Consider the following 124,920-nt stretch of genomic DNA (forward strand, 5'->3'; position numbering starts at 1 on the left):
TGCAGAGTAATGCTGTCAAAGCAGCTGCTTTGTTTACTTAATTGCCATTCAAGGACTCCATCTGCCCGTAAACATGCACACCGCTCAAAAAATCCAGCAAATGTTTTCTGAAATCCTAAACAACAGTTAATCAAATACAGAATATTTCAATCTAGAAATTGTTTCATGAGTCTTTCAAGGGCATTACAATGGCCTTGTAGGTCACCCTAATTCTGTTTGTATAAATTGAGAATTTCCCTTGGGAAATTCATGGAAAAATACCATTTATTACATTGTCTTATACTGAGTAGAAACTAAGATTGTTGGTTTCAGTGCAGAGTTCCAGGTTCTCATTGCAACTTGTATGTCGTGCAGTGATGCAACCTATGCAGCGACGTGTTAAAGGGGAAATACCATTATACAGGTAATACTCTTCCAGCATTTCAGTTGACTGAATGCATAACAGGAGAGATAGGAGAGGGGTAGAGAGCAGAGGGTACTTGTCACTCTACTGAAGATGTAGTGACATATTTTGGAGCCTGGAAGTGACAGAGTGTCTCCTAGTTTACAGACAGTGCTCTTGTAGGAATACCTCAAGCTAGTCTCATGGTGAAGCTTCCAAAGCTGGAAAATACCTGTAGCCATCCCCAACAGTCCTTCAAGGTGAGGCGACACTTCACCTGTGAGTCTGCTGGAGTCATCTACTGTATCCAGTGCTCCCGGTGTGGTGGCCTCCTGTATATCGGTGAAACCTGACGAAGATTGGGAGACCACTTCACCAAGCACCAATGCTCCATCTGCTAGAAAATGTGTGATCTCCCAGTGGCCACTCATTTTAATTCCACTTCCCATTCCGACATGTCCATTCATGGCCTCCTCTACTGTTGCGATGAGGCAACACTTGGGTTGGAGGAGCAACACCTTATATTCCGTCTGGGTAGTCTCCAACCAGATGACAAGAGCATCGATCTTTGAACTTCCTGTAATGGCCCCTACCCCTTCACCGTTCCCCATTCACATTTCCCTCTCTCACCTTATTTCCTTACCTGCCCATCACTTCCCTCCTTTTTTTCTTCTACGGCCTTCTCTCCTCTCCTATCAGATTTCCCCTTCTCCAGCTCTGTACCTTTTTCACCAATCAACTTCCCAGCTCTTTACTTCACCCCTCTCCCTCCCCCACCGGTTTCACCTATCACCTAGTGTTTCTTCCTCCCCTACCCCCAACTGCTTACTCTGACTCCTCATCTTTTTTTCTCCAACCTGATGAAGGGTCTTGGCCTGAAATGTCAACTCTTTTCCATAGATGCTGTCTGGCCTGCTGAGTTCCTCTAGCATTCTGTGTGTTGCTCGGATTTCCAGCATCTGCAGATTTTCTCCTGCTTGTGGTAGGACCCATTTTATGTTCTCCTTTTGTATAAGTATGCAGATTAAGTGACTTCCCTAACACAACAAACCTCAAGATGTGGATAGAGATCAGCAGTAGCATCCTAGAATGCTCCAAGTTTGAGGATGCTGAGAGCAGTCGTCACCCTGACCTCCTTGAAAAAGAATTCAAAACATGCTTGAGGTTGTAAAGGAAATTAGGACAAGGCCTGTATTTGAATTATAACTTTTTCAATCGTTTTCTTTCAGAGGAAATAGGTTTAGTAGACCAAATTGTTTTGAAAGTAAATGGAAACTGTCTTTAAAACCTGTGAGGTTGAATTGGTCACTGCAGACAAATATTATCTGGTGCACTTCTGTTAACAATGGTTGGGGATGTGTGGTGACACTTGTCGGCTGCCTACAACATTCCCTCAGATGTGTTGGTTGTTAACATAAACAGTGCATATCACTCTATGTCTCTAAGTACACATGATAAATAATCTTGAATCTTAAATGTTCTCTGCGAGCAAAATGTGTTAGGGCAAACAAATTTCCCAATAGACTTAAGGAACACAGAAGAATGAATACAAAACTCCTCAAAGCCAGATTCGGCAGATCAGAACTAATTTCTAGTCCCTAATTTATTTTCTATTTCACCAATGTATAAGTTGTCAAATGTGATTCCCAACAACTGAAACTTTTCTGCAAAAGTAATCAATTGTTTTGTGAAGTTCTTTGAAATATCATAAGAGCACAAAAGGAACATTTTTTCCATGAACTCAATTTCCCTACTGACACGTTTGTTGCTTAAAGCGCCACTCCCCTCCTTGCAAGAAACTGACAGGTGAGAATTCAAGTTGGCACACATTCCCCGAATGAGTTCTTTTCGATCTCCTTGAAAAGCAGAAAAGTGAAAGGTAAAACAGCCCTTTGAAGAACAATAAAGTGATGAAAGTTTCCTCCACTGAACAAGCATACTCAGCCTCGGGTTAAAAAAAGGCAAATATGGAAGTTCTGTCCCTGTGTGGGTCTGTGGCAAATTTTGAATTTGAAGGCACACCGTAGCTGAGAACATTCAGCAGGAGCTGCATGCATGAAAACAATAGCAAGTTAACAGTGGATACTGAAGAGAAGGCTCATCAAGAACATGGGGTCCCGCAGCTGGGCACGCGTCTAAAAATGATACTTGTGGTGTTATCCAGCTTCCGAGAGCCAAAGATCTCACTTCTGCTGTGCTGGTTTATGATAAACATTGGAAAGGCACCAGAAGTAGGTTAGATGCTGATAGAATCAAGATAAACGTGCGTATCAGATTTAAGATTAGGGTGACGGTAGTAAGAGCCAAAGATGCCATATAAGGCACTTCCCTAGCGGAAAGGGAATGTCACCACTTCTGTTCAGTCTGTGGAGCATAAGCAACCAAATAAACTTTGCTGGGCAGTTAAAAGTCAAGTCAACCCACAGTCACACATTGCTCACTTTAGTGTAATAAAGTCCAAAGTAAATGAACAAATCAACTGCAAAGTCATTCACATTGCTGAACCACTTCTCCTGTTGTATCTCTGTGCCTTTAAGCAATGTGTGTGTTAGCTTACTGGTAGGGGTTACACAGGACATGACATATTTACTTTATTTTAAGTTATCCACACAGGCGATCATTGTGTACATTAAACACACTCATAGCATAGGATCTGCAGTAACCTGAGGAAGGTATTTGTTGGAAAGCACAAGGTAAGAAAGTAAAGCAGTGGTGTTACATATAGATAGCATTACACAAGAAAAAAGACAAACGATTTTGCCACGACATCTGAGTCCTCATAGTGACAACCATTTTGATGATCCCTCCAATTGGTCCTGCTTTTTGTATGGCCATCTATTAATGATACTTAAATGAAACACATGGCACAATCTCTCCTAACGTGTCAAGATGGTGAAGTCTTTCAGGGAACCATGGGCTTCCTTTAATCAATTATATAAATATCACATTGTTTTTGGATTAAAACAAACATATAGACTATTGAGGTGTTCTCTATTGCCATTCAGTTTAATTGTGGAGGTTTGAAAGAGGTGAAAGGAAGCAGGTATGGGGTCAGGGGTTCCACTTATATACGTTTCATCACATTGACCTGATCTTATTGCATAGAGGGTTAAATTTCACAGGCACATCCTCCTATGCAATTGCAGGTGTGCATGTGAACGATGCTTTCCACACTGCCAATCTGTACATTGGGGAAGGAAAAGAGTTCCTTCTGAAGTAGCCAAGTGAGACTCCCAGTTAGCAAAGAAACTATTGATCAGTGACTGAATATTGGGAGAAGTCAGCAACATATGAAATTAGATGGCCATATACTGTAGTAAAGAGAGACACAGTCCTACACCTAAGCTCATGGGACACAGGTTATAAAGATTTGAAGTGACCTACAGTAAAATGGGCTATTTAAAAATATGATTGCTTGTAAAATTGAACAGGAACAAACTTGTCAATGAGGGATGATAGTTCAGACAAAGAAGAAGAATTTAAAATGATTATTTCCCAGAATAGCTAGGATGAAGATAAATGGCATGCTAACTAAGGAGACTTAATTCTATTGTTCTTGACTGTTCCTCAAGAAGTATTTTGTGAAGCTGAGAGGTAGGAGCTGCAATTTCTAACAAAAAAAAATAAATACCTAAGTAATGAGGAAATTGAGCACAAAATCTTATATAGTAATTGAATAAAAATATAGAATCTAATTTAAAAATGACAAGAAAATAATTGGCTAGACACATATGGAGAAAGATGTAAGGACTTCACATGGGAACTGGAGTGACAGGGCTAAGGAAGGGGAAAACAGAAATAAATCAAAGATAGCGTGCAACAGAGATTACAAAAAGTACAGCAGGAGATTAGGCAAAATCACAGCCAGTGGGATGAGTTACAGGGCAATAGAGGTGTGGTGCAGTTAAAACAGAAAGCAACAAATACTGGACTGAGAGTGTTGCATTTGAATACATGCAGCATAAGAAATAAAATGAACAATCTTGAAATTCAGCTACAGATTGGTAAGTATGACATTGTGGCCATCTCTGAAACTTGGCTAAAGGATGGCTGCCATTGGGAGCAGAAAGATAGGTAGTAGGCAGAGGGAGTGGTGTGGCCCTGTGTATAAAAAATAATATTAAATCATTAGAAAGGGATGACATAGGATCAGAAGGTGTAGAGTCTCTGTGGGTTGAGTTAAGAAATGGCAAGGGTAAAAGGACCCTAATGGCAGTTGTATACAGGCCTCCGAACAGCAACCAAGATGTGGATTACAAATTACAGCAGGAGATAGAAAAGGTGTGTCAGAAAGGCAACATCATGATAATTGTTGAGGATTTTAACATGAGGGTAGACTGGGAAAACCAAGCCAGTACTGGACCTCAAGAGAGAGAATTTGTAGAATGTCTAAGGGATGGCTTTTTAGAACAGCTTGTTGTTGAGCCCACTAGGGATCAGCTGTGCTAGATTGGTTGTTGTGCAATGATCTGGAGGTGATAAGAGAGCTTAAGGTTAAGGAACCCTCATAGAGGATTGGGAAGCTTTTAAAAACTTGCAGAAGGAAACTAAGAAGGTCATTGTGAAGGAAAAGATGAATTATGAAAGGAAGCTACCAACTAATATCAAAGAAGATGCTACAAGCGTTTTAAAGTATATAAAGGGTAAAAGATTCAAGGGTAGATATAGGACCAATAGAAAATGATGCTGGAAATATTGTAATGAGAGAATCAGAGATGGCAGAGCAACTGAATGTGTATTTTGCATCAGTCTTCATAGTGGAAGACATCTGTGGTATACTGGACATTCAAGATTATCAGGGAAGTGAAGTATGTGCAGTAAAAATTATGACTGAGGAGGTGCTCAGAAAGCTTAATGGTCTGAGGGTGGATAAATCTTCTGGACCTGATGGAATGTACCCTTGGGTTTTGAAGGAAGTAGCTGGTTAGATTGCAGAGGCATTAACAACGATCTTTCAAGAATTGATAGATTCTGGCATTGTACCGGATGACTGGAAAATTGCAAATGTTACTCCGCTATTTAAAAAGAGTAGGAGGCAGCAGAAAGGAAACTATAGTCCTGTTAGCCTGACATCAGTGGTTGGGAAGTTGTTGGAATCGATTGCAAGGGATGAGATTACGGAATACCTGGAGACACATGACAAGATAGGCAAAAGCCAGCATGGTTTCCGAAAGGAAAATCCTGCTTGACTAACCTACTGCAATCTTTTGAGGAAATTACAAGCAGGGTAGACAAAGGAGATGCAGTAGATGTGGTGTACTTGGATTTTCAGAAGGCCTTTGACAAGGTGCCGCACATGAGGCTGCTTAGCAAGTTGAGAGCCCATGGAATTACAGGGAAGTTATTAGCATGGGGGGAGCATTGGCTGACTGGCAAAAAAAAAGAGAATGGGAATAAAGGGATCCTATTCTGGCTGGCTGCCAGTTACCAGCGGAGTTCCACAGGGGTTTGTATTGAAACCGTTGCTTTTTACAATGTATGTCAATGATCTGGACTATGGGATTAATGGATTTGTGGCTGAGTTTGCCAATGATACAAAGATAGGTGGAGGAGAGGGTACTGTCGAGGAAACAGAGCCTGCAGAGAGATTTAGAAAGTTTATGGGAATGGGCAGAGAAGTGGCAAATGAAATACAATGTTGGAAAGTGTATGGTCATGCACTTTATTGGAAGAAATAAATGAGCAGACTATTTTTTAGATGGAGAGAGAATTCAAAATGCAGAGGTGCAAAGGGACCTGGGAGTCCTTGTGCAGGATAAAGGTTAACCTCCAGGTTGAGTCGGTGGTGAGGAAGACAAATGCAATGGTGACATTTATTTCTAGAAGTATAGAATATAAGAGCAGGGATGTGATGTTGAGGCTCTATAAGGCACTTGTGAGACCACACTTGAAATATTGTGTGCAGTTTTTGGCACCTTATTTAAGAAAGGATATACTGACACTGGAGAAGGTTCAAAGAAGATTCACGAGAATGATTCCAGGAATGAGAGGTATACCATATGAAGAATGTCTGACAGCTCTTGGGCTGTATTCCCTGGAGTTCAGGAAAAAGAAGGGGGATCTCACTGAAACATTCCGAATGTTAAAAGGCCTGAACAGATTAGATATGGCAAAGTTATTTCCTATGTTAGGGGAGTCTAGGACAAGAGGGCATGATTTCAGGATTGAAGGATGTTTATTTAGAATAGAGATGCTGAGAAATTACTTTAGTCAGAGGGTGGTAAATCTGTGGAATTTGTTGCCATGAGCAGCTGTGGAGGCCAAGTTAATGTGTGTATTTAAGGCAGAGATAGATAGGTTCTTGATTAGCCAGGGCATCAAAAGGTATGGGGAGAAGGAAGGGGAGTGGGGATGACTGGAAGAATTGGATTAGCCCATGATTGAATGGTGGGGCAGACTCAATGGGCTGAATGGCCTACTTTTGCTCCTATATTTTATGGTCTTATAATCAGCAAAGTCAATAACTTCAGGTACCCTTCTGATGTCCTTGATAATGGTTTCTGATATCAACATGCCACAGCTTGTGATCATTCATTTTCAACTATCTGATTTACCTAATCTGATTTGTGCCTCAGGGGGAAAATGACTAAGTTTCTCCTTTCCTATGAGCTCTCAGGCAGCTGATGATTCTGCATACTCAAAACAGGTAGAGCAGATATTAGCCAGGGTATCAAGGGGTATGGGGACAGGGTGGGTGGGTCACTTGGTTTTAGATATTTGTAACTAATAAAGCTTAGTTTCCATATGCTCCCAGTATAGAGACTCAAGATCCCACACAGAAGGGTTTCAGGCCGAAAAGTCAACTGTACTCTTTTCCTAGGTGCTGCCTAGCCTGCTGAGTTCCTCCAGCTCTGTATGCATGTTGCTCAGATTTCCAGCATCTGCAAATGTTCTCGTTTGTCAGCAGATCCTTCTCCAGTCTTACAACAGGCCAACTATTTTGAGGGAGTCTTACATTTTTCACAGGACTGTAAGAATGTCATTGAAATGGTTTCACTATTTATTTCAACACACTGGCTCAGAGAAGGGCTGTTGTTTCAGAAATCGGGTATCAGGAATGCAAGTGACATAGGCTGCCTATAGTAGCCGAGAATGTTCAGAGGCTCAGTATTGGCCTGGGAGAGGACCTTGATAATCATGTAATTAACCTGTTAGTGAATCAGGAGGAATTTTTGGTAACTGCTGCTGGTACCTGGAGCTGTGCAGCGCTGCCGCAGGCTCTTCATTTCTCAGTGCACACAGGAGGCAGGGCATCACTAATGTTCTGTAGTTTGTTTTGAGGACTTGTCTCCCAGCACTCCCTTCCACTGTGAAACAAAGGGCTTATTTGCACATTGCAGGGTGGAGTATGAAAGAGTTGCTTTGTTCCACGATATAGAAAAATGAGAAATGATCCCACTTTTGTTATTGGACAAGAGAAATGATTGACGAGTCAAATTTGTGAGGTTGTCAGCTATGACATCTCTGCTTCAGTTGCCCCTTCACAAACATAAGGAATAATATGAAGGAGCTTTGAGAAGGAGCTTTAATCAGCTCAACGAGACGCCAAAGAGGAACTGTTCCACACAAAATATTAAAAATTAGTTGAAAATAACAAATATCTTTCTCCTATTTAGACTATGCAGAATTAAGACTTTCTCTATATGCAATGTCCAAATGAATTATAACTTTACAACAATAAATTTTGTGTGACTTCTCCTTATGGCCAAATGTAACTTTGAAGAATCACCAGTGGAAGCTGCAAATAAATAACATATAAAACTTGTATCCAGTGATAGAATCATGGAATTATTCAACATGGGACTTATTCAACATGGGAAATAACTGTTTTTATTTCCTTCACACTCCCTTTGAAAACCACAGATAAGGTCATGATTAGATCCTGACGAAATGAACTTAACAAATTCATTCATTTTATTTCAATCAGCTATCAAAAACAAAGTCAGCCAGAATAGCCATAGATAACATCAGCAATAATAAAAAAAAATCCCAGGATATTGCCCTTATACAAATCCACCACATTTTATCATTTATTGAAAAATTGAGGAAAACAGAAGTCATACCACACTATATGTTGCACTTTGTGACCAGTAACAGAAATGAAAATGTTGCAAATGTTCGTAATCACATAATTAAATGTTACAACTCGATAATAAAAAAGATGTGCTTTTAATGACCAGTTCATCTGCAAGTCCATTGGAGTAAGTGTCCGCAGGTAATGTCACTGAAGGAAGGAGCAAGTTGGACAACAGATGAATTAAGAAACTTCAGACTGATCAGTTAAAATTTCCACATCAAAAGTTGATTGTACTAATTAAGCAATCAAAAATATGCAGCTCACAACGAATTCTGTAAAACGGTTCTTTACAAAATCAGCTCAGAACATCTCAATTAGTCCAAAGCTAGCTTCCTCCTTTTAGCCACATTTCCCTCATCACTGATTGTCAACATATGGTAAATCAGTGTAAACAGGCAGGAGAAGACACCACATTGTCACCAATGCTATCAGCCTCTTTCACTTAGTAAAGCACAAAGTCAAAATTTGAGCTCTGGAAATCACCATGAATGAGTTATCAGCTCAGTGACTGAACATCAATTTAGAAACAATTCTCAGTAACTGACCAACAAACATTTTGCATCTAAGTGCAAAGGGAGAATTTGCTTCCTCGCTTTAATGCCAAGTCAAGGAAACGGAACTTCCAATGAAAAAATTGTGAAATTTTAAGAACTCAAGATTTTTAATCAGTTGAACAGCTTCAGATGTTTTTTGCCACTAAGTGATATTGGTGATTCCCCCCCCCCACCCCCCTGCTAAGTATTAGAGTAAACACAATTTCACACAAGAGCAAGATAATCTAGAATCAGTGATTTCTAAAGCAGACAAGCATACAGTATACAAATCGCACAAGTAATAATGCTGAGAATGTATTTGTAACAAGTGAAAACCTCAAATGTGCCACCTAAAAGCAATATGTCTCTAATTTCTACAAAAGTCTAAAATTCAAAAAAAAAAATAGCTGAACAAATTTGTATTACATATTCTGTGAAATATCCCGGAACTTTTCGGATCATATTCCACCTTGAATTTCAATATTTAGATAACCTTTCACATCCTTCAGCTTGTCACTATCAAAATCAGTGGTTAACTTCCTCAGTCCTGTTCTTTTGGGAATGAATGAAACCTCCTTTTTAATCACTTCTCCAGGATTTAACTGGCCAAGCCTAAAGAAAAGGTAAAATTTCAAAAAGAAGTTATAAGCTAAACCTAATTTTCTTTACGAAACTATTTTCTAGTGCATCTTCCCAGTACCATCCCCCAGTCTAATTGCAGAATAATTCACATATGTTTACTTATCCTCATATATATTATTTAATTACACAGAACTAAGTTTCCAGATTAGACTTGAAAATACTACGTTGTGTATTTGGAACACGGTCGAAGTCAAAGACAAATTTATTACAGAACATAGAACAGAGCACTATGGACCTTGATTTTAGTGCCAAGCATGATGCCAAATTAAATTCATCTATTCTCCCTGCACATTTTACAAATCCATCTACTCACTACATATTAATTTGCCAATCCAAAAATCTCTTAAGCATTATTATGGTGTCTGCAATAGTACATAATTTTGGTTGCTTATCCCAATTTGATTTTTACAATGTCATTGCAATTCATTTATTGCATAGATCTTGAGAATGAAAGTCGTATTTATTTTAGAAGCCTGTGTTTTCCATTTTCAATATTTTCACTTACCCAATTTCCAACTGGCCATCAATCAGACCTGCTCCTTCAAGAGTGAAGGTACAGTTGTTCAGTGGCACAGGTAAAAGATTTTCAAAACTGATTGCTATGTTCAGCTTTTGTGAAACCACGGGTGTTCCTAATACCTGCAGAAACAAGCAGTTTTTAAGAATATCTAAAATATCAGGTTATTTATACTCCAAATTGCCCATACAGGAATGTGTCCAGAAAGGGGAGAAAGTAAGTTACTACATATTTGCACCATGAATGGTCAATGGCAGCCAGCAAGACAACCCAGTGTTTAAACCCTTCAGCTAAAAAATATATACTGCAGAGAATCATAGAAACCCAGGCCAACCATGTAACCTACTCTAGAAACTGCCTAGAATTACAATGCCCAAATACCCTTGTCTGTAATCTTCCATCTGTCTGTGGCTTAACAGACATAATATGGTCAGTATGTGTAGTCTATAAGATACAATTTCCCTTCATACTGGGCATTCCCATTACTAGTTTCACTTTGTCTGCCTAAAAACTTATCGTTTTTACCGCATGTCTTGCATTCCTGTGACTTTATCATTTTATCTTGTACTAGTGTTTCCTTTATATACACACATAGTATATTTATAAAGATAGGTAGATAGACATAGATACAGTATATACAGGTTATATAAAGGTTATCATGATTATGCTTTGTTATGAGTGCTGAACAAACCAGATGGAAATGGGGTCCAGAGCTGACCCCCCCCCTCCCCCACCCGGGAACTATGCTGCTAATGAGAGAGAGATGAAGAACAGAGGTAGAGGCATCTGCTACAGGTAAGAGAGAGAGACAGATGATTTATGTATTATGGCTTCTTCACTGATTGTTTACCTTTTGCTGCAAGGACGCTTCTTTGCTCGTTAACATTCTTGCTGGGACAGTGAGTGGACATGGACATGTTGAGTTGATGGATGGCTGATACCCCATCAAGGGGTGATAAAAGACAGATCTGCGGAGAAACCCTCAGAAACACCAGTGGACACTGAAAGAGTGTTGTGCACCCACAGGAAGGTGGGGGCCTGGAGGATCGGTTCAGGAGAATCGGTCCAGAGCACGGTGGATGAAGGCAGACCGGTGGGGACTTGTGTGTGTGTGTGTCTGCCCTTGCCCGGATGACGAGTCTATCACTGAAGAACGGTCTAGCCTGGTACAGAAGGGTCATAATCGGTGACCCCAACGGTACAACGGAACAAGAAGACGACGGAAGGTTTGCCTGCTGCAGCTGCTCATCTCTCGCTCTCTCTCCCCAACAATTGCAACACAACAACAACTACCTCAGCACGAACTGAACTGAACTCTATATTCTCTTATGACAATTCATCTACTCCTAGACTTTGATAGAGCTTGGTTTTGATTCTTATTCCTACACTTTTGTATTTATCATTGCCAACCTGTTTTATATGTATATTGGCATTTTTGATACTGTATTGCTTAGTTTACTAATAAACACCTTTAGTTACAGTACCGCCAGACTTCAACGTATCATTCCACTTCTGCTGGTTTGTTAACCCAGTTACGGGGTACGTGACAGCTTACAGACACACAGCTAAAGATTTCCTGGAAATATTGCAGAAACAGAATCAGATGCCACTGACATATGTCATGGACTTAGTTGTTTTGTAACAGCAGTACAGTGCAAGACATGACAATTGCTGGTTAAATTACGTGACCTCGGCTTGCTGAGGGGAACGGGCCTACAGTCCTCAGAGTCGCCTGATGTTGGTGGCCGGAGATGGAGACGTCGTAAGGGATGTGCAAGGAAGTGGAAGAGAGGCAAGCAGGCAGGGGTCCGTGCCAGGCAAAAAGCAAACCCTAGCCGGCCGGCTCTCCCGTCCATTCTGCTCTCCATTGTCCACTCCCTGGACAATAATTTGGACTACATCCGACTCCAACGAAATACTCGGCGGGAGTACAGAGTCTGCTGTGTGTATGTTTTTACAGAGATGTGGCTCACTGGTGGAATTTCAGACACCGCCATTCAGCTGGACGGGCTCGCCTTGTTTCGAGCGGACAGGGATGCAGCTCTTTCCGGTAAGACTCGCAGTGGTGGCTTGTGTGTTTACATCAACACAGAATGGTGCAAGAACTCTGTGCTGGTTTCCAAACACTGCTCATCGCTAGTGGAGTTTGTGGCAGTTCAATGCAGACCATTTTAGTTACCACGGGAATTCACCACTGTCCTTACAGTCGGTGTCTACATTTCCCCCCAGCGCTAATGCTAAGGAGGCGCTCTGTGAACTGACGGGGCTATTAGCGAACTGCAGAACGCACACCCTGATGGATTGTTTTTTGTCGCCGGAGATCTTAACCATGCGAACCTTAAGTCAGTGCTCCCCACATTCCATCAGTATGTGGACTTTGCAACAAAGGGGAGAGAACGCATTGGACCTGGTTTACACAAACATCCCCGATGAGAACCGGGCGGAGCCCCGCCCCCACCTCAGATACTCAGACCACATCTCTGTTATGTTAATCCCACCATACAAACCACTCATCAGGTGCTCTAGACCAGTTCAGAAGCAGGTGAAAACCTGGCCAGCAGGAGCCATCTCTGCTCTTCAAGACTGCTTTGAGAACACTGACTGGCACATGTTCAGGGAGGCTGCAACCGATGGCGACTCTACCAACTTAGAGCAGTACACAGCATCAGTGACCAGCTACATCAGCAAGTGCATTGATGATGTTACTCTGTCCAAGACCATCACTATTCGTGCCAACCAGAAGCCATGGATGACCGCGGAGGTGCGTGCGCTGCTGAGGTCCCGTGACTCCGCCTTCAGAGCAGGTGACAAGGCAGCCCTAACAACAGCAAGGGCCAAACTGTCCCAGGCCATCAGAGAGGCAAAGTGTGCACGTGCTCAGCGAATCCACAGCCACTTCCAGGACAGCAGCGACGTGCCACGCATGTGGAAGGGCATCCAGGACATCACCAATTACAGGACAACATCACCTGACTGTTCCTCCCAGATGCACTGAAAAACTTCTATGCCCGGTTTGAGGTGGAAAATGACATGGCGGCGAGGAAGTCCACCCCTCCTCCAAATGACCAGGTGCTGTGTCTCACTGTGGTCGATGTAAGAAGAACCCTGTTCAGGGTCAACCCATGGAAGGCTGATGGACCAGACAACATCCCTGGTAGAGTGCTCAGAGAATGTGCAGACCAGCTAGCAGATGTTCTCACTGACATCTTCAACATCTCCCTGAGCAACGCCACTGTTCCAACGTGCTTCAAGGCTGCCATCATCGTCCTTGCGCCGAAGAAGTCTTCAGTGTCCTGCCTAAATGACTACTGTCCCGTTGCACTCACATCCATCATCATGAAGTGTTTCGAGAGGCTCGTCATGAGGCACATAAAGACCCTGCTGCCCCCCCTCACTGGACCTCCTGCAGTTTGGGTGCCATCCCAACTGCTCAACAGATGACACCATTGCCACCACCCTCCACCTGGCCCTAACCCACCTGGACAAAAAGACATGTACGTTCGAATGCTGTTCATAGACTTCAGTCCAGCATTCAACACAATCATCCCTCAGAAACTGATTGGAAAGCTGAGCCTACTGGACCTGAACACTTCCCTCTGCAACTGGATACTAGACTTCCTGACTGGGAGACCTCAGTCAGTCCGGATCGGGAGCAGCATCTCCAACACCATCACACTGAGCACGGGGGCTCCCCAGGGCTGTGTGCTTAGTCCACTGCTGTTCACTCTGCTGACCCATGACTGTGCTGCAACACACAGCTCGAACCACATCGTCAAGTTTGCCGATGACAAGACTGTGGTGGGTCTCATCAGCAAGAATGACGAATCAGCTTACAGAGAGGAGGTGCAATGGCTAACGGACTGGTGCAGAGTCAACAACCTGTCTCTGAATGTGAACAAAACAAAAGAGATGGTTGTTGACTTCAGGAGGGCACAGAGCGACCACTCCCCGCTGAACATCGACAGCTCCTCAGTACAGATCATTAAGAGCACCAAATTTCTTGGTGTTCACCTGGCGGAGAATCTCACCTGGTCCCTCAACACCAGCTCCGTAGCAAAGAAAGCTTAGCAGCGTCTCTACTTTCTGTGAAGGCTGATGAGAGTCCATCTCCCCCCCCCCCCCCCCCACCCATCCTCATCACATTCTACAGAGGTTTATTGAGAGCATCCTGAGCAGCTGTATCACTGCCTGGTTCGGAAATTGCACCATCTCGGATCACAAGACCCTGCAGCGGATAGTGAGGTCAGCTGAGAAGATCATCGGGATCTCTCTTACCGCCATCACGGACATTTACACTACACACTGCATCCGCAAAGGAAACAGCATTATGAAGGACCCCACGCACCCCTCATACAAACTCTTCTCCTTCCTGCCGTCTGGGAAAAGGATCCGAAGCATTCAGGCTCTCACAACCAGACTATGTAACAGTTTATTCCCCCCAAGCTATCAGACTCCTCAATACCCAGAGCCTGGACTGACACCTTACTGTCCTATTGTCTTGTTTATTATTTATTGTAATGCCTGCACTGTTTTGTGCACTTTATGCAGTCCTGGGTAGGTCCGTAGTCTAGTGTAGTTTTTTTCTGTGTTGTTTTTTACGTAGTTCAGTCTAGTTTTTGTACTGTGTCGGGTAACACCATGGTCCTGAAAAACGTTTTCTTGTTTTTACTATGTACTGTACATGGTCAAAATGAAAATAAAAAGTGACTCAACTTGACTACTATAAATTACAAATAAATAGGATGTAAGCAGAATGGCTGGTTATTTTTCAAGGACTGTTCAGAAATCTGATCACAAAAGAGAAGAAGCTGTTTCTAAGATGTTGAGTGTGGGTCTTTATACTCTAATACCTTCTCCCCAGTTGTAATAAGGAAAAAAGAGGAGGTCCCAGATAGTGAGGGTCCTTAATGAAGAATGCCTTTTGAAAATGCCTTTGATGGTATGGAGAGTTTTGCCTGCAAAGGAGCTGGCCGAGTCTTCCACCCTCTGCAGCATCTTTTGATCCTGCATAATGCACCGATCCCTGTGGTACCACACATCACAGCTTGCCAACATGGGAAAGTCCCATTACTCCCATACTTTACACTTTGTCTGTTAACCAATTCTGAATAGAGTAGGAATAAACAGGTGATGTATCGCGATGCTTTGATGGGCAGACTGTCACTGCGATCATGTTGGATGCCAACTACTCAGAACCTATCTCAGGGATAAAAGTGAGAGGCTCATCTAATGATACTATTCCAAGGATTTGTTATAAGCTGTGATGTGGTTGCAAAGAGGCTTCAGGGGAAGATATAAGTTAAGATATACTAGTAGAAATGCTGGGTATTTATAAAGAAATCAGTCATTGAAAGATGTCAGCATCCATAAATACCCGGGAATGAATAAATCAATGACTGTTAAGTTGCAGGTAGAGAAAGCAATTAAAAGGGAAATGTGATACGGTGCTTTATTATAAGAGTAGAGAAGATGACACATCTTGATTGTGTGTAAGGTATGTGAGAGGCAAGGCCCTGGGGTCATTGTTGTAAAATTAGGGGTCAGATATCAGTCATTCAAAACAAAGTGAGTACTGTAGTGAGAGTACTGGAGCCTTGCCAGAGATGGCAGCTTTACAGGACATCCTGAGAGAAAAATGATGGCATGTGATGTTGATATAAGACAGCTGTTTTGTCATGACATCCAAAGAGACAGTTAAAGGCAGGAAAAAATCGGGATAGCCACAATTTCCTAGAAGGAGTGGTTAGATACATCATCAACAGGCTCACCCTAGATGAAGATAGACCCAAGGAACAGAAGTGATGGACATTTATGGATATTATAGAAGAGAAAAGCAAAATTTTAGAAATACTAAATGAGAATAGTATTTTTTTTTCTCTTCTTATACATATACTTTTTTATGTTGCGGGGGGGGCTGGGGGGCTGTGGATCGGTTACTGCGGGATTCACGTGTGTAATCATGGCGATTGCCATGACCCGTACAGCAGAGGGGGGTAATGTTGTGTTTTTTTCCCCACAACATTAGTAGGGGGGTATTTTGTGTTTTTTTTCTTTATATTTTAATTTTTTTTCTATCTTTTTGCCTGGATGATTGGTGGGGACACACATAGCAACATGGAGATTTTTATAAAGATTTCCCAGGATACCACGAAAGTGGAAAGATTAGGTATTATTATAGATTGGAGTAATATAATAAAAAAAATAATGACTAATCTACTAAATTTTTAAAGTTTTAATGTTAATGGGCTTAATGGGCCAGTAAAAAGAAAAATAATTTTAACATATATTAAAAAAAAATGAGAACTCCGTGGAGCATGTGGGGATCTTCCAACATCCAGGCATTTCCCTTTTTTAATTTTTTTTATTTTTTTAATAGGGATGTTAGGGGGGAGGGGTTAAGGGGAGGGGGGCTGGGTAGCACTTTTTTTTCATACACATTTATTCTGTAACTATTTGAAAACAATAAAAAAAGTTTAAAAAAAAACAGGCTCACCCTGGCACGCTTCACATTGTGTGACTCAGGAAAATCATTTTGGAAGCTGTTGCTGAAGACGTGAGATATGAAGTCAACTCTATCTACAGCAATGCACACAAAACGCTGGAGGAACTCAGCAGGTCAGGCAACATCTATGAAAATTAATACACTGTCAACTTTTGGGGCAGAGATTCTTCATCAGGACTGGAAAGGAAGGGGGAAGATGCCAGAATAACAAAAGGGGGAGGGGAAGGAGAACAAGTTAAAAGGTGGCAGGTGAACCCAGCTGGGTTGGGAAGGTGATAGACGCAAAAGGCAAAGGGCTGGATAAGAAGGAATCTGATGGGAGAGAAGAGTGGATCATGGGAGAAAGGAGAGGAGGAGGAACACCAGGGGAAGTGATTGGGAGGTGAGCTAAGAGGCCAGATTTGAGAACAGAAGAAGAGAGAAGGGTTAGGGGGAAAAGTTACTGGAAATTGGACAAATGAATGTTCTTGCCATCAGGTTAAAGGCTACCTAGAAGGAATATAAAGTGTTGCTCCTCCAAGAAAAGGCCATGGACTGACATATCAAACAGCAATGAAGACAGGAATTAACACGGAGCGGAAGTGCTCAACAAAACTGCCCCCCGGTCCATGTCAGCTATCATGAATGTAGAGGAGGCTCAATCGGGAGCACCAGATACAGTAGACAACCCTAACAGGTTTGCTGCTGAAGTGTTTCCTCAACTAAAAGAACTGTTTGGGGCTCTGAATGGAGGGCAGGGAGGAGGTGAATGAGCAGGTGTAGCACTTCTACCACTTGCAGGGGTAAGTGGCAGGATGGAGATTAGTGGGAAGGGATAAATGGACAAGGGAATCTTAAAGGGAGCGATCCCTGTATAAAATGGAGGGGGGAGGAGGTAAAGATGTGTTTGGTGGTATGTCCCATTGAGGATGGCACAGGTTGAGGAGAGTAATGTGCCAGATGTGGAAGCTCATGGGTGGTAGGTGAAGACAAGGGGATCTCTATCCTTGTTAGGACGCCAGGAATGGTGAGTGCAGATGTCTGGAAAATGGAGGATAAATGGGTGAGGGCAGCATCAATAGTGGAAGAAGGAAACACTGATCCTTGAAGATGGAGTACATCGCTGATATCCTGGAAAGTAAAGCCTCATCCTGGGAACAAGTGTGGCAGAGAAGAAGGAACTGAAAAAATGGAATGGCATTTTACAGAAGACGGCTGGGAACGGCTACAGTCAAGATAGTCATGGGAATTGGTAGGGTTGAAACTAATTCGGCAGGGGGCTGGGAACCGGAGTGATAGGGCTGAGGATGGGGTAGTATGTAAAGACTGCTAGCAAGGAGAGGCTGATAGGGCAAAATTGCAGGCAATGGGATGTCAGAGTCAAAGCCAACATAAAGGCCAGAGAGAGGGCATATAAAAGAACAAAAATTCGTGGGAAGGTAGAGGATTGGGAAGCTTTGAAAAACCAACAGAAGGCAACTAAAAAAGTCAAAAAGTAGGAAAAGATGGAATAAGAAGGTAAGGCAGCCAATAATATTAAAGAGAACTCCAGAAGTTTCTTCAGATATATAAAGAGTAAAAGAGAGGCGAGAATAGATATCAGAACGCAGAAAATTATGCTGGAGAGTGACAAGGAAATGGTGGATGAACTGAATATATATTTTTCACCAGTCTTCACTGTGGAAGAGGTAGCTGAAGAGATTGTGTGCATCAATAGATTCTGGCATGGTTATGAAGTACTAGAAAACTACAAATATCGCTACACTCATCAAGAAGGGAGACAGGCAAAAGAAAGGAAATTATAGGCCTGTTAGTCTGACCTCAGTGGCTGAGAAGTGCTAGAGTCTATTGTTAGGGATGTGGTTTTCGGGTACTTGCAGGCACATGATTAAATAGGGCCAAGTCAGCATGGCTTCCTGAAAAGAAAAAAATTTGCCTGACAAATCTGTTGGAATTCTTTGAAGAAATAACAAGCAGAATAGACAAAGAAGAAACAGTATATGTTGTGTACTTGGATTTTCAGAAGACTTTAGACAAGGTGCCACACATGAGGCTGCTAAACAAGTTACAAGTCTGTGGCATTACAGGAAAGATTCTAGCATGGATAAAGCAGTAGCTGATTGGCAAGAGGAAAAGAGTGGGAATAAAGGGAGACTTTTCTGACTGGCTGCTGGTGACTAGTGGTGTTCCACAGTGGTCTGTGTTGGCACCAATTCTTTTTACGTTAATATGTCAATGATTTAGATGATGGAATTGATGGCTTTGTGGCCACGTTTTCAGATGATACAAAGATATGTGGAGGGCAGGTCATGTTGGAGAGACTACAGAAGAACTTAAATAGGTTAGGAGAATGGGCAAAGAAGTGGCAGATGGAATATGTTATGATGTAATGATGTGTTTCAGGTTTCTAATCGCTCCCTTGTTTTTGTTACTGTTTAGGGTGATTTCGACTGGGGGTGGGGGGGTTCAGCAGATAAAGATCATTGAGCTGAATTGAATATGCCTGGATTCTTTCTGTTTCTGTGTTTCTATTCTGTGTTTTTCACTCATTTTTTTGTTGTCATTTGTGCAATTTTCTTTTGCCGGTGGGGAAGGTTGATGATTATTCTTTGAACAGGTTCCATGGTTTTGTTTATGGCTGTCTGTGGGGAAGATAAATCTCTCACGGTTGATTTCTGCATACATACTTTGAAAATAAATGTATTTTGAATCTCTGAATGGTGAAAGGCCTCAATAGAGTGGATGTGGACAGGATGTCTCCTATGGTGGGAGAGCTAAGATGAGAGGACTCAACCTCAGAATAGAGGGATGTCCATTTAGAACTGAGAAGAGGAGAGATTTCTTGAGCCAAAGAGAAGTGAATCTGTGAAATTCTTTGCTACAAACAGCTGTGGAGGCCAAGTCACTGGGTATGCTTAAGGCAGAGTTTGACAGATTCTTAATTCTTGAAGGGTTATGGGGAGAAGGTAGGAAACTGGGGTTGAGAGGGATATGAATCAGCCATGATGAAATGGTGGAGCACACTCAATGGGCCAAATGGCCTAATTCTGTTCCTATAGCTTATGGTCTTATGGTTTAAGAAAGGTCTCCACAGTTTTTTTCCTTTGGCAATGGAGACAGAGAGATCTAGAAAGGGGAGAGAGAAGAGAGGTGTCAGAAATGGACCAAGTGAATTTAAGGGCAGGGTGGAAATCAGAGGCATATCTGAGGAAATTGACGAGCTCAGCATTGGTGCTTGAAGCAGCAGCAATGCAGTTATCAATGTAGCATGGGAAGAGTTGGGGAGCGTTACAGGGGAACATGTAATGGAGCATGGACTGCTCCATGGAGCCAACACAAAGTCAGGCATAGCTGGAGCTCATTCGGATGCCTGAGGCAACACCGTAAGTTTGGAGAAAGTGGGAGGGGCTGAAAGAGAAATTGTTAGGATCAGGACTCATTCCATTAGACGGAGGAGGGTGGTGATGGAAGGGAACTGATAAGGTTTGTTATCAAGAAAGAAATGAAGATCTTTAAGACCTTCTCGATGGGGAATAGAAGTGTATAGGGACTAGGCATCCATGGTGAAAGTGAGGCGATCAGAGCCAGGGAATCAAGGGGAATAGAATGGAGTCGAGGTATGTGGACACATGTTCCATGGGGCAAGAGCAGGCAGAAACGATGGACCTACCCGGACCTCAGGTTTGTGGATCACAGGCAGGAGGTAGAAGTGAGCAGTGTGGGGTAAGGTAACTGTGAGGTCGTTGCAGTGGATGGAAGATCCCCAGAGTTGATGAGATTGGTGATGGTGCAGGAGACAATGGCTTGATAGTCCTTTTCCAGGAGTAAGTAAGAGGAGGTGTCAGTGTTTGCCGTCCGGCCCCAGCAAAGTCGAGGTCAGTCCGCCACACTGAGACAGCACCCCTTTCATTACGGGTTTGATGGTGAGGTCGGGATTGGTGCAGAGAGACTGAAGGGCAATGCCTTCAGTAGGGGTAAGGTTTGAAGAAGAGAAAGGAGTGCTGAAGTTGAGCCATTTGATGTCTTATTGGCAATCAGCAATGAAGAGATCCAGAGCAGGGAGTCTAAGAAGAGGGGAAGGGTTGGAGACAGGAGAAGGGGTCGTCTGTGTGGCCTGGGGAATCCTTGCCAAAGAAGTGGACTAATAAACGGAGGTGACATAACAAGATCTTGACATCGTGGTGGGTCGTCATTCCCCCCATTGAACGCATTGCCCTCACCATCAAACCCGTAATGAAAGGGGTGCTGTCGCAATGTGGCAGACTGATCTCTACCTTGCTCAGGCCAGACGGCAACACTGACACCTCTCCGTACTTACCCCTGGAAAAGGACCACACTCAGGACAATCAGGCCATTGTGTCCTGCATCATCACCAATCTCATCACCTCAGAAAGGGGAAGGTCAGGAGGAATGGTGAAGAGGTGACAGGAATTAGAGAGAGGAAGAGATTAGAGCAGAGAAAGAGAGTTAGTGGTGTCAGAAGAGAGGGGAGGGTTGAGAAGTTCAGAGAAGATGGAATGGAAGGAAGATTGAGGCTTTGGGACTCGAAGTGACAGGGAAACCTGAGAGACCCACAGTTGGGGTGTAGTGGTTGGGAGAAGGGGCCCAGCAGCTGTGAGAAAGGTCTCAGCCTGGAAGTGGAGGCGGCTGAGGTCACGCTGGAGCTGGAGCTGGAGGCCACATAATTCACAGTCTGAAGATAACCAGAGTGGTTGGAACTGGGGTTGGTCATGGTGATACCTGTGATCTGGAGACATCCAGAGTGGTTGGAACTGGGGTTGGTCATGTTGACACCTGTGATCTGGAGACGTCCCGAGTGGTTGGAACTGGGGTTGGTCATGGTAATACCTGCGATCTGGAGACATCCAGAGTGGTTGGAACTGGGGTTGGTCATGGTGATACCTGCGATCTGGAGACGTCCCGAGTGGTTGGAACTGGGATTGGTCATGGTAATACCTGCGGTCTGGAGACATCCAGAGTGGTTGGAACTGGGGTTGGCTGTCCAAGTGGGAGGCAGCAGGGGCTGTAAACCAGAGATAGGCAAACTTCCAATCCCTCCTCTTTACAACTTTTTCTTAACTTTATCTACAGTCTGCCTTTTTTCATGAGACACACAAAGTGGGATCAATATTCTTCAGGGCCTACAGGGCTGCTTCTCTGGGGACTACTTGATTTTAAGAAAGATGAGGTAGTGGTCCCCAATCCTTTAGGCCTCATGCAAAATAAGGTGAGGTCCATGTCCCAAATAATGTCAGAAATGGGAGCAGGGAATCAGGTTAGAGTTGATAGCATTGAACTTCTTGGTTCAAGTAATGCCCTAACTGATACCATCTCTATCACAAAAGAACTCTATTAAAGAAAATCCTTCAGCATAAAGATTCATTAGATTACCATCCTTGCCTCAGTGTCTGCCCAGATTCTTCTCTTGCTGGCAACAGGTATGAAACTGAGGGCTTCCCAGAAAAAGCAGATTCTGTAAAGAACAGTGAAGTTTCAGGCAGAATGGGGAGGAAATGCATTCGAATCTGGTCATAAGGGAATGGGAAATCATTGTGCAAACACGAGGAAATCTGCAGGTGCTGGAAATTCAAACAACACACACAAAATGCTGGTGGAACACAGCAGGCCAGGCAGAATCTATAAGGAAAAGCACTGTCGATGTTTCGGGCCAAGACCCTTCATCAGGACTAACTGAAATCAGTTAGTCCTGACGAAGGGTCTTGGCCCAAAACGTCAACAGTGCTTTTCCTTATAGATTCTGCCTGGCCTGCTGTGTTCCACCAGCATTTTGTGTGTGTTGTGGGAAATCATTGCCTCTGAGATTAATGTGTGCTGATTTACCATATTTATGATTTTTTTTCTCTCAATGGCCTTTTGAGTTTAAAGGCTGTATTAAGATAATTAATTAACAATTGAACCATGCACTCTGCTTCCCTTTTCCATTTATCAATTCATGCAATACCTACATTTGTAGAGGACATTTTAGCACATTGAACCCTGTTGTGACCCAGTCTACACCGAGCTTCTGATCACAAGACAAATGCCAACACCTCTCTCCTATTGTTGAAATACGATAATGGTGATTCTCAGCCTGACAATGGAGCCATTTTAATTCTCAGTCAGGTTGTACATCTACATAACCATCAATAAGCTTCATCCACACCAAGGAGAAACAGACTTGTGTCTTTATGGTTCTAATTGTTGAAGGTAAATTTTAAAAGGAAGAGAGAAAGTCAACATTTAGCACAAGCAGTGGGTCACCTTTCTAGCCATTACCTGCATCGTAATATTAGGATTAATCATGGAGATATCCTTCAATGCAAATGCACTTTCCTGCGTTTCTCCATCAATTGCAAGAGCTATCAGCCTGATTAGATTGTACTTGTCAAGAAACTCCCCATACTCTTCATAGGCCAGTTCCATTTCCACTATTTTATCTGCAATACCAATGTGCATGTTAAGAAGAGGTTATCAAAAAAGTTGAACTTTGAACATGCCATATTGATTTCAGAAATCAATGGTTACTTTCAATTAATAGATGGTTAATTCTTGGAAATTACTCAAATATAATTTTCGGATGTGAATCGTATCATTGCATAGATTTCTTATATTTTTAGATCAACCTCATGTTGTCCATCATTTTGTTAAAAAGGAAGGTTGATGCCTTAGCCAGAAATTTTCTGTCCATTAATTAATGGACTATTTTATTTCAGCAGCTTGCTCATTAGAAGTACAAGCAATAAAGATATAGCCAATCCTTGATTAATAATCTGCCCCAATTGTATGCAGTAATTATCTGAAAAAAGTCAATTCACAGTAAGAGTATTCTTACCCTCATTGGAATGAACAGTGATCTCCTCCTGATACTTCTTTATACATTTTCCTCTGGAGCGCTTACTGTATTTCTTTTTGAAAGCACTTAATTTGAATGTGTAAACCTTATTCTTTGAATTCTTGTTGGAAATGATGGCAGATATTTTAACATTGGCCCCATTGTAATTTGGACCATCAGCCTTCAAATACAAGTCAAGTTGTTTCTCTGGCTTCTGAGAGACCTTTCTTTTGTCAGCCATTTTAAAAACATGTCTTTCTACATGGGAGCCTTAAAAACAAATGAGTAAGCATTAGTATGATACAAGCAAAATTCTAAACTATTTTGTTATCAGCACTGACGGATAGTAAGCCTTTGAACCATTTCAAAAGACCAGCTGAGATTGCAAGATGACAATCCAGCAAAAGTTATCAGCCTCAACTATGCAACACCACCTTCAGAAATTACCAGCCTGCTGGCTATGTGCAAGATTGTATGCATTGCAGCATTACTGCGATCATTTTTGATTATTGAGTGAGGATGGACAGGCTAGCTGAGAGGAAATGTAATGACTATAGCACCAAAAGCATTTCAGCAATTTGATACCATCCAAGACAAAGCAGCTCTTTGCTGGGGCCTATCGATCACCCTAACATTCATTCTCTCCTTCACTGGAACACAGCAGCAGTACTAATCAAAATCTACAAAATGCACTGCACTTCTCTTTCACAGATAGGGCAGGTGATGACCTGTAACTAATTCTGTTGCATATTTAATATTTCAGTAATATTTGAAAAAGTTGTACGTATTGTTTGATTAAGCATTCTTGTTCATTTAAATAATTAATTACAGGTTATGTGTAAAAATGAGTGTACTGCATACACCCATCACGCCTCCACACGTTACGTGCTTAAAGTAAAAAATTAAAGTTAGAATTGCATTTCAGACTCCTTTGTTTTCCTTTCAATTAATTTTATTTTTTGTGTTATAATCATATATATATATATATATATGGGACATTGGAAGAAATGTTGAATTTCCCCATGGGGATGAATAAAGTATCTATCTATCTATCTATCTATCTATCTATCTATCTATCTATCTATCTATCAAATTTGATTTCAATATAGGTAGACATATACCTCACAATGGGGGATGAAGTTCCTGGGAAATTCCATGGTAAATGGAATTGATATTGGTTCCGTGCCAGACATTGTTTTTAAATAAATTATTACAGAGTTCTAACAAACATTTAAAATCTGATTGCCAGCAGAAGGTGGTCTCAGCACTGCAAATTAATCCACATACTAAGTTATGCAAGTTTTTTCAATTGTTCAGTCAGTCTTATCATTTACCGAGGTGCAGTTGTCAATGCTAATCTGAATAGATGAATGTATTTTCTCTTACCTTCTGAATACTTATAATTGTTCGTGATATCTTCACGTTCATCACTACCAACACACTTGGTGCTGATCTTTTGACCAACGAGTTTGGTGTTGGAGTCAATTTTCCTCCTTTTTCCCTTATCAGAACAAATCCAAGTCACACAATCTGCATTGACTTCAGCAAATATAAAGGGAACGTCATAGAATATATCTGTCTCCCCTTCTTTGATCGCTTTAACTGGGGCTGGGCCACAGCAGTAGACTCCTGTTGAAAGAAGTGCTTGTTTAAGAACCACTCTAAGTGAATTTAACAAGTGTATTTACTGATTACCAAACATGATTATGCTTTATTTCAATCACATCCCTTTAGTTATGTCTGCACAACTTCCTTATTCAAAACTGTAATGAAATTAAGTGGTCTGAATTTAACTTTATAATCATATGCTTTTTCCTAGAAAAGTTAAATATATCATCTTTCAACTGTTGAAAATTCGAACGATAAGGCACAAGTTTCCTGCTTATTCTAAATATTAAAGTGACTACTATTGAGTTAATTCTCATGTATTATGTCACAACCTACAATAGTTTTCAAACCTTAAGAGTGCAAATACAATCAAACTGCTAATTTCTTCCTTGCCTTCACTTTTTTCTTGTGGTGTTGGGTCAAGTGCCTGCCATCCATCATTACCAGGCCTCAGATCATAGCGTGCCATCCAAGATTCTATCCAGACATGGAAATTCCTTGAAAAACATAGCAACAGACACATCAAGAGTAATTACACTCATACAGAACTAGAATCCCATTAAACAGTTAATGTCATTAATGGCAAAGTGGTCATACCCTAAACCTAATCATTGACTTCATGATAAACATGGTAGTTTACTTACAGAAGGCCAGGATAAGAGAAAGATGTTGTCAGCTTATTCTTGCAGACTCTTGAGAGATACCACAATCTGTCTGCACCTACCTGAAGATTAATTAACTCATTGGTTCCACACTTTCAAAATCTGTCATCATAGAGACTTGTGACATTCCAATGTATGTTTTGTGGTCACACTCACATGCTCGGATTGCCCTCTCTGTGGCAAGTAAAGATCTTGATGACACTGGCATCTGGCTGCTGGATCAGCAGACCATTGCCTCATTGCTCAATCAGAGAGGTCACTGTGGTTCTCTGTTCATGGGCAAACAATTTGATTTCATTTTAGTTGAAAAGAAGAGAAAGTGGGATGTTAAACTCTCACATTCAGCAGTATTGCTGGTTATCTAAGAGAGCAAGCAGCTATCAACTGTACCTGTGCAACTACTTGAGCTTCAGTTATCAGCGGAGACCTTTCTCACTTCTTAAATACAGTGGTTGAACATGGGAGGAATTTTATGGTGATCAGTTCTGTATTCACTGGAAGCAGCTGAGGGAGCTTCTCCTGCTCTCAGAGATAAATACCAGGGGAAGGGGGAAATCAGCACCACTAGATCTGTAGCTACTGACACTGTTTTGGATTCTAACCATAGCAGCGGAGTGAAGCTGTACAGAGAGCCTTTGGCCTCCATGATATGGAGATTCATAGCCTGCATCAATCCTGGGGCACTGTGCAGACCACATTAGGTGCTTTAATTCATCAAGTACAGGCAGCTGGTAAGAGAGGAGAAACAGCTTGTGGCAGAGTCTAAAGTGAGCAGAAGAACAGCAGGAACACAACACCCAGATCAATATTCCCGTCGGAGTGGGGAAATAGCCACTAGGATTATGAGGAACTTTAGGATAAAATGCGTTTTTCATAAGGAGCCTCATAAATAACAGTACCCAACACAAACCTAGTGACAAGATCCTCACCCTCCCACTCAACAAACAAATCATGAATGCTACATCAAAAATCATTTTGGAGAGTTCAATGATGCATGTCGTTCCCACAATATTGCTGTTCAAGTCCCACTTGATTGATTGTAACAACACAACCCAGTTACTTAAATGGCACACCTCAGCATCTGATTATTTCCCAATGAATGGCACTTTCGGTATTTAAATCCAATTCAGGCACAGTAGCCTTCTTTTGGAGTAGCCTTGTTCTGCAAGTGTAAACATTGGTCTTCACATATTTCATCATATTATCATATTCCATAATGACATAGCAGCCCATTTGGCCCTTTTAGGTCCATGCTGACTCTCAGAGGAATCCCTCAATACAAATCTCCCATCTGTACCACATTTTCTCACACATGCCATGAACTCCTCACTCCATGGTTCTCTCACCATGCACCAACACCGATGGAAACTTACAGCAGTCAATTGCCCAAGCAACCTTTGAGATGTTGGATGAAACCAGAGTACATCAGAGAAACTGGGACCATGTGCAAACTGCACGCAGACAGCACCTGAAAGCAGAATTCAACCGAGGCTGCTGGATCTGTGTGGTGAACTACATATACCTGTCTGGACTGCTCCTGTGGCTCCTCCCACAGACCCCTGTATAAAGGTGATTGAGGCCTGAGCCCGGCCTCATTCTCCAGGATGTAGTGTTGTCCATTCTTCCAGTCAATAAAAGCCAATATCTCACTTCTTACGTCTCAGAGTGAGTTATTGATGGTGCATCAATTTTATTGACTGGAAGTTAAAACATGGAAACCGTTTTACGTCCGGAAAAATTGGATTTGGACCCCCAAGACCCTGAAGCAGCTCTTGCCTTCAAACTCTGGCTTGCATGCTTCCAATCATACTTGGAGGAGGTTCGTGCAACTGACCCCGCTGTTAGGCACAGAATTCTCCTCTCGAGAGTCGCCCCAAAAGTTTATTCATTCATCAGGGACCTCTCGACCTACGAAGGGGTGCTTGACGCCCTCAAAAACAGTACCTGCAGCCGGTGAACGCCGTCTACGCCAGACATCGCTTGGCCACGCGCAGACAGCGCCCTGCGGAGTTGTCCGCCGAATTTCTCCGAGCTCTACAGGCACTCGTGCGGACTTGTGACTGCAAAACGCCCACAGCAGAACAGCATGCGGAACTCTTGGTCCGAGACGTCTTTGTGACCGGAATTAGGTCAGTGTATGTGCGCCAGTGGCTGCTGGAAAATGCTGATCTTACCTTACGCTCGGCGATCGAGACGGCCGACACACTGGAGGCTGCTCTGCACAACGCTGACGCTGTCCAGCCGCGCGATTCCCCGCCGGTTCCGTGGACACCTCCGACTCCGCCGCCACCGGTTTCCGCGAGCGAATTCGTCAATGCCGCTGCCAGTCGCGGTTCCACGCACTCCCCGAACTCGACCAAGCGAAAGCTGTGTTATTTCTGTGGGCTTGAGAAACATCCTCGAAACCGTTGCCCAGCTCAAGAAGCGACCTGCTCCAGCTGCGGAAAACCAGGCCATTTCGCCAGAGCCTGTAAGTCTAAACCGCGCGCGGGGTCGAGCAGTGCTGCATTTGAGACGTGGGGGCCACCATCTTCCATGCCCGGATGTGGGCGGCCATCTTTGCCGGCGTCACCATGCCCCGACCCTACCTACCCGTGTGAGACATGGGGGCCGCCATCTTGCATGCCCGGATGTGGGCGGCCATCTTTGCCGGCGTCACCATGCCCCGCCCCCGACTCACCGGTGTTTACCAGGCACCAAGACGGCATTTCAACTCTGGGCACCGTAACCCTCGACCAAAGCGCTCCGCACCAGCTCGCAAGGTCAATGATGGACATCCTGGTGGAGGGACACAGGACTAGCTGCCTGTTTGACACGGGCAGCACTGAGAGTTTTATTGACCCGGACACAGTGCAACGCTGTGGACTCGTGACACGGCCGGTAAGTCACAGGATCACCTTTGCTTCTGGGTCGCATTCCACAGACATCCGGGTGGGTTGTGTAGCGACATTGATGGTGCAGGGCACAGAATATCGGAACTTTGCGCTACTGGTCATGCCTCGACTGTGCGCACCTGTGCTATTGGGGCTGGACTTCCAGAGCCATCTCGAAAGTGTGACTATGGCATATGACGGGCCCCTCCCACCACTCACTGTCAGGAATCCTCAGTTTGGTGGGACTTCGCCATATACCCCGTTACCGCACACACATACACACCGAACCACACGTCCCGCCCAGCACCATGCCGATAGCTGTGCTACTGACACCACTTACAGCCTCTCCACCCTCAAGATCCCTCCCCCATCACTGTTCGCTAACCTGACCCCCGACTGTAAACCGGTGGCGACTAAAAGCAGGAGGTACAGCGCAGGGGACAGGGCCTTCATTCAGTCAGAGGTGCAGCGGCTGCTCGGGGAGGGGATCATCGAGCCAAGCACAAGCCCTTGGCAGTCCCATGTGGTGGTTGTTCGGACTGGGCAGAAAAATAGGATGATTGTGGACTATAGTCAGATCATCAATAGGTTCATGCAGCTTGACGCGTACCCCCTACCCCGCATGGCGGATATGGTCAACCAGATAGCTCAGTACAAGGTGTACTCGACAATAGATCTGAAATCTGCTTATCACCAGCTCCCCATCCGCCCAGAGGACTGCCCCTACACTGCCTTCGAGGCGGGCGGCAGGCTCTATCACTTCCTGCGCGTCCCATTTGGTGTCACCAATGGTGTCTCAGTCTTCCAGAGGGAAATGGACCGCATGGTGGACCAGTACAACCTGAAGGCCACATTTCCCTATCTAGATAACATCACCATCTGTGGTCACGACTGGTCGGATCACGACGCCAACCTCCAACGATTTTTCCAAGTGGCCGAAGCTTTGAACCTTACTTATAACAGGGACAAGTGTGTGTTCAGAACCACCCGACTTGCTATCCTTGGGTATCTCGTGGAAAACGGGGTCATTGGCCCTGACCCCGACCGTATGCGCCCCCTGTTAGAACTCCCTCTTCCCACCACTCTCAAAGCCCTCAGACGGTGCCTGGGTTTTTTTTCCTATTACACCCAATGGGTCCCCCATTACGCAGACAAGGCCCGCCCCCTGGTCAAGTCTACCACATTTCCCCTCTCTGCTGAGGCCTGCGCGGCCTTCAGCTGCATTAAAGGGGACATTATCAAAGCAACGATGCATGCGGTGGATGAGACCATTCCCTTCCAAGTAGAGAGTGATGCCTCCGATTTCGCGCTTGCCACTACCCTCAATCAGGAAGGCAGGCCAGTAGCATTCTTTTCTCATACCCTTCAAGGCTCTGAACTTCGGCACTCCACGGTGGAGAAAGAAGCCCAGGCCATAGTGGAAGCTATTAGGCACTGGAGGCACTAACTCGCCAGCAAAAGGTTCACCTTGCTGACCGACCAGCGCTCAGTTGCGTTCATGTTCAGCAACCAACAGCGGGGCAAAATCAAAAATGATAAAATTTTGCGGTGGAGAATAGAACTCTCCACCTACAATTATGATATCCTGTACCGGCCTGGCAGACTCAATGAGCCCCCTGATGCCCTATCCCGGGGAACATGTGCTAGCGCACAGCTCGACCATGCACATCTTTGCCATCCGGGGGTCACCCGATATTACCATTTCGTTAAAGCCCGGAACCTGCCGTACTCCCTGGAGGACATCAGGACGATGACCAGGGACTGCCAAATCTGCGCTGAGTGCAAACCGCACTTCTACCGTCCTGACACGGCGCAACTTGTCAAGGCCACCCGCCCTTTTGAGTGACTGAGTGTTGACTTTAAGGGCCCCCTTCCCTCCACTGACCGCAATGTCTATTTTCTCAATATTATTGACGAGTACTCGCGATTCCCCTTTGCCATTCCCTGCCCTGACACCACTACCACGTCCGTCATAAAAGCCCTGCACCAGCTCTTCACTCTGTTCAGATAGCCCTGCTATATCCATAGTGATAGAGGGTCCTCCTTTATGAGTGATGAGCTGCGCCAGTACCTGCTAGCTAGGGGCATTGCTACTAGTCGAACCACGAGTTACAATCCCCGGGGGAATGGACAGGTGGAGAGGGAGAATGCCACAGTGTGGAAGGCCACACTTTTAGCCCTTAAGTCAAAAGGGTTGCCGGTCTCTCAATGGCAGGAGGTCCTCCCTGAGGCACTCCACTCTATCCGCTCCCTATTATGTACGTCCACCAATGCCACCCCTCACGAACGCGTATTCTCTTTTCCCAGGAAGTCTGTCACTGGGACCACCCTACCAGTTTGGCTGACGTCCCCAGGGCCAGTGCTGCTACAAAAACATGTGAGGAGTAATAAATACTCCCCGCTGGTCGAGAGGGTTCACCTTTTGCATGCTAACCCCCAGTATGCCTACGTGGTCTTGCCTGATGGGCGGGAGGACACGGTCTCTGTCCGTGACCTGGCGCCCGCAGGAGCAGCAGACCACTACCCCGTACACTCCACGGTAACTATGAACCCTGTACCCGAGGTGACACAGCGCACACCGTGCCCCACACAGACTCCTCCTGATGCTCATGTACCAGGCATCTCATACGCGTATATTCCGGGCACCTCGCACACACGTGAGGGATCCCTGACACCTCCAGTTAGGCCAGCACCAGCACAACCTCCGTCTCCTGTGCAATCACCACCTCCGGTACCTGTGCAATCGCAGCCGGAGCTACATAGATCGCAGCGACAGATTTGACCACCTGATAGACTTAACCTGTAAATATACTGGTAAGAAACTTCGCCATCTGGGGACTCTTTTTAAAACAAAGGGGGGGTGGTGAATGTGGTGAACTACATATACCTTTCTGGACTGCTCCTGTGGCTCCTCCCACAGACCCCTGCTGACTCCTCCCACAGACCCCTGCTGACTGCTCCTGTGGCTCCTCCCACAGACCCCTGCTGACTGCTCCTGTGGCTCCTCCCACAGACCCCTGCTGACTGTTCCTGTGGCTCCTCCCACAGACCCCTGCTGACTGCTCCTGTGGCTCCTCCCACAGACCCCTGCTGACTGCTCCTGTGACTCCTCCCACAGACCCCCGCTGACTGCTCCTGTGGCTCCTCCCACAGACCCCTGCTGACTGCTCCTGTGACTCCTCCCACAGACCCCCGCTGACTGCTCCTGTGGCTCCTCCCACAGACCCCTGCTGACTGCTCCTGTGGCTCCTCCCACAGACCCCTGCTGACTGCTCCTGTGGCTCCTCCCACAGACCCCTGCTGACTGTTCCTGTGGCTCCTCCCACAGACCCCTGCTGACTGCTCCTGTGGCTCCTCCCACAGACCCCTGCTGACTGCTCCTGTGACTCCTCCCACAGACCCCCGCTGACTGCTCCTGTGGCTCCTCCCACAGACCCCTGCTGACTGCTCCTGTGACTCCTCCCACAGACCCCCGCTGACTGCTCCTGTGGCTCCTCCCACAGACCCCTGCTGACTGCTCCTGTGGCTCCTCCCACAGACCCCCGCTGACTGCTCCTGTGGCTCCTCCCACAGACCCCCGCTGACTCCTCCCACAGACCCCTGCTGACTGCTCCTGTGGCTCCTCCCACAGACCCCTGCTGACTGCTCCTGTGACTCCTCCCACAGACCCCCGCTGACTGCTCCTGTGGCTCCTCCCACAGACCCCTGCTGACTGCTCCTGTGGCTCCTCCCACAGACCCCTGCTGACTGCTCCTGTGGCTCCTCCCACAGACTCCCCCCCCTGCTGACTGCTCCTGTGGCTCCTCCCACAGACCCCTGCTGACTGCTTCTGTGGCCCCTCCCACAGACCCCTGCTGACTCCTCCCACAGACCCCTGCTGACTGCTCTGTGGCTCCTCCCACAGACCCCTACTGACTCCTCCCACAGACCCTTGCTGACTGCTCCTGTGGCTCCTCCCACAGACCCCTGCTGACTGCTCCTGTGACTCCTCCCACAGACCCCTGCTGACTGCTCCCATAGACCCCTGCTGACTCCTCCCACAGACCCCTGCTGACTGCTCCTGTGACTCCTCCCACAGACCCCTGCTGACTGCTCCTGTGACTCCTCCCACAGACCCCTGCTGACTGCTCCTGTGACTCCTCCCACAGACCCCTGCTGACTGCTCCCATAGACCCCTGCTGACTCCTCCCACAGACCCCTGCTGACTCCTCCCACAGACCCCTGCTGACTGCTCCTGTGGCTCCTCCCACAGACCCCTGCTGACTCCTCCCACAGACCCCTGCTGACTGCTCCTGTGGCTCCTCCCACAGACCCCTGCTGACTGCTCCTGTGGCTCCTCCCACAGACCGTGGCTCCTCCCACAGACCCCTGCTGACTGCTCCTGTGGCTCCTCCCACAGACCCCTGCTGACTCCTCCCACAGACCCCCGCTGACTGCTCCTGTGGCTCCTCCCACAGACCCCTGCTGACTGCTCCTGTGGCTCCTCCCACAGACCTTGGCTCCTCCCACAGACCCCTGCTGACTGCTCCTGTGGCTCCTCCCACAGACCGTGGCTCCTCCCACAGACCCCTGCTGACTGCTCCTGTGGCTCCTCCCACAGACCCCTGCTGACTGCTCCTGTGGCTCCTCCCACAGACCGTGGCTCCTCCCACAGACCCCTGCTGACTGCTCCTGCTGACTCCTCCCACAGACCCCTGCTGACTGCTCCTGTGGCTCCTCCCACAGACCCCTGCTGACTCCTCCCACAGACCCCTGCTGACTGCTCCTGTGGCTCCTCCCACTGACCCCTGCTGACTCCTCCCACAGACCCCTGCTGACTCCTCCCACAGACCCCTGCTGACTCCTCCCACAGACCCCTGCTGACTGCTCCTGTGGCTCCTCCCACTGACCCCTGCTGACTCCTACCACAGACCCCTGCTGACTCCTCCCACAGACCCCTGCTGACTGCTCCTGTGACTCCTCCCACAGACCCCTGCTGACTGCTCCTGTGGCTCCTCCCACAGACCCCTGTATAAAGGTGATTGAGGCCTGAGCCCGGCCTCATTCTCCAGGATGTAGTGATGTTCATTCTTCCAGTCAATAAAAGTCAATATCTCGCTTCTTACGTCTCAGAGTGAGTTATTGATGGTGCATCAATCTGTGAATCACTTGCACTACCTGCAGCACCATTGGTCATGGCTTGAACAATATCAACTGCTCAACACTGATAATCACTGAAGTATTGATTGCATTGCTACATAATGGGTAGGGAGAAGACTCGACCTGGGATGTTGTCTAGCCTCGCCACCTTACGGGGGTGACTCTCTGTAGAGTCCTTCTCACCCACTAAACCTCCCCTGCACAGCTCCTATCACCACAATATTATCATTTCCTTTCAGTCACCTTATGTATAGACATCCTGAGCCTAGTGTCATTTTATGGACATACAATTAATCTATGTATATAAGCTATCTTATATATTTGCTGTATGTCTATTGTTTGTTTAATTATTATAACATTCCTTATCTCATTTTTCTTTGTTGTATCAGATCTGGAGTAACAATTATTTCATTCTCCTTTACACTTGATACTGTGTATTTAATATTTCAACAATATTTGAATAATCTTGCATATGCACTGTTTAATTAAGCATTCTTGTTTCTTTAAATAATTCATTATGGGTTATATATAAAATACGTGAATTGCATGCGTGATATGAGTGCAGGTTATATAAAGCAAAGATGAAGTTACACCCAAATTTTCAAATGCCTGTGTCTTCCTTTGAATTAGTTTTACATTTTGAAGTTACAAAACATAGCATTGGCAATTAGGCATTTTTAAAATGAACTTGACATGGCTACCAGCCTGTTAAAGTGCAGCGAAGCATTCAAGATAAAATAAAACACAACTAGAATCAGTCGAGTTACAGGAAATGAGTGATCTTCGGAAGGAAAGACACAGTCATAATTTTTTAAATTGTAAGAAAACAAAAGAATTCAGGGTTCATAAAGAGTGAGTACCAGGTGATAATAATAATTACAAAAAACAGAAATGGCTGGCTATGTCGGCAAGATTGACTAGTTTGGTTATACAATGGGTAATCGGTTCATGTATACTGAACTATTCGAACAGTATTTTGAAGCAAATGAAATAACCAATGAAAGGCGAGAGACAATTTTGCTAAGTGTATTGGGTTAAAAGGCATGCAGTTTCCTTTGAAGTTTGACTACTCCAACCAAGCCTGCAGAAGTTAGCTTTCCTGATTTAGCCAAAGTAATGCAGAAACACTTTGAACTGAAGCCATTGTTGAATGCAGAACCCTTTAGGTTCGGAATCAAAAAGAAAGGCTGCCCATTTCAGTGTACAGTACATGGTTGAATTGAAGAGATTGTCTGAGCATTGGAAGTTTGGTAATGGGTTTAATGATGCACTAAGAGACAGTTTAGTTTGTGGAACCTTAAAAGAAAGCATTCAAAAATGACTCCTAACTGAAGAACAGTTTACAGTTAAAGGAGCAATGGGAATTGATAGAGATGCAATTGAGTTGCAGTCAGGAATAAAAGTGAGTGTGAACAAAACTGCAGCACCTAAACAGAAACCAGACTGGCCAAACAAGTTCTGTTACCATTGTAGTGGAGGCTCACATACACCAAACAAACTTGCAGAAAGTTCAATAAAATAGGACACATGCAAAGATCATGTTGGGCAGACAAAAATAAATGGAGTGCACAGAGAAGAGAAAAAGCTAATGAAGTCAAGTATCAGTTTCAAAAAGAGCACTAATCTGCACACTGTTTGCAAAAAGTCTGATAACGATGAGTGGCACAGAATTGTGAGGCTTTGAGATTGACAATGTGAAAATTAACAATAGACAAGCAATATGATTTCAACAGCAAATTAATTAAAATGGAATTGGGGATTTGTTCAGCAATTTCAATCATTCCACAAAATGAGCCTGAGAGGCATTTCAAAAATACTAAACTGAAGCCTGCAGATACTGAACTAAGAACTTACACTGACGAAAAGATAACTCCTGTGGGAATGACATTCGTGACAGTGAAATACAAAAACAGCAAAACACATTGAACTTGTATGTGGTAAAGAGAGGAGCAGCAGCATTGTGGGGGTGTGATTGGCTGAGACAACTACAATTTGATTGGAGCTCCATCCACCATTTGCATACCACCGCCTGCAATGAAGCCAACTGAAAGTGAATTAAGAAAGGTGCTGGTTCACACTACAACTATCTCTGTGCCGTACACCATGAAACATTGCCCAAAGGGGTACAATCAGGTGATGGTGCCAACTTCTGTGCCTCAGGTTGGAAAGCATATTGGACCAAGGAAGTTTCATGCTGCTCAGAAGATGAATGGAAATGATAAAAACAGTGGTGCGACTAGAACAGAGTTTCTGAGCAACATACCTGAGAAAGCTTCTGATATGTTAATCAGGCAGTTACTTGCAAAACGTGGCTTGGTTTTAGTGCCAGGAATTTCAGAAAAGATGCAAGCATTCAGCTTTTGTGAGTATAAACTACTCTGCGTGCATTACGGTTTTTGCATGATCTTCAAATGGGAGACAAAATGCTGCTTGTAAAAGTGGATGTAAAGACCAAAGATCATGAGTGGAAGGCCAAAATGAAATCAGTCAATGGAGATTAAAAAACAGGATTCATCAGTTGCTGTTGTGGATGAGGAAACCAGGAGGAAAAGTCAAATTGTAAAGGGAGCAATAGAAGGATTAATAAGAGAATACTCCAGTGAACTAAATGCACCTCTCAAAGATCAAGATGCACAAACTATAAAAAGAAAAATAAAGAAGAAAGATGGCTATTGCTGTCAGAACAATATCCTGCAGTCTCAGAGTCGACTCCCACAACCACCACGGAGGAGGTCACAGAATTTGAGATTGTTTCACAGCCACAAGTCTCACCTGTCAAGCAGCGGGATCCCCCTTATTAGGAAAGACATTATCCCTCAAGAGTACGAAATCCTTCACAGTGATTAAATCTTTTGACCTGAATGGGACAATTTAAAATGTACCATGCTGTGGATATCTGTATATAGAAGTTGCATAATATAGTATACTGTGTATATAGTTGAGATGCATTTTGAGTTGGAGTTTATAGATAAGCAGGGAGAAATGTAGTGTATTTAATATTTCAATAATTAAGTGATTTTGTATATATACATTGTATTGTTTGATTAAGCAGTCTTGTTCGGTTAGAACATAGAAAACCTACAGCACAATACAAGCCCTTCAGCCCAGAAAGTTGTTCCAAACAAGTCCCTACCTTAGAAATTACTAGGCTTACCCATAGCCCTCTATTTTACTAAGCTCCATGTACCTATCCAAAAGTCTCTTAAAAGACCCTATCGTATCCACCTCCATCACCGTTGCCGGCAGCCCATTCCACGCACTCACCACTCTCTGAGTAAAAACTTACCCCTGACATCTCCTCTGTACCTACTCTCCAGCACCTTAAGCCTGTGTCCTCTTGTGGCAACCATTTCAGCCCTGGGAAAAAGCCTCTGACTATTCACACGATCAATGCCTCTCATCATCTTATACACCTCTATCAGGTCACCTCTCATCCTCTGTTGCTCCAAGGAGAAAAGGCGGAGTTCATTCAACCTATTCTCATAAAGCATGCTCCCCAACCCACGCAACATCCTTATAAATCTCCTCTGCACCCTTTCTATGGCTTCCACATCCTTCCTGTAGTGAGGTGACCAGAACTGAGCACAGTATTCCAAGTGGGGTCTGACCAGGGTCCTATATAGCTGCAACATTACTTCTCGGCTCCTAAATTCAGTTCCACAATTGATGAAGGCCAATACACCATACACCTTCTTAACTACAGAGTCAACCTGCACAGCTGCTTTGAGCGTCCTAAGGACTCGGACCCCAAGATCCCTCTGATCTTCCACACTGCCACGAGTTTTACCATTAATACTATATTCTGCCATCATGTTTGACCTACCAACATGAACCACTTCACACTTATCTGGGTTGAACTCCATCTGCCACTTCTCAGCCCAGTTTAAATAATTCATTATAGATTATATGTAAAATACATGAATTGCATATGCCGTCACACTACCACATGATACATGCATGCCTTGCTTGAAGTAAAAACGAATTTCCTCGCGTATTTTCAGACTCTCTGTGTCTTCCCATGAATTAGTTTAATGCTTTGAAGTTACAAAACAGGACACTTAATATAAAACAATATTGTATCTTGAATCTTAAGTAGCAAAAATACCATGTTTCTCTAATCTCCAATATACTACCTCATCTTGAAGGCCAAGTACTTAACCTTCTTGACCAGCGTCCCATGTAGTACCTTGTCACAGGCCTTGTTAAAGTCCAAGTAGACAACATCACAGCCTTGCCTTCATCAACTTTCCTGGCAGCCACCTCAGAAAATTCTATAAGATTGTTTAGACACGGCCTACCATGCACAAAGCTATGTTGATTATCCATAATCAGGCCCTGTCCAACCAAACACTAATATGTACACCCCTTTAGAATACTTCCAATAATTTTCCACTACTGGCGTCAGGTTCACAGGCCTATATTTCTCAACTTATTCTTAGAACAACAGGGCAACAATAGTTCTCCTCCAGCCCTCTCTCACCTCACTCATCGTTAAGGACATTTTAAATACCTCTACTAGAGCCCCTGCAATGTCTTCACTAGCCTACCACAAGGTCAGAGGAGACACCTTGTCAGGCCCTAGGGTTTTATCCATTCTAATTTGTCTCAACACAGCAAGTACACCTCCTCCCTAATCGATATATGGTACATGACCTTACTGCTGTTTCGACTTAGTTCTGTAGACTCTGTATCCAACTCCTGAGTAGCTACAGATGCAAGAAGTCCATTTATGATCTCCCCTACCTATTTTGGCTGCTAGCATTGATGACCATGCAGATCTTCAAGAGGACCAGTTTTGTCCCTTGCTCTCCATTTGCTCTTAATATATTTGTCCAAGCACTTGAATTCTCCTAAACTTTGTCTGCTAGAGCAAACATGTCTGATTTCACTCTTAAGTATTCTCTTGAATTTCTTATTCTCCTCAAATACCTTATTTGTTCCCTTCTGCCTATACCTGCTATGCACCTCCACCTTCTTCTTAGCCAAGGCCTCAAAATCTCTCAAAAACCAAGGTACCCAAAGCCTGTTATCCTTGCCTTTTGTTCTGACAGGAACCTACAATCCCTGTACTCTCAACATCTCACTTTTGAAGGCCTGCCACTTACCAAGTATACCTTTGCAAGAAAACAACTTATCCCAATCTACAAATGCCAGATCTTTTGCTGATGCAATCAAAATTGACCTTTCTCCATTTTAGAACCTCAACCCAAGGCCCAGACTATCTGTCTCCATAATTATCTTGAACCTAATGGAATAATGATCATTAAATCACTAGTGACAAAAGTGTATGTGTTCCCCTACATGCACTTCTGTCACCTGCCCTGACTCATTCCCCAAAAGGAGATCCAGTGTCACACACTCTCTGGTCGGGATTTCTTTGTATTAATTAAGGAAACTTCTGAACATACTTAACAAACTCTATCCCATCCAACTCTTTTGGAAAATGGTAGTCACAGTCAACATGTGGAAAGTTAAATTCACCTACTATCACAACCTTGTTTGTCTTGCAATTTTCTGTATCTTTCTACAGATTTGCTCCTCTAAATCCTGCTGGGAGGTCTATAACATAATCCAATTAACATGGTCATACCATTCTTATTCCTTAGTTCCATTCCTTAGAGCCTCAGCAGATGAGCCCTCCGATCTGTGCTGCCTGAGCACTGCTGTGATACTGTATTTTCCTGAACACTAATGCCATCCCTTCCCCTTTAATGACTCCCATATTATCATGTCTAAAGCAACAGATGCCAGGACACTGAGCAGTCAGTCCTGCCCGTCCTGCAACCAAGTCTCACTAATGGCTATAATGTCATAATTCTAAGTGCTAATCCATGGTCTCTGCCCATCCATTCACCTTACCTTGCTCCAAAATAGTTGCAACTCTGAATATTATTCCCACCATGCTTGACCTTTTGTCTCCTGTCTTTGCATGCAAGCATAACAAAACCTTTCCCCACACCCCCTCCACTATCTGCCCTGGCTCTCCGGTTCCCATCTCCTTGCGTCTCTAGTTTAAATCCTCCCGATTAGCACTTACAAACCTTCCACCACGGATTAGTCTCCCTCTAGTTCAGGTGCAAACTGTTCCATGTGTAGAGATCCCACATTCACTGGAAGAGAGACCAATGATCCAAAAAATCAGAAGCCCTCCCTCCTGCACCATCTCCTTAGCCACATGTTAAACTGTGTGATGCACCATCAATAACTCACGCCGAGATTTAGGAAGTGAGATATCGGCTTTTATTGACTGAAGAACAACACTACATCCTGGGGAAAATGAGGGAGAGCAGCAGGCCACAGTCGCCTTTATACAGGGGTCTGTGGGAGGAGCCACAGGGGTAGTCAGCAGGGTCTTGGGAGGGTGGTCGTTGTTCGGACTGGGCAGAAAAATAGGATGGTTGTGGACTACAGCCAGACCATCAATAGATTCACGGAGCTTGACGCGTACCCCCTACCCCGCATCGCGGATATGGTCAACCAGATAGCTCAGTACAAGGTGTACTCGACAATTGATCTGAAATCCGCTTATCACCAGCTCCCCATCCGCCCAGAGGACCGCCCCTACACCGCCTTCGAGGCGGGTGGCAGGCTCTATCACTTCCTGCGCGTCCCATTTGGTGTCACAAATGGGGTCTCAGTCTTCCAGAGGGAGATGGACCGGATGGTGGACCAGTACAAACTGACGGCCACATTTCCCTATCTAGATAACATCACCATCTGTGGTCGCGACTGGTCGGACCATGACGCCAACCTCCAACGTTTTTACCAGGTGGCCGATGCTTTGAACCTCACTTATAACAAGGACAAGTGTGTGTTCAGAACCACACGACTCGCTATCCTTGGGTATGTCGTGGAGAACGGGGTCATTGGCCCCGACCCCGACCGTATGCGCCCCCTGTTAGAACTCCCTCTTCCTACTACTCTCAAGGCCCTCCGGCGGTGCCTGGGTTTTTTTTTCCTATTACGCCCAATGGGTTCCCCATTACGCAGACAAGGCCCGCCCCCTGGTCAAGTCTACCACCTTTCCCCTCTCTGCCGAGGCCCGCGCGGCCTTCAGCTGCATTAAAGGGGACATTGCCAAAGCAACGATGCATGCGGTAGACGAGACCATTCCCTTCCAAGTAGAGAGTGACGCCTCTGACGTCGCGCTGGCTGCTACCCTCAATCAAGAAGGCAGACCAGTGGCGTTTTTTTCTCGTACCCTTCAAGGCTCTGAACTTCGGCACTCCACGGTGGAGAAAGAAGCCCAAGCCATAGTGGAAGCTATTCGGCACTGGAGGCACTATCTCGCCGGCAGAAGGTTCACCTTGCTGACCGACCAGCGCTCGGTTGCGTTCATGTTCAGCAGCCAACAGCGGGGCAAAATCAAAAATGATAAAATTTTGCGATGGAGAATAGAACTCTCCACCTATACTTACGATATCCTGTACCGGCCTGGCAGGCTCAATGAACCGTCTGATGCCCTATCCCGGGGACCGTGTGCTAGTGCCCAGCTCGACCAGCTGTATGCCCTTCATGCCCAACTTTGCCACCCGGGGGTCACCCGGTTTTATCACTTCATTAAAGCCCGGAACCTGCCGTACTCCCTGGAGGACATCAGGACGATGACCAGGGACTGCCAGATCTGCGCTGAGTGCAAACCGCACTTCTACCGTCCTGACACTGCGCAGCTTGTCAAGGCCACCCGCCCTTTTGAGCGACTGAGTATTGACTTTAAGGGCCCCCTTCCCTCCACCGACCGCAATGTCTACTTTCTCAGTATTATTGACGAGTACTCGCGATTCCCCTTTGCCGTTCCCTGCCCCGACACTACTCCACGTCGGTCATAAAAGTCCTGCGCCAGCTCTTCACACTGTTCGGATATCCCTGCTATGTCCACAGTGATAGAGGGTCCTCCTTTATGAGTGACGAGTTGCGCCGGTTCCTGCTTGCTAGGGGCATAGCTACTAGTCGCACCACGAGTTATAATCCCCGGGGGAATGGCCAGGTGGAGAGGGAGAATGCCACAGTGTGGAAGGCCATACTTTTAGCCCTTAAGTCACAAGGGTTGCCGGTCTCCCGATGGCAGGAGGTCCTCCCTGAGGCACTCCACTCTATCCGCTCCCTGTTGTGTACGTCCACTAATGCCACCCCTCACGAACGCTTATTCTCTTTTCCCAGGAAGTCTGTCACTGGGACCACCCTGCCAGTTTGGCTGACGACACAGTCAGCAGGGTCTTGGGAGGAGCCACAGGAGCAGTCAGACAGGTATATCTAGTTCACCACATTCACCCCCCCCTTTGTTTAAAAAAAAATTCCCAAGCATATTTACAGGTTAAGTCGATCAGGTGGTCGAATCGTTCGCTGCGATCTACGTAGCTCCGGCTGCAATTGCACAGGAGCCGGAGGTGATGACGGCACAGGTGCCGGAGGTGGTGTGTGCTCCGAAGGCGGAGAGTGGGTTAATTCTGTCCCAACAGGAGGTGTCAGGGATCCCTCGCGTGTGAGCGAGGGCCCTGGAACAGACGCATACGGAGTCTGTGTGGGGCACGGTGCGCGCGGAGTCACCTCGGGTACAGGGTGCATAGTTACCGTGGAGTGCTCGGGGTAGTGGTCTGCTGCTCCGGCGGGCGCCAGGTCGCGGACAGAGACCGTGTCCTCCCGCCCATCAGGCAAGACCACGTAGGCATACTGGGGATTAGCATGCAGGAGGTGAACCTTCTCGACCAGTGGTGAGTACTTATTACTCCTCGCATGTTTACACAGCAGCACTGGCCCCGGGGACGTCAGCCAAACTGGCAGGGTGGTCCCAGTGACAGACTTCCTGGGAAAAGAGAATAAGCGTTCGTGAGGGGTGGCATTAGTGGACGTACACAACAGGGAGCGGATAGAGTGGAGTGCCTCAGGGAGGACCTCCTGCCATCGGGAGACCGGCAACCCTTGTGACTTAAGGGCTAAAAGTATGGCCTTCCACACTGTGGCATTCTCCCTCTCCACCTGGCCATTCCCCCGGGGATTATAACTCGTGGTGCGACTAGTAGCTATGCCCCTAGCAAGCAGGAACCGGCGCAACTCGTCACTCATAAAGGAGGACCCTCTATCACTGTGGACATAGCAGGGATATCCGAACAGTGTGAAGAGCTGGCGCAGGACTTTTATGACCGACGTGGTAGAGTAGACATTGCGGTCGGTGGAGGGAAGGGGGCCCTTAAAGTCAATACTCAGTCGCTCAAAAGGGCGGGTGGCCTTGACAAGCTGCGCAGTGTCAGGACGGTAGAAGTGCGGTTTGCACTCAGCGCAGATCTGGCAGTCCCTGGTCATCGTCCTGATGTCCTCCAGGGAGTACGGCAGGTTCCGGGCTTTAATGAAGTGATAAAACCGGGTGACCCCCGGGTGGCAAAGTTGGGCATGAAGGGCATACAGCTGGTCGAGCTGGGCACTAGCACACGGTCCCCGGGATAGGGCATCAGACGGTTCATTGAGCCTGCCAGGCCGGTACAGGATATCGTAAGTATAGGTGGAGAGTTCTATTCTCCATCGCAAAATTTTATCATTTTTGATTTTGCCCCGCTGTTGGCTGCTGAACATGAACGCAACCGAGCGCTGGTCGGTCAGCAAGGTGAACCTTCTGCCGGCGAGATAGTGCCTCCAGTGCCGAATAGCTTCCACTATGGCTTGGGCTTCTTTCTCCACCGTGGAGTGCCGAAGTTCAGAGCCTTGAAGGGTACGAGAAAAAAACGCCACTGGCCTGCCTTCTTGATTGAGGGTAGCGGCCAGCGCGACGTCAGAGGCGTCACTCTCTACTTGGAAGGGAATGGTCTCGTCTACCGCATGCATCGTTGCTTTGGCAATGTCCCCTTTAATGCAGCTGAAGGCCGCGCGGGCCTCGGCAGAGAGGGGAAAGGTGGTAGACTTGACCAGGGGGCGGGCCTTGTCTGCGTAATGGGGAACCCATTGGGCGTAATAGGAAAAAAAACCCAGGCACCGCCGGAGGGCCTCGAGAGTAGTGGGAAGAGGGAGTTCTAACAGGGGGCGCATACGGTCGGGGTCGGGGCCAATGACCCCGTTCTCCACGACATACCCAAGGATAGCGAGTCGTGTGGTTCTGAACACACACTTGTCCTTGTTATAAGTGAGGTTCAAAGCATCGGCCACCTGGAAAAAACGTTGGAGGTTGGCGTCATGGTCCGACCAGTCGCGACCACAGATGGTGATGGTATCTAGATAGGGAAATGTGGCCGTCAGTTTGTACCGGTCCACCATCCGGTCCATCTCCCTCTGGAAGGCTGAGACCCCATTTGTGACACCAAATGGGACGCGCAGGAAGTGATAGAGCCTGCCACCCGCCTCGAAGGCGGTGTAGGGGCGGTCCTCTGGGCGGATGGGGAGCTGGTGATAAGCGGATTTCAGATCAATTGTCGAGTACACCTTGTACTGAGCTATCTGGTTGACCATATCCGCGATGCGGGGTAGGGGGTACGCGTCAAGCTGCGTGAATCTATTGATGGTCTGGCTGTAGTCCACAACCATCCTATTTTTCTGCCCAGTCCGAACAACGACCACCTGGGACCGCCATGGGCTTGTGCTTGGCTCAATGATCCCCTCCCTGAGCAGCCGCTGCACCTCTGAATGAATAAAGGCCCTGTCCCCCGCACTGTACCTCCTACTTTTAGTTGCCACAGGTTTACAGTCGGGGGTCAGGTTGGTGAACAGCGATGGGGGAGGGATCTTGAGGGTGGAGAGGTTGCAAATAGTGTCAGCAGCACAGCTATCGGCATGGTGCTGGGCGGGATGTGGGGTTCGGGGTGTATGTGCGTGTGGTAACGGAGTATATGGCGAAGTCCCACCAAACTGAGGATTCCTGACAGTGAGTGGTGGGTGGGGCCCGTCATATGCCATAGTCACACTTTCGAGATGGCTCTGGAAGTCCAGCCCCAATAGCACAGGTGCGCACAGCCGAGGCATGACCAGGAACGCAAAGTTCCGATATTCCGTGCCCTGCACCACCAATGTCGCTACACAACCCACCCGGATGTCTGTGGAATGCGACCCTGAAGCCAAGGTGATCTTCTGACGGACCGGCCGTGTCACGAGTCCACAGCGTTTCACTGTGGCCGGGTCAATAAAACTCTCAGTGCTGCCCGTGTCAAACAGGCAGCTAGTCCTGTGCCCCTCCACCAGGATGTCCATCATCGACCTTGCGAGCTGGTGCGGAGCGCTTTGATCGAGGGTCACGGAAGCCAGCGTTGAACTGGGCGTGTCGAAGGCGGGGCCTGGTGACGCCGGCAAAGATGGCCGCTCACATCCGGGCATGCAAGATGGCGAGTCGGGGGCGGGGCCTGGTGACGCCGGCAAAGATGGTTGTCCACATCCGGTCATGCAAAATGGCGGCCCCCAGGTCTCAGACGCGGCGCTGCTCGACCCCGGGCGCGGTTTAGATTTACAGACCTTGGCGAAATGGCCCTTCTTCCCACAGCTGGAACACGTCGCTTCGCGCGCCGGACAGCTTTCCCGGGCATGTTTCCGAAGCCCACAAAAGTAACAGAGTTTCATACCTGGCGAATTCGTGGGGTTTGAGATACCGCGACTGGCAGCGGCGTTGGCGAATTCGCTCGGAACCGGGGAATCGCTCGGCTGGACTTCTTCGGCGTACAGTTGCGCAGCCTCTATCGAACTGGCCGTCTCTATCGCAGAGCGTAAGGTCAGATCAGCTTTTTCCAGCAGCCGCTGGCGGATACACACTGACCGAACCCCAGTCACAAAAGCGTCTCGGACCAAGAGTTCCTTATGCTGTTCCGCTGTGAGCGCTTTGCAGTCACAGTCCCGCGCGAGTATCTGTAGCTCGCGGAGGAATTCAGCAGTCGACTCCGTAGGCCGCTGTTTTCGTGTTGCCAAGCGGTGCCGTGCATAAACTGGATTTACTGGCCGCAGGTACTGTCTTTGGAGGGCGGCAAGCGCCTCCTCGTAGGTGGATATGTCCCTGATGAACGAATAAACTTTTGGGGCGACCCTCGAGAAGAGAAGTTTGTGCCGAACAGCCGAGTCGGTGGCACGAACCTCCTCTAAGTACGATTGGAAGCACACCAGCCAGTGTTCAAAGGCAAGAGCTGCTCCAGGGTCTCGGGGGTCCAAGTCTAGGCGTTCTGGGCGTAAAGCGGTTTCCATGTTGTAACTTTCAGTCAATAAAATTGATGCACCATCAATAACTCACGCCGAGACTTAGGAAGTGAGATATCGGCTTTTATTGACTGAAGAACAACACTACATCCTGGGGAAAATGAGGGAGAGCAGCAGGCCACAGTCGCCTTTATACAGGGGTCTGTGGGAGGAGCCACAGGGGTAGTCAGCAGGGTCTTGGGAGGAGCCACAGGAGCAGTCAGACAGGTATATCTAGTTCACCACACTGTGTGATCTTCCTATCTCTGGCCTCACTAGCTAGTGGCATGGATAGCAATCCTGAGATCACAACCATGGGCGTCATGTCCTTCAAATTCCCGTCCAGCTCCTTGAACTCACTTTGCAGAACCTCGTCACTCTTCGTACCTGTGTCATAAGTGTTGTGTTCTTGATACATACCATGGGTTACTAAGAACAAACCATATTCTGGAAGAACATAACTAGAACTTTCATTTAGCAGCAAACAGCAAACATGTTTTAACACACAAGCTTCTCGATCATTCCGTCAGTTCTGCGCATGCTCACAACTCAGTCCAATCACGTTCTGACACATGACACATGATATCGCCACAATAGGTACTGACATAGACCACAACCTCAGGCTACTCACCTTCCCACTTAAGAATGCTATGGATCCTGACCCTGGCACCTGGAGAGCAACGTACCTTCCAGGAATCTCATTCTCGTCCACAGAACATCCTGGCTGTTCCCCTAACCAATAAAACCCCGGTCACTTCTGCTCTCCTCTTCTCCTCCCTTCACTTCTGAGCCAGAGACCCAAGCACTGGTCCCACTCATAATCTTTTCCCCAAAACACCTACAGGCTGCCCCCAGCACGTCCTTGGGCATGTTGATTGTTAACACAAATTATGCATTTCACTACATGTTTCAATATACATGTGATAAATAAATGTGACTCTGAATCATACCCTTGAAAGTTATCCTGGCACACTCAAGTATGCTTTGTGTCAAAGATGAAAGATATTTGAACTTTGCTGGAACCTTTATATTTAATATAAAGAAAAATCAAATGTAACACAAATGGAGAAAAATTACCCTTGTTTGTAAAGCTACGTACATTATGATAACCTTGTTGGTTTCAATGTACAAGCTCTACTTTACAGTGTTTTCTGTTTGCAGCAGTCCTTCTGCTGGAAGAGAACCCTTTTGTTTGAGGCATTACAGATGACTTTGATCATCCTCGACAAATTTCTAGGAAAAATGAGCCTGCTTAAGACTGCCAGCAGGAGTCATCTGAGATGACTAGCTGAGAGAAGATGTGCTGTCAAAGGTCCTCGTGCAGTGTTCCGACATGAACAGCTGACAGTTCCGTCCACCCTCTCAGATGATCCCTGAGCAGCAGATTGCTGATTGTGGCAATTTTTTGAGGAGATACATCAATGTACTGATCCTACACTAGGCATGATCTCAGGCTATGATGGTCTAACAACCCAATGGCACTCAAACCATAGGGTCATCGTTTCACCCTCCAGATCTTGAACAAGCTCCAAATCTCAAATGCCTGGTCCCTGCTGTCTTCACTCTGCTCCTTGGACTCAACTGCGTGCACAATCTAAGCAGCATTTTGCTCATAATGGAGAGGTAGAGGGAGTGCGGTGGAATTCGGAAGCACCTGTCTCTGCTCCGACAGACAAGGGATGAGACTGAACATGCCTCCTCTCTGTTCCAGTGGACATGCAGCCAGCTTTGCTCCTGTAAAATGCAAGCTGCTCATCAATAGTATTCCAGCTCAGAGAGAACACCGGTCTCCCTGTGAATGACATCACACTGTTCAATGATAAAAGTGACTACTGAGATCTCGCTGCTTCAGGATGGCATCAAGATGTCCCCAGGAACCCTGAATCAGGGAAAGACTTCATAGAAACATGTCATCAGCATGTGGATCTCCAGGGAAATGTAACCAAGACCGGTGGGTGCTTTTCCATAGAAATATCATAGCTTATGACTTTCTGGCACCACATAAAATCTGGTAATGCGTGGCCCCTTGGAACCTAGGATGTCTTGTTTCCACACCAGTCTATGGGATCTGAGATACAATGCACACACTCTTGTCACAGATGAAATGATGGCTGGTGGTGGGTTCATGCTATTGACATTGGGTTCTACATTCTGTCAACAAGTGGCCCAAAGGGGTCTGATGCCATCCCAAATGCCCCTCCTCCACTTTGAGGGATCACAGCTCATTTTAACATCTATTGTGGTTAAGTTGGAGGAATTCTCGGTTTAGAGTCCTCTCATCAACTCCACTTTGCACAAAACCACTACCCACACCAGATTCCCCAGGCATTGCCCCAGACCAGCAGACTGTCAACTCTTTTCAAAACACAATAAATTAATTTACTGAAAGGGAATTAGTTTGACAGACTTACAACAGAAGACATAATTCACAGCTCCTGCCAAAGGGAGTATGCCTATTAAGAGTCACTGCCCCTCCCTGACTACAGGGAGGCTGTCTGCAATGAAATGATTGATGCTCCATGGGGAATGGAATGCTTTGTGCTTCAGCAGATCCCTTAGAGTGTAAAGCAAATTAATGATATTGCACACTTGTGTTAGCTAATTCTTTGAGGGAGCAGAATTTTATATTAGCATTTCATGCAAAGAAAACGTAAAGCGGCTAAAGCAGGAGAAAAACAATTTCTAGCCTGATACACATTAAAGAACACAATACTTCTGAAAGATTAGGTAACGAACCAGGTCAGGTCACAGATCTGTCAGTGGGTGAGCATCTGGGGGACAGTGATCACCGCTCCCTGACCTTTAGCATTATCATGGAAAAGGACAGAATCAGAGAGGACAGGAAAATTTTTAATTGGGGAAGGGCAAATTATGAGGCTATAAGGCTAGAACTTGCGGGTGTGAACTGGGATGATGTTTTTTCAGGGAAATGTACTATGGACATGTGGTCGATGTTTAAGGATCTCTTGCAGGATGTTAGGGATAAATTTGTCCCAGTGAGGAAGATAAAGAATGGTAGGGTGAAGGAACCATGGGTGACAAGTGAAGTGGAAAATCTAGTCAGGTGGAAGAAAGCAGCATACATGAGGCTTAGGAAGCAAGGATCAGATGGGTCTATTGAGGAATATAGGGTAGCAAGAAAGGAGCTTAAGAAGGGGCTGAGAAGAGCAAGAAGGGGGCATGAGAAGGCATTGGCGAGTAGGGTAAAGGAAAACCCCAAGGCATTCTTCAATTATGTGAAGAACAAAAGGATGACAGGAGTGAAGGTAGGACCGATTAGAGATAAAGGTGGGAAGATGTGCCTGGAGGCTGTGGAAGTGAGCGAGGTCCTCGATTAATACTTCTTTTCGATATTCACCACTGAGAGGGAACTTGATGACGGTGAGGACAATATGAGTGAGATTGATGTTCTGGAGCATGTTGATATTAAGGGAGAGGAGGTGTTGGAGTTGTTAAAATACATTAGGACGGATAAGTCCCCGGGGCCTGACGGAATATTCCCCAGGCTGCTCCACGAGGCAAGGGAAGAGATTGCTGAACCTCTGGCTAGGATCCTTATGTCCTCCCTGTCCATGGGAATGATACCGGAGGATTGGAGGGAGGAGAATGTTGTCCCCTTGTTCAAAAAAGTTAGTAGGGATAGTCGAGGTAATTACAGACCAGTGAGCCTTACGTCTGTGGTGGGAAAGCTGTTGGAAAAGGTTCTTAGAGATAGGATCTATGGGAATTTAGAGAATCATGATCTGATCAGGGACAGTCAGCATGGCTTTGTGAAGGGCAGATCATGCCTAACAAGCCTGATAGAGTTCTTTGAGGAGGTGACCAGGCATATAGATGAGGGTATTGCTGTGGATGTGATCTACATGGATTTTAGTAAGGCATTTGACAAGGTTCCACATGGTAGGCTTATTCAGAAAGTCAGAAGGCATGGGATCCAGGGAAGTTTGGCCAGGTGGATTCAGAATTGGCTTGCCTGCAGAAGGCAGAGGGTCGTGGTGGAGGGAGTACATTCAGATTGGAAGGTTGTGACTACTGGTGTACCACAGGATCTGTTCTGGGACCTCTACTTGTTGTGATTTTTAATTAACGACCTGGATGTGGGGGTAGAAGGGTGGGTTCGCAAGTTTGCAGACGACACAAAGGTTGGTGATGTTGTAGATAGTGTAGAGGATTGTCGAAGATTGCAGGGAGACATTGATAGGATGCAGAAGTGGGCTGAGAAGTGGCAGATGGAGTTCAACCCGGAGAAGTGTGAGGTGGTACACTTTGGAAGGACAAACTCCAAGGCAGAGTACAAAGTAAATGGCAGGATACTTGGTAGTGTGGAGGAGCAGAGGAATCTGGGGGTACACGTCCACAGATCCCTGAAAGTTGCCTCACAGGTAGATAGGGTAGTTAAGAAAGCTTATGGAGTGTTAGCTTTCATAAGTCAAGGGATAGAGTTTAAGAGATGCGATGTAATGATGCAGCTCTATAAAACTCTGTTTAGGCCACACTTGGAGTACTGTGTCCAGTTCTGGTCACCTCACTATAGGAAGGATGTGGAAGCATTGGAAAGGGTACAGAGGAGATTTACCCGGATGCTGCCTGGTTTAGAGAGTATGGATTATGATCAGAGATTAAGGGAGCTAGGGCTTTACTCTTTGGAGAGAAGGAGGGTGAGAGGAGACATGATAGAGTTGTACAAGATATTAAGAGGAATAGACAGAGTGGACAGCCAGCGCCTCTTCCCCAGAGCACCACTGCTCAGTACAAGAGGACATGGCTTTAAGGTAAGGGGAGGAAAGTTCAAGGGGGATATTAGAGGAAGGTTTTTCACTCAGAGAGTGGTTGGTGCGTGGAATGCACTGCCTGAGTCAGTGGTGGAGGCAGATACACTAGTGAAGTTTAAGAGACTACTAGACAGGTATATGGAGGAATTTAAGGTGGGGGGTTATATGTGAGGCAGGGTTTGAGGATCGGCACAACATTGTGGGCCAAAGGGCCTGTAGTGTGGTGTACTATTCTATGTTCTATGTTCTATTATATTCATTTGTCACTCACCATATACTGTCTTCTGATCTTCCCAGATCCATCCCTTCATCATCATACTCAGTATCAATTGTTAAATTCCCATTGGTGTCATGAGCAGACTCAAAGTTTGTGACAACACGGGTAGGAATTCCCAAGCACCTCAAAACTAACAAGAGAGAGTATGAGTAAAGACCTTCTTTATACCATATTTACAATTATAACAACAAGCTGCTGAAAGCTAGATCAATTAATCATTCAGAATTATATTTTGAAATAAAACTTACAGAAACATTCTTACAATCCAAGGTATATTTCTCGCTTCAAAAAAAATCAGGTCTTTTTTTTATTTATATGCTACACAGGAAGTGCTGTGAAGGTAAAATTTGTTGGCATGTGATCTGTTGAATCAATTGAAATGACATATTGACAGAGGCCGGAGGCATATATTAAGGGAGTTATATTTTGTAATGTGAGAAGCAATAATTAAAATGGGAGTTGTGCAGTGTAAGGTCTAAAATACTTAATAAATCAGTTGGTGTGTAGTGTTGTTGGCCAAGAATGGAATAAAGTATGGAGAAAAGCACTTAACTGGAATATGTTATGGACAGTAGAAACATACAAACCAAATGTCTTTTTGTTCTTGCCATGTGGTGTGATGCACCATCAATAACTCTCTGAGACGTGAGGCGAGATATTGACTTTTATTGACTGGAAGAAAGAACAAGCAGCAATTGACCACCACGCTACATCCTGGAGACTGAGGCAGGGCTCAGGCCTCAATTGCCTTTATACTGGGATCTGTGGGAGGAGCCGCAGTCTGTGGGAGGAGCCACAGGAGCAGTCAGCAGGGGGGGGGGGCGTGTCCAGACAGGTATATGTAGTTCACCACACAGACATAGACAGCTATTTCCATAATACTACCTGTTCCATCTAATTAAAGAGCATCAAACAAACAATAAAAGCCTATATCTCGCCTCACGTCTCTGAGAGTTATTGATAGTGCATCAGTCTGTGACCTGAGGTAACCTGAGCCTAACAGTTGGCTGATCTAGCAGAAGTGCTTTGATTCAGGAAGAATAAAGAAAGAGGCTTTAAATACAAGTCATTACTTACAAGAAAGGCAATAAAACAATGCTACCAGAGTCAATGAAAAGCTGACAAGCATTAGCCAAATAGCCCACAAACAAAACTTAAACACAACACAAACACAAACACAAACAAAACTTATCTCCTGATAAGGAAGGAGAATAAGATTGAGGGGAGGGGCTTCACATACAAACTGTAGTGTGTTTAATATTTTAGTAATACTTCAGGAATATTGTAAACATATTGTTTGATTAAACATTCTTTTGTTTGATTACATAACTCATTACTGTTTATATGCAAGAAGTATGTGAACGGCCTGCATCATGACATATATGTGTGTGCTTCACTAAAGAAAATTAAAGTGAAAACAAAGTAGGTATGCATCTCCCAGCTTCAGTGTTGTTCTTTTGATTCGATTCCAGAATTACAAAACGTAACACAAACCAATGAGAACTTCAGTGACTAATTATTGCAAGGGATAACTCCACCCCACCCTACCCGCACGCCAAGGACAGGGAGGGAGACGTTCAATTGTTCGATCAATGGGAGATCCCCTATATCAATGTTATAAATTAGAAAGGTGGTCTGAGTGAGTTTTGGTACAAAGGGAACAATAGTATTCATGATCTAAACTATTGGCCAATGGTCAACAGTTTGACATTTGATATATGTGTAGACAATAAAGACTAAACTCTGAATTAATTAGTTGTGTAGTGAATTAACTGACGCATGTCAGTTAACAGTGCGTTTTTTGATATGAGTAGTGTATGGAGGTGCCAGTCTGTGGTCTAAAGATAATGAATGATATTTATTACGGTTTGGAGATTGTGTCAGATCTGAATTTGCTGTTTGCTGTTTGCTGAATAGCAACAATGTTTGTAGAAGTTTTCAGAGGTGTAAAGATTCATTGGCCAAAAGACACATATTTTGTTTGAACTCTGTACCTCACACTTACCAGTCTGAACACTCTGCAATTGACATTATTAAAGTTTAAAGATCTCCTGAGCACAGAGAATGGCGAAGATTCACAGACAGCAAACATGACAGAGACATCAGCAATATTGAGAGGTTTCATTACGGTGTTGTTAGGTTGAAACTGAGAGGTCCATAATTAATTGCAACAAAACTGTAGGACAAACTAGAGCATGACAGAAGCATAGAACACAGAAGCACAGGAACAGGCCCTTCAGCCCACAATGTCTGTGCTGAACTAAATTGCATCTGCTTGTAAATGATCCGTGCTCCTTCATTGCCATGTATTCATGTGTCTCTCTAATAGTTTCTTAAACTCCACCATTATATCTACCTTTACCCCTACCCCTTACAATCTGTTCCTGGTCCCTACTGCTCTCTGTGTTAAAAAAAATCTTGCCCTACATATGTCTTTTAATAATTCCCCTTTGACCTTAAATGCATGTCCTCTATTACTTTATATTTGTACCCTGCTAAAAAGATTCTGATTTTTACTCTATCTAACATGCCTCTAATGTAAATAGCTAACTACTGGGAAAACAACAGTTGGGAATTAAAGTACAAGCCCTACTACTGTCAAAGTGGAAGACAGAGCAAAGTGGGGCTCCTGTCCAAGCCTCAATCATTCCAACAAAATGTTTGGATGAAGACTGCTTGTCAGTGCGATAACAAGGTAAATGAGGCCATGTGCGATTTGTAGGTGGTTGAATTTGTAGGTGGAAATTAAGCCAGCAAACATCACACTCAGGAAAGTAACAGAACAGTAGCATAATCTTTTCAAACCAGTGCTGGGGTTTGTGAAAAGTTGTAAGTTTGTAACCCTAATGGAGGTCAGGAGAAATCTTTAGCAATTACATACACAGTCTGCCTTGACAGTCCACATTTGACATGCTCTTTAAATGCATTATGCAAGATAGGTTTTACTGTAGTTAACTAATGTGCACAGCTAATTATGGAGAAAGATAGATCTGGTCCTCAGGTTGAGATTCTAAGTTGGAAAGAGGCTAATTGTGATGACATCCAAAAGGATCCAGCAAGTGTAGATTGGGACCAGCTTTTTTCAGGCTAAAGAGCATGTGGTAAGTGGGAGGTCTTCAAAAGTGAAATTTTGAGAGTTTAGAGTTTATACCTGTCAGAATAAAAGGTAAGGATAGCAGGTTTTGGAAACCTTGGTATTTGAGAGATAGTGAAGCAATGAAGGAGAAGGTGCATAGCGGGTACAGGCAGAAGGGATCAAATAAGGTGCTTGAGGGGTATAAGAAATGTTTTAAGAGTGAAGTCAGTAGAGCTAAGAGAAGGTAGTAGTTAAGTTATTAGAAGGTATTCTAAGGGGCTGGATATATAAGTAGTTGGACAGACAGGGACTGATTAGGGATAGTCAGCACTGCTTTGCACGCTGTAGAGCATGACAACCAATCTTATAGGGTGTTCCAAAGATATTACCAGAAAGGTTAATGAAGGCAAGGCAGTGTGAATGTTGTCTACATAGACTTTATAAAGCATTTGACAAGGTGTTGGGAGGTTAGTCAAGAAGGTACAGTCACATGGCATTCAAGATGAGGTAGTAAATTGGATTCACCATTGGACAAACCAGAGTTGGACTTACAGAGTGAATGATAGGGCACTGAGGAGTGCAGTAGAACAGAGGTATCTGGGAATACAGATTCATAGCTCCTTGAAAGTGGCACCACAAGAAGATAGGGTCATAAAGAGAGGTTTTGGTACATTGGTCTTCAGAAATTCAAATTATTGAGTACAGGAATTGGGATGTTATGTTGAATTTGTACAAAACATCAGTGAGGCCTAATTAGGAGTGTAGTGTGCAGTTTTGGTCACCTACCTACAGGAAAGATGAAAATAAGGTTTAAAGAGTACAGAGAAAATTTACAAGGATGCAGCTGGAACCTGAGTTATAGGAAAGGGTTGAACAGGTTAGAACTTTATTCCCTGGAGCATAGGAGAGAAGGTTTGATAAAGGGATACAAAATTATGAGGAGTATAGATACAGTAAACGCGGGCAGGCTTTTTCCACTGAGGTTCGGTAAGACTAGAACTAGAGGTCATGGATTAACAGTGAAAGGTGAAACTTTTAAAGGGAACTTCTTCACTCAGAGGGTGATGAGAGTGTGGAATGAGCTACTAGCAGAAAGCGAGGTTGATTTCAACATTTAAGAGAAGTTTGGGTAAGTACATGGATGGCAGGGATATGGGGGGCTATGGTTCAGGTTGATGTGATTGTCCAGAATAGTAGTTCAGCATGGACTAAGCGGGTCAAAGATCCTGTGGTGCTTTATGACTCTATGACATCAAGTCCATCCTACTAAACACACAATATCTCACAATTGAATGGGCATGCATAATAGCTACATCAATGGATATGGTTTCCACAAACAAAAATTAATTTAGATTAAATGCAGAACGAGCATCAGCAGTGGAGGAAAATCTATGTCCATGTACAGGTCACGTGGACTCAAGTAGTCTGCCTGGTGGAAATTTCTGCTGTCACTGTAAAAGGAGTTAATCAGTTCTTGTGTCTGCTCATTACAGCAAGATGTTCAGCTTCTTAAAGCAAAGGCACATAATCTTTGTACTTAGGGATAAGTTTGGTAAAGGAAACACAAAAATTAAAGGCAGGGAAGTAACTAAAGAAGAAAACCATGGGAAGGAGATTTACACAATACTGATGAGACCAATTACTAATTAAATACTTTTTAAACAAAATAAAGTTTATTTATAATCAAAAATATTTATCAGAATAAACCATACAAAACCTTTTCATTCTTTACATTCAAAGTCAATGCTTTCACTGCTGTTCTATTACGTTCCTACACATCTGTCAATAGTACTGCTGCTACTCTTGTGGCCGCTGAGGTGGTATAACAATAAATGAGAGGCTTTGTCCTCCAACCAGCCACTCCCTCTCCAGTAGCAAAAAGTAACCTACACTGTGGTCCTTCCCCACCAAGCACTTGCACTTGTTGCACCAAGCTGGATTTTGTGCCCCAGCACGTACTTCTGCAGCCTGGAATGTGCCAGTTGGCATCATTCCTCCACGGACTTCTCGATGTGCTAGCAGACCATAAGGCGCCTTGGTTCTTCTCCATCTGTCCCAGGAACAGCCTGTAGATCATATAATTCCTTATCACACAGTGGCTTGGGATGAGCTGCGACACACGTCCTTGAACTTTTCTGCACACCCTCTTTGGAAACCCACAGTCTGCAAAGAGATGAGCTACTCTGTCTTCCCCTCGCAGGCCGATTGCTGTAGGAGTGATGCTGTGGGAATATAAGAAGGATCTGACTGGGTAGGCCCCACTCACCACCATCAAGCAAGGTCTTGGGGTGCCTGTTGGTGAGGACCGGCAATGAGGCATTCTACCAGATGGTCTGGACAGTCTGTTCAGGGAACCACCCCACTGTGTCCAACCACTCCTTCTCCTTGAGTGTCTGTAGGAAGTTCCGTACAGACTACTGTCGGATGGATTTATGGTCTAAGGTGTTGGTCCAGAAGAATTTTTCTACAAAGAACAGCTAGTGCGACAACATCCAGCTGACTGGGACCTTGCATGGCAATGGAACCGGGCCCATTCTTCACAACACCAAGGACAGATTGAACCTCAGCACATGGTGGTACTTGGTGCCCACGTAGTTAGGTTCATGGCCTGATGCAGCCTCACATGAAAGTGGTCATCAGAGTGAGGGCAATATTGGGTCCTTTTTGCCCCACTTGTACATTGTGACCCATCTGAACCACTCCATCTTGGATCCTCAGATAAATCCGCAGAGATCTCAGGTGATTCCAAAGCTGGAGCAGCAGGGGATGAGCCACACCTGCACCAAATAGAGCAGCCCTGAGAGCACCTCACACCTGATGACCAGGTATTGAAAGGGAGGGCTCTCCCCACCAGTCCCAATTTCTGTTTTACCTTCCCAGCCCATTCCAGCCAATTCCTGTTTCATGCCTCAACCCTTTTCCACTAGCAAGTAACTATTAATAATTTATTGCCAGATCTGCCGACCGTGCCATCAAGAGAAGGAACAGATGTAAACAGAAGCACATTAAAGTTTAAATGTGCCATTAGCATAAGTCACATTAAAGTTGAAAACTTAGAGAAACCCTGAGAATATAAATAGACACATAAGGTGTAGTAAAAGACAATAGGGATAAGAGGGCAGCAAGCTTAAAACTGCAACAAACCAAATATCAAGCCAATCATAAACAAGGGAACAAAATGCCGGAAATCTGTGGAGTGAGAAACAGAGTTCACAATTCAGCTCACTGAGTGGAAAATGAAAACTTATTTTTGTACATACACAAAGAAGAATTGTACATAGCTTTATTTCTGAATGCTGCTTATCTGATGTTATGTGCCAGTGATTCGGCAGCAAGCAAGTTTTCCATTGTACTTGTCAATAAACTTGACGTTGACTTTGAAAACAAATGTATTCAAAGTTGCAGGTAAGAGGGAAGAATTTAATAAACAAGTCCGTTCAGGCCACATTCAGTGCTATCAGTCAGAGAGTTAAGAAAAACAGAAGACCATGTTGAAACTTCAAAATTTAGAACAAAGCAGGAAAGCTGAAACAAGAGAGAAGCTAGAAATATTCAACAGATCAGACAGGATATGTGGAAAGAGAGAAACTGAGTTAAGGATACTAGTAAGCAGCCCTGAATACGTTGACTACCAATTTTGACACAAACAGGAAATGCAGGTTATCAGAAGTTGTTATATTCAATTTTGAATATAATAATATATGCATCAAGATGGCACCAGCAAACAAAGTGACCAACGGCAGCCAGTTAACAAAACTACCAGTACTTCTTTTACTTCTTCTTCATTCAAATACGCTTCTTCTATTGAGCTGTTTGCGATTGAGACCTGCGATTTACAGTTTGATGGTGTGTTTTTGGGCCGATTGAGCAATCTGGTGCTTTGCTGTCTCCGAGGGAGTTCGATGAGGTTTGGGACAGAGTGTGCAGCCTGGAGGCCTGGAAGCCTGGAGACGGGGCGCAAACCCATGATCGACTCCATAGCTTCTCTCTGATAGAGGCATCAAGCAAGGTTGAAGACGACGAGGGACAAGAGCAGAGGTCAAGCGGGCATTCAACACCATCTGCCTGTATTTGACCGGCCTTCCTCTCCCTCTCGCTAGCTGCTGTCGGAGAAAAATACGGGGGTCCTGGGATCCACATTGCAAGGATTGATCGGCAAGGATGTGGACTCAGGTTAATTTGCATGTGTTCCTGGATTCTGGTTACTCTTTTTGCTGACTTCCAGCAGTTTGATGCAGACTGGGGCGCTTCGGCGAAGGATAGTCCCGTGGCCTGCAGTGGACTAGCAGCACATCGCTGAACTGAATACTACTGGACTCCTGGTTTGATGTTTGATATTCTACGGGTTGTTCGCTTGCTCTTTGATGTTGGTGTAATTTGTTCATTTTTGCGCAGGGGTTGTTTGAGGTTTTCTTCATGTTTCTTTGCTTCATGGCTGCCGGTGGGAGGATGAATCTCAGAGTTTTATTCTCTATACGTACTTTGATAATAAAGATACTCTGAACCTTTGAAACCTTGAACCTAAAGGTAAGATGATGTTTCACAAGCTGGAGTTGGGCATCACTTGGAAGAGAGTAGGAGCCCCAAGACAGAGGTCTGAGTGAGAAAAGAAAATTCAAGAGATGGCCTCTAAAATGCCCTTGAATAGACACAGCGGGTTGGAGCTCTCTGCACACACAACAGTATGCAGGATGGCATGGTAGCACAGTGGTTAGCACAGTGCCTTACAGTACCAGCAACCCCAGTTCAATTCCCACCACTGTCTGTAAGGAGTTTGCACGTTCTCCTTGTGACCACGTGGCTTTCCTCCAGGTGCTGCAGTTTCCTCCCACTGTTCAAAGGCGTACCAGCTGGTAGGTCATTGGTCATTGTAAAACGTGCCGTGATTAGGCTAACATTAAATTGGATGGCGCAACTCAAAGGGCCAGAGGACTTATTCCATGCTGTATCTCAATAAAATAAAATAAAATTTTAAAAACTATAAAATATATTGTTTACAATAGCAAGTCCATGCAGATATGAACAATAAGCAACTATTCACACAATAAAAGGAGGAACACAATATGAAAATGGGCAAAGTACAAATGAAATGCTTCCAATTTGAAGTAATAAAACTAATATAATTTACATAACACAGGCCTAAATAACTAAGTTTCATCTACATTAAAGTATATTCCATTGTGGTTCAGATTATGCAAATATACTCCAAGTATTTAGAAACATACTCAATAAGTCATAACGTGATGTTAATGTAAAATCTGAATCCCAAGTACCTGTGCAGGCCACAGCTGCAAAGACCCAACACTGTCCATAGCAAACTGGCTGACAGCCATTGTTGTTCCATTGTCGGAGAATGGCAACACTTCCGTTCCATTTTCCTGGATATACTCCATCAGTATAAGGATCATCCCATTTGCCAAAAAGTATTCCATTGTCATCATTGCAATTCACCTGTAAGGCATCATTGTATTGGTATCCTTGCAATGTCATAACATCAGCAAAATTGACAAATATAACAAAGAATCAATGAGTAAAACCTCTTGGATAAATTACATTGAAAAATGAATGATTATAAGCATTTTCTGTTTTTCATTTGTGTTGGGCTTTTACAGCCTTTCTGAAAAGAATTACAATGTTTTTATTCCACTAGAAAGAAAGTTAGCTGGATAATGCGGCTCAAACTGAAATCAGCTGTTTTCCATGATAATTAACTCCACATACGCAACTGACCAGGAAAATTCCAAAGTAGAAGGATTAAAGGCTATAAGATCATTAAAAAAATGAGTAGGCCTTAAGTCTGTTCCAAGTCAAGTAGATGATAATTGTTCAAATACCTCGTCATTTTATTATTTAGAGTTCAAAAATGCCTCAATTTCAATCTAGAATTTACTCAGTGATAATTCTCCCAATATAGATAGTTCTAAAGATTTCCAAATGTCAAGGAATGCTTTTTCATGCCAGTCTCCAGCGGCCTCCTTCTCTAACTTAATGCTATGTCCCCTCTTGCTCCAGAATCTTCAGCATGAGGAAGCGGCCTCTCAGTATCTACAATGACAATTCTTCTTGAATTCTTAATGTCTCAATTAGATCATCTGGCAGCCTTCCAATAACTGCAGGGTAATTTTACTCAGTAGGGTCAGTTTAATGGATTAAAATAAGATGATGTACAGAAAATAGATCCATGCTCAGGTACTAGAAGTCCAAAAATGCACATAATCCTTTAAGTATGGTCTCATCAAAGGCCTGGCCAATCTTGCCAATATTTCCTCACTTTTGCAATCTAACCTGTTTACAATAACGATCGCCTTACCATTCACATTCTTTTTTTTTGCTGTATTGGTATGTTAATTCACTCACTTATCAGTACAGCAAGACCCGGTATGTCTTTGCAAGTCTGTACCTCAGAGTACTGCGAGTCTTCACTTGTTCAGTAACTTCCAACAGAGATTGACCTCTCTCAGAGTCAGTGAGGATGTTCCATTTTGGCAGTGAGTTTTTTGAGCATATTCCTGAATCCCTAGGTGTTTGGGAATCTCCTCCCAGACAGACCTCGAAACAGATGTTCTGCTTCAGCCAGTTTCTTTGCCATGCACTCAAATTATCTGCCTTTTGGGACTCTCTGTGTCTTTCACACAATATGGATTCTTGATTTCCTTTATATGATCAGCAAACACATCCTCCCCTCCAGGGCCGGATTAACCTAGTACTAAAAGTAGCATATACCACAGGCCGCACTACACAGGCCGCCCACACAAAGTGACAAGCTACAGTCTGGTGAAACCGGCATCTCACCGTATTCTCACGACTGTTAGAGTGAGCTGTGGGTAGGCGATTCTTTTACACTTAAATAAATGACTTCAGCCATCAGTCTTCTGTTCTTTGACAAAGTACTGTGGATTGAGTTCATAACAATGCATTTCCTAAAAGCTATGAACCCAGTTTCAATGCATCTCCAGCACCTCTGAGACAAGAATACTAAGTTTACAGGTAGTTGCGAAGACACCATATCTGTGTTTTTTGAATATGAATTGTCCTCTGTTAGCATGTAACATACCAAATAATGTATTATGGATTTTAACTGCAAAGCTTTATTTGTTTCATCAATGACCTTCCGGGAATAATCGGCCTTGCTGGATTTTACGTGGTGTATACCCAAGAATCTTGTGAAGTGCTACCTTAATCCTGTAATCACGGGAGTTAGAGGGGGATAATAATATCCGAATTGCCAGTGATGCTCACATCCTGTGAACCCGGAGAAGAAAGCGGAAAGCACTTTCACAAGTTGAAATCGAAGTTATTTGCCCTAAGATAGAATATCTTAATCGATTACTCAAGTGAAAAAAAAGTTCAAATGAATGAGGTCCACTAATGACAGGATGTTTTGATAGACATGGATAGTGTGGTGAACTACATATACCTGTCTGGACAGGCCCCCTGCTGACTGCTCCTGTGGCTCCTCCCACAGACCCCGGTATAAAGGCGATTGAGGCCTGAGCCCGGCCTCTCTGTCTCCAGGATGTAGTATGGTGGTCAACCACTGCTTGTTCCTTCTTCCAGTCAATAAAGGCCGACATCTCGCCTTCACGTCTCAGAGAGAGTTATTGATGGTGCATCAGATAGTGTGTGTTGTTTCTGTGCAGTTCGATGTCTCACGTCACAAATGAAAAAGCTACAAACAGTTCCAGTGATAAGTCTGCATGACCCAGGTTAAATTGTCAATTGGTATTCATACACGACATGAGACTGAGAGGAACGAGAGGGCATTCTAGGGTCTGTCAGGAACACGAGTTGAAAATCTGAAAGGAAGTGCTGATAGATCAGGTGATCAGTAAACACCTCTGGTTCCACTAATTGTTTCAAAGGATCAGATGATTTGCAAACAACTCCGTTTGAAAGAGGCCCGGGTACGTAACGATTCTAACGTGGAATGTGAGTTGGAACCGGAACATCATCTTGTATAGAAAACTGTGGTGTGAATGCATTTTCATTAACACGGACTAAAATCGCATCAGCAGTTGCTGAGAGCGAGGAGATGTCGCGGCCTCTGTACAAGTAACCAAAAGGTACTTACCCAGGACACCGATAAATCCAATCACTATGTAACAAATAATCCATGCTTGTACCATTGTTAATCCCGGGCTGTTAAAATTTAAAAGTCTGCTCCCAATTTTCTAATGTTGTACTTTTCATAAAAGATGGTGAGGGTAAATAAATTCAAACAAAGCGCAATTATCAAATTTCTTCTGCATCTACTGGGTAAAATACTTTCGGGATCAGACGTTCAGAGTCCACTGCGTTCAGAAGAACATGAACTTCTGCGTGAAATAGACATTTCCAGTATCATCAACAAAATTGCTCATGCTAAATCTAGAAAATCTAACTTTTAAATTAGTGGTCACCAACTTTTTTAAGCCCAAGATCCCCTACCTCGGCCTTAGTGAAAGGCAAGATTAACTCCAAATCAATTAGCATGCGCACCGGGGCAGAAAAGACTGGAAGTAAAACCCCTCAACCCAGAAGAAGAAATAATGTATAAACACCAGGGGTACCCACCCTGTTTTGCACCGCGGACCAGTTTAATATTGACAATATTCTTGCGGACCGGCCGACGGGGGTGAGGGGATGTTAAACACGACCGGAATACAACGATACTCGAAGCAGGATCCTTATGTCCAGTCTATTCTGCAATTTAGTTTTCACGGCTCTCGGCACTTAGCTTCTGTCCCGCTTGCTCACGTTTTTTCTGCTGAAAAAACTCAACCGGTTTGTCTTTAGGTGCAGGGTTCTTGGACTCAAGGTGCCGAAGTAGTTTTTATTGTCTCATTAGACAGCTTCCCGGCCCAAACTGCAGCCTCCCGCCTGCCCACCTGCTGCCAGATGCCTTGGCCAGATGTGGCTGGGGTGAGAGGACAAGGTAAGGGCCAGAGGTCCTCGTGACAGGGCCACGGCAGTCGCAGTCCGGAGAGAACGACCGAGCGAGCGAGGAGTGCGACAGGACGCGAGCCTTGTAGGATCTATCAGCTGACAAAAGTTTGTTTCAGTAGCTGCTCTGATACTTATGAATCCCTGAGCCTGAATTAGGTCGTCTGCGAATATTTTAGCACCGGGTTCCCCACGAACATTCGGTGTGCTGAACAGGTTCAGAGGCGGCGCCCATCTGTCCACGCTCCAGGCCAGTAGCAACGGCACTTCCCGCCGGCCGTGCAAGGCCAACCAGTGATCCCTGGCGCGAGGGTGCAACTGCATTTAGGTGACTGATGACCTCGCATGGGTTCAAGTTCAACAGCGGACGTGACAGGGAATGGGGAAAGGTTCAGCTGACTCATATCGTCTCCTCATGGCCCGGTGGTTGGGGGCCACTGAAATACACTGTGTAGTGCGGGGGAGCTACACGCATGCACACTGGGAAGAAAGAACAAAACGAAAACCCCGCAACCCGGAAACAATCTTTCAACAGTATTTGTGTATTTATTTTTCTTTTTTTTCAGGATCTACTGGGAAAGGCTCAAAGATCAACCAGTCAATCGCGATCGATGGGTTGGCGACCACTATTTTAAATTGTAGTTTTGTTACTTTTGAAATTTGAAATTGATACCTACATGTTAGTAATACTGTTACATTTGTTGTATTATCTGGCTGTATAGTAAATGAAAAAATTGAATTACTTTACTATGCAAGTAAATAATTTATGTTTTAATACTTATGTGTTTTTGTTTAATTTAGGGCCCCTTGAAAACATATAACATATGCTACTAGCTCAATCCAGCCCTGCCTCACCTTTCAAATCTACCCCACAGCTATTTTTCTCCAGCCGTGCCAAAAGGTTTGGCCCGAAACATCGACTGTGCTTTTTACCATAGATGCTGCTTGGCCTGCAGAGCTCCTCCGGCGTTTTGTGTGTGTTGCTCAGATTTCCAGCATCTTGTTTGAGATCTTACACTTCATCTTTTCTCTTTTGTCATGAATATAAACTGTAAATGTGTGTAGGTTCAGGGCAGATTTCTGTGCCAAAGTATGATTAAGAGCCCAACTTCTTCCTGTTCTGTTTTCTGGTCTTTAAGCAATTCTTCCATAGTAATGTGTAAGCAAGTCCTGTCAGCTCCCATCTTAGGCAACAACTTGCAGCTCAGGACATACACAGAGAACACTTTGAGACAGAAGGAAGGACTCTGCTTCATTGTGCCTCCCAGCAGTGGTAAAAGTGTGAGCCACCCACTCACATTCTCATGCATTTGATCCATAACTCTCAAGGTCGTAACTCTTTGAGTACACAGCATGTACTTAAATGTTTGCAGTAAAAATATTTACAGTAAATTATACAAACTGGAAGGGCTTTAGTATTATGCCAGCCATGCTGAGATATCTAATAAATTTCAATTAAAGATACAAGGGCTGATTGATATGCTCATGGCCTAAGGTAGAAAGAGTCAATTTTATAAAACCTAGCACATTTATTTTTCAACATAGTCCCCTCCTACATTTACACACTTAGTCCAGCGGTCGTGGAGCATACGGATCTTGGACCTCCAGAAAGTGTCCACAGCAGTGGTGATTGATAAGTTTGTGGCCTATAGTAGAAGGAGATGAGTTATACAGCTCTCATTACATGCACATGCAGGTTAACTCTTTGACTGATTATGCAGAAAGTTTGAAGTTAATAACTCATCAGTTAATAACTCATCAGGGGTGATTGATAAGTTTGTGGCCTAAGGTAGAAGGAGATGAGCTATTAGCTTCAAACTTTCTGCATAATCACTTGAAGAGTTGAACTATATGTTCATGTAATGAGAGCTGTATAACTCATCTCATTCTGCCTTAGGTGGCAATCTTAGCAATCACCCATCTGTGGACAATTTCTGGAGGTCCAAGATCCATGTGCTCCACGACCGCTGGACTAAGTGTGTAAATGTAGGAGGGGACTATGTTGAAAAAATAAATGTGCTAGGTTTTCTAAAATTGACTCCTTGTACCTTAGGCCACAAACATATCAATCACCTCTCGTATATCCTGATCCTCAAAGAAAGTCAGTTGAGAACCCAATGCATCTGCAACTGCATTATAAAGAGTCTGATAGACTAAAACTGTGATTTAAAAAGATACCATTAGAGAATAATTTAGCTGCATTATGCTGGTCAATGATACATTAAAAGATCACTAACAAATGAATTGATAAGATATTACCATTATTGTTCTTACCATAGCAGACACTGTCCTACATATATAAACAGGAGAAGATCGACGCATAATGTCCTTTGCTGGATTTTTCAGATGCTTGGGACTATTGTCTAATAACTTAAGACAGATATCCAATATATCCTCTTCAAACTAAAAATAAACAGATTATTATTTGAATCAGCTTTGTGACAACTATAAAAATACTTAAAATATTGTTTTGTTACTTGAGATCTAAGTTCTGTAGCTTTAAGCTCTTTATAACTGCTTAGAAACTCGCTGATCCATCAAAACCAATACGTCTGAAGATTTTAAATTGAGTAATACAGTATTTCAAAATCAATATTCTGTAATAATAATTGTTTGATTTATGTTTTTAAAATGTTTTTCTGTGACATTCAGCTTTTCTTATTCATACATACATTCAGATCCCCATTATCACTCTGTAAATTACTTAATACATTAACAAAAAAGATTTGCTTTATACTTGTTGTATTGTTGAATGTGGCTGGTAGTTCAGTTGGCCAGCATCTGACCAGTAAATGGCTCTATCATCTAGAAGTGACACCTGCTGGTAGACAGGGGAAACTGCATGGCAGATAGTTCTCTAACTAGGATGTCAGCAAGTCAGGCAGCACTAGGGAGGAGAATAAATCGTTGACATTTCAAGCTGAGACTCTTCATCAGGTTTGGAAAGGAAGGGGGAAATATCCAGAATAAGGCAGTTTGGGGAAGAGGAAAGAGTACAAGCTGACAGGTAGCAGGTGAGACCAAATTTCAAGATTCAAGATCCAAATTTATTTATCAAATATATGTCAAAATATAAAATGAAATACGTCATTTCCATTAACAACCAACAGACCTGAGGATGTTCTGGGGCAGCCTGCAAGTCTCACCATGCATTCCAGTGTTGACATAGCATGCCCACAATGTTCAGCAGAACAACACACAGAAAACAATAAAACTCAACACAACAAGGAACAAAACAAGAGTAACAGCAAAACAAGCCCCATTCCTCCCTCCCAGCCACGTGCAGACACAACCATCCATCTCCAGGACAGGGCAGCTTCAGCTTCCAGTAACTGTGACTTGGAGTCACAGACATTGGGCCTTCAATTTCCCTGGCAAACACACAAATGCTCACAGACACACACTCTGGCCAGTGGGCCTCAACTTCCAGCCGTCTGATTTTACCCCTGGGCCTCGATACTCAGCATTGACCCCAGGATCGCTGAACACTCGTCCTTAAATCCAGCATTGCTGATGATAGGGCCCTGAACACTAGGCTTTCACCTTTAATGTCACTGATTTGTGAACCCAGAGAGTCATTGGACCTCAATCTTCCTCCTGCATAGAACTCCAACTCCCGAACCTGTGAACAGTTCTCTAACGCTGGGGGAAGGGGGTGGGGTCCACCAGCTTTCATCCAAACTGGTCTGCCGGCCTGACATCTGACCACATATGTCCCACGTCTGCATTGTTGGCCTTTCAGCACAGAGCAGATGCTTGACTCCAGCCTGACCTCAAACTCCCCACGTCTCGGTCCTAAACCCTAACCTGACCCCCGATTCCTTTCTCTGTTCCCTAAACCATCCCAACAAACCTAAAAGCACAACAAAAAGAAAACAAGTAAATCCAAGTCATGACCTTAGCGGACTCTGCAGCTAAATGCCATCTTGGAAACAGGTGAAGGGGAAGGTGAGCAGGGGAGGGAGTGAAGTAAGAAGCTGGGAGAGGATAGTGGAAAAGGCAAAGTGCTGAAGAGAAAGTAATGTAATAGGAGAGTATATATTTGTGTAAGCATGAGATTGCTAGACTACCCTACACCTTCTCCCTCACCACCACTTAGGGCCCCAAACACCCTTCATATGTGGGGCGACTTTTCATCGAAGCATCTTTCAGGGTCATCTATTGTATCTGATATCGCCTTCTCTACATCAGTGAGACCCGACGTAGATTGGGGGACCGATTTGTTGAGAACTGTTGCTCCGTCCGCCACAGTAGGCAGGACCTCCCAGCGGCTACCCATTTCAATTCGATTTTCCGTTTCCATTCTGAGACGTCTGTCCATGGTCTCTTCCACTGCCCTGATGAGCCCATGGATGAGCAACACCTCACATTCTGTCTGGGTTCCTCTAACTTGGAGGCACGAGCATCCATTTGTAAACTTCAAGTTCAAGTTCAATTCTCATTCGGCCATACACACCCAAATGAAACATCATTACTCCGCGGCTCAGGTGCAAAACAGATACATACAGTCCCACTTGGCACAAATAGTTATGATCCAGAGCCAAGCACAGCACATACAGTATAATTACAATTTAATTTTAGCACAAGGGCCCCCACCAGCCATGTTTCTTACTGCTGACATCAGAAAGAAGGTACAGGAGCCTCAGAACCCTCACCACAGTTATTACCCCTCAACCATCAGGCTCTTCAACCAGAAGGGATAACTTCACTCAATTTCATTCACCCCACCACTGAACTGTTTTCACAAACTACGGACTCCTTACAAGGACTCTTCACCTCATGTTCTCAACAGTTATTGCTTATTTATTTATTATTTTTATTTGCACAGTTAGTTGTCTTGCAGATTGGTTGGTTGTCCATCCTGTTGTGTGCGGTCTTTCATATAGCGTGTGTGTTTCTTGTATTTACTGTGAATGCCCGCAGGAAGGTGAATCTCAGGGTTGGGTCTGGTGACATCCATGTACTTTGATAATAACTTTACTTTGAACTTTGAAGTCCCTGAAGGGCATGGACTGAAGATTGATGTGCATGGGATGTTATCTGGTATGTTTCCAATGTTTCCAGCCCCACATTCACTCGTTTTATATTCCTCATTCTGGTTACCCTCTCAAACCTTGTCTTTTCCTCACCTACCCATCACCTCCCACTGGTTTCCCCTGCTCCACTGTCCTCTACTATTAGTTTCCTTCTTCTTCAGCCCCTTACCTCTTCAACCTATCTCCTCTCAGCTTCTTACTTCATCCCCCTCACCCTGCTCTCCCACCCGCCTTCCTTCCTCCTCACCTGATCTCACCTGTCAGCTTGTACTCCTTCCTCTCCCCTACCTTCTTATTCTGGCTTCCTCCCCCTTCCTTTCCAGTCCTAGTTTAGGCTCTCGGCCTGAAACTTTGACCGTTTATTCTCCTAACTGCTACCCGACTTGCTGAGTTCCTCGGCAATTTGCGTGTGTTGTTCTAGATTTCCAGCACTTGCAGAAACTCGTGTGTTCAAAATAGTTTTCTAAACCTTTCACTATAGTTATAAGCTCAAATTACAGAGAAGTTTCCATCATGGAGGAAGTCATGTAATGAACCAGAACGGGGGGAGGGAGAGCAACAGCTTCCGTCACAGCCAGCTTGAGGTAATAAGAGAAACCACAGGACCTTAGCAGTCTCCTTCAGTCCTCGGTAATGCTCTGAACTCAGTATATCCAACCTGGGTGCAACTGCATCATTCACCACAGCCTGCCCAACATCAGCTCTCACAGTCTCTGCATACCACAGGCTGGGTGATTCAGTGCTGCAAGAACACTAGTGGAGGGGCAAGGGTTGAATCAGGATCCCAACACCCACGTTCTGGCACACCAGCAAGGAGGGTGAAGGCTCCCATTAACCTCCCAACACAACATGCATTGTGCTAATGCTCCTGGGAATAACGCTGAACAGAAACTACATATCAGTCTGTGGTTTTATTATTTCAAAGGAGTCTGTACAGGATTGCTGAAACCTTGCTGTACGGGTTAGAAAGGGCGAATTATTTATTGGCACAAAGAGATTGTGCAGATAGTTGGAATGGGTGTTGAAATCTAATACTACTAGGATCGTCAACAGTTCGGTTTTGCATATATCTGCTTTGTTCAAAAAAAAATTGCATGATGCATCATCAAGTTGGAAGCAGTCTTTACTTGCCCGAAAAATTAACACTGAAACTCATTGTTATCGGAATTAGTGCAGGGTTTGCAAGGAAGGTTTAGTAGCACCTGTCCATAGTTCCAAGGTAGGCTTTGAATATAATCGGTGCAGCCGGTAAAGATAATCCCTTGCTCATTTAGCACATACTCCTTAAGCTGTTCATTGTCTTTCAGAAAGACTTCATCCTCTAAAGAGAAAAAAAAACACAATAGCAGCATCAACAGGGATATGCAAATTGTAGTAAAGTACTGTAATAAACTCTTCCATGCCAGAAAGTGCAACACCCACTCCATTCATTGCATCATAAGCAGTCACCTTGCATGAAATGAAATATCTTACAAGTCATTCTGCACACTTAGACACTAAATGATTTCACTGATCCTCTCCCTCGTTTGAAAATAAGACTTTCTTTTCTGCTTGGCACCATGGTGGTGCAGCAGTTAGCGCAATGCTATTACAGCTCAGGCTATTGGATTTCCGAGCACAGTTCCTGCGTTCTCTGTAAGCAAGTTTGCACGTTCCTTCCCATGTGCCTGGGAGTTTCCTCTGCTTTCCTCCCACAGTCCAGAGATGTATTGGTTTAATAGGTTTTAAACTGATCCACGTGATTAGGCTAGGGTTAAACTGGTGGGTTGCTAGGTTGCATGGCTCAGAAGACCAGAAGGGCCTGTTCTATGGTGTGTCTTTAAATACATTTTAAAATAAATCAGTAAAAAATACTATATTCTAGGGAGAAGCTAAATTTCAAGAGTTAAATCATCGAGGAAATTAATGGATTGAATGTGTAGAATTTCCTTATAATTTGTAACATGATGATTCCATATTCAGGGTGACTGAGTGAAATTTGGGATGGGACCTCAAAGCTTTGGCTCCACGTCTCTTCACCATTCCAGATTAGTCAAGTGCATAAAGCATTTCAAATTTATAAGCCTTAATTTCTATATAGTAACATAGAATAGTACAGCACAGTACAGGCCCTTCAGCCCACAATGATGTGCCAACCTATATAATCTACTCCATGACCAAACTAACCATTCCCTCCTATATGACTCTTAACCATCCATTTTTTTTTTACACCCACGTGCTTATCTTGTTGTTGCTGTTCTTTTTCACCCTTTGTGGTGCACTGGGCAGCAACCTTGCTGTTTTTCCAGCAATTCTATCTGCTTTTTTACAAGGCCAAGTTGCTAGCTCGATGCTTAACCCCCAGCACGGATGGAAAGTGTGCTAAGAGCCAGCTGGATTCAAACCAGAGTCCACTCGCCTTGAAGTCCAGTGTGGCTAATGGTGTCTAAGAGTCTCTTAAACGTCCCTATCAGCCTTTAACACCACCCTGGACAGTGTGTTCCAGACACATAACGCAGTCTATAAAAAACCCATCTCTTACATCTTCCCTAAATCTCGAATCCTACTTGAAGAAGAAGCCAATGTTAGAGGAGGACCTATAGGCTGGTCCCTCCTCATCCTCTGAGATGTAACCAACACCCACGTCGTTCCCCTGCTGCTGCTCCACTGTTGTCCTCTGGTATTGGCTGTTACGTCCCTGGGAGAAAAGCACCGGCTCTCCACACTGCCTATGCCTCTCATATTCTTAAATATCTCTATCAAATCACTTCTCATCCTCCAAATCAGCATGGTCACCATGTTTTCCTTAAAAGGGAAATCTTGGTTAGCATATCTATTGAAATCCTTTGAGGAAATAAAAAGGCAGGACAGAGAAAGGAGTCAGTGGATGTTGTTCACTTAGATTTTTCAGAAGGTGCCGCACATAAGTCCATTAAACAAGATAAAAGCCCGTGGTATTACAGAAAACATACCAGCATAGAGAGAAGACTGGCTGACTGACAGGAAACAAAGTGTGGGAATAAAGTGGGCCTTTTCTGGTTTTCTGCTGGTGACTGGTGGTACTCTGCAGAGGTTGATGTGGGGACAGCTTCTTTTCATGTTATATGTCAATGATTTGGATGATGAAATTGATGGCTTTGTGGATGATACAAAGATAGATGGAGGGGCAGTTAATATTGAGGAAGCAGGGAGTCTGCAGAAGGATAGATGAGGAGAAAGGGCAAAATAGTGGCAGATGGAATATAGTGTAGGGAAGTATATGTTCATGCACTTTGGTAGAAGGAATAAAGGCATCATCTAATTGGAGAGAAAATTCAGAAATCAGAGGTGCTAAGCAACCTGGGAGTCGTCGTGCAGGATTCCCTAAAGGTAAAAACTTGCAGGTTGAGTCGGAGGTAAATAAAAGAAAATGAAAAGTTGGATATAAAAGCATGCATGTTGTGCTGAGACTTTTAAAGGCATTGATCAGACCACATTTCGAGCATTGTGAGCAGTTGTGGACCCTTTATTGAAGAAAGGATGTGCTGACTTCAGAGAGGGTCCAGAGGAAGTTCACAAACATGATCCTGGGAATGAAAGGATTAATAAATGAGGAGCATTCGGTGGCTCTGGGCCTGTACCCGTTACACTTTGAGGGAGAATGAGAGGGAATTTTATAGAAACCTATTGAATATTGAAAGGCCTAGATAGGGTGGACATGGAAAGGACGTTTCTCATAGTGGAAGAGTCTAGGACTAGAGGGCACAGACTAGAAAGATGTCCCTTTATGACCGAGATGTGGAGGAATTTCTTTCGCCAGAGGGTGGTGAACCTATGGAATTCACAGCTGTGGAGGCCAAGGTATCGGGTATATTTAAAGCTGAAGTTGACCGGATCTTGGGCAGCCTGTTAGCTCAATCACTTTACAATGCCAACCGCTAGATCGGGTCCGACTCCGGCCACTGTCTGTAAAGGATTTGTCCTTCCAGTGAAAATGCTGTCTTGGCGCTGCTGAGTAGGGGTGGGGTGGGGGCAGATGTGCAGATCTAGTGTTGTGATCCAAAAAAAAGGAAGAAACAGCAACATACTTCCATGTCAGCTGGTGTGTGGCCTGGAGGGGATTATACAGAAAATAGATGAGATGATGCAAATAACAAAGCTGAGGAACAGGACTTCCAGTGTACTAATCTCTGGATTGCTGCCCAGTGAGTGTAAGAATAGGATGATTTGGCAGGTTAATGCCTGGCTGAAGAACTGTCGCAGAGAGCAGGGGTTCAGTTTTTTGGGTTATTGGGATCTATTCTGGGGAAGTTACTACTGTACAAAAGAGACAGGTTGTAACTGAACCTGAGGGGGCCCAACCTCCCTGTGGGCAGGTTTGCTAAAGCTGTTCAGGAGGGTTTGAACTAACTTATCAGGGGGATGGGAACCGGAGTGATAGGTCTGAAGATGAGATAGTTGATTTACAGACAGAGGCAGTGTGTAGTGAGATGGCTAGTTAGGAGGGACTGATGGTAGGGCAAAATTGCAGTCAACAGGGTGAGCTGCAATGAAAAAGGTGGATAAAATTGAAGAGGGAGAATACAGGACTGAAGGTGTTATATCTGAATGTGTGCAGTGTACAGAATAAGGTAGATGAACTTGTAGAAAAAATAGAGATTGGCATGTATGATGTTGTGGGTATCACTAAATCATGGCTGAAAGAAGATTATAGTTGTGACTTTAATGTCCATGGATACACATTGTATTGAAAGGCCATGCAGCTAGGCAGACGGGATGGCGTGGTTCTGCTGGTAGAAAATGAAATCAAATCATTAGAAAGAGGTGACATAGGTGTAGAATTATTGTGGGTAGAACTAGGAACTGCAAAGGTAAAAAGGTCCTGATGGAAGTTATATACAAACCCCCAAAGAGTAATAAGGATGTGGACTACAAATTACAATGGGAGATAGAGAATGCATGTCAAAACAGCAATATTACAATAGTCATGGGGAATTTCATTATGCAAGTAGATTGGGAAAATCAGGTTGATGCTGGATCCCAAGAGAGGGAATTTCTAGAATGTCTATGAGATGGCTTTTTGGAGAAGCTCATGGTAATAACGGGAATTACAGAGGCATGAGAGAGGAGTTGGCCAGAATTGATTGGAAAAGAACACCGGCAGGGTTAACGGGATAACAGCAGAGCAGCAATGGCTGGAATTCACAAGGTGCAGGATATACATATCCCATAGAGGAAGGAGTATTTTAAAGGCAAGATGACACAACTGTGGCTAACAAGAAAAGTCAAAGTCAACATAAGACCCCAAAAGGGCATATAATACCAGCATAATTTTTTGGGAAGTTAGGGAATTGGGAAAAGAATAATCACAAAGGTAAGCTAGCCAATAATATTAAAGCAGATATCAAAATTTTTTTGAGATATGTAAAGTGCAAAAGAGAGGTGAATGTAGATATTGGATAGCTGGAAAAAGATGCTGGAGAGTAGTAATGAGGGACAAGGAAATGGAGGACAAACTGAGTAAGTATTTTGGATTAGTCTTCACTGTGGAAGACACTAGCAGTATGCCAGAAGTTTGAAACGGTCAGGGGGTAAAAGTGTAGGTGAAGTTGCCATTATTAGGGAGAAGGTTCTTGGGAAACTGAAAGATCTGAATGGAGATAAGTCAGCTGGATTGGATGGTCTGCACCCCAGGTTTCTGATGGAGATGACTAAAGAGATTCCGAAGGCATTAATAATGATCTTTCAAGAATCAATTAATTCTGGCATGGTTCTTGAAGGATTGGAAAATTGCAAATGTCACTCCACTCTTCAAGAAGGGAAAGAGGCAGAAGAAAGGAAATCATAGGCCAGTTAGTATGACCTCTGTAGATTTTGGAGCTGATTGTTAAGGATATGGTTTCAGAGTACTTGGAGGCACATGATAAAATAGGCCATAGCCAGCATGGTTTAGGTAAAGGAAAATCTTGCCTGATATATCTGTTGGAATTCTTTAAAAAAATAACAAGTAGGATGGACAAAGGAGAATTGGTGGATGTTGTATTCTTGGACTTTCAGAAGGCCTGTGACAAGGTGCCACAAATGAGGCTGCTTAACAAGTTAAAAGCCCAAGGTATTATAGGAAAGACGCTAGCATGGATAGAGTATTGGGTGATTGGCAGGAGGCAAAGAGTGGGAATAAAGGGAGTATTTTCTGATTGGCTGCAGTTGATTAGTGGGGTCTTTGTTGGGACCACTTCTCTTTATGTTATATGTCAATGATTTGGATGATGGAATTGATGGCTTTGCGGCCAAGCTGGCAAACAGTACAAAGGTAGCTGGAGGGAGAGGTAGTCTTGAGGAAGTAGACAGGCTAAAGAAGGACTTAAACAGATTATCAGAATGGGCAAAGAAGTGGCAGATGGAATACATTGTCAGGAAGTGTATGGTCATTCACTTTGATAGAAGAAATAAAAGCATAGATTATTTTCTAAATAGAGAGAAAATTCAAAAAGCTGAAGTGCAAAGGGTCTTGGGCATCTTCATGCAGGATTCCCTAAAAGATAATCTGCTGGTTGAGTCAATGGTGAGGAAGGCAAGCATGATGTTAGCTTTAACTTTTAGAGAACTACAATCATTAGAAAGATGTGACATAGGATTAGAAGATATTGAATCCTTGTGGGTTGAGTTGAGAAACTGCAAGGCTAAAAGGACCCTGATGGCAGCTAGATACAGACCTCCGAACAGTAGCTGGGATGTGGACTACAGATTACAACGGGAAATAGAAAAGACGTGTTAGAAGGGCAATGTTATGATAGTCATGGGAGAAATTAACATGCAGGTAGATTGGGAAAATTAGATTGGTAAAGGACCTCAAGAGAATGAATTTGTTGAATGCCTGTGAGATGGCTTTTTAGAGTAGTTTGTCATTGAGCCTACTAGGAGATCAGCTATACTGGATTAGGTGTAATGTAATGAACCAAAGGCAATTAGGAGCTTAAGGTAAAGAAGCCCTTAGGAGGCAGTGATCACAATATGATTGAATTCAACTTGAAATTTGATAGGGAAAAAGTAAAGTCTGATGTAGCAGTGGAGTAAAGGAAATTACAGTGGTATGAGAGAGGAATTGGCCAAAGTAAATTGGAAGGAGGTGCTGGCAGGGATGACAGCAGAGCAGCACTGGCTTGAGTTGCTGGGGATAAATTAGAAAGAAGTAGAATAGATATATTCCGAAAACAAAGAAATACTCCAATGGCAAAATAGTACAACCGTGGCTGACAAAGGAAGTCAAAACTAATGTCAAAGCAAAAGAGAGCGCATTGATCAAAAATTAGCAGGAAAAGGGAGGATTGAGAAGCTTTTAAAAACCTACAGAAAGCGACAAAAAAATTAGTAGGATGGAAAAGATGTAATTTAAAAGCAAACTAGCAAACAATATCAAGGTGGAGAAAAAAAAAGTTTTTTCAAGTACAGTATATTTTAAAAAAGAGAGATGAGGGTGGATATAGGACTGCTAGTAAAAAAAACCCCAGAGAAATTATAACAGGGACAAGGAAATAGCAAGTGAACTAAATGAATATTTTGCATCATTCTTCACTGTGGAAGACACTAGCAGTGTACCAGATGTAGATGGGTGTGAGAGAAGAAAAGTGAGTGCAGTTACTATTACCAGGGAGAAGGTGCTCAGAAAGCTAAAAGTCCAAAGGGTACTTAAATCACCCAGACCAGATGAACTGCACCCTAGTGTTCTGAAAGAGGTAGTGGTAGAGACTGTGGAGACATTAGTATTGATTTTTTAAGAATCGTTGGACTTCAGCATGGTTCAGAGAACTGGAAGATTGCAAATGTCACTCCATTCTTTAAGAAAGGAGGGAAGCAACAGAAATGAAATTACAGACCTGTTAGCCTGACCTCTGTGGTTGGAAAGATGTTGGAGTCAATTGTTAAGGATGAGGTTATGAAGTACTTGGTGACACCAGACAAGATAGGACAAAGCCAGCATGGTTTCCTTAAGGGAAAATCTTGCCTGACGAACCTGTTGGAATTCTTTGAGGAGATTACAAGTAGGATAGATAAAGGGGATGCTGTGGATGTTGTATATTTGGATTTTCAGAAGTCCTTTGACAGGGTGCCAAACATGAGGCTGCTTACCAAGTTAAGTGCCCGTGCTATTACAGGAAAGTTACTGCCATTATTAGAGCTTTGGCTAATTGGTAGGAGGCAGTGGGTGGGAATTAAAGGATACTTTTTTGATTTGCTGCCAGTCTAGTGGTGTCCCGCAGGGATCAGTGTTGGGACCACTTCTTTTTATGCTGTATATCAATGATTTAGTTGATGGAATAGATGGCGTTGTTGTCAAGTTTGCAGATAATAAGAAGATTGGTGGAGGGACAGGTAGTGTTGAGGAAACAGGAAGGCTGTAGAAGGACCTAGACAGATTATGAGAATGGGCAAAAAAGTGGAAAATGAAATACAGTGTTGGAAAATGCATGTTCATTCATTTTGGTAGGAAAAAAAATGTGCAGACTATTTTTTAAATGGGGAGAAAATCCAAAAGTCTGAGATGTAAAAGGACTTGGGAGCCCTTGTGCAGAAAACTCTAAAGGTTAACTTGCAGGTTGAGCCAGTGGTGAGGAAGACAAATGCAATGTTAGCATTCATCTCAGGAGGTCTATAATATAAGAGCAGGGATATGATACTGAAGCTTTATAGGGCACAGGTGAGGCCTCACCTTGAGCATTGTGAACAGTTTTGGGCTCCTTATCTAAAAAATGGTGTGCCGGCATTGGAGAGGGTTCAGAGGAGGTTCACAAGGATGATTCCAGGAATGAAAAGGTTATCGTATGAAGAGCATTTGTTGGCTCGGGGCCTGCACTCGCTGGAGTTTAGAAGGATGAAGGGAGATCTCATTGAAACCTTTCAAAATTTGAAAGGTCTAGTCAGAGTAGATGTGGAAAGGATGTTTCCCATGGGGGGGGGGGGGTAGTCAAAACAGAGACATGGAAAAATTTCTTAAGCAGAGGGTAGTGAATTTGTGGAATTTGTTACCACCAGCAGCTGTAGAGGCCAAATCATTTGGGTATATTTAAGGCAGAGGTTGATAGATTCTTGATCAGGATTATGGTCTTATCTTGCATAAGAATGAAGATGATGAAAAATTGATGCAATCATCTTCTGGCATAAAAAGCAAGACCTGGTAAGGTAGATAAGAAAAATCCAGACAACCAACTGCCTTGTGACCAAGTAACAACAGTTAACTTGTGGTCACCTACACATTTTATTTATATCATGCGTATGCCATTTCCTCTAATAAAATCAAAAAACTAACTCTGAATGCAGACTCTTAACCCAGGCCTGGTGACCACATCCTCAATATTTATCAGCATTTCCTAGCAGCATGGTGGGTTCTCATAATGCACTCAGCAATGCCATGAACCCAAATTCAAAAATATTTAAACTGCTTGTCACCAACTGTTTGCTTTCTTACTGCACTCCACACATGAACCTGGAGTAGTGAGTGGGGTTCAGCTTCAAGATTTTTTACAGCTTTAACATCTCAACCAATTGAAACAAATCTCTTTTGAAGGTAGTCACTCCAAGGTCATCTTTTCAAAAGTATTAATCTGCATTTGCTATGTGATAGAATGGACTGGCTTGTTCCCAAATCTGCAACATTAGTTATTCAGTGATGAGCAGCTATTTACAACCTGCCATTGTATCATATAGACATGTGAAACTTAGGTAACAAATCATTAGAAATGATTAAATTTATTTAGACTATGGGATGTAATTTTGTTTTCAAAACATTTCTGTTTTCAATACTTAACCCCACAGACTATACGCTTACAATCTGCTCCTACACATTACCTTTAACAAGTTGTTATGCTTGAATAAAGCATATACTGAAATATTTAGCTCTCATTTTCTTTTTGGATATGTCCCAAAATTCTAGTCTTACCAGTGCTGATGACTTTACAAGAGAAAGAAATTCTAGTTTATAGTGACAGTTTCATTTGACACTTTGTCTTATTCCGCTAACCAAAGCAAACATTGTAATCTTGTATAAAATAAAGAAGTACCTGAGCACCATGGATTGAAAAGCAATACCAACTCCCCTAACAGATAGCTCTCAATCTGGGTTGAAGTTAGCTTCTGGAGCATTAAGACGTGATGGCCAATCTTAGCATTTGGAGATGAAGATATTTCTAGGGATAATTTGCCTTTGGAGAAGGATTCAGCAACTGCACTCCATCGCTTTCTATTTATGGACTCTGTCAGTGGAAACAATACCTTAGTTCCAGAGGTCTCTGAAGGTTCTGGCCCTAAAGTGAAAAGAACAAAAATAAACTAATTTGTCAGCACATCAAATATAATACAATAGTTGATGGTTAATTTACATGACTATAGCTAGAGTTCTGGACCTTCAGTCTAAGGACACGAGATTGAATCCTACCATGGCAACTGTGGCAATTTAAATTCAAGTAATTAAGTAAAGTCTAGAATTGAAGAGAAGAATTATTCTCAGTAAGAATAGCTCTGAAACTATCAAATTGTTGTAAAACCCATCTGTTCTTCAAAGTTCTTCCAGGACGGAAACTTAAAATTCTTATCTGATCTGGTCAATGTATATCTTCAAACCCCAACAAGGTGCATAAGTGTTTTGTGGAATCCTACTTCTGACCTTCATCTCTTTGGAATAATTGTCCTGTACAATGACCCTTTGATTTCTCGTGAGCCAATTACCTATCCAATCTGCTGCATCTGCTCCAGATCCGTGTTTTGAACTGTTCATCAATCAACTTTGCAACACTTTCTCAAAAAGGCTTTGGGGAATCTAGATAATTTACATCAATTCTATTACCTTTTCCACACTGTTACTTGTTCCAAGAAGTAAGACATCTCTGTCATTTATTATTACTATTTTAAGTTATAATTACTGTTCCACTTTTATATTAGAGAATTATATTTAACTTTGAACTTGAACTGATTTTTCTACAATTGCCAGTGTTGTGTTTTTAATGTTTTAGTTATAATTAGGTAACCTTAACCCACATATACACATACACATACGCACACACACATTATATGCATAATGTGTGGGAATAACACACTTGGAGAGGTTACAGGCTTCAGTGGCTGAGATGGGAGAGACTGAGCATACAACAACTGCTGCCTGGGTGCTTCAGCAATTGCAGATTTATGGGAGAGTGGCAAGGAGAAAGCCCCTGTGGGGAAAAAACACATGAAATCTCGGCTAAAGTTTGCCAGAAGGCCTGTGGGAGACTCTGAAGTCAGCTGAAAGAAACTTCTATGGTCTGATAAAAACAAAATTGAGCTTTTTAGCCAGACGAAATGCTATTTTTTACGTAAACCAAACACTGCACATCATCAAAAACACATCATCCCTATTGTGAAGCACGGTGGTGGCAGCGTCATGCTGTGGGAGTGCTTCACCGCAGCAGGTCCTGGAAAGTTTGTGAAGGTAGAGGGTAAAATGAATGTTGCAAAATACAAGGAAATCCTGGAGAAAAACTTGATGCAGTCTGCAAAACAACTGCAACTTGGGGGTAGATTGGTTTTCCAGCAAAACAATAACCCCAGGCATAAAGCCAAAGCTACACAGGATTGGCTAAAAAATATACAAAGCTAATGTCCTGGGCTCTGACTGGTCCTGGAGTGGCCAGTTCAGAGTTGAGACCTCAATACAAATGGCTGGACTTGAAAAGGGCTGTTCACTCACAATCCTCATGCAATCTGGGGAAAAATTGCAATGTCTAGCTGATTCATAGAGACCTATCTACGTGGACTCAAGGGTGTAATTGCTGCCAAAGACACATCTTCTAAATACTGACTTGAAGGGGGTGAATACTTATGCAATCAATTATTTAGTGTTTCATATTTTTAATTGATTTAGTTCACTTTGTAGAGATCTGCTTTCACTTTGACACAAAAGAATCTTTTTCTGTTGCTTAGTATCAAAAAAAGCAAAATTAAATCGCTGTGATTCAACTTGGTAAAACAATAAAACAAAAACTTCCAGTGGGGGTGAATATATTTTATAGACACTGTAGCAGCCAGGATAGATGGAACTACTAACATTGATTCCTTGAGTTAATACTTTGGTACAGAATCTGTGCAGCTTTTAGAATTCTTTTGCACTTCCATTTTAAAGGATTCAATTGATTATTTTCCTATTAGTTAAGGAATTAAATCATGATTACTGTATTGTACAATAATTATAGGCTGCACATTCCCTTTCACCTTAATGAAGTATGATAGAAATGACAAAGGGTGTAAAGTTACATCCTCACTAGCCTATATGTTTCATTCGCTCAACAACTTACATGCAATCTACAACACTTTCAGCAGCCCTGAGGAATTGTCTGTCAATGCCTGACTGTCAGCCATGGGTGAGCAAGGGATGGTTGTTGAAATCAACAAATAAAATGTGAAAGCATACAAAGTCTTTCAGGAATACCAGCTAACCAAATTCCAGTACAAACAAACAAATAAAAGAAATTAGTATCAGTAAAGAAATATTACCGGATAAGTCAGTGAAAGTTGATAAATCCCATGAATCTGACAATATAAATCCCAAACATTTTTTAAAAATGGCAATGTTAGCAATGGATACTCTAGTTATCATTCAAATGAGAAGTAAGATAACAGAATATATTAGAATGCGACCTTATAGGAAAAACATACGTGTGGCTCACCAAAGAGTCTATAAACTTTGTGTTTGTCACAAGTCAATGAGATTACCAATAGTTTTACAAATGTTTTATACTTCTTACTTTGAGAATTGATGTCCCATTTTCTGCATTGGCAACATTTCCTGTCTGAGATATTCATGAATATTCAAATCTTAGGCAAGGATCAGCCATTTTGTTCTTGCAATATAAATCTTGTAAATTCAACCTGCCAGGCAATGGCAGTTTAAGCAAATCAGTTCAAGGGAGAATGTCATTACAGTATAAACATAATATATTATTAAATAATGAAATAAGTTAGAATCAGAGAAACGTTAAAATTATTTTTGTTAAAATTAATATAGTATTATGCAGAAGTCTAAGGCACATATATATAGCTAAGGTGCCTGAGAATTTTGCACAGTACTGTATTAATTTTATGAAACCCCTTTTTACCAGGCATCTCTAGAGATGCGGCTCGTTAGCCTGTCACTAACAGCCACTGGAATCCATGGTGAGAAAACCACATTTTCAGACTCTGTGCACCTAGGGCTGATATGATTTGGGCCCCACCAAACCCATGAGCTTGGGATGTCTCACCCACCTAAACCCCAATCCATGTGAATACTGTGTAACTACTGCCCCCCCATGAAATCATCCGTCAGCAAGAAATAACAGACCATACGCTGCATACAATTATAAAGAAATTATATTTATGAATTTTAACTTAGCCAAACCATTATTAAAGAAGAAATGAAAAAAAGAAAAAAAGGGGTGCATAATAATTAAAACAGTAAAACGTGCACAGGTTGGAGCTCAAATCTTCCAAAAGGATGTGTGCCTGATGTACTCACAGTGCCAACTCCTGTTCACTGATCACTGATAGATTTCCCCTCTTGGACTCCATTGAATCACTTGAGCTTCTTCTCTGTCCATCTCCAACCAAAATACCTTGACACACTACCCATGTCTGTTACAAAACCTCTCCGCCCAGCGTTCTCTAGATCCTTCTCGCAATTCCACCATCCTGATTGGATGACACTACATTGCTAAGCATGAACATCACAGCCCCTTATCTTTAATGGTAACCCAAACACTACCAGTAGAGCTCACTGTTTCTACAGAAAACTGTTAAATGGAATACCCTACAGCTCTAGTTCCAAGGCTGTCAAGCCGAGGAGTGGTGGTGGAGACAAGCTCCCGCTACCTAAAAGTACTCTTCACGGCATGCGCCTCAAATAGCCTCTGACAACCAAGTCCAACTCCTGACCTTCTTGTGTGGCTTAGCCTCTAAGCTCGATAGAACTGCTTCTACCAACAGGAGAAGGGGCAAAGGCGGATCCTGGTGCCTTCAAACCAGTGCTTCGGGTAGATGGAGCTCGTCAGCCTGGGAAGGCAGTCCATCTAAGAGAGGGAAAACTCTGATTTCAAACCCCCACTGCCTTGCAGCCATACCCACTCATGGAAAAGGCTTCGGGAGTAAACTCTGAGGATGAATCTGGAGCTGGAGTCCCTCAGGCAGTCCGACATTGCCTTCCACGTCACTGGTGCCAAGCTGTATCAGCCCTTGCCCTTTCCTCGGACAACATCAGTGGCATGGAGAGGGGAGACTTGCTGCTTGGGCAACTGCCGGTCTTCCATACAGCCTTGCCCAGGCCTGCGCCCTGGAGAGGACAAGACTTTCCAGGCACAGATCCATGGTCTCGCGAGACTAACGGATGCCACACACACAACATTAGTAGTAAAATTTTAACCAGGGCATTACACCAAAAATAGTCATGTCCTCATGACTTCAAGATCTACCGCCCATCATTAATAACACAATTTTCAAGGGAATTTTGTGATGTCATGACCTCCAAACCATTTGTAAATGGTAGTGACATACTACCATCTAGGGGGATAGATGCAACACTCTGTTCCCCCAGTGTGTCATACTGGGGCCTATCTGGGGCTTTCCTGAACTTTGAGACCTCCTTATCCTGCTTTCCACTTCTTCAGTTTCAGACACTCCTTGGGATCTTTCCTGTCTCCTTGTAGATGCCCCCTCTGTCCATTACTCGTCCCTTCTGGCAGCTCAGGTCTCCCTACCACTTGACTGAGTTCAGCTACATCCTCAATTACTTTGAAATCCAACTTCCCTTCATTGTTCAGCTGCAAGTCTGCCTATCCACTGCTAGCTCCCCCTGTTGCATCCGAGTCAGCATGGGGAGGTTCGGGAATCTTGTCATCAATTATTGGGGAATTTGCATAAGGTAACATATCACACCCCATTTCCTCATCCTCTGAGTCTGTCCAGCATTCAGAGATTAGGTCCTTTTCAGCTCTCTCCACTGATTGTCTTTCTGTTCTCCCACTTTGGTGCAGAGTCCTCCTGCTAGGTGTAGAGTCCGTGTCAGGCTCTGGGTCAACATGTACCTCCTGTCCTAGAGGTAAAAGGTGGTTTCAATGAAGAATTTTGACAGGTCCATTCCCGTCTTCTAGCTTCACCCAAAGCACTGGCATAATTGACATCTTACTCTCCAGTACATGGAGCATAGCCACCCAGCAGTCAGCCAACTAATGTTTTCCTGGTAGCTCCAAATTCCTTACGTCTCCGAGCATCAGCTGGGAGAACCTAACCTTTTGATCATATCTCCTCTTGTTTCTTTGATTCTTCTTGGCAGCAGAGACCTCTGCTATTTCATAAGCCTTTTGCAATTCCTTCCTCATGTCAGACAGATAGGTCTTCTGTGGGAAGTCTTCCCCACCATTCCCAAAACAGAGATCCACAGGCAATCTCGCTTCGAGCCCGAACATCAAATAGTAATGCAAGTACCCAGTAGCTTCATTCTGTGTACAGTTGTAGCAGTGGACCAGATGCCCAATATGCTGACTCCATTTATTCTTCTTACTGATATGTCTGAGCAAGTCTAACAATGTCTGGTTGAACCTCTCTGGCTGGGGATCACCCTGAGGGTGATAAGGCGTAGTCCTCGACTTCTCGACTCCAAGCATGCCCAGTAACTCATGTATGAGCCTACTCTCAAAATCCCTCCCCTGATCACAGTGCATCCATCTTAGAAGGCCATAATGAATGAAATACTTTTCCCATAGCACTTTGCCCACGGTGGATGCCCTCTGATCCTCTGTAGGGAAGGCTTGAGCGTACCTGGACTGGTAATCAGTAATAACCAAGACATTCTCAGTGTTGCTGGAATCAGACTCCATGGAGAGGAAATTCATAGATCAAGTGGCCCCACACTCTGTAAATGGAATAAGGGAGCGACCCTCAAAGGTAGCGTCTTCAGTTGAATACATTGAATGTACGACTTACAGTACTCTTCAACTTCAGGCTTCATTCAGGTCCAGTAGAACCAATCTCGGACCAATCCATAGGTCATGTCAAACCCCGAATGACCTGAATCATCATGACGTGATTTCAACACAATTCCCCGATGCTTCTCAGGCAAAACCAACTGGGAACACCGAGGTCTGTCTTGGGGGGACGTGACCCTGTATAGAACCTGGTTTCTCAATTCCAGTTTGTTCCATTCTCTCAGCAGCAGAGGTATGGCAGGGTGTTTCATCTTTTCACTCGGGTCATATCCCCTTCTGCAACAGGTGACCGAGCGGTACTCTACCTATACAAGGGTCATCTTGCTGAGAAGCTGGCACTACCCCAGGACTCAATGCAGACAACTGCTTCACATTCAGGGTGGTCAGTTTGCAGTAAGCCTGTGGATTGGCACAACCAGAAGCTCCTAAATGATCCACAGCTCTCTCCCGCCCTTGCCTTGCCTCTGACTTCCCCGTGGTAGAAAACTGGCACATTGTTCTAACTTCAGGTGCAGGAATGCTCTCCCACTCTCCGTCCATTTCCAGCCCTTCTTGCAGATGTCAGGACAATGAATCCGAATCAATATTCCAGCCTCCCAGACAGGACTTCAAACTGAAATTATAGGCAGACAATGCTGCCAATCAATGATGGCCTGCAGCATCCAATTTTGCTGAGGTCAGGATAAAAGTCAATGGATTGTTGTCAGTCCTCGCCTTGAACTTGGCACCATATAGATAATCACTCAACATATCCACCACAACATTTCAGTGCCAGAAACTCCAATTTGTGCGTAGGGTAGTTTCACTTGGAGGGTGACAGACTTCAGCTGATGAAGTGATAGGTTTCAACCCAGTGCCTCATCCTGATACACCCCTTAAACCCTCTTGGCTGCTATCTGTATGCAATACATATGGCATCTGGGGGTTCACAAAGCCCAACACAGGTAGTTTTGTTAGCAACTACGGCTACGGTCAATCATGGAAAACCCTGAACATCCACTGCATAGCACCATCCAGAGACAGAGAAGCAGCTTCAGCGGCAGGTTGCTATCGATGCAATGCTCCTCAGACAGGATGAAGAGATCATTACTCCCCAATGCCATTCGGCTTTACAATTCCACCGCCAGGGGAAAGATATGTTAAAGTGCCGGGGTTATGACTGAGCTTAAGTTACCATTCAATGTATTTTAGTAAACTATTTAAGAACTTTTTAAAAGCTATTTATTAATGCTTTTTTTGAGAGGGTGATTTTAGATGCATATCATATTTATACTGAGTTAAGTATTGTATGTAATTAGTTTTTGATACAATAAGTGTATGGGACATTGGAAAAATGTTGAATTTCCCCATGGGGATGAATAAAGTATCTATCTATTTATCTATTTATCTATCTATCTATCTATCTAACAATTGGAAGGCCTCTTCACATTTTCCATCGCATCTTGCTCCAAAAGGCTCTGAAGGACAAAGATAATCTTTACCATCTTCTCCTTTTGACCTCCTTCCTTTCTTCCCCAAGGGAGGGTAAACGCACAGAAGCTGATTCAAAGGGTGGTTTGCTTTGGAGTAGTCCTCATAGGAAGTCATTCCTGCCTGTGGCCATCAAACTTTACAACTCCTCCCTCGGAGAGTCAGACACCCTGAGCCAATAAGCTGGTCCTGGACTTATTTCCACTTGGAATAATTTACTTATTATTACTTAGTTATGGTTTTATATTGCTATATTTCTACACTATTCTTGGTTGGTGCGACTGTAATGAAACTCAATTTCCCTCGGGATCAATAAAGTATGTCTGTCTGTCTGAACCTCCAGTCGTACCCATAGGATCCAAGGAATGAGAGTAGAGCACTCCCATTCTTGGGCCTTGGCCATGTGGTCCATCTTTGATGGACCCATAATTACTCCATCCCGTGACACTATGTGCCCAACATAGTTGACAGACATTTTGCAGAACTGGGACTTGTCCAGTGACATTTTAACCCTTCACCTTTCAGGTGGTCGAACACCTTCAGCAGCCTCATCGCCTGCTCTTCCTGTGTGGACTCAGTACCTCAAGCAAGCTCATGACCCCAGTAGTCTTCTCTGTGACACGATGGAAAGTAGCTGCTGCTCCTAATGTTCATTCTTTCAAAATGAAAGAATCCCAGTGGACGTATGAATGCTGTCTTCTCTTCACTCATGGGTGTCTGATAATACCCACTGATTAGGTCCAACACACTGAGCCATTTCGCTCCACTCGGGCAGGCCAGTGCATCCTCGGTCCCTGGAAGGGGTGGACTGGTCAGGGACTGTACATTGGTTCAGTGTCCAATACTCAACACACATTTGTACCTTTCCATTCTTCTTCCTCACCACCACTATAGGGACTCAGTGATAATCCCAGGTTTCTTCAGTTTCAGCCGATGCTGCGGAACATCCTCCACCTCTGTTCGTGCTAATCACCAGCACCTTTTTCTGAACGGGCTGTCCTCTGTCACTCAGATGGTGTGGCGAGTACACTTGGAACAACGCACATCGAACTCGTCAGTAGGAAAGAGACTTTCAAACTTTAACATCTTCTCCGTCAGTCTCCTTTTCCAACACCAGGGTACCGGGGAATCACCAAAGTTAATTTTTCAGTTCCAGAAGATTGTTTCCCTCCTGATTTTCTCCCAAGAAAACGTTCTCTACACTTGCATGTGCCACAGAAGTGGGAAAGAGGTCCTCTCCCTTTAAGGACCTCACCGCCTCAGCAGCCAAATCTTTTAGACTTTTCGCCAGTCGCTGTCTTTTCACTTTATCGGAGCACTGCCACTCATCCAGCATTTGAGAGGACTGCTCCGCCCAAGTTTCATATCCCTCCGACCCCCTCGGGGGTGGGCTTCACTCCTGAGAATACTCTCAGCCTACGATAGCTTTGACTCTCTGCTTGTGCACTTTGGCATTCTCCGCCAGAGACCTACTTACTGATACCAACTGGGAATTTTCATTAGACTCTCCACATCATTCCACAGAAATGAAAGCAACCTGTCTTTAAAGTCTCTGCCCTCAGCTATGGGAAACTCGACTTCCAATTTGGCACCCTCGCCTATACCTCCCTCTTCTCTGAAAGTATGGATGGCCCATGGCCCTCCCTCTCCAGGTACCCCAACTGTACGAGGCACATTCACTCCTGTCACATCATTGCAAGCCTGAACTAAAACAACATCTTTACCCACTGTTTGGTCAAGCTGCCATTGCATGATTGTAACTTTCCCTAATACTTTAATGGTACTTAAAAACCCTAATCAACAATTCACCTGGGCTGTGGTTATCCACTCTGCTCAGCGCACAAACCGTAGTTATGAATAATCTCTTTGAAACACTCCAACACTTAATCCCTGTGGCATCCATAATCACGCCTCTTATTCAGTTTCCTATACAATAGTTTATCACAGGTTTAAACATACAATTTAATCAATTCTTAGAGCAATCCAAGATGGCAGCGTGATGCAGTTTGCAGCGGTCTCTCTGGAGTTGATATCTGTTATTTGTTAAGTGGGGTGCTGTGCACAATCCTAATCTGATGAAAAATGGATGTGGGAGCACGGAGGAACATCTGGAAATCTCCAGGAAGGCCTTCTTCATTGCTACTGCTGTTGTGAGGTCCGGGTCTCTGCTGAGAAGAACAGGCCCCCAGTCCTAGGGGTCGCGTTGCCGGTGGCTGGTGGCAGGGGCGTTGTAGTGCGCTTGGCAGAGGATGGTGCTTGGAGAGGCTGTGCTAGAGGGGATGATCGGGGGCTCGGAGGTTCGACAGACTCGGAGTCCGCTGCGGTCGGGGCGTTTTCACTGTGTGCTGCATCTGCGAGGCTGAGTCCGGCGGCGCCATGGAAGTCCATAGCGGGGGTATTCCCTTCTGCTGCCTGCGTGGGATGATAAGTCTATTGGGACCATGAGGACTTGTGGAAACTGTGCAGTGGTTTCTTTCGAACTTATAGTCTTTTAACATCTTTGGACTATTTTTACTGTGCCCATGGTCTGTTTTTTATTAATTATGGTATTGTCTGCACTGTTGTAACTATATGTTAACTATAACTATATGTAACTATGTGGTTTTGTGTAGATCTTGTACCTCTAGTTTTGGTTTGTTCTGTGGTAGAGTTGGTCTCCTGACTTGGTGTGTCTGGGTAGTCTTGTTTTGTCTGGAGGATTTGGAGCTCCTTTCCGGGGAACGCGCTAAGACAGTAGCGTGATATTAATACGCAGCAGCCTCTCCAGACTCTGGATTTGGGGATTGCCAAATGTTATGTGGATTTTCTGGTGTAATCTGTTTTGTCGTGTGCTTTTGTGATATCATTCTGGAGGAACGTTGTGTCATTTTTTAACTGCATTGCATTTGTGGTTTTTAAATGACAATAAACTGAAATTCAATTTAATTCAATTACATAGTATTCAGTGAATCCAATCCCAGACAGCCCCCACAATGAAACCCTTTTTCACTGAGTGTCTCTGGAGATGTGGCTTGTTAGCCCCTTGCTAACAGTGGTGAGAAAACCACCTTTCTCAGACTCTGTATGCCTAGGGTCAATATGACTTGGGTCCCACCAAAACCAAGAGGTCGGGATATCTTGCCCACCTGAACCCCGATCTGTGTGAATACTGTGTAATTACTGCCCCCATGCAATTGCCCATTGGCAAGAAATAGCAGACTGTACAGTGCATTCAGTCATAAAGAAAGTATATTTAAGAATGTTAACCATTATTAAAGAAGAAAGGAAAAAAGAGAAAAGGCCCTTCATAATTAAAACAATCAAATGTGCACAGGTTTAAGCTCAGATATTTCAAAAATTGATGTGTCCAATGTACTCACGGTGCCACTCCTATTCACTGATCACCAGTAGGATTTGCCCTCTTGGACACCTCCAAATCATGCATTCACATTGGATCAAATCCTATGGCTGGTTCTCTTGAGCTTCTTATATCTCCATCTCCCACCAAAAGGACCTTGACCCTCCCCAGTGTTCATCATAATAGCCCTCCAACCAGCTTCTCCCAATTCCACCATCCTGATCAGATGACACTACATTCCTAAGCATGAACATCACAGCCCCTTACCTTTATCCGTAACCCAAACACTACCAGCAAAAAACTGTTTCTATAGGAAACTATTAAATGGAATACCCTACAACATTAGTAGTAAAATCTTAACCAGGGCATTACACCAAAAATAGTCATGTGCTGCTTCTACAGAAACCACTAAATAAAATACCCTACAACATTAGCAGTAACATCTTAACCAGGGCATTACACTTATGTATTCCATTCTACTGCTGCAGTAAAAAAAAAACAAATTTCATGATGTATGCATGTAATGATAAATCTGTTTCTGATATGGGTCTCTATTGTGGACTTAGAGTGGGAAGGGGGCTGGAAGAGGGGAATCATGGTTGGAGAAAGGGGAAGGGAAAGGGCAGAGAGTGGGAAGCACCAGAGAGACATTTTGTGATAATGAATAAACAATTTGTTTGGAATCAAATGACCTCGCCTGGTGTCTCAGGGTTGGGTTAATCTGCTCCCGTGCCAACAACCGTCCCGGCACTTTTCCTCTGCCGCCTGTCGACACCTCTCCCCTGGCGCTCCACCCTCACAATTCTAAACATCCTTTGCTCTTATCAGATTTACAAACTTGTTTTCCACTCTTCGTTGACAAATACATTACTGTGCAAGAGTCTTAGACTTTGAACAGTACTGGAATATTTTGTGAAACTTCCTTGTTTCAAACCTTATTGATTACCTGTCTGAGCAACAAATTTAATTCTATCATTATCTGGATCATACTGATTTTTATTGAAGTGGATCGTGATGTGGAAAGTCTGGCCTCGCCGGATTATCAGACGCTTGGTACTGATCTCTGCCGTCCTGTGCTCTTTGTTGTTCTTCTCACAGTGAAAGTCAACATGACTCAGGACAGGTCCAAGATCACAGACAGCTAAAGGAAAGAAAAAAATTGTTAGGCTTTGAATTCTTGCAACTTCAAGCTGAGCAAAAGTAAATAGTCAAGCTTAACACTTGCTAAGTAACACATAGTTGGTCGTGGTCTGTATTGCTCTGGATTACATCACATGTTAATCTTGCTATTTGGATCTGATCTCTTGTTTGCCTATCATGGCAATAAACTGTATGCTATAAAAATTAGTCAGCCAATTATACAGTACAATACCATCAATTCATCATAATCAAGCCTGCAATAAGATCATCTATTTCTGGTTACATTAAGGTAGCAGACAAATGAACTTTATTGAAACAAACCAAGCATTGTATGCAGGTATAGTCAATATAAATCTGTAAAAACAAGGGGTCTGACCACATTTTAGTTCTAGATAAATGATGTTCTATCTATAACAAAAGAGCATTTTGAAATAACTTCAGTGAGAATGATTGAACAGCAGCCAGAGATCAGGAGCGAGAAGAAGTGACTGTCTGAGGCCAGTGAGTGTGTATTAACAAGCAATACCTCACAGGACTTCCAGAAATTTGGAAAGCGGCTAATCAGAGATCGGGAGCAAGAGAAGGAGTGATTCACACAGCTTAGCAAACGTGCATTAAAAAGGCATTGCTTCACGGGGGTTTTGGCATTTGAACAGCAACCGATCAGAGATAAAATAAGGCAGGGGCATGCGGAGTAGTCTTTGTTAGAGCAGATCGTGTTGAGTGGGGATTTTGAGGCTTCTAGCTCTTCACGGCTTCAGCAAGGAGAGGCTTGAGTGAGAGAAGGAAAAAAAACTGTAGGTAGATATTTTTGTTCCAGTTTATCCTTCTACTGTTTCCTTTTTTATATAATTGCACAGTTAGAGCAGTAGGGATGCCAGGCAGAATAGTTGGATACTACTCTTGCAGGATGTGGGAAGGCAGGGAGACCTCTGGTATCCCTGATGACTTCAACAGCAAGAAGTGCACCCAGCTGCAGCTCCTAACACTCCACGTTGAGTTCCAGCCGGAATTGTATGAACACCGGATCACTGGGAAGGCTGAGGGGATGATAAACAGGACATTTAGAGAGGTAGTTACACCTAAAGTGCAGGATACAGGAAACCGGGTGACAGTCAGGAAGGGTAAAGGCTAGTACAGAGTTTCCCTGTGGCCATCCCCCTCAACAACAGATTTACAACTTTGGATACTTTTGGGAGTGGAGGATTGCTAGCAGAGGAAAGTCCAGCAGAAAGGTGTCCACCAAAATCAGCTCTGTGGCTCAGAAGGGAAGGGGGATGAACAGGATAGCTGTGGTGATAGGGGATATTTTAAGTTAGCAGAACAGAAAGTAAGTTCTGTGGATGAGAATCAGATTCCAGGATGGTATGTTACCTCCCGGGTGCCAATGTCTGGGACATGTCGGATTGAGTCCTCAGCATCCTTAAGTGGGATGGTGAGCAGCCAGAGGTCATGTCTTTATAGGTACCAATGACATAGGTAAGAAAAGAGATGAGGTTCTATAAAGTGAATTTAGAGAGTTAGGTGCTAAGTTAAAGGACAGGACTCCAGGATCTCAGGATTGCTACTTGTGACACGTGCTGGTGAGGCCAGAAATAGGAAGGATCAAACAGTTTAACATTTGGCATTGGAGTTGGTGTAGGAGGGAGGGTGTCAGATTTTTGAATCATTGGGATCTCATCCGGAAGGAGGAAGAAGAGATGGCTTGCAGCTAAACTGGAGGGGAACGTGTATCCTAGTGAGAAAGTTTGCTAGTATTGCACGATGGGGGATGGGTTTAAACTAGAGATGCAAAGTGATGGGAACCAGAGTGCCAGAATAAATAGTAGAGTGATTGTGGAGGCAGATGTTGTTAAGATCACAAAGTCAGAAAGCAAAAGGTTGAGCATGGTGGGAGTAATGTTCAGAGTTGTGTATATTTCAATGCAAGATGAAAAGGCAGATGAGCTTAGGGCATGGATCAACATATGGAATTATGACATTGTAGCCACTAGTAAGTATTGGTTGCAGGAGGGGCAAGACTGGCAGCTCAATACTTCAGGGTAGTGTTGATTTAGATGTGTTAGAGCAGGAGGGAGTAAAGGCGGAGAGGTGGTGTTACTAGTCAAGAAGAATGTCACGGCAGTGCTCAGTCAGGACAGACTGGAGTACTCATCTAGTGAGGCATTATGGGTGGAAATGAGGACTAAGAAAGGGATGACCATGTTAATGAGACTATATTTCAGACCACCCAACAGTCAGCAAGTTTTAGGGAGATTGCAGACTATTGCCAGAAACAGGATTGTGATGGAGAAGGTGATTTTAACTTTCCACAGATTGTCTGAGACTCCCGTACTGTAAGAGGACTGGATGGGATAGAATTTGTCAAATGTGCTCAGGAAAGTTTCCTTTATCACTACATAATGCCATTTTCATTTATTTCAAGGTGATTATGGAAAAAGGTAGGTCTGGCCCTTGCTTTGAGATTCTGAATTGGAGAAAGGCCAACTTTGATGGTATCAGAAAGCATTTGTTTAAGGAACTTGTTCTTTACAAATGAACCGAATCTCAAATAACAATGAGTCAGAATATAGGAACGAGATAGACCGCCTAGTGCACTGGTCTCATGACAACAATCTTTCCCTCAGTATCAGCAAAACAAAAGGGCTGGTCAGAAAGTGAAGAGGCAGTGAACAGGCTCCTGTTTATGAGAATGGTGCTGAGGTCAAGAGGGTTGAGAACTTCAGGTTTCTAGGAGTGAACATCACCAAAGGCCTATCCTAGTTCAAACATGTCAACCAAGAAAATACACAAGCACCTCTACATCATCAGGCGGATAAAGAAATTTGACATGCCTGCTTCGACTCTCACTATGGAAAGCATCCAATCTGAATGCACCAGGGTTGGTATGGCAACTGCTCTACATCATGCAAACCAGGCTCCCCTTCATGGATTCCACCTATATCTGTCACCGCCTTGGAAAATAGCTTGCCCACCCTGAACATTCTCTTCCCCCACTTCCTTTGAGCGGAAGATTCAAAAGCCCAAAAGCATGGTCCCCCAGGCTCAACAAAAGCTTTTTTCCTACTGTTGTACGACTATTGAGTGATTCCCTAGTACAATAAGATTGATTCTTAACCTCACAACCTACCTTGTTATGACCTCCACTAACTGTGACATTTCACCATGCATTATGTTATTGTTTTCCCTTTAAACTGCCTCAAAGCACTGATGTGATGAAATGGTCTGTGTGAATGGTATGCAAAACAAAGGTTTTCACTGTACCCGGGTACACGACAACAATAAACCAATTTACCAAAAGAACTACTTTCCAACGACATTATGGCCTGCTTGGACCTCGAAAAAATTCATTATTCAGTTCTTAATTCGGATCTAAAGTTCCATAAGGTCTGGGGACCTTTTATCGAGGACTTTCATAACCTTCCTCCTGACTAGGGTTTTTTTTTTCTTCTTTTTTTTCTTCTTCTCGGTCCCTTGCTTTCAGCTCCTTTTTTTTTCTGGTAGTAGGCATTATTATCCTCTGCTGCTAAGTGTATTCACAGTCTGGGAGTTTGACTGTCCTGACCTATACTCTTTATACTGTGTTGTGGTCAGTCTGGAGTTGTTGTTGTTTTTTATCTTGTGTTGTAGGGCTTGGGGAGGACACTAAGCTTACCTGTCTTTAATTTAGGTGCTTTTTTGTTAAATTCTCTTCCTTTGTAGCATATTGTTATTGTACACTTAATTTTGCACTGTATTAATGCTCCTCATTGGGATTTGGGGTTTTTAATTTGTAAAATGTTTTAAAAAACTAATAAAAAAAGTTTTAAAAAAAACAACTACTTTCCAATTTCTTAAGGGCTTGAGTTACAGTGCTGGGTAGTCTAGGACTTGGAATGGTAAACCTCTGAAGGTGTATAGAATCTTAGGCCTTAGACAGGGCGAATGTGCAGTCTTTTTCCTAGGGAACTGGAACCAGATACTAAAGGGCCTGGATTTAAGGTAAGACAGGAAAGTATTAAAAGTGATCTGAAGGGAACATGTAAAGGACATCTGAAGAAATGTATTAAGAGAAAAGGTTTAGAGGGGTGTGAAGTTAATGTGGGCAAATGGCATTGCTGAAGTGGGCACCCTGGGTGCTATGAAGTTGTTAGACTAAAGGGTCTGCTTCTTTCATAGACCTGTTGACTTTCTTTTCTGTTTTACTCTACAACACTTAGTTTCATTGATTGGTAAGGACTCAGAATGGGTCAGTTCCTTCAAAAGGTGATAACAGCTTTGTTGGAGAAAGTGGAAGCAAAGTCCATACAGGAAGCAGGCAAATTCTGAGTGCAATTCCAGGATGTAAGAATCAGAAATCAGGATGAAAAGGCTTCAAAAGATCTGTTGATAGCCATGGGATGAAGAGTGAAAAAAACTGTAGAGAACAGAAAAGTTGAGAATATGGTTGGGTGAAGACCAAAAGTAAAATCATTTCGATCATATTGCAGTGTTGCACTAACCATCACAGCTGGTCTGTAAACACTCCTGCCCGACAGGAGTTCTTGTGTCAGAAAAGAGACAACACGTCTATGAATGTTAAAATGTTCAAAGTAAGTTAGGTAGAAACACTCTCCAGCCATTAGGGAAGCTTCAGTAAGCAGAAAAAAGTCATAAGTTGTAACTTATAATAACATGAGAAAAGCAGATGTAGATGTAGCTTGTTTGGCCTTTGATACATGTACTGCCGTTCAATACAATCATGGCTGATCTCTTAACTGCAGCGCCACTCTTCCATATTAACCCAACATACAGGTTACCAGGGTTACGCAGATAAAAGGATTGTTCACTGAGGGAACTTGCAGCACACCAATTTGCGTTGTGAACTGAATGCTACCTTGCAGAGTCCAAATAGCAGTTTTCTCACACCTCCTCATATCCACCATTGAATATCAGCCATTGTCTCCCAGACAGACATTGACCTTACTTCCTCTGAAAATTGTTCCTCCACACCCTCCAGCCTCAACAGCACCACATAAAACCACTGTGCCTCCTGCAAGCAGCCCACAAGAAGGACCGTTCTGGCAGACAAATTGTTTAAGCTTGACCCACAGATCTTACTTCTTCCCTGAACAGTCTGTTCCTAATTACATCTGTGACACCTCTGACTTGCTCCAACATATTAATAATTTCCAGCTTCCTGGTCCAATCCACATTATTTTCACCATGATTATCCAATTCCCCAGCATCTTTATCCCACACCAGGAGAGCACTAGGTGTCTTTTGCTTCTATCTTGAAGACTGTCCCCACCACTCCCTCCACCATAACCATCTTTGCCTTGCCTAACTAGTCTTCACATTAAGCCACTTCTCCTTTAAATTAACTTGCTTCCTCCTGATAGAAGTTATAATGTTAGGAATCTATGAGTGTCTAAACTTCAGCGAACTTTATGGATTAAAGTCCTTGCTTTATTCCTAATTTGACATCTTCCTTCATTTTTTTATTCCATTAAACCCATGACTACTTTGGAGTTACTTCTTGTTCATATGCTGAACTCCAAAGTTTCATCATCTTTGTTGCTATTTACCAGCTGTTTATGATCACCTGGCCCATCTTTAACTTTCATTTCACTCTCTGCCCCTCTATCTCCATCTCAGTATACTTCAGAGACAAATATCCATTACATGCCAACAGACAGCCCCCAGAGATCTTGATTAAACATCTTCCAACCTTTGAGAACTCTCATTTCTGCAATTTCAACATGCCTGTTTGGGTGCAAATATCATTCTGTGCCAGTGCTCCTGAGAGGTTTTCCTTGTCTCTCCTTCATGGATTTTTTTGACCGGAGTTGACAAATGCACCCGTTTTATTTAGAAACATAAAAACATAGAAAATAAGTGCAGGAGTAGGCCATTCGGCCCTTCGAGCCTCCACCGCCAATCAGTATGATCATGGCTGATCATCCAACTCAGAGCCCGTTACCTGCTTTCTCTCCATACCCCCTGATCCCTTTAGCCACAAGGGCCATATCTAACTTCCTCTTAAATATAGCCAATGAACCGGCCTCAATTGTTTCCTGTGGCAGAGAATTCCACAGATTCACCACTCTCTGTGTGAAGAAGTTTTTCCTCATCTCGGTCCTAAAAGGCTTCCCCTTTATCTTTAAACTGTGACCCCTCGTTCTGGACTTCCCCAACATCGGAAACAATCTTTCTGCATCTAGCCTGTCCAATCCCTTTAGAATTTTATACGTTTCAATAAGATCCCCCCTCAATCTTCTAAATTCCAGTGAGTATAAGCCTGGTGAGATCCAGTCTTTCTTCATATGAAAGTCCTGCCATCCCAGGAATCAATCTGGTGAACCTTCTTTGTACTCTCTCTATGGCAAGAATGTCTTTCCTCAGATTAGGGGACCAAAACTGCACACAATACTCTAGGTGTGGTCTCACCAAGGCCTTGTACAACTGCAGTAGAACCTCCCTGCTCCTGTACTCAAATACTTTTGCTATGAATGCCAACATACCATTTGCCTTTTTCACCACCTGCTGTACCTTCATGCCCACCTTCAATGACTGGTGTACAATGACACCCAGGTCTCGTTGCACCTCCCCTTTTCCTAATCGGCCACCATTCAGATAATAATCTGTTTTCCTGTTCTTGCAACCAAAGTGGATAACCTCACATTTATCTACATTAAATTGCATCTGCCACAAATTTGCCCACTCACCCAACCTATCCAAGTCACCCTGCATCCTCTTAGCATCCTCCTCACAGCTAACACTGCCGCCCAGCTTCGTGTCATCCGCAAACTTGGAGATGCTGCATTTAATTCCCTCGTCTAAATCATTAATATATATTGTAAACAACTGGGGTCCTCCCAGCACTGAGCCTTGCGGTACCCCACTAGTCACTGCCTGCCATTCTGAAAAGGTCTCGTTTACTCCCACTCTTTGCTTCCTGTCTGCCAACCAATTCTCTATCCACATCAATACCATACCCCCAATACCGAGTGCTTTAAGTTTGCCTGTGTGGGACCTTGTCAAAAACCTTTTGAAAATCTAAATATACCACATCCACTGGTTCTCCCCTATCCACTCTACTAGTTACATCCTCAAAAAATTCTATGAGATTCGTCAGACATGATTTTCCTTTCACAAATCCATGCTGACTTTGTCTGATGATTTCACCTCTTTCCAAATGTGCTGTTATCATATCTTTGATAACCGACTTGAGCATTTTCCCCACCACCGATGTCAGACTAATTGGTCTATAATTCCCTGGTTTCTCTCTCCCTCCTTTTTTAAAAAGGAGCCACACTCCAATCCTCAGGAACTAATCCCGAATCTAAGGAGTTTTGAAAAATTATTACTAATGCATCCACTATTTCTTGGGCTACTTCCTTAAGCACTCTGGGATGCAGACCATCTAGCCCTGGGGATTTATCTGCCTTTAATCCCTTCAATTTACCTAACACCATTTCCCTACTAACATGTATTTCCCTCAGTTCCTCCATCTCACTAGACCCTCGGTCCCTTACTATTTCTGGAAGATTATTTATGTCCTCCTTAGTGAAGACAGAACCAAAGTAGTTATTCAATTGGTCTGCCATGTCCTTGTTCCCTATGATCAATTCACCTGTTTCTGACTGTAAGGGACCTACATTTGTCTTGACCAATCTTTTTCTTTTCACATATCTATAAAAGCTTTTACAGTCAGTTTTTATGTTCCCTGCCAGCTTTCTCTCATAATCTTTTTTCCCTTTCCTAATTAAGTCCTTTGTCCTCCTCTGCTGGTCTCTGAATTTCTCCCAGTCCTCAGGTGTGCCGCTTTTTTTTGCTAATTTATATGTTTCTTCTTTGGACTCGATACTATCCCTAATTTCCCTTGTCAGCCATGGGTGCACTACCTTCCCTGGTTTATTCTTTTGCCAAACTGGGATGAACAATTGTTGTAGTTCATCCATGCGATCTTTAAATGCTTGCCATTGCATATCCACCGTCAACCCTTTAAGTATCATTTGCCAGTCTATCTTAGCTAATTCACGTCTCATACCTTCAAAGTTACCCTTCTTTAAGTTCCGAACCTTTGTTTCTGAATTAACTATGTCACTCTCCATCTTAATGAAGAATTCCACCATATTATGGTCGCTCTTACCCAAGGGGCCTCGCACGACAAGATTGCTAACTCATTGCTCAATACCCAATCTAGAATGGCCTGCTCTCTAGTTGGTTCCTCGACATGTTGGTTCAGAAAACCATCCCACATACATTCCAAGAAATGCTCTTCCTCAGCACCCTTACCAACTTGGTTCACCCAATCTATATGTAGATTGAAGTCACCCATGATAACTACTGTTTCTTTATTGCACGCATTTCTAATTTCCTGTTTAATGCCATCCCCAACCTCACTACTACTGTTAGGTGGCCTGTACACAACTCCCACCAGCGTTTTCTGCCCCTTAGTGTTAGGCAGCTCTACTCATATCGATTCCACATCCTCCTGGCTAATGTCCTTCCTTTCTATTGCGTTAATCTCCTCTCTAACCAGCAATGCTACCCCACCTCCTTTTCTTTCCTGTCTATCCCTCCTGAATATTGAATATCCCTGGATGTTGAGCTCCCATCTTTGGTCACCCTGGAGCCATGTCTCTGTGATCCCAACTATATCATATTCATTAATAACTATCTGTTATATAACTATCATATTCATTAATAACAATTCATCCACCTTGTTACGAATGCTCTTCGCATTGACACACAAAGCCTTCAGGCTTGTTTTTACAACACTCTTAGCCCTTATACAATTATGTTGAAAAGTGGCCCTTTTTGCTTTTTGCCCTGGATTTGCCTGCCTGCCACTTTTACTTTTCACCTTACTACTTTTTGCTTCTACCCTCATTTTACACCCCTCTGTCTCTCTGCACTTGTTCCCAGCCCCGTGCCACATTAGTTTAAATCCTCCTGAACAGCAGTAGCACTGGCACTGGTACTTTCTGGTACTTCTACTCTCAACCCTTTTTCTTCACCCAGTGCAGGATAATATCCCATTGACCACACCGTCCACCCACCAGCCTCCACATTCTGCAAATAATCCCCTGCAACTTCAGCCTCATTGAATGGAGTGGGTTCTGATTTCCTGTCCAGAGAGACTTCACTCCACAGTTTACTACATCACACTTTCATTTATCAACATTCACATTCAATAAATAAAAATAAAAGCCAATGGAGGCAAACAAAGCAAATACTCTGGGATTTTCACTCACTATTTGCCATGTTGTAACAAGCTGAATGCTCTTTCTTTCCTTCCCTCTTAAGCACACATGCAGCACAACTTGACCTAAAATACAATTGAAACGGGCTATCTGACACATGATGGAAATGTGCATATAAATTTGCTTTATGTAAATTGTCCCACGCATCATGTATGCAGAATATTCAAATCATTAAAGGCATGTTGTCTTCTTAAATGAGAAATTTTAATTCACAAAGTAAATTTAATTATTCGATTTGTGTTGGAGCATCATGACATTTTTTGTAACAGATTATCGTAGTAATGAAAACATTTACTTTCCTACCAAAGATTTGCTAGATAGTTTCAACACTGACAGTGTCCCTTTAATTAGAAATCACTTCTTATCAATATGTGACCTACTTTCATTTTAAGGCATATAGAACATCAGATTGCATGGAACATCTGAATAAATTCTTCCAATAAAGGAAAATGTCAGAGTTACAAATTGATTAGGATGTTTTTTTTTTCCATATACTTTATTTACATATAAACACTGAAAGAGGAGTAGTTTCTAATTTAGTCAAGCTGTCGTGCAGTTTGAGTTAACACCAGCAGACTGTTAACCCCAGGTTTCACTTTGATTTGATTTGAAAAAAATTCTAAACTGATCTTTAGACCAGCTAAATAAAAATATCTAAAGTAATGCAAACTCGTGTGTGTATATATATATCTTTGAAACTGTGTAATATGCTTAAAATCCAACAGATTTCGAACAGGAGATATATGAGTTTCCCTGATAAAGTAATTTCTATATATTTTAGGTTTTTTTTTGACATTAATGGAGGTCCTTTGAGTCAGCAAATACATGCTGTCTCTCAAAAAAACACCCCACTGATTTCCTTGTAACACTATCTGCCCATTAATTTTTCCCAATCATCACTCTCTCAGTTCCTCTGCCAGATCCCTACACCAGGTGCAATTAGCCATATAACCAGCTCATCTCCGGGATGTGGGAGATAACCCAAGCAAACCCACAGGTTAGAAGGAATAGTGTGCAGACTCCACACAGAAGTCAGGATCATCCTGGATTACCTGCAGTGCAATTGTGCCAAACTTCCCCCCCCCAGGAGATGATACCTCCATCACAATTACAGAAAAAAATGTTCATTTGTATAGGAGGTATGAACTGGGTGCTTAAGCACGCTAGTCCCTTTTGAACAGTTCGGAATGAGTGAAATCTGTTATGAAAACAAAAGGGTCTTAAATGCATGTTCAACCATTTCTCTGAGTCGGTGAATTGGATTGTACTAAACAGACTTAATGGCTTTTAGGGAATTATTAAAATCTACTCCCAAACTGCCCGAACAAGGAAACAACGATTTACTACACCCTCTTCACATTAAGTACTAAAATTAAACTCACCTGCCATCTCAAAGCCTTTGACTAGAACACTGGAGAACTACACACTTCAGCAGACTTTGTGACTCTAACACGTTGGAGGCAATTGCAGTCTCTCTCACCAATGTTAGGAGGAAGTTTGGAATGGAAATTCAAATGCTGGAAACTTGCCAGCAACTTGTTGTGACTGCATCTGGTTCTGATCCAATGCTGGCCTTTTACTATCGATGTAACATGATCTGGAGATAAGGGCTGAACATCCTTTCATCATATTTTGGCAACCATTTCAAATAGTACCCTGGTCCACTGGTCTCCACAGAGCTTTCTTTCTTTTTACAATATTTTTATTCAGAGAAAAAAAAAACAAGATTTACAGAGTGCAACACATCTCAACATAACTTGTGTACATTCATATATTGTGATAAAATTGATTAAAATGTTATTGCATAACACTCTCTTGACAGTCAAGAGAGGCAGGGGGAGCAGACAGAGAGAGCAGAGCACCCCTGTGGCCGTTCCCATCAACAACAAGTATACCGTTTTGGATACTGTTGGTGGGGATGACCTACCAGGAACAAGTTGCAGTGGTCCTGTCTCTGGCACTGAGGTTGGACCCTTGACTAGAAAGGGGAGGAGGGAAGAGAAGAGAGCGGTAGTGATAGGAGATTCTATAGTCAGTGGGGCGGATAGGAGATTTTGTGGGGAAGATCGAGAGTCTCGGATGGTATGTTGCCTCCCTGGTGCCGGGGTCCGGGACATCTCAGATCGGGTGCAGGTTATTCTTGAAAGGGAGGGTAAGAACCCAGATGTTGTGGTCCATGTAGGGACCAACGACGTGGGTAGGATGAGTGAGGGGGTCCTGCATAGTGAGTTCAGGGAGTCAGGTGCGAATCTGAAGGGCCGGACCTCCAGGGTAACAATCTCAGGATTGCAATCTGTGCCACGTGCAAGTGAGGCAAGGAACAGAAGGATTATACAGATTAATACGTGGCTGAGAGGATGGTGCAGGAGGGAGGGCTTCAGGTTTTTGGATAATTGGGCTTTGTTCCAGGGAAGGTGGGATCTGTTCCAATGGGACGGTTTACACCTGAACTGCAGCAGTACTAACATTCTTGCAGGAAAGTTTGCTAGTGCTTCTCGGGGGGGTTTAAACTAAATTTGCAAGGGGCCTGGGATCCAGAATGCGAGAGACGATAGCGAGATGAAGAATAAATGACAGGTGGGGACTACAAGGTTCCGGAATATTAAGTGTGTAGTAGAGAAAAGTGAGGAGGAACAAGTGATAAGGAGGACACATGTACAGAGGGATGGTCTGACGGAACATGGAGTTAAATGTGCAGAAAGAATAAGTAAATTTAAGAAGGACAACAAAATTCAAGGGGCATATAGCCCGATGGGAGTTTGGGGAGCTGGGTTAAGCACAATAGGCAGCGATTTAAACAGAGAGAGGAGAAATGGGCTAAAAATTCTATATCTGAATGCACGAAGTGTCAGAAATAAGGCGGATGATCTTGAAGCTCAGGTGCGAATGGGTAACTATGATGTTGTTGGGATAACGGAGACATGGCTGCAGGGAGATCAGACCTGGGAAATGAATGTACAAGGGTATACGTGCTATTGTAGGGACAGAAATGTGGGCAGAGGGGGTGGGGTGGCCCTGTTGGTGAGGAATGAGATTCAGTCCTTTGCAAGGGGGGACATAGAATCAGGAGAAGTAGAGTCTGTGTGGATAGAACTAAGGAACAGTAAGGGCAAAAAGACCCTAATGGGTGTTGTCTACAGGCCACCAAACAGTAGCATGGATATTGGGTGCAAGTTGAATAGGGAGTTAACATTGGCATGTGGCAAAGGAAATGTCGCAGTAGTTATGGGGGATTTCAACATGCAGGTGAACTGGGAGAATCAGGTTGGTGCTGGACCACAGGATAGGGAGATTGTAGAGTGCCTACAGGATGCATTCTTGGAACAGCTTGTACGAGAGCCGACTAGGGAGAAGGCTATTCTGGATTTAGTGTTGTGTAATGAACAGGATTTGATAAGCGATCTTGAAGTAAAGGAGCCATTAGGAGGTAGTGAACATAATATGATAAATTTTTATCTGCAATTTGAGAAGGATAAGGGCAGCTCGGAGGTGTCAGTGTTGCAGTTGAAAAAGGAGACTATGGAGCCATGAGGGAGGAGCTGGCCAAAGTTGACTGGATGGATAGCCTAGCAGAAAAGATAGTGGAACAGCAATGGCAGGTATTCTTGGGAATGATGCACAAGGTGCAAAATCAGTTCATCCCCTGGAGAAGGAAGGATTCAAAGGGGGGAAAGGGGCCACAGTGGTTGACAAAGGAAGTCAGAGATTGCATAGCATTAAAAAAAAGGAAGTATGACAGAGCTAAGGTGAGTGGGAGGACAGATGATTAGGAAATTTTTAAGGAACAACAGAACTTAACTAAAAAGGCAATACAGGGAGAAAAAATGAGGTACGAATGCAAGCTAGCCAGGAATATAAAAGAAGATAGCAAAAGCTTTTTTAGGTATGTGAAGAGAAAGAAGATAGTTAAGAACAATGTTGGGCCCTTGAAGAATGAATTGGGTGAAATTGTTATGGGAAACAGAGAAATGGCAAAAGAATTTAATAAGTACTTTAGATCTGTTTTCACTAAGGAAGACACAAGCAATCTCCCAGATGTATGGATGGGCCAAGGACATAGGGTAACAGAGGAAATGAAACAGATTGACATTAGGAAGGAAACGGTGATGAGCAGACTGATGGGACTGAAGGCTGACAAATCCCCAGGTCCAGATGGTCTGCATCCTAGGGTACTAAAGGAGGTGGCTCTGGAAATTGTGGATGCATTGGTAATCATTTTCCAATGTTCCTTAGATTCAGGATCAGTTCCTGAGGATTGGAGAATAGCTAATGTTATCCCACTTTTTAAGAAAGGAGGGAGGGAGAAAACAGAGAACTATCGTCCTGTCAACCTAACATCAGTAGTGGGAAAGATGCTAGAGTCCATTATTAAAGATGAAATAGTGGCATATCTAGATAGCAGTGATAGGATTGGGCTGAGCCAGCATGGATTTACCAAGGGCAAATCATGCTTGACTAATCTATTGGAGTTTTTCGAGGATGTAACCAGGAAGTTAGACAAGGGAGATCCAGTGGATGTAGCGTACCTCGATTTTCAGAAGGCATTTGATAAGGTCCCACATAGGAGATTGGTGGATAAAATCAAAGCTCATGGCATTGCGGGGAAGACATTGACATGGATAGAAAACTGGTTGGCAGATAGAAAGCAAAGGGTAACGGTGAATGGGTGTTTCTCGGAATGGCAGGTGGTGACTAGTGGGGTGCCACAGGGCTCGGTATTGGGACCACAGCTGTTTACAATTTACATCAACGATTTAGATGAAGGCATTGAGAACAACATCAGCAAGTTTGCTGATGATACTAAGCTGGGTGGCAGTGTGACGTGTGATGAGGATGTTAGGAGAATTCAGGGTGACTTGGTTAGCCTGAGTGAGTGGGCAGATACTTGGCAGATGACGTTTAATGTGAATAAATGTGAGGTTATCCACTTTGGGAGTAAGAACAGGAAGGCAGATTATTATCTGAACGGTGTAGAGTTAGGTAAGGGAGAAATACAAAGAGATTTAGGAGTCCTTGTTCATCAGTCACTGAAGGTGAATGAGCAAGTGCAGCAGGCAGTGAAGAAGGCTAATGGAATGTTGGCCTTTATTACAAAGGGAATTGAGTACAAGAGCAAGGAAATCCTTTTGCATTTGTACAGGGCCCTGGTGAGACCACACCTGGAGTATTGTGTACAGTTTTGGTCTCCAGAGTTAAGGAATGACATCCTGGCTTTAGAGGAAGTGCAGCGTAGATTCATGAGGTTAATCCCTGGGATGTCCGGACTGTCTTACGCAGAGAGGTTAGAGAGACTGGGCTTGTACATGTTGGAATTAAGGAGATTGAGAGGGGATCTGATTGCAACATATAAGATTATTAAGGGATTGGACAAGATAGAAGCAGGAAATATGTTCCAGATGCTGGGAGAGTCCAGTACCAGAGGGCATGGTTTGATAATAAGGGGTAGGTCATTTAGGACAGAGTTAAGGAAAAACTTCTTCTCCCAGAGATTTGTCGGGGTCTGGAATGCACTGCCTCAGAAGGCAGTGGAGGCCAATTCTCTGGATGCTTTCAAGAAGGAGCTAGATAGGTATCTTATGGATAGGGGAATCAAGGGATATGGGGACAAGGCAGGAACCGGATATTGATAGTAGATGATCAGCCATGATCTCAGAATGGTGGTGCAGGCTCGAAGGGCCGAATGGTCTACTTCTGCACCTATTGTCTATTGTCTATAAAGGTATACCACTCTGTAATCAAAAATTTAAAGATAGGTCATACATCATAAAAGAAATTTTTTATATAAAAAAGTCAACCCCGTACCAACTACCAAAGAAAAAAGCTGATGGATGATAATAGATAAATTAAAAAAGAAAACATATTCGCTTAAGAAGAGAAGATAAAAATATACATAAAAGTCTGTGCACTGTTAAACCTTGTAAATTGGAAAAGTAATTTAGGAAAGGTCCCCAGATATCATAAAAAGATAGTTTTGAATTTAAGACTGAGCAGCGGATCTTCCCTAAATTTAAATAAGACATAATATCACGTAGCCATTGAAGATGTGTAGGAGGGGTAGACTCCTTCCATTTAAGCAAGATTGCTCTCCTTGCTAAAAGAAAGGTAAAAACTAAAACCTGTAGGTTAGAAGTATTTAAAATTATATCTTCATCTGCAATAATACCAAACAAGGCAGTAAGGGGATTTGGGTCAAAATGGACCCTAAAAAGTTGTGAGAAGGTATGGAATACTTCCCACCAAAACTTTTCAATTTTAGGGCAAAACCAAAACATATGAATTAAAGAGGCATCAGCAGAGTTGCATTTATTACAAAGTGGAGAAACATTCAGATAAAAACTGGACAGCTTCTGTTTAGAAATGTAAGCTCTATGAACCACTTTAAATTGTAGAAGAGAATGACGAGCACAGAAAGATTATTTATTAGCCCGTTTAAGAATTTTATTCCATCTATCATCAGAAATCTAAGAATTTAGGTCATCCTCCCAAGCTTTTTTTATTTTATCTAAAAAGTCTTGTCTAGATTCAATCAACAAGTTATAGATACCGGTAATAGAACCATTAACAAAAGGTTTTAAATTTAAAAGATCGTCCATTAAATTTTTATCAGGACCTATAGGAAAAGTAGTTAATTGGAAACGTAAGAAATCTCTAATTTGAAGGTATCTGTAAAAATGTGTTTTTGGGAGTGCAAATTTAGTTGACAATTGGTCAAATGAAGCAAGAGATCCTGAGATAAATAGGTCCCAAAAACACTTCATATCTAGTTCATCCCAATCCTTAAAGACTTTGTCAGTCATGGAAGGGATAAATAAAATAATTAAGGAGAATGGGAGATGATAATGAAAAATTTGCTAAACCAAAATATTTCCTAAATTGAGACCAAATCCTTAAAGTTTGCTTAACAATTATCTGTTACTTTATTTGCTGATAAAGAAGAGTATGATCCAAGAAGAGAGGCAATAGAGGAATTTTTTACAGAATTAACTTCTAAGGAGACCCATGATGGGCAATCTTTATGATAAATATAATAAGACCAGAAAGTAATATTCCTTATATTGGCAGCCCAATAGTAAAACCTAAAATTGGGTAGGGCTAATCCACCCATCTCTTTATTTCTTTGTAGGTAAACTTTACTTAAACGAGCTTGCTTGTTATTCCAAATATAAGATGTTAAAATTGAATCTAAAGAATCAAAGTAGGTCTTAGGAATAAAAATAGGTAAGGCCTGAAAAAGATATAAAAATTTAGGAAGAATCTTCATTTTAATCGAATTAATTCGGCCAATTAGAGATAAAGAAAGAGGAGACCATTTAGAAAGCGTCTTTTTCACATAATTCAACAAAGAGTTTAAGTTTTCTTTAAATAAATTCTTGAAGTTTTTAGTAATTGTTACACCTAGATATGTAAATTGACTTGTAACAACTTGGAATGGAAATTTGGCATTTGATGACGTTAGGTCATTTAAAGGAAATAACTCACTTTTATGTAAGTTCAGCTTATATCCTGAAAAAGAACTAAACTGGGAAATTAAAGAAAGAACAGAAGGTAAAGAAGTTTCAGTGTTAGAGATAAAAAGTAAAATATCATCAGCGTATAATGAAATTTTATGAGTCATACCTTCCCTTAGTATACCAGAAATGTCCTTAGATTCTCGAAATGCTATTGCCAAGGGTTCTATAGCTAAAGCAAAAAGTAAAGGACTAAGAGGGCAACCTTGCCTGTAATTTAAAGGGCTGTAATTTAAAGGGCTTAGAAATTTGAGAGTTAGTAATAACCTGAGCGGTAGGAGACACGTAAATTAATTTAACCCAACGAATAAAATTAGGCCCAAAATTAAACTTTTCTAAGGTCTTAAAAAGATAATTCCACTCAATCCTATCAAAGGCTTTTTCTGCATCTAAGGATAATATACACTCTGATATTTTTTTGGATGGTGAATATATCACATTCAATAACCGACATATATTAAAATGTGAGTAACGATTTTTAATAAATCCTGTCTGGTCATGTGATATAATAGATGGTAAAATATTTTCAAGTCTTTGACCTAAGATTTTGGATAAGATTTTTGCATCAACATTTAATAAAGAGATCGGTCTGTATGAAGAACATTCAGCTGGATTTTTTTTTAAGAATAACAGAAATAAAAGCTTCAAAAAAAGATTGAGGGAGTTTACCTGATTTAAAGGGCTCTCATAAAACAGAGGATAAATAAGGTGTAAGTAACGTAGTGAAAGTTTTATAAAACTCCCCAGGAAAGCCATCAGGTCCTGGGGTCTTACCAGCACGTATAGCCTCAGCCACTTCTTCATTGGAAATAGGCTGAACTAACTGTGTTAGGCTATCAGCAGACAATGTAGGAATGTTGATATTACTGAAAAAAGCATTCATATAGGTATCATCTAAAGAAGAGTCAGACTGATACAACTTAAGGTAAAAGTCTTTAAATACGTTGTTAATTTCAGAATGGTCGGATATCTTAGTACCATTATCTTTAAAATTTCTGTGATTTGACAATTAACTGTAAAAGATTTTAAGCGATTGGCTAATAAACTACCTGTTCTACCCCCGTGAATGTAAAATTGAGTTTTATCTCTCAACAGCTGTCGTTCAATTGGGTAAGTCAGCAGAATATTATACTTGGATTGGATTTCAATACGCTTATCATATATAGTTGGATCTGGAGATAGGGCATACTTTCGATCAAGATCTTTTAATATCGCTGCTTGGTCAGACCTTTCTTTGTCAGCTTTTTTCTTTGTATAGGTAGAGTAAGAGATAATTTCTCCATGAATATATGCTTTAAAAGTATCCCAGACTATAGCACCAGCAATATCTCCTTTAAAATTTTCTTTAAAGACAAAAGTAATACGGTTTTCCAAAAACTTTAGAAAATTTTTATCAGATAACAATGATAAGTTAAAACGCCAACTTCTATTTGGTACGGAGTCAACAGGTAATCTTAAAGCCAGAAGCACAGGTGCATGATCAGACAAAGCAATCTCCTTATAATCACAGGATCGAACCAGTGGAAGCAAGTTTCTATCTATAAAAAAGTAGTCAATCTGAGAGTACATATGATGAACCTGAGAGAAATATGAATATTCCTTTTCTTGGGGGTGTAAAAAACGCCACACATCAAGAATACCACATTGAAATAGAACAGATTTAAAAAGCAGGACTGGTTTATTAGTGACAGGGGTTTTACTTGAAGAGCAATCTAATATAGAGTCAAACCAAAAATTTAAATCTCCACCCATCACTAAGGAATACCGATTCAAATCAGGCAGAAAAGAGAAAAGACGTTCAAAGAACAACGAGTCATCTGTATTTGGAGCGTATATATTCGCAAATAAGATTAGTTTATTCTCAAGACTACCCAAAACAATAACAAAGCACCCATTTGTATCAGAAATTACATTATGTTGAATAAAGGATACATTCTGATCAAACAGGATAGAGATGCCTCTCGATCTAGATTGAGAGGGTGAGTGAAAATGTATACCCTTCCATCCTTTGAAAAAGCATGAAATATCATCTTTACGAATATAGGTTTCTTGGAGAAAGATTATACGAGTTTTAAGTTTCCTGATATAAGAGAAAATCTTATTTCATTTAACAGGGTTATTTAGACCTTTCACATTAAAGCTGAGTATATTAATAAAAGAATCCATCAAGTATTCTTTAGTAATGTATAAAAGGTAAACACAGACATGTAGATAGCGAATAAATAAAACAGTAAAAACCTCCGATCAGCTTTCTGGAAGAACCCATTTCCCCCCTCCCTCCTCCCAAAGAGAAAAATCAGCCAAGGGAGGCTGAAGACTAATTCTAACGTTCCCAACCCAAAACTCCGGTGGCTCCAAAAAATGTATATATGTATAGCTGTGCTGAATCAAGATAATTAAATAAAAATAATTTTTTTATAACTTTCGCAGCTGCCCTATGGCACCCTGCCAGGTGAAGGCATTAGTTTAAGATTAGCACGCCCATTGAGATTAGTGACAAAGCGTTATCAGGAAAATGAACTACTGCAGTGATGCCAGAAAGTTTGTGAACCTTGTGGAACCCTACTTCTGCATAAATATGACCAAAATGCGATCAGATCTACACACAAATCCTAAAACCAAATAAAGGAAACCCGAACCCGATTAAATAAATAACACAATAACATTATACTTGTTCATTTATTTTTTGAGAAAAATGATCCAATATTAAATATACAAGGGGTGATTGATAAGTTTGTGGCCCAAGGTAGAAGGAGTCAATTTTAGAAAACCTAGCACATTTATTTTTCAACATAGTCCCCTCCTACATTTACACACTTAGTCCAGCGGTCGTGGAGCATACGGATCTTGGACCTCCAGAAAGTGTCCACAGCAGTGGTGATTGATAAGTTCGTGGCCTAGGGTAGAAGGAGATGACTTATACAGCTCTCGTTACATGCACATGTAGTTCAACTCTGAGTGATTACGCAGAAAGTTTGAAGTTAATAGCTCATCTTCTACCTTAGGCCACAAACTTATCAATCACTCCTGATGAGTTATTAACTTCAAACTTTCTGCACAATCACTCAATCACTCAATTTCAGTTGAAAGCCACACACGCTGTCCCTGGTGGGGTCTAGGAGTGATGGCGGTCAGCTTGACGCTAGATCCTATCAGAGGCACGGAGAAGGGCAGAGCGAGTGTGCCTCCACGTCCGCTGACAACGGTGGATGAATACCTCGGCAGATGGAACGCCAGCCTCCTCCTCCTGGGCGGGAAACAGTGCAGGTTGGTGGCCAAGGCAGCACTCGAAGGGAGACAGACCGGTGGATGAGGACGGATGAGAGTTTATGGCGTACTCGGCCCAGGGTAGCTGCTGACTCCACACAGAGGGGTTCTGGGAGACCAGACACCGCAATACCGTCTCGAGCTGTTGGTTGGCCGGCTCGGTCTGGCCATTGGTCTGTGGGTGGAGTCCTGAAGACAGACTCACAGAGGCACCCAGAAGATTACAGAATGCCCTCCAGAAGTTGGATGTGAATTGAGAGCCCCTGTCTGACACAACATCTGCAGGTAAACCATGTAATTGAAAAACATGCAGTACTAGTAATCTGGCTGTCTCTTTGGCAGAGGGGAGTTTAGGTAAAGGAATGAAGTGTACAGACTTGGAGAAACAATCAACTGCTGTGAGAATGGTGGTGTTACCATCTGATGGGGGAAGATCGGTGACAAAATCCAGGGCGATGTGGGACCAGGGTCTCTTGGGGATAGACAGGGGTTGTAACAAACCAGCAGGTGATCAGTTAGAGTTCTTGCCTTGAGCACAGACCGAGCAGGCTGAGACGAAGTTGCAGATGTCATCTCCCATGGAGGGCCACCAGAACCGCTGACCAATAAAGGCTTGAGAGTGCTTGGTTCCAGGGTGACAGGATAACCGGGAAGAATGACCCCACTGCAATATCTGTGAGCAGACAGAGCTGGGAACATAAACACTGTTAGTGGGGCATTGACTAGGGGCTGCCTCACTCTGTTGAGCAGCTTGCACCATGGTTACAATGTCCCATTGCGCTGCTCCCACGAGACAGTGAACTGGGAGGATGACATCGGGGACCTCAGGGGTCTCAGAGGAGGGAAATGTTTGGGAGAGGGCATCAGGTTTTCCATTCTTGGAACCGGGGTGGAAGGACAGAGTAAAATTGAATCTTGAGAAAAACAGGGACCAACGAGCTTGACGGGAGTTGAGACGCTTGGCCGTACGGATATATTCCAGCTTCTTGTGATCAGTCCAGACTAAGAATGGCACTTTGGCTCCCTCCAGCCAATGCCTCCACTCCTCCAGAGACAGCTTCACAACCAGCAGCTCCCAGTTTCTGGCATCGTAATTCTGCTCAGTGGGAATGAGGCAGTGAGAGAAGGCACAGGGGTGTACGTTCTCATCCTTGGCTGACCACTGAGAGAGTACAGCTCCTACAGCAATGTCAGACGCATCCACCTCCACAATGAACTGCCGGTTGGTGTCGGGTTGAATCAGGATGGAGGCAGAGGTGAAACGTTCCTTCAGGTCAGTGAATGCTTTTTCAGCAGCAGGGGACCGGGAGAATCTGACAGCCGATGAGGTAAGAGCAGTGAGTGGTGCAGCCAGTGTACTGTAATTTCTGATGAAGTGGCGATAGAGGTTAGCAAAGCCCAGGAAGCGTTGCAACTGCCAATCAGTCAAAGGTTGGGGCCACTCGACCACCACCTTGACCTTCTGTTGGTCCATCTGAATGGAACCGCCTGAAATTACATACCCCAGGAAGGAGACGGTATTGCGATGAAACGCACAATCCTCAGCCTTCACAAAGAGCTGGTTCTCCAGAAGGTGTTGGAGAACTCTGTAGATGTGACCTGTCTATTCAGCAAGGGGCTTAGAAAAAAAATCAAAATGTCGTCGAGATACACAGAAACAAATTGGTTCAGCATGTCCCTGAGAACGTCATTTACCAGGGTTTGGAAGACGGCGGGGGCATTGGTGAGACCGAATGGCATGACCAGATACTCGTAATGGCCTGAGGTGGTGTTGAAGCCGTCTTCCACTCATCCCCTTCACAGATGTGGACAAGACGGTAGGCGTTATGCAGAGCAAGCTTGGAGAAAATTGAGGTTCCTTGCAGTGGTTCAAATGCCGAGGTCATGAGCAGAAGAGGGTAACGGTTCTGAACAGTGACTTCATTCAGTCCCCGGTAATCAATGCATGGACACAAGGAGCCATCCTTCTTTTCAACAAAGAAAAAACTGGCACCAGCAGGGGAGGAAGACAGCCGGATGATGTCTGCAGCTAGAGATTATTGAATGTATTTACTCATGGCTTCTGTTTCAGGTACAGACAGGGAATACGGGCGGCCCCTTGGGGGAGATGTGCCAGGCCAATGGCACAATCATATGAACGATAAGGCGGTATGGAAGTGGCAGGGACTTGCTGAGCACAGCCTTGAGGTCCATGTATTCAGGAGGGATGGCACTAATGTCCGGAAATTCCTTTGAGGGATCTGGGCTTGGAGAGAAGGGAATCTGAGCATGGAGGAAGCAGTGGGAGTGACAGAGTGGGCTCCAGCCTACGATCTTGCGGCTGAGCCAGTGAATATGGAGGTAATGTCTGACCAACTACTGATTGCCCAGGACAATGGGAGCTTGAGGAGAGTCAATAATTTAAAGGGTTAACTATTCACGATTGTTGCTGGATAAACTGAGACTCACTTGGGCTATGACATGGGTGTTGTTAGCCAGTCTCTGACGGTTCAAGGCGCTGGCCACCAATGGTGACTGGAGAGCAGACGTGGATAATCCTCACCGGGCAGCCAAGCCGGAATCAATAAAACACTCCTTCGCACCAGAAGCCACCAAGATGGAGTCTGTTCGCCATTGGACACCCCACTCCAGAGAAGCAGGTATGAGAGTAAGTGGCATCGAGGAGGGCCGGACAGGGGTCACACTCACCAGTACTCCCCGTCCTACTGGTGAGCGTTGGCTTTTACTGGGCAGGTGGAGATGAAGTGGTCTGGTTGGCCACAGTACAGACAGGAACGCCTGCTGATTCTCCTTTGCCTTTCAGTCGGTGTCAGACGGGTACAGTCAACCTTCATAGCTTCAGGCTCTGGAACGGGAATTGTAGATGGGGGCTAATGGCAGGGCAATTGTTGGGCTTGAAATTCTGCCCTGTGTTCGTTTAGGAAGAGAGACAACTTACACCGGAATATTACAAAACGTGGCTTTATTGCAGAATTCGTAACTGGCACAGCGAATCCACGGAGTCGCTGGAGAAGGCGTTCTGGCTTCCCCTTACAATCTGCTCTTATTTATACCCCTTTTCCCCCCAGCACAACCCCCCGTTACATATTAGGTAATATCGGGCACTTGTGTCCATCTTATTGGCCCGCAGCCATACGCTCACGAGTTACCTGTTTCTTTTGTTTACTAAATCGCGTGACACTAGTAGTTTCGATGTAGCGGGGTCCCCAGTTTCGCTCCCCCTCCCTCGCATTCCAGCCTCCTAACATTATGTGTGTTACGTGAGCCACTCCTGACCTGTAATGGCAGTCCCGAATTAATCCCAACAGCAATGTAGACTGATGGGGAGCTTGGAACTCACTCAGTGCCCCAGGGACCCTCTGGAACCCCTCCCTCTGCAGCACTGCAGAAGGCAAACATCAATACGGATGGCCAAATCCACGAGGCCTTCAAAGGTGGCAGGGAGGTTGTGGGTGGCCAACTCGTCATTGATGTCTTCGGATAGGCCACTCAGGAAGGTGTCGTACTGCCTCCGAGTTCCAGCCGCTGGAGGTGGCTAGGGTCCGGAACTTTATGGAGTAATCCGACACAGATCTGTGCCCCTGGTGCATGGGCAGCATTTCACAGGCAGCCTGTCTTTTATCTTTGGAGCGATCAAACACTTTTCTCATCTCTTCAGAAAGTAACTGAAAACTGATGCAGAAAGGGGAGATTGCCTCCCAAATGGCTGTTCCCGATTCTCTCACCTGACCGGACAGTTGGGTGATGACATAGGCTACCTTGGCTTGATCAGTCAGAAGTGTTGTTGGTTGTAATTCAAAACTGAGGGTGCACTGGGAAAGAAAAGAGTGGCAGATACTGGGCTCTCCTGAGTATTTCTCTGGAGGTGGCAGACGGGGCTCTTGGACAGGAGGAGTAAGCAAGAACGTGGAGGGCGGGGTGGAAGATGCAGCTGCAAAATGGTGATGGGCACTCTGGAACAGCTGGAGTGACTGAGTCTGGGCCATAAGATCAGCTACATTGGCAGAAAGCGACTCCACTGCCCTGAACACGGATTCCAGCTGGTTCCGATGTCTCCCCAGCATCACTCCCTGTTGTTCCAGGACAGCTCTCAGACAACCGGGGTCTGCTGGATCCATTCTGGCCAGATTGTACTGCCAGAATGCTGAAGCAGGGATCCAATCACAGACCAAATACTGTGTGCACTGTGATATTTACTGAGAAGCAAATCTGGAGGGGCGACAAAGTCAGCATCAAAGTTCAGGCAGAGATCAAAAATTCCAGAGAAATCCAAAAACCAGAATTGGGAAACTGGCAAAGTCAACATCTGGACAGATAGAGTTCAGATACAAATGCTGGAAAGGCTCAGGAAAATTCACTGGCACAATCTGCCATAAACAGGTGAAAACACAGGACTAAAATACACTGAGCAATAAACAGAGAGGCAGATGATAGGTGGAGCACAATGAGACAGAAGTGGCAGCAAAACAGGTAATAATGAGAAATGGGTGAGAGGTGGAGTACTTAGTAATCCAGGGGCCAGAGTAGAGCAGGAGTGGGGATGGGAGCACATGGGGCATGTAAACAAACAAGAGCACATGGCAATACAAAACCACAGATTGACAGCTCGGGGGAAAACACACAAAAAGACAGAGTTCAATTGGAGGTACTGAGAGTTGGATAATGCAACAAGACAAAGATCAGAAAGACAAAAGTAAATCAACAACAAAATGGTTTAAAAAGAAGAAAATTTGTGTTTTGGAATGGCCGAGTCAAAGTCCTGACCTTAATCCTATAGACATATTGTGGAAGGACCTGATGTAAGCAGTTTATGCAAGGAAGGACCCCCCCCCCCCCACCCCGCATCCCAGAACTGAAGCAGTTTTGTAAGGTGGAATGGCCTAAAATTCCTCCAAGACGATGTGTGGAACTGATCGACAGTTACTGGAAACATTTGATTAAAGTTATTGCTGTACAAGGGGGTGAGGGGGGTCATACCAGTTAGTGAAAGCAAAGATTAACATACTTTTTCCAACAAATTCATGTAATATTGGATCATTTTCTCAATAAATAAATGAACAAGTATATGGTTTTTCTGTTATTTATTTGTTGGGTTCTCTTTATCTAGTTTTTGAGCTTACACATGTGAAGATCTGATCACATTTTAGGTCATATTTGTAACGAAATAGAAAAAATTCTACAGGTTTCACAAACCTTCTAGCATCACTGTATTTGTCCTTAGCACCTGGGGAGCTTTACTTCAAGACAAAGCATGAGTGACTCAAATGCTTACTGGCAACTTTGGAACAGTCTTAATGTTTGAATAAAAGTTAGTTATGCTCTTTAAGAGGCTGTTAAAGTAGGTGTCATGGATGTTTTAGAGTAGACTGGTTGCTACACAAGTTAGACCATTAAGCCACCACAAAGATAGTCTGAGAGTAGCTGAGTGAATCAGAGAATGAATATGCTCATTACAATTGAAGTTAATGTAAATATCTTTGTTGGAAAGCAATATTGTACCTTGCAGGTTTATGAGGACATATTATTCTGTTTGTTTTCTTTAAAGGGAGAAATGTGTTATGGTGTTTGTATGTAATAAAGAACTTCAGTTCCCAGTGTGCAATATGGGTGATTCACTCAGAACTCAAAGTGATGTTGGTGAACAAGACACAGATATGTACTTGGCAGCCTGAAAGCAACAAGTAAAATGTGGTTGAGCTGAAGCCAGGACTGTAGTAATCTGTAAATAATATAGTTCTAGCTTTTACACACACATAAGTTTGTCTTTTCTCAAGAAGAAACATAACATTGTGTCAGAAATAAAATATGAGGTGTGAATATCGAGCATAACGAGCAATTAAGAAAGAGATGATGCCAGCACGAGGAATGATGTTCACCAGGAAGTTAGTGCCTAAAAATCCCCTCATCACATTTTCTGAGGAAATACAACTCAGTGCAGATGTAGTTATTTGAAAGGCTGGATGTCTCTCAGAATTCCCACATCTCACACAAAAATCACATCACAACCCCTTGGAGCCATTCTCACTGCTCTAACTGGGCCTGAACAGATGAAGAATGAAGAAGCTCACCTGATACCCACCTCACCCTAGCCTGTTCTTGTCAAAGCCTGATGAGCCAAAGCCTCCCCACTCTAACCCTGAACCACTCACACAATGGCTGCTCTATATGTCCCTGGCTTATTTTTATTTGACCTTACTAATGAATTGCACCACTGAAAAAAAATTCCCAAAACAATGAGAGAAAAGCTTAATCCTCAGGTACCTTTTAAATTGTTACTTCTCACTTTAAATGTATGCCCTCTAGTTTTAGATTCCTCTACTCTGGAAAGACTGGCCATTCACCTCATCTATACTCATTAATTTATATGTCACTATAAGGTCAGGCCTTCATCTTAACAGCCCTAGCAATAATATAGGACAGTTCACCACAGTACAGGCCCTTCATCTCATAATGTTGTGCCAACCTTTTAACCTATTCCAAGATAAGATCTATCAAATGCTTCCCTCCCACATAGCCCTCCATTTTTTGTTTCATCTATATGCCTACCTAGGAGACTCTTAAATGTCCTTAATGTATCTGCCTCTACCACCACCCACTCTGTGTAAAAAAAACTGTCCCTGACATTCCCCCTATTCTTATCTTTTTCTCCATTCACCTTAAAATGATGCCCTCTTATGTTAGCCTTTTCCACCCGGGAAATAAAAGGTGTTGGTTGTCCGCTCGATCGCTGCCTCCTATCATTTTATACACCTCAATTAAGTCATATTTCATCCTCCTTCACTTCAAAGAGAAAAGCCCTAGCTCACTTATTCTTTCTTCATAAGATGCTCCAGGCAGCATCCTGGTAAATCTCCCCTGCACTTTCTCTAAAGCTTTCGCATTCTTCCTATAATGAGGTGACAAGAATGGAACACAGTACTCCAAGTGTGGTCTAATCAGAGTTTTACACAGTTGCAAAATCACCTCATGAACTCAACCTTCGACTACTAGAGACTAACACATCATACCCCTTCTTAACTACTATATCAACTTGCATGGCAACTTTGAAGGATCTACGGACATAGATCCCAATATCCCAGTGTTCCTCTATACTACTAAAAATCCTGCCATTGACCCTGTATTCTGCCTTCAAGTTCGATTTTCCAAATTGATTCACTTCACTTTCAGTTCTGCCTGTTGTGCAGAGGTACCAGGAGTCTTGCTTCCTGATGCCAGCAGTTCTGTTTCAGAAACAATGGGCCATCCAGCTATCCAAATTCCTCCCTTAATTATTGAGGAGCCAATGGAGTACAGAATCAAATCTGGGTTTAGTAGAGGTATTTTCTCGTAATAATTTGGATCTTCATGGAACCTCATTATCTTTACACAGTGATGGCCATCATAATCTAACAGGAATCAGCATATTCATTCCCAATCAGTAAGTTAACATATACTGCAAACCATCTAGATCTTGCTCTATCCAGGCAAGCAAGCATTGCAGGTAAGTTCTTAGTCAGCTTTGAATTCAACGATACTTCCATTACATCTGAAATTGTTTGGTGAAACCGTGTTATCAGATCAGGATTTGTGAGGCAGAGGATTGAACTTGGTAAGCTTGTTCCTTTTGCCTATCTTCTATACCAGCAACTGCTAGCCCAATGTCTTTTTATTTACCACCATACTGACAACTTGTTTTAGGGGATTGGCCTCGGAGATGTGACTCAGTCTGAGAAAGCTGCGGTGTACGCTATGAATTCCAGACCCGCTTTCTTGGTTGGTTATTTGTCGTTGGCTGTTGACTAGCAAGCAATGGCTGTTGACCCATGGGCAGTGGCTGTTGATTAGCAGGGAATTGACCCACCTGTAATGATCTTATTCGGATTTCAATATCTCAACTCACTTGTTTGGCAGCTTGCACTAGCTCACTATATGAAGTAACAACTTCACACCAATATGCTTTTGTCAACTTCACTATTTTTGGCAATATCTGGTTTCAAACCATAACCATAAACCATCCTTAAAAGTTAACTTTATATGTATAGACAATGCTTTCTTCATTTATTCCCAGAATACCTGAATAACTTATCATTGCTAAGCTGTGGCATTCCTCGCGTTCAGAAAAATCCTCTGAAATCTGTCGCTTGCATCAACCACTTTGTTACAATCAGTCTGTATCGGGGCCTGGTCTTTCAACCACCTCTTAACATCATCACAACTATCTTGTGAACTTTGCTTCTCATTTCCCATGTTGTTGTCAACTCTATGAGTCAACTGTCTAACTTGATGAGAGGCCAACAAGCAGCCAAAGTTTGGATGCCATCTTATGGGTGTAATTTGTATATGTATGTTCTTAAAACATTGCAGAGCAAGATTCGGAGATTTGGAGCAAGAAAGCTGTGAGTGAACGGCTGATTTTCGGAGTGAAGGCAGTCTTTAACACTCGGGGTAAAAGAGAGGCAAGAGTGCGCAGGCGCGTGACATCAACCAGTAGAGCACGAAAGGTTTAAAAAGATCGCCATATCCAGCGGGCAGTGGAGTGAGAGGCAGCAGAGTGATAGGGCTTTGGCGAAACGGGCTTAGGCGGTAACAGGATGAGGTGAGCTAGGTTTACCGGTGTTACTTGTGGAAAGGAGGAACTATGTGTGTGAGGCCAGTTTTCTGTGCTCGGTTGTCAGATGCGGAGGGTCCTGGAGCCTCCCAGCCTCTTGGACAGCCTTATCTACACCCAGTGTGTCAAGCTGCAGCTCCTAAGGTACCAAGTTAGGGAACTTGAGATGCAGCTCGATGACCTTCACATGGTCAGGGAGAGTGAAGAAGTGATAGAAAGGAGTTACATGCAGATGGTCACACCGGAGCCACGGGAGACAGACAAGTGGGTCACAGTCAGGAGGCAGAAGGGGAAGAGTCAGGTACTAGAGAGTATCCCTGTGGCTGTAACCCTTGACAATAAGTACTCCTGTTTGAGTACCGTTAGGGGGGGACAGCCTACCTGGGGGAAGTGACAGTGGCCGTGCCTCCGGCACAGAGTCTGGCCCTGTGGCTCAGAAGGGTAGGGAAAGGAAGAGGAAGGCAGTAGTGATAGGGGACTCTATAGTCAGGGGTTCAGACAGGCGATTCTGTTGACGCAGGAAAGAAATTCAGATGGTAGTTTGCCTCCCAGGTTCCAGGGTCCGGGATGTTTCTGATCACATCCAAGATATCCTGCGGTGGGAGGGAGAACAGCCAGAGGTCGTGGTACATATTGGTACCAATGACATAGGTAGAAAAAGGGAAGAGGTCCTGAAAGAAGACTACAGGGAGTTAGGAAGGAAGTTGAGAAGCAGGACCGCAAAGGTAGTAATCTCAGGATTACTACCAGTGCCACGCAACAGTGAGAATAGATAAATGCATGGCTGAGGGATTGGAGCAGGGGGCAGGGATTCAGATTTCTGGATCATTGGGACCTCTTTTGGGGCAGGTGTGACCTGTAGAAAAAGGTTGGGTTGCACTTGAATCCCAGGGGGACCAATATCCTGGCGGGAAGATTAGCTAAGGCTACCGGGGAGAGTTTAAACTAGAATTGTTGGGGGGTGAGAACTGAACTGAAGAGACTGAGGAAGAAGAGGTTGGCTCACAAATAGAGAAAGCTTGTAGGCAGTGTGAGAGGGAGGATAGGCAGGTGATAGAGAAGGGATATGCTCAGACCAAAGATTTGAGATGCATCTATTTTAATGCAAGGAGTGTTGTGAACAAAGCAGATGAGCATGGATTATTATTTGGAGATACGATATAGTGGCCATTACAGAGACTTGGATGGCTCAGGGATAAGAATGGTTACTTCAAGTGCCGGGGCTTAGATGTTTCAGAAAGGACAGGGAGGGAGGCAAAAGAGGTGGGGGCGTGGCACTGTTGATCAGAGATAGTGTCACGGCTGCAGAAAAGGTGGACGCCATGGAGGGATTGTCTATGGAGTCTCTGTGGGTGGAGGTTAGGAACAGGAAGGGGTCAATAACTTTACTGGCTGTTTTTTTATAGACCACTCAATAGTAACAGGGATATCGAGGAGCAGATAAGGGAAACAGATCCTGGAAAGGTGTAATAGATTCAAGATTCAAGATTCAAAAACTTTATTGTCATTCCAACCACACATCAGCTCTGCAGGGCAGAATGAGACAGCGTTTCCCAGGGGCAAGTGCAATCATAACATAACAAACGCAGCAATAAATAGTAAAACACAACAGCCACATGTCGGTTAAAATCAAGTTATAAGTGTCCAGTGCAAGTTAAAAGTGTCCAAAGCAGTGTCAGGTAGAGCAGCTATTTAGCAGTCTGACTGCCTGTGGGAGGAAGCTGTTTAGTAGCCTTGTGGTTTTAGTTTTGATGCTCCTGTAACGTTTACCTGATGGCAAAAGAACAAACAGTTCATGGAGAGGGTGTGAGGGGTCTTTAATGATGTACCGTGTCTTCTGGAGGCATTGACTCTGAAAGAGGTCTTGAACAGAAGGTAGGGAGACCCCAATAACCTTCTCTGCTCCCCTAACCACCCTCTGCAAGGCTTTTTTGTCGGCAGCACTGCAGCTGGAGTACCAGGTTGTGATGTAAAAGGTCAGCACACTCTCAACCACGCCTCTGTAGAATGTAGTTAAGATGTTAATGGGGAGTGATGCTTGTTTAAGTTTCCTCAGAAAGTGCAATCTCTGCTGGGCCCGTTTCACAATCCCAGTGGTGTTCCTAGACCAGGTGAGATTGTCCGAGATCTTCACCCCAAGGAACTTGATGTTTTCCACTGTCTCCACTGTGGAGCCACTGATGCTGAGGGTGTGTGCTCAGGCTGAGACCGTCTAAAATCGACGATCATCTCCTTGGTTTTGGTGACATTAAGCATCAAGTTGTTGTCACTGCACCAGCTCTCTAGGTGTTTGACCTCCTCCCTGTACATTGTTTCATCATTTTTGCTGATGAGCCCCACCACTGTGGTATCATCAGCAAATTTAATGATCAGGTTCCCCTTGAATCTGGCTGCACAGTCATATGTTAACATTTCAGTTCAGTTTCAGTTTATTGTCATTTAGAAACCACAAATGCAATGCAATTAAAAAAGAGACAATGTTCCTCCAGAATGATACCACAATAGCACATGACAAAACAGATTACACCAGAAAATCCACATAATGTTTGGTAATTCCCAAATCCAGAGTCTAGAGAGGCTGCTGCGTATTAATATCACTCTACCATCTTAGCACGTTCCCGGAACTGAGCTCCTAATAACAGAGTTGGCATGATGGCAGATTTTAATTTCACAATTATTGATTGGCATCTCCCTAGACTAAGGGGTTTAGATGGGGTGGAGTTCGTTAGGTGTGTTCAGGAAGGTTCCTTGACACAATACATAGATAAGCCTACAAGAGGAGAGGCTGTGCTTGATTTGGTACTGGGAAATGAGCCTGGTCAGGTGTCAGATCTCTCAATGGAAGAGCATTTTTGAGATAGTGATCATAATTCTATCGCCTTTACAATAGCATTGGAGAGAGATAGGAACAGACAAGTTAGAAAAGTGTTTCATTGGACTAAGGAGAATTATGAGGCTATCAGGCAGGAAATTGGAAGTTTAAACTGGAAACAGATGTTCTCAGGGAACAGTATGGAAGAAATGTAGCAAATGTTCAGGGGATATTTGTGTGGAGTTCTGCATAGGTATGTTCCAATGAAATAGGGAAGTTATGGTAGGGTACAGGAACTGTGGTGTACAAAGGCTGTAATAAATCTAGTCAAGAAGAAAAAAAAACTTACAAAAGGTTCAGAGAGCTAGGTAATGTTAGAGATCTAGAAGATTATAAGGCTAATAGGAAGGAGCTTAAGAAGGAAATTAGGAGAGCCAGAAGGGGCCATGAGAAGGCCTTGGCGGGCAGGATAAAGGAAAACCCCAAGGCATTCTACAAGTAAGTGAAGAGCAAGAGGATAAGACGTGAAAGAATAGGACCTATCAAGTGTGACAGTGGGAATGTATGTATGGAACCGAAGGAAATAGCAGAGGCACGTAATGAATACTTTACATCAGTATTCACTATGGAAAAGGATTTTGGTGATTGTAGTGATGACTTGCAGCAGACTGAAAAGCTTGAGCATGTAGATATTAAGAAAGAGGATATGCTGGAGCTTTTGGAAATCATCAAGTTGGATAAGTCACCGGGACCGGATGAGATGTACCCCAAGCTACCGTGGGAGGCGAGGGAGGAGATTGCTGAGCCTCTGGCAATGATCTTTGCATCATCAATGGGGACAGGAGAGGTTCCAGAGGATTGGAGGGTTGTGGATGTTGTTCCTTTATTCAGGAAAGGGAGTGAAGATAGCCCAGGAAATTATAGACCAGTGAGTCCTACCTCAGTGGTTGGTAAGTTGATGGAAAAGATCCTGAGAGGCAGGATTTATGAACATTTGGAGAGATATAATATGATTAGGATAGTCAGCATGGCTTTGTTAAGGGCAGGTCGTGCCTTACAAGCCTGATTGAATTTTTTGAGGATGTAACTAAACACATTGATGAAGGTGGAGCAGTAGATGTTGTATATATGGATTTCAGCAAGGCATTTGATAAGGTACCCCATGAAAGGCTTATTGAGAAAGTAAGGAGGCATGGGATCCAAGGGGACATTGCTTTGTGGATCCAGAACTGGCTTGCCCACAGAAGACAAAGAGTGGTTGTATACGTGTCATATTCTGCAAGGAGGTCAGTGACCAGCGGAATGCTTCAGGGATCTGTACTGGGACCCCTTCTCTTTGTGATTTTATAAATGACCTGGATGAGGAAGTGGAGGGATGGGTTAGTAAGTTTGCTGATGGCACAAAGGTTGGAGGTGTTGTGGATAGTGTGGAGGGCTGTCAGAGGTTACAGCAGGACATTGAAAGGATGCAAAACTGGGCTGAGAAACGACAGATGGAGTTCAACCCAGATAAGTGTGAAATGTTTCATTTTGGTAGGTCAAATACGATGGCAGAATATAGTATCAATGGTAGGATTCTTGGCAGTGTGGAGGGTCTGAGGGATCTTGGGGTCTGAGTTCATAGGACGCTCAAAGCAGCTGCACAGGTTGACTCTGTGGTTAAGAAGGCGTATGGTGTATTGGCCTTCATCAATCATGGATTTGAATTTAGGAGCCAAGAGGTAATGTTGCACCTATATAGGACCCTGGTCAGATCCCACTTGGAGTACTGAGCTCAGTTCTGGTCACCTCACTACAGGAAAGATGTGGAAGCCATAGAAAGGGTGCAGAGGAGATTTACAGGGATGTTGCCTGGATTGGGAAGCATGTCTTATGAGAACAGGTTGTGTGGACCCGGCCTTTTCTCCTTAGAGCGAGGGAGAATGAGAGGTGACCTGATAGAAGTGTATAAGATGATGAGAGGCATTGGATCATGTGGATAGTCAGAGGCTTTTTCCCAGGGCTGAAATGGTTGCCACAAGAGGACACAGGTTTAAGGTGCTGGGGAGTAGGAACAGAGGAGATGTCAGGGGTAAGTTTTTTACTCAGAGCATGGGGAGTGTGTGGAATGGGCAGACGGCAACAGTGGTGGAGGCGGATACGATAGGGTCTTTTAAGAGACTTTTGGATAGGTACATGGAACTCAGAAAAATAGAGGGCTATCGATAAGCCTTGTAATTTCTAAGGTAGGGACATGTTCGGCACAACTTTGTGGGTATTGTGCTGTAGGTTTTCTATGTTTCTGTTGAAGCTCAGTCCAGGTCTTTAAACTTCCATTTTTTTTTAATGTGGAGTTTCTTTGGACCATTATCTATCTTTACCTGTTCAGGAGGTTGATGAAACACTATCTGTCTCCTTTCATAACTTCTATCTTTAGTCCTGCATGTCTTCACTTCCTTGGGCTACACTGAGGCAGCCGTGACATAGCTACCAATCCTATCACTGTCATCCTTACTTGAGTCACTAGAGGACGCTATAGACTACAGGCTGCAAATCATAGTCGTGGAGTAATACCAGAGAGAAAGGTCCTTCGGGCCATCCATTCAGTGCTGAACCATTTAAACTGCCTAATCCCATCGATCTGCACCGCGGTGGACCACAGCCCTCCATACCCTTCTCTTTAATGCACCAACCAAAGTTCTCTTCAAAGTTGAAGTCAAAATCATGTCTGCACTGGCAGCTCGTTCCACACTCTCACCACCCTCTGAGAGAAGAAGTTTCATGTCTTGCTGAAATCCAGGTGGATAACACCCACTGCCTTGCCTTCATCAGTTTTCTGTGTAACAACCTTTGAAAAGCACTATAAGATTGGTTTGTCATGATCTACCATGCAGAGAGCAATGCTGACTATCCATAATCAATCCCTGTCTATCCGAATACTCATATCCAATCTCTTAGAATACCTTCCAATAACTTCCCACTACTGATGTCGGGCTCACTGGCCTGTCATTTCCTGATTTATTCTTTGAGCCTTTTTCAAACAGCAGAACAACATTGGCTGTTCCCTAGTCCTCCAGTACCATTTGCTAAGGATGATTTAAATCTCAGCAATTTCTGCACTGGCCTCCCACAGGGTTAGAAGGAACACCTTGTCAGGCAGGCCCTGGGGATTTATCCACCCTAATTTGCCTCGCTGCTGCTTTGTCTCACTTCTATAGACTCTGTGCCCCTCTCCTGAGTTAATACAGATGCAAAAGTCCATTTAAGATCTTCTCCATCTCTTCTGGCTCCCTGTATAGATTACCATTCTGATCTTCAGAGGATTAGTTTTGTCCCTTGCAATCACTTTGCTCTTAACATCTCTGTAGCAGCTGTTAGGATTCTCCTTCGCCTTGTCTGCTAGAGCAAGCTCATGCAAGGCCTTGGTGTGACCGCACCTAGAATATTGTGAGCAGTTTTGGTCCCCTAATCTGAGGAAAGACATTCTTGCCATAGAGGGAGTACAGAGAAGGTTCACCAGATTGATTCCTGGGATGGCAGGACTTTCATATGAAGAAAGACTGGATCGACTAGGCTTACACTCACTGGAATTTAGAAGATTGAGGGGGGATCTTATTGAAACATATAAAGTTCCAAAGGGATTGGACAGGCTAGATGCAGGAAGATTGTTTCCGATGTTGGGGAA

At 43.8% G+C, this 124,920-nt stretch overlaps 2 protein-coding genes across 3 annotated transcripts; both read right to left on the minus strand.

Moving 5' to 3' along the window:
- Positions 1–9,194: 9,194 nt before the first annotated feature.
- Positions 9,195–100,589, minus strand: LOC140735981 (protein-glutamine gamma-glutamyltransferase 2-like). Of its 2 annotated transcripts, none has more exons than XM_073061623.1 (13): positions 100,465–100,589; positions 89,659–89,853; positions 77,981–78,223; positions 69,167–69,285; positions 65,203–65,331; positions 59,280–59,457; positions 50,925–51,060; positions 25,466–25,569; positions 24,851–25,093; positions 23,465–23,734; positions 22,909–23,069; positions 10,140–10,273; positions 9,195–9,604 (listed from the first exon to the last, which is right to left on the minus strand). In XM_073061623.1, the coding sequence occupies exons 1-13, from the start codon at positions 100,469–100,471 to the stop codon at positions 9,451–9,453; spliced, it is 2,073 nt and encodes a 690-aa protein (XP_072917724.1). In that variant the 5' UTR covers positions 100,472–100,589; the 3' UTR covers positions 9,195–9,450. The 2 variants fall into 2 exon arrangements, with proteins under 2 accessions (XP_072917724.1, XP_072917723.1); XM_073061622.1 differs by lacking the exon at positions 100,465–100,589 and adding an exon at positions 99,074–99,153.
- On the minus strand, positions 42,484–46,583 carry LOC140736320 (uncharacterized). The gene is made up of 3 exons (XM_073062325.1): positions 46,568–46,583; positions 44,754–45,787; positions 42,484–42,549 (listed from the first exon to the last, which is right to left on the minus strand). Exons 1-3 carry the CDS (start codon positions 46,581–46,583, stop codon positions 42,484–42,486), a joined length of 1,116 nt encoding a protein of 371 aa, XP_072918426.1.
- Positions 100,590–124,920: the final 24,331 nt, after the last annotated feature.

The sequence above is a fragment of the Hemitrygon akajei genome, chromosome 11, assembly GCF_048418815.1.
Source record: "Hemitrygon akajei chromosome 11, sHemAka1.3, whole genome shotgun sequence".
NCBI classification, from domain to species: domain Eukaryota; kingdom Metazoa; phylum Chordata; class Chondrichthyes; order Myliobatiformes; family Dasyatidae; genus Hemitrygon; species Hemitrygon akajei.

Excerpts from the sequence above, each read along its gene's own strand:
- LOC140736320 (XM_073062325.1), bottom strand. Across the intron at positions 42,550-44,753 it reads CGCATTCCACAGACATCCGG|GAAGTCTGTCACTGGGACCA; the intron begins GTGGGTTGTGTA and ends CTCTTTTCCCAG.
- LOC140735981 (XM_073061622.1), bottom strand. Across the intron at positions 59,458-65,202 it reads GTAGGACAGTGTCTGCTATG|GTGAATTGCAATGATGACAA; the intron begins GTAAGAACAATA and ends GATGCCTTACAG. Across the intron at positions 25,094-25,465 it reads ACCACAAGAAAAAAGTGAAG|GAGTCTACTGCTGTGGCCCA; the intron begins GCAAGGAAGAAA and ends TTCTTTCAACAG.